The sequence below is a fragment of the Eucyclogobius newberryi genome, unplaced genomic scaffold (genome assembly GCF_026437365.1).
Source record: "Eucyclogobius newberryi isolate DKJ021-1_F unplaced genomic scaffold, fEucNew1.0.hap1 SCAF_22, whole genome shotgun sequence".
Lineage (NCBI taxonomy): Eukaryota > Metazoa > Chordata > Actinopteri > Gobiiformes > Gobiidae > Eucyclogobius > Eucyclogobius newberryi.
The window spans coordinates 17,729,412-17,851,307 of NW_027315857.1; the positions used below are offsets into that span (position 1 = coordinate 17,729,412).

Here is a 121,896-nt window from a genome sequence, read left to right on the forward strand (position 1 = left end):
TCCCGGGAATAACTCACCCCCCCAATTTCCCCCATGTCCCCACTCCAGATCCAACATCTCCGGAAAGAGGTCTGCCAGGAGCCGTGGAGGTCCAGCAGTCGAGCAGCACGACGGGGATGGTGGTCGGTATCGTAGCAGCCGCGGCGTTGTGCATCCTTATCTTGCTCTACGCCATGTACAAGTACCGCAATCGGGACGAGGGCTCCTACCAAGTGGACCAGAGTCGCAACTACATCAGCAATTCGGCCACACAGAGCAACGGGACGCTGGTCAAGGAGAAACAGCCCAGCACTGCCAAAGCGGTCACTAAGAACAAGAAGAACAAGGATAAGGAGTACTACGTGTGAGGAGGGAGCATAGCAGACGGGTGTCGGAGGCGGGAAGAGAAGAGAGAGTGAGATATCATATCCAATTTAGTATTACCAGGAACGTGTAATTCAATTAGATACACAGCCAACATTTGTATACAAGAATAGCAAATGTGCAGGGGGAAATTTTGATGGCTTTGATAGCGTTAAGGTAGACTTTGGTTGCCAGCCAAATTCTCTCCACTTAGCTCCAGAAATTGGCGGCTCATAACTGGCTTTTGAATCCATATACAAACAGACACATTTCTCGCAGGTTTTTACAATGTCGCAATGTCAAATATTAGATTAACAATATCTGTCTACGGGGATTCTGGGGCTCCAAGGGGACTGTCTTAAAAGTACTAATCCACCTAGCACACTGTCCAATTCTATTTCTGTCTTCAGTTTTTGTCAAGTCACGGTAAAATGAATAATTACGAGTTGTGGGTGGAATTCACTGACAAACATGTTACGGCACTTCTTTGTTTACAAGGGAGGTCTTTGCGTCTCAATGCTAATGCTAATTTCGAAGTATAAAAAATAAATGTTAAAAATCTCCATAAAATAATAAATTGCATAATCTTTAGTTACCTTAAAATTTAAATGTGTTGCTTATTTTCTGTTTTATGCTTTAATAAATTAGCTTAGAGACACAGTGCGCTAGCTAGCGAGCTGACGTACACAGAACCTATTCCATGAAATAGACAGACTTTGGTCATCCAGATGTAAGCTTTTACTACAGAAGTTATTTTTACGTTTTAAATTCAAAGTGACATGTATTTTTGTCATTAATGGTGCATTTAGGAACTATTAGGGGCAATTGTTGAGCGAGTGCCACCGTTAGCTAAAATTGTCCAACTGAAAAACCTTCAAATTATCATAGCGGTGCCAACAACACCAACAAGATGTACTTTATACTGAAGGTTATTAAAATCGCATAAATACTGCAAGGCACCATTGTCAGTATTCTGAAACAACATATTTGGAAGTAGGTGAATTACCAGCTTGACGTCTTGGTGGGGAATCTATACTGCCAGTCTCCAGATGGCCTTGAACTCTCCTCCTCTCGTCTCCGATGCTCCGCTGCAGCCCAAGAACTCTGCCGCGTTTCAAGCATGTAGTATTCATTTACGGGAAAACTCTCTCTTTTCGTTTCTTTCTGTGGAGTTTTATGGGAAAAAATAAAGACGATCGATCATAACAACCTTCAACGTAGCAACTTATGTGACACAAAACGCCGGAATCACGGATGCTAACGTTAGCCGCCAAAATAAACTGAGGCCAAAAAATCGACCCCTGTCTACGGGGATTCTGGGGCTCCAAGGGGACTGTCTTAAAAGTACTAATCCACCTGACAAACATACAAACCTCCAGCAGACTTTGTTCTATATAAGTATAAATATATGTATAGACGTTACAGAAATCTATGGACCTATAATTCTGAGTGTGGAATCGAACTTTGGCAAAACGAGTGAGCAAAGAAGACAAACTTTAGAATTTACTTTCCGAACATTTACAGTAATTCCCCGTAATTTCCCAGAGCCGTGTCATAAACATTGCGGTATGAAAAAATGTACCGCAAAGAGATCCCGTGTCGGTTTGCTCTTTTTTTTATCTTGACGTGAGGACATTTTGCAGGAAATTTGTCGGAAATGGCCCTCGCTTTGGAGTTCTACGGAAAGAATTGCCTGTGCGGACTCACGTAAAGCAGCCAACGGGCAAAGCGCGGAAGAGCACACGGACGTGAACGGCAAGCGAACTCTAGTATTCCGAATTTTCTCGACTCTGATAAAAAGGCAAACTGTACCATGAAAAGAAGAAAAATCCCGAAAAAAGTTTGTGAAATGTCTAAATATTTGACTCTCATCCCATTACTAAGAGAAATGTGTTTTCCCTGCGCTCATTCCTGTCGAGGAGAAAAAAATGACATTTCTTTGTCTTTTTTTGTTTTTGTTTTTGCAAATTTTGAGAGATGTGAGTTGGGTTTGAACCATACAGAGCAGAGATACTTCTTACCTCCCATCTGTCAGTTTCTACTTTAATTTTCCATTTCTATTTTTTTTTTTATTTCCCAGATTGTACGTTTCCATTCCATGTGCAAATTTTAGTTTTAACTTGTTTTAGATGCACATTCAACTTCTTCAATTTGTCATTTTTCGATCTTTTCTTTTGCTCCATTCCAGAACCTTCTCCTCCCAGTATCTTCCTGTTCTTTCTAAATGTTATTGTAAAGTGTTCAAGTGAGATGACTCTAAATATGTGTACATTAACAGAGGGAATACACTTGGTTATATACTTCTTACTTACCGTGTCGAGTGGTCTTTTTGTCTCCTTTTCCTTAATGCAAACTCTGAATCAGTGACAAAATCATGCAAATGTGATGTGTGAAGACTATGATTGTGTCCAAAACCATTTTAAAATAGATCACTGTTGCAAAAAGTAACAATGAAAAATTAAGATTACTAGCATTTGCTACTTCAAAGGAATATTTTAGCAATTCGGTCATTTTAATTTTAATTTCATTGGACTAAGAACATTTATTTGTGTCTTTTCTCAAGAAATGGACTTTCAGCTTGCTATTTTTTTGTGAATTTAGAGTGGCTTTGGATACAAACTTTACTGTGCAAAACAAATCTTACTAAGCACTCAAAAAGATGACTTTTATGAAAGGACTGAAGTAAGAAAACAGCGGTGAAGATCGCCACATCTGGACCTGTTCAATGAAGATGGATCGCCGATGGTCATCAAAAACACATCGATTCATCTTGGGCTATAAGAAACACATCATTTGCATCTAACATTTCCAAATGGTCATGCCAAAGTCTTTTTGAGTCTGTTGCTTTGTCAGAGCAAACCCGCCAACCAGTTCAAAGAAATATAATATAACATGCAAATAGGCACAGTTTGCTGGGCTCCTACGCCACGTTTCGACTGGTCCTCTTCCTCCCAGACGTGTTTGCTTTGGAACACGTTGGTATGACAGAATGCAGCTCCCCCAAAGCCAAAAATGAGCCAGGGTTCACTTTAGATCACTTCAATGGGCCGGCCCAGTTCACTTAAGGCAGTGGAGACACATTCTGCTCCAAAATGAAACAGTGGAAACATGGCTAACATGACATACATACATTAGTTACTTATGCAAAAATATGTTTCTGATTAAATAGCAATTTTAGTATTATTTGCTTGTGTTGGGTGGAAACAAACATGTTTCATTTATATTATGGACATACCTCATTGTCTGTACTGCCTCTGTACATTTATTTATACACACACACACACACACATTATATATATAGTAAACCAGTATGAAAAGAGTGATTTGACCATTTGCTTTTCAAAACGTGTTCCTTCGTGTTCTTTGAAACCCTCACACCTCTTAATGAAAGTCATTTTTGAGGATGAATCATGACAAAAGCCAATTATGAATACATTTTGTGGTTCTGGCATAAAAACTAAGGTGTAAATGTGGTCATCCAACTCAAGTGCAAGCCCTCCAATCAGCGACAGCGTGAAGGCCAGGCTTTTTCACTTCCATCCGTCAAAGGTAAGTGCCATTGTGTGTTCAAATCATTAGGCAGCGAGGACATACATAATGCATGGACTGTGAAAGGCACACTTCACTGTGATTGGAGGAAAAAAGAGGTCTACCATCATGAGCTACCTGAATTTCATGGGCATTGGACGTGAATAAAAGCTGCATTTTCAGTATGAATGAGCTAAAGTCCATGTGACAGTTTCTCACATTTGTCTAATTATGACGTTGTTTGGTGAGTTAGTCCCTGTGAAAAATAATTATCATAGTTTTTAATCAGTCAAGTTGCAGTTTCTGAAGAAAATTTGACAAATATAAGTTGAAAATGACAGGAAGTAGAGCTGCGTCCTACACCGCCTCTGTGGTGGCAGTTTAAGATAAGATAAGATAAACCTTTAATATCCACACAAGGGGAAATTTTGTTGTTACAATGCAGTAGAAACAGGAGGAAGGACAGATTATAGGAAGTTTCAAAACACACTCTTAATAGAACTCTTATGAACAAAAACAAAAAACTCTTATTAACAAAAACTCCTCTCCTATCTTAATAGGGAATGGAGGGGGGGAAATAAAATAAAATAGATAATAAAAATACAAAATAAAGATAAAAATCAGACCATAATAATAAAATAATGATAATAGAATAAAATAAAAATTAAATAAAATAAAGTAAAAATAGCTAGCACAAGACTAGGTAATACTATTAGCAGGTAAGTAAACCGTATAAAAAACAAAATAGAACACTCTTATTTACAGGTATTGTACATGGTTGATTCAGTATTGCACATGAATATGATGGTATTGCACATGGTTACATCAGTATTGCACATGTTCAGGGCTAACAGTGTTTGTTATAAAGTCTGACAGCAGCAGAAGGAAAGACCTGCGAAACGTCTCCTTCACACAGCGAGGGTGGATCAGTCTGTCACTGAAGCTGCTCTCCAGAGCGGACAGAGTGTCCTGCAGGGGGCGACACTCATGGTCCAGCATAGATGTGAGTTTAGCCAGGACCCTCCTGTCCCCCACCTCCTGAACCGAGTCCAGAGCACAGCCCAGGACGGAGCTGGACTTCTTGATGACTCTGTCCAGCCTCTTCCTCTCCCTCTCTGTGATGCTGCTGCTCCAGCAGGCCACACCGTACAGGAGCTGATGCCACCACAGAGTCATAGAAGGTCTTCAGGAGTGGCCCTGTCACTCCAAAAGACCTGAGTCTCCTCAGGAGGTAGAGCCGACTCTGGCTCTTCCTGTACAGTGCGTCTGTGTTATAAGTCCAGTCCAGTTTGTGGTTCAGATGAACACCCAGGTACTTGTATGAGTCCACTCTCTCAATGTCCCGTCCCTGGATGTTCACTGGTGAGGGGGCAGTGGGGTGGTGTCTGTGGAAATCCACCACCATCTCCTCGGTCTTCCCCGCGTTGATGAGGAGGTGGTTCCGCTAACACCAGTCCACAAAGTCCTGCGCCAGTCCCCTGTCCTCCGCATCATCGTCGTCCGTGATGAGTTCGATGATGGCAGAGTCATCAGAGAACTTCTGCAGGACACAGCTGTCCGTGTCGTGTCTGAAGTCTGCAGTGTAAAGGGTGAAGAGAAAGGGGGGGAGGACAGTGCCCTGGGGCGCCCCCACACTGCAGGTCCGAGTGTCAGACACACAGTTCCGGGCTCTCACAAACTGGGGTCGGTCTGTGAGGTAGTCCAGGATCCACTCTGCCAGGTCATACTCCACACCAGCCGTCTCCAGTTTGAAACTATCATTCAACGAAATAAACAGGTCGGCATGTGTCATTATTTGTCAAATCATAACGACTGTATGATATAAATTGATTTTGTCCTTGTTTACAATATGGTTGCTCAGTAACAGTTGTAGAATTACAACTACCTCTCCTCCTACTGGATAACTGAAGACGTACAGTAGGTGGCGGTAATGTAACACTTGGACCGCCATAAAACACCAGAGAAGAAGAACTGCTGCAGGTGAGGATGTTTCAGCTGCAACACCGACTGATGCAGTGAGCGGCTTCTCAACAATGACACACTAAAGATATGTGTGAGGAACAATGACACACTGAAGATCTGTGTGAGGAACAATGACACACTGAAGATATGTGTGAGGAACAATGACACACTGAAGATATGTGTGAGGAACAATGACACACTGAAGATCTGTGTGAGGAACAATGACACACTGAAGATCTGTGTGAGGAATAATGACACACTGAAGATATGTGTGAGGAACAATGACACACTGAAGATCTGTGTGAGGAACAATGACACACTGAAGATATGTGTGAGGAACAATGACACACTGAAGATCTGTGTGAGGAACAATGACACACTGAAGATCTGTGTGAGGAATAATGACACACTGAAGATCTGTGTGAGGAACAATGACACACTGAAGATATGTGTGAGGAACAATGACACACTGAAGATCTGTGTGAGGAATAATGACACACTGAAGATCTGTGTGAAGAATAATGACACACTGAAGATCTGTGTGAGGAATAATGACACACTGAAGATCTGTGTGAGGAACAATGACACACTGAAGATCTGTGTGAGGAACAATGACACACTGAAGATCTGTGTGAGGAATAATGACACACTGAAGATATGTGTGAGGAACAATGACACACTGAAGATCTGTGTGAGGAATAATGACACACTGAAGATCTGTGTGAGGAATAATGACACACTGAAGATCTGTGTGAGGAACAATGACACACTGAAGATCTGTGTGAGGAACAATGACACACTGAAGATCTGTGTGAGGAACAGTGACACACTGAAGATATGTGTGAGGAACAATGACACACTGAAGATCTGTGTGAAGAATAATGACACACTGAAGATCTGTGTCAGGAACAATGACACACTGAAGATCTGTGTGAGGAATGATGACACACTGAAAATCTGTGTGAGGAATAATGACACACTGAAGATCTGCGTGAGGAATAAAGACACACTGAAGATCTGTGTGAGGAATAATGACACACTGAAGATCTGTGTGAGGAACAATGACACACTGAAGATCTGTGTGAGGAACAATGACAAACTGAAGATCTGTGTGAGGAATAATGACACACTGAGATCTGTGTGAGGAATAATGACACACTGAAGATCTGCGAGAGGAACAATGATACACTGAAGATCTGTGTGAGGAATAATGACACACTGAAGATCTGTGTGAGGAACAATGACACACTGAAGATCTGTGTGAGGAACAATGACACACTGAAGATCTGTGTGAGGAAAAATGACACACTGAAGATCTGTGTGAGGAACAATGACACACTGAAGATCTGTGTCAGGAATAATGACACACTGAAGATCTGTGTAAGGAATAATGACACACTGAAGATCTGTGTGAGGAATAATGACACGCTGAAGACCTGTGTGAGGACCAATGACACACTGAAGATCTGTGTGAGGAACAATGACACACTGAAGATCTGTGTGAGGACCAATGACACACTGAAGATCTGTGTGAGAAACAATGACACACTGGAGATCTGTGTGAGGAATAATGACACTCTGAAGATCTGTGTGAGGAACAATGACACACTGAAGATCTGTGTGAGGACCAATGACACACTGAAGATCTGTGTGAGGAACAATGACACTCTGAAGATCTGTGTAAGGAACAATGACACTCTGAAGATCTTTGTGAGGAATAATGACACACTGAAGATCTGTGTGAGGACCAATGACACACTGAAGACCTGTGTGAGGAACAATGACACACTGAAGACCTGTGTGAGGAATAATGACACACTGAAGATCTGTGTGAGGACCAATGACACACTGAAGACCTGTGTGAGGACCAATGACACACTGAAGACCTGTGTGAGGAACAATGACACACTGAAGACCTGTGTGAGGAATAATGACACACTGAAGATCTGTGTGAGGAACAATGACACACTGAAGATCTGTGTGAGGAATAATGCAACACTTTTTTTAAAAACTCCAGAAGTACAATCTTAAACAGAAAAACAAGCAAAATTTTGGTCAAATTTGGAATATAATCGTATTCCCTTTGTTTTTCTGAAAAATGTAGTGTCAGACTTTAAATACAAACAAGGAATGTAATACTACTTCAAATACTATACCTTCTATACTTTTTGGTTACGTTAATTATTCATTTTTTGTGACCTAGGCTTCATTGACAGGAAAGTACAGAGTGAAATGGGGGATGAGAGTTGGTAGGACATGCAGTAATGTCAGCAGAACAAGCCTGCTGTATTTGAACATCGACAGAATCATTCGTTAGCTTTTCTGGGGAAACGATGTCAACAATGTGTCGACTCGAATAAACGCAGATCATCTATGTATCTGTCAGAATAGAGCTGTAAATACTGAGAAAGTATTAGATGAAATCAAAACAATTGTAAATAGAGAGATTCTTTATTAGTTTTAACACATGTTTCTATATTGTTGTATTTTTATTTTATTTTTGTAATATTATGCCTTACAACATATATATGTATTGCATTTATATCATTAGAAAACTATTATTAAAATATAATGTGCAATTGTTTTGTAATTTCTCACCAGAATAATGTAGGGAACGTTCTGCTTTTATTGTGAAAATAAATTGTCAAAATGTCCTTTTAACTTTGAAAATGCTGACACAGTTTGTCCTAGTTTATGGTTCATATCTGTGTAATAACTGGACCTGTCCACATGGAAGAGAAACCTCCTCTGTCAGCACACAATCGGTCAAATCATTTTTATACTATAATGGCACATTATTAATCACAAATGAGTGATTTCTGAAGCCTCAAGATCAATATGCATCAAAATCAAGTTTGAGGAGCCAATCTCTAAAAGTTCTGCCCAATTGTACGCCTGGTTCAACACTGTTTTGATGTTTCCTTCAAAAACCTAAGAATATGAAAACAACATTGTAATGAACTGAGTTAGTGGGATTCCTCTGTCTTACTATATAACTGGTTAAGTTGTGTCCTTACAGATAAATACAAAATAAAATGTGTTAATTAAAAATGCAGCTTATCATATATCTATTTAAAAAAAAACAAATATGTTCTAGATTAATTTCAGATTGCTTGTCTATCTTTCTTAATTCTCTAGATTTGAACTAAAATACAAAGTATAAGCTGAAGAACATATTCGATGAAGGTAAAGTCATTTTGTTTCACGTAATCCTCTTTGAAAACAGTGAAAGGCGTTCTCCGCCGGGACTGAATCAGCACATCCACTCACAGCTCCCCTCTCCCGCTGTCAGTGAATCTAGCACAGCACTTTGTAAAGGTAGACTCCATTTTGTGCCCAGTTTACTCCCAATTTCATCATCCAATCTCGCATCCAACTGCGAGCTATAGGGCTCAGAAAGGGTCTGAAAAAAGTACCACGCGTTCCTCTAATCACGGCAACAACTCACACATTTTCCAGGCAAACTCCGTGACCCTGTTTATTTCTGCCTCGGCCTCGGAACGGGATGTTTTCTTGTTTGTTCTGAGGAAATGTACGAAAAGGGCAATTCAGTGCAATTCAGTGCAATTTACTGCTTTGAGTGGGACGCGAGTCAGGTTCCAAACAGGCCGAAAGGTGAAGATGAACACGATTGTTACGAGATTATTCCTTCAGCATGTATAATAGACGCTCTGCACTTCACACGGCAGAATTATTCATTGAGATTTAAAAATTAAGGTAACTGATAAAAACATATTTCATTTATTTTGAGCAATTGGTGAAGGATCATTTTAAACATTTCTTGTGATATACGTGAAGAATTGGAATTGGTTAAGATAAATATATTTTGAATTTTATCACAGAATAGCACATTTTTTAGATTTAGAATTTAACTTCATGTTTGGGTTTGTGATTGATGACATCACACTAGGAATGCTATTTGTTTTTTACAGATACAAATATATGAGCGCACCTTTATTTTGTTGAATTTATGTTCAGAGAGTCAGAAAGGTTGTTTCTTTTGTGTAATTTATGCATAAACTTTGACTGGAATGAGTCCCAGTTGTTTCTGTGTTGTTGCTTTGACGGTGCAGGGGGAGATAAAGGATGCTTTCCCTTGACACACGACACATAAACACAGCAATTAGCTTATCCGAGCTTTAATGCAGTAATCAACAATTAACAAGTTCCGACAGTATCAAAAAAAATGTTATCCTTTCGAATATATAACGTTAAACACTCAAGTTAAATCCATACACATGCATGTATATATGTATAAATAATGTGTTGATTTGTATACATAGCCCATGCACAATAATTGCATAATAATACAATTGGAATTTGCAGTAACACTTCATAACTTCATGAAAATGTTGAGTTAATTTTATAAAGTCATTTTTAGTTTTTTTAGTTGATTATTTTGTTGTCAACTTTCTGTAGAACAGAACCATAAGCAAGTGACAGCGTTGTACTTTGATAATACTGTATTTCTGTATTTGATTTTGAAAAGATCAGTGTGTGATTCCGAAAGTCTGTATCGTTTATACAGGCTCCGCCCACATATCATGGGCGGAGCCTGTAGTGTTCCTGTAGTTCATCTGGTTTTCTAAAATGTTTTACTTGCTTGGCTTAGTTTTTAGACAATGATCAACAACAAAAATCTAGAAATCGCATTATAGCTGTAACTTACAACTGCTGTGTTTCCCTTGATCGTATAAAAAAGTGGAAATAAATGTGTTTTTTTATTGTTTAATGATCCATAAAAGAGCTCCTGGAGCCTGTGTTTTGGTGTTACTCTGACTGAAGACGTCCACCGCAGTGTGCTGCTGATGCTGCTGATGCTGCTGATGCTGTTGATGCTGCTGATGCTGCTGATGCTGCTGATGCTGTTGATGCTGCTGATGCTGTTGATGCTGTTGATGCTGTTGATGCTGCTGATGCTGTTGATGCTGCTGATGCTGCTGATGCTGCTGATGCTGTTGATGCTGTTGATGCTGCTGATGCTGCTGATGCTGCTGATGCTGCTGATGCTGTTGATGCTGTTGATGCTGCTGATGCTGCTGATGCTGTTGATGCTGCTGATGCTGTTGATGCTGTTGATGCTGCTGATGCTGTTGATGCTGCTGATGCTGCTGATGCTGCTGATGCTGTTGATGCTGCTGATGCTGCTGATGCTGTTGATGCTGTTGATGCTGCTGATGCTGCTGATGCTGCTGATGCTGCTGATGCTGTTGATGCTGTTGATGCTGCTGATGCTGCTGATGCTGTTGATGCTGCTGATGCTGTTGATGCTGTTGATGCTGCTGATGCTGTTGATGCTGCTGATGCTGCTGATGCTGCTGATGCTGTTGATGCTGCTGATGCTGTTGATGCTGTTGATGCTGCTGATGCTGCTGATGCTGTTGATGCTGTTGATGCTGATGATGCTGTTGATGCTGCTGATGCTGTTGATGCTGCTGATGCTGCTGATGCTGCTGATGCTGTTGATGCTGCTGATGCTGTTGATGCTGTTGATGCTGCTGATGCTGCTGATGCTGTTGATGCTGTTGATGCTGATGATGCTGTTGTTGCTGTTGATGCTGTTGATGCTGCTGATACTGTTGATGCTGTTGATGCTGTTGATGCTGCTGATGCTGCTGATGCTGCTGATGCTGTTGATGCTGCTGATGCTGTTGATGCTGTTGATGCTGTTGATGCTGCTGCTGCTGCTGCTGTTGATGCTGCTGATGCTGTTGATGCTGTTGATGCTGATGATGCTGTTGATGCTGCTGATGCTGTTGTTGCTGTTGATGCTGTTGATGCTGTTGATGCTGTTGATGCTGTTGATGCTGTTGATGCTGCTGATGCTGTTGTTGCTGTTGATGCTGTTGATGCTGTTGATGCTGCTGATGCTGCTGATGCTGTTGATTCTGTTGATGCTGATGATGCTGTTGATGCTGCTGATGCTGTTGATGCTGCTGATGCTGCTGATGCTGCTGATGCTGTTGATGCTGCTGATGCTGTTGATGCTGTTGATGCTGCTGATGCTGCTGATGCTGTTGATGCTGTTGATGCTGATGATGCTGTTGATGCTGCTGATGCTGTTGTTGCTGTTGATGCTGTTGATGCTGCTGATACTGTTGATGCTGTTGATGCTGTTGATGCTGCTGATGCTGCTGATGCTGCTGATGCTGTTGATGCTGCTGATGCTGTTGATGCTGTTGATGCTGTTGATGCTGCTGATGCTGTTGATGCTGCTGATGCTGCTGGTGTTGCTGTTGATGCTGTTGATGCTGTTGTTGCTGTTGATGCTGCTGTTGATGCTGTTGATGCTGTTGAGGCTGTTGATGATGCTCTTGTTGCTGTTGATGCTGCTGTTGATGCTGTTGATGCTGCTGATGCTGCTGGTGTTGCTGTTGATGCTGTTGATGCTGTTGATGCTGTTGTTGCTGTTGATGCTGCTGTTGATGCTGTTGATGCTGTTGAGGCTGTTGATGCTGTTGATGCTGTTGAGGCTGTTGATGCTGCTGATGCTGTTGATGCTGCTGATGCTGTTGAGGCTGTTGATGCTGTTGATGCTGTTGATGCCGTTGATGCCGTTGATGCCGTTGATGCCGTTGATGCCGTTGATGCCGTTGATGCCGTTGATGCCGTTGATGCTGTTGTTGCCGTTGATGCCGTTGATGCCGTGAACGAGACAGAAAGATACCATTTTCACACAGTTTCATTTTCATGACCCGTTTTGTTTTGTCCGTTTGTACAAAAGGTTCAAGTTCACTTTCTTCCACTTTCTTTAACTTTCTTACAGATCGATTGTCTCGTTTCCAGCTAAAGCTCGCTCACAGAGACATGTAAAACCAGGTCACTAATAGACCGACTCCGGTCTGGATCCGGACCTGAACCTCTGACACAAAACGGTGGAGTTAAACCTCGTGAGCCGCTCATTCACGGAGAGCGAGCAGAACGTCCCCGTGTTAGAGGTGAGCGGCTTTACAGAAAGTGTTAAAAATGAACCGGGAGCTTGCGTCTCTCTCTGTCTGGCTCCAAACACTCGGGGGCCCGGGGCGGGAAGAGCAGAGCAGACGTGGAGAAGGGCAGACACAGGGAGGAGGATGTATGTATGTTGAGCTGCAAAAATCATGTTTTTTATTACTTATTTATTTATTATTACAATCTGACTCACGGAGATGATCTGAGACGTGCTCAAATGTAGCGGTGCAGATGGACCGCGGTCACTGTCAGTCCTTTATGAGCCGGTCCAAGTCGTCCCGCTGTAACTTGATCCTTTCTTATCCCGACCGGCACCAGGAGCCCGCTGCATTGTGGGTCGGATCACAAGTGAGAAAGCTTTAACAGCGGGAGATCAGTCTGATGTCTGTTATTCTGACTAAAGAAGAAAGAAGCAGCTCTGACTGATGAGAGACTTCACTTTGCAACATGTAACTTCTCTGCTCTTTTACACCAACGAGAGGAACGTAAAGGTTTAGGCATGTAACAGTAATCAGCCAATCACATCGCTGTATTGTTTTGTGCAGAGGAAAAGTCCAGTGTGTGATGTTATGATCAGAACAAAAGCAGAATCCTGCTCCACATCTCATTCTAGTACATTTTAAATATTCATTTAGAAAGCATGATTAATTAATTGGTTCAAACTGTTAGAAGTGGCATAAAAGAAGTGCAAGTTTCTTCTTGTGGAAATGTTCTTAAACTGGTCCTCGTGAAAGTTTATTAGTGTCTAGACCCATAAAGAAAACTACTCAAGTAAATATAACTCTTCTTAGTTTAAGTGATCTTATCTTGTACATTGGTATTTTGTCAATAAATGCCAAAAGATGGTGCATCTTTTACCAAAGTATGTTATGAAAGAATATTCATTAAATGTAGTATTGATGAAAAGCGATGAACATGGTAATTTTGCCGAGGTTTTAATGTAATAATGTAGCTGTCTCACTAGGAAGCATTAAAAACACGCAGGAGCCATGAGTTATGCAGTTTTAACACACATTAATACTGCAAAACGCACGGCTCCAAAATGTTTGATGAACTTATTCATTGTTTTCTGTCTTTCACCTGAAGCTAGTTCCTCCATTCCATTTTATAATAAATAAATCAAAAATAAATGTAAAGGTTAGAACTGTGGGACAGGTCGGGGCAGAACTGCATTGTGGGAAAAAACAATGTCTCAAAATGAGTTACAAAAGGTCTTTTGGTGTGTGTTTTAGAGTCTGAACAGTCGAGATGACGAGAAGAATAATCAACGACGATTACAGTCATTTCATCAGAGAGCGAGTCAAGATGAATCACATTAATCGTTCACAAACGTCTCCCTGGTCTCACACCAGGATTTCCAGGGCTGTAAACAGGAATATGCAGATTTTATTGAAGAAAAACGATTTTGAAGGCTGAAAATCATTTTTTGAGCCAATTTCAATGTGTTTCAGGAAAAGAAGACTCTCTCCGACAAAATAGAAGGCATTTCCACCTTATCAAGCCAAACACCAGCAGAAAGATCAGGTATTTATTCATGTCGCATAGAAGGTCTATCAGTCAGATCAGAAGACGCATATGCACACAAAGGTTAAAGGTCGTCCCTTACTTTCTACAGTGTTGTGCGTGGGGAATGTTGTGCGCAGTGAGTGTTGTGCGCGGTGAGTGTTGTGCGCGGTGAATGTTGTGCGTAGGGAATGTTGTGCGCAGTGAGTGTTGTGCGTAGGGAATGTTGTACGCGGTGAGTGTTGTGCGCGGTGAGTGTTGTACGCGGGGAATGTTGTACGCGGCGAATGTTGTACGTGGTGAATGTTGTGCGTGGGGAATGTTGTGCGCAGTGAGTGTTGTGCGTGGGGAATGTTGTGCGTGGGGAATGTTGTGCGCAGTGAGTGTTGTGCGCGGTGAGTGTTGTGCGCGGTGAGTGTTGTACGCGGTGAATGTTGTACGTGGGGAATGTTGTACGCGGTGAATGTTGTACGCGGTAAATGTTGTGCGTGGGGAATGTTGTGCGCGGTGAGTGTTGTGCGCGGTGAGTGTTGTATGCGGTGTTGTGCGCGGTGAATGTTGTGCACGGTGAGTGTTGTGCGCAGTGTTATGCGCGGTGAATGTTGTGCGCTGTGAGTGTTGTACGCAGTGAATGTCGTACGCGGTGAATGTCGTACGCGGTGAATGTTGGTGAATGTTGTACGTGGGGAATGTTGTACGTGGTGAATGTTGTGCGCAGTGAGTGTTGTGCATAGGGAATGTTGTGCGCAGTGAGTGTTGTGCGCGGTGAGTGTTGTGCGCGGTGAGTGTTGTACGCGGCGAATGTTGTACGTGGTGAATGTTGTGCGTGGGGAATGTTGTGCGCAGTGAGTGTTGTGCGCGGTGAGTGTTGTGCGCGGTGAATGTTGTGCGTGGGGAATGTTGTGCGCAGTGAGTGTTGTGCGTAGGGAATGTTGTGCGCAGTGAGTGTTGTGCGCGGTGAGTGTTGTGCGCGGTGAGTGTTGTTTGTACGCGGGGAATGTTGTATGCGGCAAATGTTGTACGTGGTGAATGTTGTGCGTGGGGAATGTTGTGCGCAGTGAGTGTTGTGCGCGGTGAGTGTTGTGCGCGGTGAGTGTTGTACGTGGGGAATGTTGTACGTGGGAAATGTTGTACGTGGTGAATGTTGTACGTGGGGAATGTTGTACGCGGTGAATGTTGTACGCGGTGAATGTTGTACGCGGTGAATGTTGTGCGCGGTGAGTGTTGTGCGCGGTGAGTGTTGTGCGCGGTGAGTGTTGTGCGCGGTGAGTGTTGTGCGCGGTGAGTGTTGTACGTGGGGAATGTTGTACATGGGAAATGTTGTACGTGGTGAATGTTGTACGTGGGGAATGTTGTACGCGGTGAATGTTGTACGCGGTGAATGTTGTGCGTGGGAAATGTTGTGCGCGGTGAGTGTTGTGCGCGGTGAGTGTTGTACGTGGGGAATGTTGTGCGCGGTGAGTGTTGTGCGCGGTGAATGTTGTGCATGGTGAGTGTTGTGCGCAGTGTTATGCGCGGTGAATGTTGTGCGCAGTGAATGTTGTACGCGGTGAATGTCGTACGCGGTGAATGTTGTACGCGGTGAATGTTGTACGCGGTGAATGTTGGTGAATGTCGTACGCGGTGAATGTTGTACGTGGGGAATGTTGTACATGGGGAATGTTGTACGCGGTGAATGTTGTACGCGGTGAATGTTGTACGCGGTGAATGTTGTACGCGGTGAATGTTGTGCGTGGGGAATGTTGTGCGCAGTGAGTGTTGTGCGTAGGGAATGTTGTACGCGGTGAGTGTTGTGCGCGGTGAGTGTTGTACGCGGGGAATGTTGTACGCGGCGAATGTTGTACGCGGCGAATGTTGTACGTGGTGAATGTTGTGCGTGGGGAATGTTGTGCGCAGTGAGTGTTGTGCGCGGTGAGTGTTGTGCGCGGTGAGTGTTGTACGCGGTGAATGTTGTACGTGATGAATGTTGTACGTGATGAATGTTGTACGTGGTGAATGTTGTACGTGGTGAATGTTGTACGTGATGAATGTTGTACGTGATGAATGTTGTACGTCGAGAATGTTGTACGTGGTGAATGTTGTACGCGGTGAATGTTGTACGTCGTGAATGTTGTACGTGGTGAATGTTGTACGCGGTGAATGTTGGTGATTGTCGTACGCGGTGAATGTCGTACGCGGTGAATGTCGTACGCGGTGAATGTTGTACGTGGTGAATGTTGTACGTGGTGAATGTTGTACGTGGTGAATGTTGTACGTGGTGAATGTTGTACGCGGTGAATGTCGTACGCGGTGAATGTCGTACGTGGGGAATGTTTTACGTGGGGAATGTTGTACGTGGTGAATGTTGTACGTGGTGAATGTTGTACGTGGTGAATGTTGTACGTGGTGAATGTCGTACGCGGTGAATGTTGTACGTGGGGAATGTTGTACGTGGGGAATGTTGTACGTGGTGAATGTTGTACGTGGTGAATGTTGTACGTGGTGAATGTTGTACGTGGGGAATGTTGTACGTGGTGAATGTTGGTGAATGTCGTACGCGGTGAATGTTGTACGTGGTGAATGTTGTACGTGGTGAATGTTGTACGTGGTGAATGTTGTACGCGGTGAATGTCGTACGCGGTGAATGTTGTACGTGGGGAATGTTGTACGTGGGGAATGTTGTACGTGGTGAATGTTGTACGTGGTGAATGTTGTACGCGGTGAATGTTGTACGCGGTGAATGTTGTACGCGGTGAATGTTGTACGCGGTGAATGTTGTACGCGGTGAATGTCGTACGTGGTGAATGTTGTACGTGGTGAATGTTGTACGTGGTGAATGTTGTACGTGATGAATGTTGTACGTGGTGAATGTTGTACGTGGTGAATGTTGTACGCGCTGAATGTTGTACGTGATGAATGTTGTACATGGTGAATGTTGTACGTGATGAATGTTGTACGTGGTGAATGTTGTACGTGGTGAATATTGTACGTGATGAATGTTGAACGTGGTGAATGTTGTACGTGGTGAATGTTGTACGTGATGAATGTTGTACGCGGTGAATGTTGGTGAATGTCGTACGCGGTGAATGTCGTACGTGGGGAATGTTGTACGTGGTGAATGTTGTACGCGGTGAATGTCGTACGCGGTGAATGTTGGTGAATGTTGTATGCGGTGAATGTTGTAAGTGGTGAATGTTGTACGCGGTGAATGTCGTACGCGGTGAATGTCGTACGTGGGGAATGTCGTACGTGGGGAATGTTGTACGTGGTGAATGTTGTACGTGGTGAATGTTGTACGTGGTGAATGTTGTACGTGGGGAATGTTGTACGTGGGGAATGTTGTATGTGGTGAATGTTGTACGTGGTGAATGTTGTACGTGATGAATGTTGTACGTGGTGAATGTTGTACGTGGTGAATGTTGTACGTGTTGAATGTTGTACGTGGTGAATGTTGTACGTGGTGAATGTTGTACGCGGTGAATGTTGTACGTCGTGAATGTTGTACGTGGTGAATGTTGTACGTGGTGAATGTTGTACGTGGTGAATGTTGTACGTGGTGAATGTTGTACGTGGTGAATGTTGTACGCGGTGAATGTTGGTGAATGTCGTACGCGGTGAATGTCGTAAGTGGGGAATGTTGTACGTGGTGAATGTTGTACGCGGTGAATGTCGTACGCGGTGAATGTCGTACGTGGGGAATGTTGTACGTGGTGAATGTTGTACGCGGTGAATGTTGGTGAATGTCGTACGCGGTGAATGTCGTAAGTGGGGAATGTTGTACGTGGTGAATGTTGTACGCGGTGAATGTCGTACGCGGTGAATGTCATACGTGGGGAATGTTGTACGTGGGGAATGTTGTATGTGGTGAATGTTGTACGTGGTGAATGTTGTACGTGGTGAATGTTGTACGTGGTGAATGTCGTACGCGGTGAATGTTGTACGTGGAGAATGTTGTACGTGGTGAATGTTGTACGTGGAGAATGTTGTACGTGGTGAATGTTGTACGTGGTGAATGTTGTACGTGATGAATGTTGTACGTGGTGAATGTTGTACGTGGTGAATGTTGTACGTGATGAATGTTGTACGTCGTGAATGTTGTACATGGTGAATGTTGTACGCGGTGAATGTTGTACGTCGTGAATGTTGTACGTGGTGAATGTTGTACGTGGTGAATGTTGTACGTGGTGAATGTTGTACGCGGTGAATGTTGGTGAATGTCGTACGTGGGGAATGTTGTACGTGGTGAATGTTGTACGTGGTGAATGTTGTACGCGGTGAATGTCGTACGCGGTGAATGTTGGTGAATGTTGTACGCGGTGAATGTTGGTGAATGTCGTACGCGGTGAAAGTTGTACGCGGTGAATGTTGGTGAATGTCGTACGCGGTTAATGTCGTACGTGGGGAATGTTGTGCGCGGTGAGTGTTGTGCGCGGTGAGTGTTGTGCGTGGGGAATGTTGGTGAATGTCGTACGTGGGGAATGTTGTACGTGGGGAATGTTGTACGTGGTGAATGTTGTACGTGGTGAATGTTGTACGTGGTGAATGTTGTACGTGGGGAATGTTGTACGTGAGGAATGTTGTACGTGGTGAATGTTGTACGTGGTGAATGTTGTACGCGGTGAATGTCGTACGCGGTGAATGTTGTACGTGATGAATGTTGTACGTGGTGAATGTTCTACGTGGTGAATGTTGTACGGTACGTGGTGAATGTTGTACGTGGTGAATGTTGTACGCGGTGAATGTTGGTGAATGTCGTACGCGGTGAATGTCGTACGTGGGGAATGTTGTACGTGGTGAATGTTGTACGCGGTGAATGTCATACGCGGTGAATGTCGTACGTGGGGAATGTTGTACGTGGTGAATGTTGTACGCGGTGAATGTTGTACGTGGTGAATGTTGTACGTGGTGAATGTCGTACGCGGTGAATGTTGTACGTGGTGAATGTTGTACGCGGTGAATGTTGTACGCGGTGAATGTTGTACGTGGTGAATGTTGTACGTGGTGAATGTTGTACGCGGTGAATGTTGGTGAATGTCGTACGCGGTGAATGTCGTACGTGGGGAATGTTGTACGCGGTGAATGTCGTACGCGGTGAATGTTGGTGAATGTTGTACGCGGTGAATGTTGGTGAATGTCGTACGCGGTGAATGTTGTACGTGGTGAATGTTGTACGCGGTGAATGTTGTACGCGGTGAATGTTGGTGAATGTCGTACGCGGTGAATGTCGTACGTGGGGAATGTTGTGCGCGGTGAGTGTTGTGCGCGGTGAGTGTTGTGCGCGGTGAGTGTTGTGCGTGGGGAATGTGCCCACGTCGTCTGCCTGAACAGCTTTCTGAACGTGGCCTTAGAGGACCTGAGCTCACAGACGTGCCGACTGCAGCCGCTGGCGACGCTCGCTAATGACATTAACCACACCGAGCTCCTTTTTAGAGGAGCCAGAGAGCCGCGCCAGCATAAAGTCAGCATAAAAACAAGGTCGAGGAGCAGGAAGGCAAGAAGCGGGATTCAGGCGGTTTGTACTCAACACGATGGCTCCTCTTCAGTCGCTCTGTGGGACGTGACGTGAGGAGCTCCAGTCCAATGCCTCCAAAACTTTATGTGGATTTATTATTATGTTATTAATGCCCTATTCGGATTTGTATACTGCAGCACAAATATAAAAAATATATATATATTCTTATTGACCTTCAGACACGCTCTTGTGCCTCTGCTTTGGCCATGCGTGTTTTAGATTTAATTTATTAAAGTAATGTATATATAGAAGCCACAGAGGGAATTGTCCTGGGGAAATAGACAGAAGGCTAGCTTCCCGCGGCATGCTAATGTAAGGGCCAAGAATGCAATTTCACGGCAGAACTGCTAAGAACGAACCTGGCAATGATTTAGTTTAGGACGCCTCCTCTACCTAAGACAAATCTGACATTTGAAACGGAGTGTTTTCTGAGGAGTTTGTAAACGGGATTAACTTAATAAAGTTGAATACATCAAGAGAAAAAGATCATGATTGAACTAAACCCATGGATTTATTACATTATCTGGATAGAGTATTGCTAGATTAAACCTGTCGTAAGTTGTCCCTAGTGGCCAGTCCAGTGGTACTGCAGCAAAAAAATATATAAGTGTTTTAATATTGTATGAATTGTGTTGTTTTTTTTCTTTTTTTTTTTTTTTCTTTGAGCGGTTTATAACTGTTAGTGTTCTGCTGCTGCAAATAAAATGGCCCTTTGGGGATAATAAAGACTTTGTTCAACCTTCAGCTCATGATCACACGCCCACCCGAGGAGAGCCATCCTTGTGCTGGCGGCGCATCGCCCGGGCCCGTCCCGCATATGGTGCAGCAGCTTCAGAGCAATGCAAATATTTACTCCAACACCCGCCAAGAGTTAGTCACACAGGCAACAGGCGAGGAGAGGGGAGGAGAGGAGGAGAGGAGGGGAGGAGAGGAGAGGAGGGGAGGAGAGGAGGAGAGGAGAGGAGAGGAGGGGAGAGGAGAGGAGAGAGGAGAGAGGAGAGGAGAGAGGAGAGGAGGGGAGGAGAGGAGGAGAGGAGAGGAGAGGAGGAGAGGAGGAGAGGAGGGGAGGAGAGGAGGGGAGAGGAGAGGAGAGGAGAGGAGAGGAGGAGAGAGGAGAGGAGAGAGGAGAGGAGGGGAGGAGAGGAGGAGAGGAGAGGAGGGGAGGGGAGAGGAGAGGAGGAGAGGAGAGGAGGAGAGAGGAGAGGAGAGAGGAGGGAAGGAGAGGAGGAGAGAGGAGGAGAGGATAGGAGAGAGGAGGAGTGGAGGAGAGGAGAGGGGAGAGGAGAGGAGGGGAGGGGAGGAGGAGAGAGGAGGAGAGGGGAGAGGAGAGGAGGAGAGGAGAGGAGAGGGGAGGAGGAGAGGAGAGAGGAGGAGAGAGGAGGGGAGAGGAGAGAGGAGAGGAGGGAGGAGGAGAGGAGAGGATGAGAGAGGAGAGGAGGAGGAGAGGAGAGGAGGGGAGGAGAGGAGAGGAGAGGGGAGAGGAGAGGAGGGGAGGGGAGGAGGAGAGAGGAGGAGAGGAGGAGAGGGGAGGAGAGGGGAGAGGAGAGAGGAGAGGGGAGAGGAGGGGAGGAGAGGGGAGAGGAGAGGGGAGAGGAGAGGAGGAAAGGAGAGGAAAGAGGAGAGGGGAGGAGGAGAGGAGAGAGGAGGAGAGAGGAGAGAGGAGAGAGGAGAGGAGGAGGAGAGGAGGGGAGGAGAGGGGAGAGGAGAGGAGGGGAGGAGGAGAGAGGAGGAGAGGAGAGGGGAGGAGAGGGGAGAGGAGGAGAGGAGAGAGGAGAGGAGGAAAGGAGAGGGGAGAGGAGAGGAGGAGAGGAGGAGAGGAGAGAGGAGAGGAGAGAGGAGAGGAGGAGAGGAGAGGAGGAGAGAGGAGAGGAGAGGAGAGAGGAGAGGAGGGGAGGAGAGGAGGAGAGGAGAGGAGAGGAGGGGAGGGGAGAGGAGAGGAGGAGAGGAGAGGAGGAGAGAGGAGAGGAGAGGAGAGAGGAGGGAAGGAGAGAGGAGGAGAGGATAGGAGAGGGGAGGAGTGGAGGAGAGGAGAGAGGAGAGGAGGGGAGGAGGAGAGAGGAGGAGAGGAGAGAGGAGGAGGAGAGAGGAGGAGAGAGGAGAGGAGAGGAGAGAGGAGGGAAGGAGAGGAGGAGAGGAGAGGGGAGAGGGAGGAGAGGAGGAGAGGAGAGGGGAGAGGAGAGGGAGGAGAGGAGGAAAGGAGGAGAGGAGAGGGGAGAGGAGAGAGGAGGGGAGGAGAGGGGAGAGGAGGAGAGGGGAGAGGAAAGGAGAGGAGAGAGGAGAGAGGAGGAGAGAGGAGGGGAGAGGAGAGAGGAGAGGAGGGAGGAGGAGAGGAGAGGATGAGAGAGGAGAGGAGGAGGAGAGGAGAGGAGGGGAGGAGAGGAGAGGGGAGAGGAGAGGAGGGGAGGGGAGGAGGAGAGAGGAGGAGAGGAGGAGAGGGGAGGAGAGGGGAGAGGAGAGAGGAGAGGGGAGAGGAGAGGAGGAAAGGAGAGGAAAGAGGAGAGGGGAGGAGGAGAGGAGAGAGGAGGAGAGAGGAGAGAGGAGAGGAGGAGGAGAGGAGGGGAGGAGAGGAGAGGGGAGAGGAGAGGAGGGGAGGAGGAGAGAGGAGGAGAGGAGAGGGGAGGAGAGGGGAGAGGAGGAGAGGAGAGAGGAGAGGAGGAAAGGAGAGGGGAGAGGAGGGTTTTAAGTTATCAAAATCTAATTATTTTATTTTGATTAACCACAAATAGAATGGACAAAAGGAGACCAAATATATATATATATATATATATATATATATATATATATATATATATATATATATATAATATAGATATATATTTAGAGGACACAGATGATGTCGATATGACATTTGAGCTTTAAAGCATGTTATAAATGATATGTGATAAATATAAGGCACATAAACCCACAGGTGTTTTAATGTTTGCATAAGTGTAATAAAACCATCCAACATGAAATGCTTTTATTTTAGTCCGTTTTTGGGCTAAAAAGTTACGTACTGGGGCTTTAGAGAAAGAAAGTTAATCAGTGCTTGGCCTCGTGTTCCTGTTTCTTTTGTACAAAGTAAAAGCAGAATTGGTTTGTTATTAGACTCAGCAGATGTCGTCACTTACCACTGTGTCGTGTTAACATCTGCTTAACCTCTGGTTTAACCCCAAACGCCCAGATTCAAGGATGACACATCTCTGTCAAAACCTCCTGCGTGACTTAACATCTCCCAAGTACACCAGTCGTCATGGCAACTGGGCGAAAAATAGTGCAGACGAAAGGTGCACCGACGTATCACTGACAGTCTCCCCTGCCCCTCCGCCTTGGACGCCCCGGCCCGAGTGCTGGTGGCTGTGGGTCTGTGAGGGGGTGACAGGCTGTGGGACGGATGCTCGGCACGCTCAGGGTTTGTACGGCTCTATCCCAGCGGCGGAGGCACGGAGGAGGCACAGAGGAGGAGGAGGCAGGAGGAGGAGGCAGGAGGAGGAGGAGGCAGGAGGAGGAGGAGGCACGGAGGAGGAGGAGGAGGAGGCACGGAGGAGGAGGAGGAGGCACGGAGGAGGAGGAGGCACGGAGGAGGAGGAGGCACAGAGGAGGAGGAGGCACGGAGGAGGAGGAGGCACGGAGGAGGAGGAGGAGGAGGCACGGAGGAGGCCTCATCCATCATCCGCCTGAGCCTGCCCCGAGGAGCGGACTGTTCTCTCATTGACAACAAACTCACCAAAACCCTCCCTCACTCACGTGGTGCAGAGGTGGAGGGATTGAACAAGAACACCAGGTAAAAGTGACAACTGTGTTGAACTGTGAGAAGGTTTCAGGTTGGATTTCCATGCTCTGGTCCATTTTAGTCCGGATGGACTGTAGCCTCCTGCCTGAGGGGAGTGGCCTCCTGCCTGAGGGGAGTGGCCTCCTGCCTGAGGGGAGTGGCCTCCTGCCTGAGGGGAGTGGCCTCCTGCCTGAGGGGAGTGGCTCAAATAGTCCGTGTCCAGGGTGAGAAGGGTCGGCTGTGATCTGACCTGCTCGTCCCAGAGCCCTGGAGACGTACAGGTCCTGCAGAGATGGAAGTCTGCAGCCGAACACCTTCTCAGCAGAGGGCGCTGTAGTCTCTGTTTGTCCCTGGCTGTGGCTCCAGCGTACCACACGGTGATGGAGGAGGTGATGGAGGAGGTGATGGAGGAGGTGATGGAGGAGCACCATCATCTCCGCTGTCAGCTTGGTTTTCCTCAGCTGCTGTAGGAAGTACATCCTCTGCTGGGTCTTCTGGATGAGGAGCTGATGGTGGCTCCCACTTGAGGTCCTGGTGATGGTGGTGCAGAGGAAGTGGAGGGAGTCCACGGTGGAGATGGGGGAGTCTGTGATGGTGAGGGAGGGGCTGGGGGGCTTTGACTTTCCTGAAGTCCACGATCATCTCCACTTTCTTCTGGGCGTTGAACTCCAGGTTGTTACAGCTGCACCAGGACACCAGCCGCTCCACCTCCTCCACTGACAGACTTGTTTTTGTAAGGAAATTTTTCATGTTAAAAACGCCAAAATTAAGCCTTTTTGGGATATAAATGTGAAAAGTGTACAGTTTAAATTTCTTGCTTCATTTGTTGAGAAATGAGATACAAAAAAAAAAAAAGTTAATTAGAAATTTGAGATCTTACTAGTAATTGGTGTAAAAGATAGTTGAATAATAAGAGCTGCTTCACATTTTGGGGTGTTTAAAACTTTCCCTTAGTACGATCCGTCAACACTCCTCCTTGAGCCGACACCTTAACGTGGTGGAGGGGTTTGAGTGCCCGAATGATCCCGGGAGCTATGTTGTCGGGGGCTTCATGCCCCTGGTAGGGTCTCCCAAGGCAAACAGGTCCTAGGTGACGGGTCAGACAAAGATCGGTTCAGAAGCCTCTTATGACGACGACACAATCAAGGCAGTTCACGTCGCCCGGATCGGCGTCACCGGGGCCCCATCCTGGAGCCAGGCCTGGGATGGGTGCTCCATGGCGAGCGCCTGGTGGCCGGGTCTTACCCCACGGGGCCCGGCCGGGCACAGCCCGAAAGAGCGACGTGGGGCCGCCCTCCCGTGGGCCCACCACCCGCAGGAGGATCCATAGGGGGCCGGTGCAGAGAGATCTGGGCGGCAGTCGACGGCAGGGGCCTCGGCGACCAGATCTCCGGACACAGAGACTAACTCTGGGGACATGGAATGTCACCTCGCTGGGGGGGAAAGAGCCTGAGCTTGTGCGGGAGGTTGAGCGATACCGACTAGATATAGTCGGCCTCACCTCCACGCACAGTTTGGGCTCTGGAAGCCATCTCCTCGAGAGGGGCTGGACGCTCCACTTCTCTGGTGTTGCCCGCGGGGAGAGGCGGCGGGCTGGTGTGGGCTTGCTGATAGCCCCTCAGCTCAGCCGCCACGTGTTGGAGTTTACCCCGGTGAACGAGAGGGTCGCGTCCCTCCGCCTTCGGGTGGGGGACAGGTCTCTCACTGTTGTGGCGGCCTACGGGCCGAACAGCAGTGCAGAGTACCCGGCCTTCTTGGAGTCCTTGGGAGGGGTACTGGACAGTGCACCGACCGGGGACTCCGTTGTTCTACTGGGGGACTTCAACGCCCACGTGGGCAATGACAGTGACACCTGGAGAGGGGTGATCGGGAAGAACGGCTTCCCCGATCTGAACCCGAGCGGTGTTCAGTTATTGGACTTCTGTGCTAGCCACGGATTGTCCATAACGAACACCATGTTCAAGCACAAGGGTGTCCATCAGTGCACGTGGCACCAGGACACCCTAGGCCGGAGGTCAATGATCGACTTAGTTGTCGTGTCATCAGACCTCCGGCCGCGTGTCTTGGACACTCGGGTGAAGAGAGGGGCAGAGTTGTCAACCGATCACCACCTGGTGGTGAGTTGGATCCGCTGGCGGAGGAGGAAGCCGGACAGACTTGGCAGACCCAAGCGCATTGTGAGGGTCTGTTGGGAACGTCTAGTGGAGCCCTCTGTCAGTAGGGTATTCAACTCGCACCTCCGGGAGAGCTTCTCCCATGTCCCGGGGGAGGCTGGGGACATTGAGTCCGAGTGGACCATGTTCTCCGCCTCCATTGTTGATGCGGCTGCTCGGAGCTGTGGTCGCAAGGTCTCCGGTGCCTGTCGTGGCGGCAACCCCCGAACCCGGTGGTGGACACCGGAAGTAAGGGATGCCGTCAGACTAAAGAAGGAGGCCTATCAGGCCACTCTGGCTTGTAGGTCTCCGGAGGTCATCGACGGGTATCGGCAGGCCAAGCGAGCCGCGGCTCGTGCTGTCGCAGAGGCAAAAACCCGGGCCTGGGAGGAGTTCGGGGAGGCCATGGAGGAGGACTATCGGTCGGCACCAAAGAAATTCTGGCAAACTGTCCGGCGCCTCAGGAAGGGGAAGCAGTGTCTCACAAACACCGTTTACGGTGCGGGTGGAGGCCTGCTGACCTCGACTAGGGATGTCGTCGGACGGTGGAAGGAATACTTTGAGGATCTCCTTAATCCCTCAGTCACGTCTTCCGAAGAGGAAGTAGAGACCGGGGACTCGGAGGCTGGCTCATCCATCACCCAAGCTGAAGTCACTGAGGTTGTCCGCAAACTCCTCGGTGGCAGGGCTCCGGGGGTGGATGAGATCCGCCCTGAGTACCTAAAGTATCTGGATGTTGTAGGACTGTCTTGGTTGACACGTCTCTGCAACATCGCGTGGCGTTCGGGGACCGTGCCTCTGGACTGGCAGACCGGGGTGGTGGTCCCTCTGTTCAAGAAGGGGGACCGGAGGGTGTGTTCCAACTACAGAGGGATCACACTCCTCAGCCTCCCGGGTAAGGTCTATTCCAAGGTACTGGAGAGGAGAATCCGACCGATAGTCGAACCTCGGATTCAGGAGGAGCAGAGTGGTTTTCGTCCCGGTCGTGGAACACTGGACCAGCTCTATACCCTCCATCGGGTGCTCGAGGGTTCATGGGAGTTTGCCCAACCAGTCCACATGTGCTTTGTGGATCTGGAGAAGGCTTTTGACCGTGTCCCTCGGGGTGTCCTTTGGGGGGTGCTCCGGGAGTACGGGGTCCGGGGCCCTTTGCTCAGGGCTGTCCGGTCCCTGTATGACCGGAGCAGGAGCTGTGTTCGCATTGCCGGCAGTAAGTCAGACCTGTTCCCAGTGCATGTTGGACTCCGCCAGGGCTGCCCTGTGTCACCGGTTCTGTTCATAATTTTTATGGACAGAATTTCTAGGCGCAGTCAGGGGTCGGAGGGTGTCCGGTTTGGGGACCACAGGATCTCATCTCTGCTGTTTGCAGACGATGTTGTCCTGATGGCTCCATCAAACCCGGACCTGCAACATGCACTGGGACGGTTTGCAGCCGAGTGTGAAGCGGCTGGGATGAGAATCAGCACCTCCAAATCCGAGGCCATGGTTCTCGACCGGAAAAAGGTGGCTTGCCCTCTCCAGGTGGGTGGGGTGTCCTTGCCCCAAGTGGAGGAGTTCAAGTATCTCGGGGTCTTGTTCACAAGTGAGGGAAGGATGGAGCGTGAGATCGACAGGCGGATCGGTGCAGCGGCTGCAGTGATGCAGTCGCTGCATCGGACTGTTGTGGTGAAGAGGGAGCTGAGCCGAAAGGCAAAGCTCTCTATTTACCGGTCGGTCTACGTTCCTACCCTCACCTATGGTCATGAGCTTTGGGTAGTGACCGAAAGAACAAGATCGCGGATACAAGCGGTCGAAATGAGTTTCCTCCGCCGGGTGGCTGGGCGCTCCCTTAGAGATAAGGTGAGGAGCTCGGCCACACGGGGGGAGCTCGGAGTAGAGCCGCTGCTCCTCCACGTCGAGAGGAGCCAGCTGAGGTGGCTCGGGCATCTGTTCCGGATGCCTCCTGGGCGCCTCCCTCGGGAGGTGTTTCAGGCATGTCCCACCGGGAAGAGGCCCCGGGGAAGACCCAGGACACGCTGGAGAGACTATGTCTCTCGGCTGGCCTGGGAACGCCTCGGGATCCCCCCGGAGGAGTTAGAGGAAGTGTCTGGGGAGAAGGAAGTCTGGGAGTCCCTGCTCAGACTGCTGCCCCCGCGACCCGGCCCCGGATAAAGCGGCAGAAGATGGATGGATGGATGGATGGATGGACGATCCGTCAACAGCTGGTTAAATACGATACAACAGTTTAGTGGGTGTAGGTGCCTGATCTTTACGTCCTTACCAGAGAGTTTACAACGTTCTTTGAAATTTACGATGTCAAATATAAAAATTGGACTCAGTGAAACATGTTGGTTGTTTCCACATGAAACCGTGTAGTAACTGCCTGTAGTGGCCCCCCTGAAATTGGACACATTATACATTTTTGTGCCTTTACTTGGCTTTTAACATTTTTTAAAATTTGTATTTCACTCTTGTGTCACGCCTGACATGTAAATATTGTATGTTTGTGTGTGAGAAAGAGTTTTTTGGGGGGATTTTGTTGGAGTGGGACCGGTTTTACTAAATGAATGATTAGACAAATGATTTTATTAATATACTTGAAATATATACTGCACATTTATTGTATTTTATTGACACGAACACCATTTTTGACAAATTGAAATGATAACCTGGCACAAACATCATTCCTGGTCAATGACTTATGTGCATCGCCCCAGATAAATAAACTACTAAACATGGAGAAAACACACTTTACAAACTACACCTGCATTTTCTACGAGGAATTCATTTGTATCTGTAACACAACAAACAACGTGGGAATGAATGAAGCAAAATACTGCGTAGCAACATGTTTTTGATGAGGGAACAACAATATAACATGGATAAAAGCTGGGAAAAGTCACATTTGCATAATACTGTGTGTGTTCTGCGGATGCCAGGCGGGTTCTGGGCTTTTGGGCAGAGCAGTTATGAAGGAGGAAGGTTGGGACGGATTCACTTTGGAAAGGTTTCAATCCAAGCACAAGCAAAGTGTCAAAACTATTGTAGAAAAAAGATTCAGTTGTGTTCAGAATGAGGGATTACACTGTAAAAGTAGCATTTTTATTAATTTAATTCTTTGGTGCAGCTTCGTAATAACACTTTGATTAGACTTCATTTTTCAAGTTTGTTAATCAACAAACTTCAATAAATCAAGTTGTTATTAAGCCTTAATCACTCATTATGATGGACGTCTTTGTTCCTGTTTTATTAAGGCGACAGTCATAATAAAGTATTAGCAATTTTGTATTAATTCATACTGATTTCTTGTAAATATTCAGTGTGAAAAGTACTGTTTGTGTTTGTTGTCATACTTTTCGTGCATGTTCTATGGGCTTGAAACTGTGACGATTCTTGAAGAAGAAGAAGTTCTGTCCCGATAAACACACAAATAAAAATATTAACTTATAAAGACTGAACAGGTTTTCAAGAAGAAAGAAAGTATGTAAAGTAAGAGAGAGCGTGTGAGGGACGGAAGAGAGAACCTGAGAGCCACTGTGTACAGTACAGTAAGATGTGATCATTTTGGAACAGTATTTGAATGTGTTTGACTTTGTATCTACAGCTGTATTTCTTTTTACAGCTCAATCACCAAAACTCCTGCCACGGGCACAATAAATGGAAACCTTTGGAGTGTGCTTTTGGTGGCAGGAAAAAAGGCCGTAACAAGGAAATGGAAGAACATCACAAACAACGACATCGTGACACATATCGGACAAAAATGACATTTAGACTTAACCTGGAAATGGACGAATTTGAAGAAGAGATCCCACAGTCACAACCGGACAGGAGAGAGGGCGGATCATCTAGAAGGACAAGGATGAAGAGTGGTTCATCTAGAGTAGAGAGCGTTCCTCTGGGCGGCTGTGGAGCATTCGGATCAGCACTTTTAAAGGTGTGTAATAAAATGTAAATATATGATTATATTTGTGTGATATATATTATCTGCATAATGATGATATGACATATTTGTGTGATATATTATCTGCATCATTAGTCTAAGAGAAAAACGGCATGTATGAAAATGGTGTAAAGCAAGCAACTTGACAATGTCGAATTTGTTGAATGACAAAGTGAATCATTCGAAATGTTGCATTTGACGTCATTGCGATGAGATTCCACACCTTTAATTAGACTTGGAATATTAATATTAGGTTGGCATAATGTCAATGTGCCTGAATTTTTCCAATGTTACAGTAAAAAGTACTGCTTTTTGTTATTTGGGCCGTCATAGCAGAAAGCTGGAGGGCCAACAAAAAATTGGGGGCCGCATTTGGACCCCGGGCCCTAGTTTGGACATGCCTGGTGTAAAGGATGTTTACCCCAGGGACGGGAGTAGGTAAACATTCCCCAAGCTCTTATCTCTAAGGAAAATACAGAGACAGTTGTAAAAACAAGGGCTGGATGTCGAGTTAACCAATGAGAAAAGTGACTATTATGTGTCAAATCCATAATGTGAAATAAAAGCAGCTGCAAGAGGAAGAAACGCCGTGAGACTCGGAGGGCCGGGCGACTGGTCTATCCCAAAGTCTGACGTTTCTGTGTCGTTTTATATTCCAAGTTGAATTATGTTCTCTGACTGTTCAGGAATAGCATTGGTTTATGTGTAATTTCTTGACAGTAAAGAAGCGAGAGGAGGGACAACAACGACAGAGACTATTCATGAAAAGACCAATCCACCGACCTCAAGACGGACTGGAGCATTTGCCGGTTTTATTGCCAAGGGTTTTCTTCCTTTTCGAGCTGGAGCGATGCCTGGCTTTCTGACCCTCAAATGTGCACCAAGGTCAAAGCCGAAGTGTGAGAGGCAAAAGCCCCTGTGAGCTGCCACCACAGACATCTGCACGAGTCACAGAAGAGTCGCTGTTCATTCTGTCAGTGCTGAAGCTTAATATTTAACACATGACTGAGAATATGTTGACAATGGTTAAAATGATGCAAAAGGACAAATATGATGCATTCTTTTTGATCGTTATTGGTCTTTAAACATGCTCTTGAGTAGCTTTTCTCTAGTATATAATGTTTTAGAAGAAAAAAACAAATGACTTCATATGTGTCTGAAGTGAGCCACTGGAAACAGAGGAAAAACACACCAGAGGCGTTTGTAATGATGGGATTTTACTGCAGAAATGTCTTTTGAAGTTCAGAGGAGGAGGACTTCACACTGCTGTATTATGACGCGTTTACTGCATTGTATTATAACTCTGCACGATGTGTCCTGTCCGGAAAATATGGTTTAGTAACGCTTAAAAATAAGGATTCTTAGTGAACACAGCACTTATTAGTTTATAGCACTAATAATAATAATAATAATAACTTTTATTTATATGGCGCTTTTCAGGCTTTTCAATAAGACCTAACTCTAACATTTGTAGATCAGCGGTTCCCAAAATGGGGGTCTGGGCCCGCGAGGGGGTCACGAAATGACATGGAAGATGGAATTTTAAATAAACGACAATCTATTTAATATATATTTTCATTGGACAATGTAAGTTGTTGTAAAACTAGGTAAAATAACACAATAACTTCCACTTTATTTGTTTAGTCACATCTTTATTTTTATCTTGGTATTTCTTTTTGTAGATGTTTCTCTTTTGTAACATATGTATAAAAAAGTAATCTTATTTACATTGTCATATCAAATGTATGAATAATATGAAACAATACATTACTAATCACAATAAAAGTCTTTCTGGCACTATAAGCTATGAATAATAAACAGGATTCAAAATCACCTGCATATTGTAGTCAAATAGCAATGGAAACCTCTATGAATACTTAAGTACAGTTCCTCATATACGCTCTTAAAGTATACATTAGTTTGGTGATATGTGGCGCTTTTTACCAGGTCGTGTCGCACTGAGCGCTTTGACTGGAGTTTTCTCTCTTTTCCGTTCACGCTCGGCTCTTTTTGCCTATTTGACTTGTAAATCCGCTCTCTATTTGTGTCATGCCCAAGAGGTGCTGTCAATTAGTGTGAACACCGTGACGCAACGCAAAGAGAGAGAGAGGGACAGGGGGAGGAGAGGGGGGGAAGGGGAGAGCGAGGGAAGAGGAGAGGGGGGAGAGGGGGGAGGAGAGAGAGAGAGAGGGAGGGGAGAGAGGGAAGGGGAGAGGGGGGAAGAGGAGAGGGGTGAAAGAGAAAGAGAGGGGGGGAGTGAGAGACAGAGAGAGGAGAAGAGAGGGGAGAAAGGAGAGAGAATCGGGTAACGGTAAAGATAGAAGAGATAAAGGGGAGGATGCTTTTGAGAACTTGGAAGAGTGAGAGATGAGAGAGAGGGAAAGGGAGTGACAAGAGAGGTACAAGGAGAGAGAGAGAAGACTAAAAAGGGGAAGAGAGGAACAGAAGGGAGAGAGGGGGAGAAACGGAAATGAAATGGAAAACGGTTCAGACGATTTTTGTACTCACTCCCCTTGTACTCCCCCTGCTCACTCCCCTTGTACTCCCCCTGCTCACTCCCCTTGTACTCCCCCTGCTCACTCCCCTTGTACTCCCCCTGCTCACTCCCCTTGTACTCCCCCTGCTCACTCCCCTTGTACTCCCCCTGCTCACTCCCCTTGTACTCCCCCTGCTCACTCCCCTTGTACTCTCCCTGCTCACTCCCCTTGTACTCCCCCTGCTCACTCCCCTTGTACTCCCCCTGCTCACTCCCCTTGTACCGCCCCTCGCTCACTCCCCTTGTACTCCCCTCGCTCACTCCCCTTGTACTCCCCCTTGCTCACTCCCCTTGTACCACCTCCTCGCTCACTCCCCTTCTACCTCCCCCTCGCTCACTCCCCTTGTACCTCCCCCTCGCTCACTCCCCTTGTACCCCTGCTCACTCCCCTCGTACCAGGAGTCACAGATATCACACTTGGAGCCCCCGCTTACTCGTGGCCTTCCAAACGGGCTCTCCAGGGCGCAGTCAGAGTGGAACCAATCACACGTCTAATAGGCGCGTGCTCATTACTCCTGCACTGATACCACTCTATTATGGAAGTCTAATTAAAGTTCTGGTGCAGTGAAGTGCTAGCTAACCTCGGATCTGCGGGCTAACCACTCTGTGCGGTCAGCAGCGTCGGAAAGTTAGCGACGCTGCGGCTAATTTGTGTGACAACCGGATGGAAGGGCCAGGAGGGAATTGCACTGTAAGCAGAGAGGAAGAAAAAGTCACAGCAAAGTTTGAAGGCTAATCTAGGCTAATAACGCGCTTCATTTAGCCGAAACCATTAGACGGCTTCTCCTTGAAGATTTTTCTTTACCACAACCGATATATTTGAGAACATATGTTACAGAACACATCTTTCTTCGTCCACATTACTCCCGACTACTGAAAACAGACCAATTGATTTCATATATTTCTTCAGTTTTCTCCATTATAAAGCATGTGGCGATGATGAAGAAGATGAGCTGCTTTGACGTTAAGTGGTTTCATTCCACTAAAATATGCTTGACTATGATTTGCCCTTTGAAAATAGAACGCAAAGATCAAATGCGAGCCGTACTCTTCAGCTGTATTCAAATGAACTCTTCACATGCAGCGTTCTATTAATCACAACTGCAATTCAGTCTGTCAAATGTTGAGTATTTCGACAACTCTCTTTGTGATGACAGAACTGTATTAATGCACCTGATCGCTCATTATTCAGCATTACAAAGTCGGCCGTTACACACACGTCGCACAATAAGCTGGATCCTGATGCAGAAACTGTAGATTTTCAAATAATTGCTACCAGTAGGTATGATGCTACAGATTCATTTTATTGAATATTACTGTTGCTGAGATTGGCTAAAACTCGCTCCTCGTATTTCAACGACACCGTTCCAGAGTGAGATTATAGCACGATCTTCTTGAGCGCTGTAAAATAAATCTGTATTTATTCCAGGCGATCCATCCTGAGCCTTTACATGAAAAGTTGAATTTACCTGAATATAACGCTCTCACGGAATCTGACAGACTGACGGCTGCTCTCGTGCTGTTCACACTCTCTCAACGACATCGCAAATACATAGCATAGAATACAACGAGTGAGACACTTTTAATACTAGGCTAAAACAGAGGGGGTCTCACTCCCAGAAGGAAAGATAGACACTGAGGATGGTTACATTTGAATATCACAGGCAAATGGCAACCGAAGAGGTAACAAGGAAAGCGTCGAGGGCCAAATACCTACAACGAGTGAGGCAAGTCCTCAGAAGCAGCTCAATGACAAGAACAAGTCCCGTGCAATAAACAGCTACGCCCTGCCTGTGATCCGACCCTGCAGGAATTTTATTATTTCAATTTATTATCTCCTAAATGGGATGAATGGACTTCCCGGATTTCATTTGGATAAGAAATGAGCCGGGAACAGGAATCACCATCCGTCATCATTCCCCTGCGCTCCGGACGACTCTTAGGAACACCGTTTATCAGGCCCGGCCCCACACCATGCACCTCCAGCGCCTCTTAAACGCTCAAAAGCCGGTCCGATGGCCATGAATCACCACTTGGACTTTGCGGATCCCGGAGGACTGAGTCTTGGGAAGAGAGATGATCGTCGGAGTGGAGCTGTAATGGTCTGGGAACGTTGCGACGCAGGCGACACTGTACAGCTCATTTAACCGCTTTAAGGGCACCGGGATCACGTTATTCTCCTGTACGTTTTAAGTTCCACTCTGCTGGTTTCGACACACGTCCCAAAGCGCAATGACGTTCTGTAAATATACATCTGTTGTAACCCGAGTCAACATTTTTCAAGTGGGTCGGACGGTAAATTCTTATTTTTTTTTACTTTGAAGGAAAGAAAAAAGATTCAAATTTTGCCATTTTTTGACTCGGAGTGACCAGCAGGGGTCAGGCTTCAACAGTCCATGGGTCGGGCTTCAACAGTCCAGGGGTCGGGCTTCAACAGTCCAGGGGTCAGGCTTCAACAGTCCAGGGGTCGGGCTTCAACAGTCCAGGGGTCAGGCTTCAACAGTCCAGGGGTCAGGCTTCAACAGTCCAGGGGTCAGGCTTCAACAGTCCAGGGGTCAGGCTTCAACAGTCCAGGGGTCAGGCTTCAACAGTCCAGGGGTCAGGCTTCAACAGTCAATGACAGAAAACGTCTCTTTCAAGCCGATCATTAGACTAAATCTCACGATTTTAAGATATTTCTATCGACCTTTTGTACGCCGCTATCCTTTATTTTGGTAGCGAAGGCGAGCGGGGGGAACATCCAGGCGCCGCCATGTTTGTTGTGATAACGCTGCTGGGCATGTTTCAATCCCAGAATGCATTGCGTAAGTCAAATTTCACACTGTGATAGAGCGTGACATGTACTATGGACACTTGAGTGGCGCCGACAGAGGCAAACCAACTTGTAAAAAGCAATATAATGACACTCAAACACATTCTGTTTCACTACAGACGAATGTGGAGGACCAAATATGATCACGCACATGTGTTGCGCAATGCGTTTTCAGTCCTTTAGGATGAAAGATTGGTTTACCAACGTGATAAAAATATTCAACAGTTTTGGAAAGACTGGTCGGTGAGTCGGCAAAATAATTGAAAAATAAAAGATTTTGACATTTTTTCAACAAAATGCTGATATTTTTTTTCAGTCGGATAGTTTCATACCGGGTCGGTCGGGTTACGGCAAACATACATATTATTTTGCTCAGCCTTAACTCAAACGATATTTTAACGACTTGAACGATGAAGCGAATGTTTCAGTCCGCAGTGCAAAAGTAGATCAAATATAATATAGGGATAACATAAACAATAGAAAGAGGTCGCAACAACTCCTAAGAAAAGTGTAGAATCATCATAACAAATACTGTGTTCATGACTAATTGGTGTTTATTTCTTAACTGCTTGAAATGTAACTTTCTAACAAACAAAAAGTCGGTGAAATCCCAGAATAAACCTGCAGCATTTCGTGTGAACTCTCTGCGCTCCTGTGCTCCCCCAGTGGACTTGTTACACAGACGACGCTTCATAAATATTGTAAACTTGCCCGCGATCCCACGTACCGACCAATAATTTTCAATAATCCAGTCGGCAAAGTTAACAGCAGCTTCAAGTAGAGGGAAAATACCAAATGGAGCTCAGTGAAAGTTTGTTCTTCTTCGTTCTCGTGGATAAAGAGGTTGTTGGAGGTGCTGTGCTCCTGAAGCTGTGACGTTTGAGTCATTGGTCACCTGTTTATAATATATAAGGTTATTTATTAGCACATTATAAACACCAGTACATTCCAAACTCTTGCTGTTGTTCACACTTCCATCAGCAACAGCAGTCGTGCAAAAGTGTGCACCTCCGCAGACTGTGCACCTCCGCAGACTGTGCATCTCCTCAGACTGTGACCTCCGCAGACTGTGCATCTCCTCAGACTGTGACCTCCGCAGACTGTGCACCTCCGCAGACTGTGCACCTGCGCAGACTGTGCATCTCCTCAGACTGTGCACCTGCGCAGACTGTGCATCTCCTCAGACTGTGCACCTCCGCAGACTGTGCATCTCCTCAGACTGTGCACCTCCTCAGACTGTGCATCTCCTCAGACTGTGCACCTCCTCAGACTGTGCATCTCCTCAGACTGTGCATCTCCCCAGACTGTGCACCTCCTCAGACTGTGCACCTCCTCAGGCTGTGCACCTCCTCAGACTGTGCACCTCCTCAGGCTGTGCACCTCCTCAGACTGTGCATCTCTTCAGACTGTGCATCTCCTCAGGCTGTGCATCTCCTCAGACTGTGCATCTCCTCAGACTGTGCACCTCCTCAGGCTGTGCACCTCCTCAGACTGTGCACCTCCTCAGGCTGTGCACCTCCTCAGACTGTGCATCTCCTCAGACTGTGCACCTCCGCAGACTGTGCACCTCCTCAGACTGTGCACCTCCTCAGGCTGTGCACCTCCTCAGGCTGTGCACCTCCTCAGGCTGTGCACCTCCTCAGACTGTGCACCTCCTCAGGCTGTGCATCTCCTCAGACTGTGCACCTCCTCAGGCTGTGCATCTCCGCAGACTGTGCATCTCCCCAGACTGTGCACCTCCTCAGACTGTGCACCTCCTCAGGCTGTGCACTTTCACAGACACAATGCGTAAACTCAGTGAATGGACCTTAATAGAAGGGAAACGTTAACACATCAGAAATGCCGTGATTATAACTGATATTCCATCATCTACATTCACGTGAGTATCAGTTATGAATATGAACACTTTCCTGTCTGATCAGTGACATTGACGTATCAGGTGGAAGTCTCTTGAACGTGTGAACCATGTGCCTGTTTAGCCTTTCTATGAAGTGCACTCGGCAGATGCTTATTCAGGTAAATCCACTGCTCCAAAGCCACAGCTAACAAGACAACTGCAGGCGACACATGATTTATAGTCTCTCTGCTCCTCATCCATTACACGGCGACTGTAGCATCTCTCCCAGACCTAAAAGGCTGATTCATACCACTCTAATAGAATAAGTACAGTATAGGTGACATACATTTATGAATATATTATCATAAACATTAGATTATCTACTGTAAAGTGTGTGGGGGAAAACAGTCTGTTACGTTGTCCTTGGAAACTTGGAAGAAGTTTTATCTTGAGACAAAATGTTGGGTTAGGAGTCTGTTGTAAGAACTCTTTGTTAGATTAGATACTTTACAGAGATTGTACCAATGCAACATAACTATTCATCTGCATTGTCAGTAAATGGACTCAAATATTTGTCTTAATATTATATGGCCTTTAATAATACTGTATAGTACTGTATAATACTGTACGGAGACATGTCGGAGTGCACGTCCTCCAATCTCGCTCCTGACATAAAAAACATTGCTTTTAGATCCACAGGTTGGAGTAAACATCTCATTTCTTTTAATCAGACAACTTTTGTGAGTGAGATGTATTTACCAGGATCAGGTTTGTGCTGCTGTCTGCGGGCGTGGTCAGCCTGACGGACCTCGCTCAGGCTGACCACGCCTCCTGCAGCTCGGTGGACACAAAAATCCTAACTGAAGACAAGACGAATGTTGTGTGTGTGTCTGTATGAATTGGTCAGTGGTTTCTTGACGTAAAGTGCTTTATAAATGTGACCTTTGACCTTGTTGGGACACAGTTCACCGTGCTGCACCATAAAGCGCAGTTTTAAACCAGACGTGTGCAGGGTTGTTTCGTTTATTCAGTAGTTTCACATCAGTATTGCTATTTAAAATGTCTCAAATATACTTCCTAACTTATGCATTCTTTCTGTAAGTGGGCTCGCCTCGCCGAAGACCCGACCTGTACCTTTGCTGGCCGTGTCTCCATGGAGCCGTTTGTATGCCATACTGTGGAACGTTCCAAGCAAAGCATAATACAAAATTAAATAAGTCATATCTACCCTGCTTCTGCCTTAAAGGAACAAACCTCCACAGTCGCTGTCCAAGGTGCTGTTTGCGGCTAAATACTGTAAAATGTATTTAGCCATAAACACCATCCTTGTCAGTCCGTTCTGGCTTAAAAAGCGCGTAATTACTGCATGTTCTCTCTCTAGTCAGACCTTTCAGGCGTCCAGCTCTTATCTCTGTGCACAGAACACTCTCTCTCCTCTGCTCTTTCAGTTTTTGTTGTTTGGTGTGTGTTTTTTTACGGTAGAATTGGTTACGTGTAGCTGGCAAGGCTCTTCACAGCCTCAGACATGTTCCTTTTGAAGCCATGTCAGTGTAAAATCCAAAGAAAAGGACATCAGGGTTTTTTTATGTTACAATAGCCATGTCAATAAAAGGCAGTGACATCCTGTGGAGAATGGTGCGTGGTAGAATGAACAAGACGAAAATTATACAGTGTCTGACCAGTGAAGGAGTTGATGTGACATTTTTCGAATCGCATTTTTACGTTGATGGCACTTCCTGGAGATACGATTGAAAGCTATTGCTTTTGCTTTATCTGCATCTCTTGTTGTTGTTGGCCCGGCGACAAGTTGGCCACTGTCCAGGGTGTACCCCGCCTAAGGCCCGAAGTCACTGGGATAGGCTCCAGTCACCCGCGACCCCGAAAGGGAACAAGCGGTAGAAAATGGATGGATGGATGGATGCATCTCTTATCAAATAAAAGTAAATCCTTACAATTGTAACTTTGCTATAATGTCATGATCCAAACCCCTTCTGCTGGTTTGGAAAGGGATATTTGATATGAATGAGAATCTTTTCGCAGAGATTATATTTAGCCCCCGGCAGCCTGCTTTGATTAGCGCCTCCTGTGCACGAGGCGGTCAGTGTTCTTTGGGAAAAAATAATTGCATGTCTCCAGGAAACACAGCCAATTGTCACAACACCAACAAACAGCAAAGCATCAGTCACTCTGCGTGTTTGGGCTGAGTGCAGTTTCTCCACCTATAAATGTATCTGAACGAAAGCGCAAATATACACATACTCAAACTACAGTAGATACTGCCTCTGTGTTCTTGGGCAAGACTCTTCACAGCGTCAAAGGTCGACCGTGAGAACAGATTAAACAATGTTCATAGAGACTTGGTAATGTCCCAGCATCACATGTGCTTGGACAAATGTCCCGCACTCCCCTGTCCTTCTCGACCAGGAAAAACTACAAAACCTCTTTAGGAGAAAGTAGAAACCTAGAGGAGTTCCACAGTGAAGGAGAGATCCGACTCCCTCAGACGGACAGGCCGAAGTGAGATGGACAGTGGAGCTGGAGCCACACAAGAGGAGAACCAGTTCTTCAGGAGGAGAACCAGTTCTTCAGGAGGAGAAACAGTAAGTAAGCTATTTTTTGAGCTTTTTAAATTCAAGAAAAATAAGCTAATGGAACAAATAGGTCATATGTGTTTTAGGAAAATGTATGTGTTTTGTGCATATGTTTTAGCTGCTAAAGGTAAAACTAGCAACATGTGCCAATGAGTGCTCCCATTGGCGTAAAACAGCGGCCATGTTTGATGGCCAGGGCTCGGTAGGCGTGCCCTCTTTGATCCTGGGCCTGGGTCTTATTAAGAGAGATCCACATACACCATGTGCACCTGTGTGTGGCAGGAGCTTGTACTGCCTGGTGTGGTGGATCCTCAGAGGAGACACACTATTACTACTAGTTTAGAAACTTTCATCACTGTAACTCACCAGTTTACTTAGATTATATTTTCAGATGCACTGATTCGTGAACTGGTCGAACGCTGTATCTGACCCTATATTTCTAGTAAAAGGCGATGTGTTTTTCACCTCTGGTATGGGTGGATCCCTCATCATCATACAGGGAGGAGGACCTGGACACACCCTTCAAAGGACATGAGAACAGCGACCTCTAATGATAATGTAGGTTCACAAGTGCTGCTCAGAGTGTATAGCACATATGCCATGGCTCCATGTGCAGCCGCTGCAGTGTTGTGAGTTCGGATCCAGCTCTGAAAATGTGTTGAATGTACTCCCCTCTCTCATCCCCATGTCACACTGTGAAGCATACGGCCAAAACACCCTCAAGAAAAGAGAAGTGCACACAAAAGATGCCCCGCTGGAGCTTAAAAGTGGAATTTGATTACATTTGGTTTTGTGTTGATTTTGCTGGAGGAGGATCTGTCGCCCACTCGCCAAATGGAGATGTTATTGCTTTGTCAGGAATGTTCCAAAACATGGCATTAAACCGCCTCGCTCAGCTTGTTTAGATTACAGGAGTTTTTATTGCTCCAAAAATATCTTGAAAAACATAGATCTGCTGATTTGGCCTAGTGACAAAGCACCCTTTCTCCATAAAAGTTACGTAGCGCACTCAAAAGGAAGACAGTTATGAAAGAGCTGAGAAATGTGGACAAATCGTAGTTTTGAAAATGAGAATAACTCAAACAGCTTCACTTGAATATGTCGCTGCAGAATGTATCCGTCCTGTACCTGGTCTGTATAAATCTCTTGTATTCCGCAGTCAGAATGTTGAGCATGCTCAGTAGCTCTTCCCTGGAGACGTGGTGCAGGTGCAAACAGTTGCTTCTCTCTGCAGATAAATCACTGTATACAGACTTTCCTCTCCCATATATAACCGTTGTTTCTCTGCACTACAGAGGGAGTTGTAAACAGCTGCCCTTTCAAACCGTAATTACTCAGAAGAGTGTGTTTCATGAGATAAAACTAATATGATTTAAGGTACTTATTATTTTAACTACAGATAGCACTATAAGCTTTATACGCACTTATATGCCCTTATATGGAGATGATAAACTTACATCACCAAATGTCAGCTTGAGTTACAATACATTGAAGTATTCAGTAGTTCTATATTAGTAATTTTGACAATAAATTAAAATATAGTTATTGTCCTAGTCTTTTGACCACAACAGTTTTAAATGTTATTTCTAATTAATAATTAATCTAATTTCAAGAGTTTAGTCAGTGTAATTGTACTTTCATCCAGGAAATGTTGAAAAAGGTAGAAAAGGTTTCAAATGTTTCATCTGAAAACTGTTTTAGAAATCAAGATGTTTCCAATTCCATCCGAAAGTCCTTTTCAATCTAATGACAACTGTTTCAGCAGCAGTATTTATACTCTCCTGAGCTCTGATTGGCCCTGCCCAAAGGGAGGAGTTATAACTGAAACCTGCCCCATGTTTGAGTCTTACAGTTTGAGTTGTTAAGGAAAAGTGTCACATTAGCATTTGACCAGTTTGAATTCTACCAATGTGTAATGAGGCTGTTATAGACAGATGGGAGGTCGTGTCATCAGTCCTATTTAAAGACTTTGTGAACAATATTTTCTGTCTTCACTCCTCTTTCAAACCATTGCTTGTCTCAGATTAAACATGTTTCCTCACTCTCTTCATTTGTGGCTTTTATATGAAGCTGCACAGTGGATTGTAAGCCAGAGTTTGAGTGTCTTTTGTGTCGCTACAGTCTTTGTGTAACGTGTTTAGTCTCGATAACGTCATTCTCTTACAGTGTCCAGATTGTAACCTTCTAGTTTTAATCACCGTAATGTCATGTTAATTTAGTGCGACTACATATATATATTTATATTAGTTTATGTCAACCAGGAAATATAATTTGTATTAAAACTATGATAAATTGTGTGGTCATAAGTCTAGATTGAGGCTCTACAATTGAAAAGTGTCAGTTGGAGCTTGTTTCCACTCGTTCCTTTTTATTCATTTGTTCCGTTTTATCACATGACAAAAATAACAGGTTAGTTACAGTTTTAGTCATTACGATAACTTTTATTTTGAGTTAACACATAAAATGGAGTAAACTGGGAGACATACTCTGCTAAATCAAATGTTTTGTCATGTGCCACGCAAAGTATTTCAGCGCGAGGCGTTTTCCATTTCAAAAAACAATATGAGACTTGACATTTATGATTACAACACGTTCAGTAATTGCAGATGGGATCTTCTTTCTATAGTCGGCTTTAATTCCACTGGATCATTTGTCTTATAATAAGCTCTAGAATGAAAATGAAAAACAAAACAATCATTTGAGAACATCTGAAAGCTCTTGTCTGAGGATCACAATCAGTCTGATGACGGGCCCTTCGAGAAAGCACAATTAGCCGTTTGTCATCAGAGCGGCAGTAAATATCTACCCTTCTGCTCTTATTGTTGTGAGAAGAAAATATCTGAGGGAATGTGTTGTTTATCGGTGTCAAATAGATGATGAATAAATGATTTAAGGTGTTTTTTGCAAAGTTGTACTGCTTATAACTTCATTGACTGTAAAATAAAACTGAATTATGGCTTAAATGTGTTTTATTTGCGAAGTAGAACCATCGGTGTGTAATATAAAACAAAATCCCTCTCAGTTTGTCACCGTGATGTCGGAGTCCAACTCTGGCATGAGATTCAGAGTGGAAATTCCACCCCGAGTTGGTGTTTAAGCTGTTTTTTCTGAGTCGGAGGTGAGATCTTTTGAGTTTACGAATCAGATAATGCAGAAAGAGGCATCAGGCTGCACAGGGTTTGTTCTGGGATCTATAACGCGCACACTCTCAATATTAAAGGACAAATATAATGCATTGTTTGTGCTGTTATTGGCCTTTAAACGTGCTCTTGAGTGCCTTTACTTTGGCATCTCATGTTTTAGAGCTAAAAAGACCAACACAGACCAACAAACTTTGTGTCACTCTGTTTCCACTTCCGTTTTGTATGTTAGAAAATGGCTTTTGGCTCCATCTACTGGCAGCAGAGGGAATTAGATAGAAGAAAGAAAATTGCAAGCGGCAAGTTTATTTGTAGAGCACATTTCATACACAAGGCAATTCAAAGTGCTTCACAGGGGGAAAAAATGCATTCAAATCAAAAAGAGATTACAGAAACATAAATACAATAAAATGAACTAATTAAAAACAATTCAAGTCATAAGAGAGAAGAGTGCAAAGAAAAATCCTTTCAGTCATATGCACAGCTAATGCAGCCAGGCAGTTAGAATGATGGTGAAAGATCATATCAAAAGGAAATAGGAAGTAAGACGACAGTGTATCGATCCCACTTGTCCCAGTGTCTGATCAGTGTCCATGGTATAAAGCATTTTCAATGATTAACTGACAACAACAGATGAGTAAAATACTATTTTCTAGCCTTAAAGTTGTATTTGAGCTTCACAAAATGTATAATTTGTGGTAAAGTCTGTAATTCATCTGTGGGCTCAACATTTATGGAGCATTTGTCCAGTAAAACCTAAAACTCTTCATACAAATGCTATTTCCTAATAAATAATAGGAAATCCAATGTTGCGTTGCATCAATGGAATTTCCCCATGTGGGACAATAAAGGATTATCTTATCTTATCTTATCTTAACTGTGTTTAAACTCTGATATCACTTACATGTGTCGAGTGCTTTTACTTCGACTAATCCACCTTGAGTCTTCATATTTTGTCATATTCTGGGGTTCCTCTTCAGTCACCTCTTATGTTGGTCATAAGTCCAGAGACATTTAGTCCAAATCCAGTTCCACTTAATTTATAGCCCACATTTTCAAAACAAACCATTGAATCTTCTTCAGTGCTGCTCAATTCTCCAGTGAGACCAAAATGACATGAAACCGTCTGGAGGTCACTTTGACCTGGACTTGACTCGCGTCTGAGAACAGAAAAAATATTGCTAATTTTATTCAACGAGACCATTTCATCACAAGACAAACAACTCAATTAGAAATAATGGAGCAGTAAAATAACAAAAACAAACTGGACTTGTTCTGCTCCAAAGTCCTGTCCCTGATACTGAGCAGCTTCTCTCCTCAAAACAACTAGATGTGTGGGGTTTTATTAATTCATAGGCAAAATGAAAAACATATATAATTTTAATCATTTAAAAACAGAGAAATAATTGAGAATTATGTTCAAAATTCTAAAATGCAGTGCTTCTTTTCTCTCACTATAAAATATAAAATACTCCAACCAAGTGGAAGTTGGCAAAGCATGAAATTTGATTTGATATATCAAATATGTTTCTACAGAAATCGATATAATATATTCATAATCTACTCAATACACCTCCATCTCACATATAAGGTTTTTAATGTTATTTTATTTTTATTTTCCTTCTCTTTTCTTTTTGTTGAGTTTGTTTAATTAAATGTAAATTGTGAATGGTTTACTTTTGTATGTGTTTAAAGTTAATACATTCTCTAAATTCAAGATAAAAGAACACAATTACATTTAGAATACTGCCCTCAGTTTAGGCCACATAGTTTCAAAGGTCAAATTGTTCACACGACGAGTCATAAGATAGTTTAAATGAATGTGCAGAACTCATTCAAATGATGTACGATAAATGAATCTTGTAGACAAAGTTTATAATCACATGATAGTTTTCTTAAACCATAGTCTTTTTAGTGTTTTAGCTTTTGTCTTTGGAGGGATGTCATAAACCTCCAGGTGGGGTTGTACCATAGTAACCTTATTTCCTGCATTCCTGTCACCATGGCAGCATTCAAAGGTCATCTGCAGGTCACTACAGTAGATTATAAAAAATAAAAAAAATCCCCAGCACTGATCAAAAAGTGACACAAAATGACACAAAACAGCATGACAGTCATTGACAATAATCACAAAAATGAACAATTAAAGTGTTATTTACAGCTTATTTAGCAAACAAACAGCTGCTGGGATAAAGCTGTGGGATAGCGCTGTTTTGAAAGTGCTTTGCTTTGCATCTTGGGACAACATTTCACATCAACTGATAAAAAAAAGTACTATCAAATAAGGTCATAACGAGAAAACATGAACAAGAAAGTACATGAACTTTATTGAACCTCATTTCTCAAACACAACCTAAAAGTCCAAGTTCGCCCTTACAGTGAATGTGCACCCTCCACGTTTTTAAAGATTTGTTTTGCCTGTAGGCTTTATCAGGACAGTGTGAAATGGGCATGAGAGAGAGGGGAGGACATACAGCAAACTGTCGCAATACGTGTGCTTTGCCAAAACCACTCGACCCACCGGCCAGCACCGCTCTCTCAATTTTCATGTAGACTGTTGTACGTGCACGGACCCTTGTCTCCATGGTAACGGCAGAGTGGTGAACTGCAGAAGGGTCAGAGCGTGCAGACAGTTTATATCCATGGCGTCCTTCAGACCTACGTGTCCTCGGCGCTCGCTCACTCGCTCCACTCACACAAACTATAGCATAGACTCTGGAACCATTCAGCCGTTCATCTCTTTTAATACATCATTTCATGCAATAGAATGAGTTATTTTGAAGAGTTATCCAAGTATCGAACTGAATGGTCATTTAGGGCGCATTCAGACTTGTCCTGGTTAAGTCCTGATGCAGACTTGGTTTGGTCTAATTCAAATATTATAATAAATGTATACTCCAAACACTTTATACATTGCAGTATTGTGACCCACAATATCTTATTCAAAACGGCAACTAAAATACCAGAAACAATGACTATGACATTGTTTCTGTCTTTATTACCAGCTTCTGGGATCAGACAAAAGTGGATATGAAGTTATAGGTTAGTTCAGTTCCAGTCTCAGTTTAGTCCAAATCTGAGGTTCAAAACTTCCATCGTTGTCGTGTACTATTGTGTCAGACACAAGTGAGACATTTCATATTTATTCATCTTTTTAACGTAGCCAAAATGAGGAAAGTTGAGCTAAATTAGAAGTGTTTAGCTCCCAAGCTCCTGTGTTATGGAATCAGCTTCTGTCCATGATAAAGAGGCCGACACAGTCTCTTCATTTAGGACCAGGATTAAAACGTTTCTCTTTGAAATCACTTATGCTCAGGCCAGTTAGGAACAGAAATATAAACCTACAGTTTCAGCTATATTCTTTTTTGCATTTAAAGAAACAAAACAAACTGTTGTCCTGAACCCGACACGAGCTGGATTATTAGTTTTTGGCCCTTATGTTTGGATTTACACTATGTTAAAATAAAGGTGCGCTAACTGCAGCGCATTCTCCTCACAAATGAAGATACACGTTGAGAGTTGAAGTTGAGTGAAGAGAATTTTGTCAATGGAATATGGGCCAATCAGTGTGCTCGTCCTGGCGACTGAAGACAGCCCCTCCTCCTTCACACTTCCTCTTCCTCTGAGGGCTTTTATTGACACTAAACACACCTAAACTGACTGCTAATGCAATTTCAGGCACTACAAAAATGATTTGATTTGATAATGATCCCATTTTAGGTTGACTATTTTATATCTATTTTTGTCCCATTTCCTCTTTCTTCTCATCCTTTCATCTCTCTCTCTCCAGTGTTTCCTCTGTGGAGCCCCATTTGTGTCCCGTGGCAACAACTGGTGCAAACCTGATGGTGCTTCCTCAACTGGTTCATCTGTACTCAGCCCCATGTGTTTTGAAGTGAAGTTGCGTGTTTGATATTTGCCTCCAGCGGGTGAATATCCCTCTTGCAAGACATATAACGTTAGAAGTACATTTCAGGGTTAGAAAGTAACTCATTACAAGTACTCATGTTGTGTACCGTAGATTTTTTTAAAATTGTAATGAAACTTCAGTTGTACTCGCAGTAGCAACCGTCCCACCCGAAATAAAAACATGCACATACAAGAGTGTTACATTTTATTTGGCTTTTGAGTTTTTGTCCACAGGTTAAAACCCTTTGCAAAAGTCCAGAGAAATAAAAACATTTTCACATACTGAATACAGAAATCATCATCAATTTGACACAAGAAAATACAACAATAAAAACTGAATAAGGCCCAGCCCTTTTGCAAGAGTTGTTATTCATTTTTTTTCTAAAGCCCTTTTAAAAAAAATGTTAACTCGCATCAGCATGGCCAGTTCGGAAAGCAATTTAAAAATATATATTTTTAAATTTTTTTGGACAACAGAGGAATGAATGTGAAGTACAATGAAAGCAAAAGGACATAAGTTCAAAAGCATATTTTTTGTATGGAAATGTTTTTCCAGTGAAAATGTTAACATCCTCCTAAAGTAGATTCCGTCCATATCCTTCTCAAAATGTGAAATCCAGTGTTTCAAAAGACATAAATATTTCCATTATTATTATTTACAAGCTGAGAAAGTGTTGTTGTTTTTAAACTGGCAAGTCACAAGGAATGACATCATCACAGTACTTGGCCATTGCATCTGAGAATTCTGCTGCAGAATTGGTCCATCATTTTTTACTCCTCATCTCTGAGAACCTGAAAGAAGCCACCAAGGGTATTTCATCTGCCTTTTAAAGGGTATAATATAATGCAGAAGGGAATGGAAAGTACACTGGTAAATGCCAAATTAAATAGCGAAAGAGCAACTAAAAATCTGAATATGAAGTACACGATTTGATTAGATTTTGGACTGTACAAATAACGGACATTATTACCTAGTTATTTTGGCTTCGGTCAGGGTCTTTTCAATGTCTAGGTATAAGAAGATACATAATTAAGCATTTGTTTAAAAATGTACTGTAAAAGTAAGTATTTCACACAGATTTTGAGAAATGCTAAAGCGTCAAATGTAGTGATTTTGTTAAAGAATTATCAACAGAAGCAATTTAAATACATTTCCTATTTTTTGAATCTTTGGCACTATTTCTGCTCAAAGCAGAGACTTAAATTCCAATCCTTTTACGCAGAACGTCACCATGAACGCAACAGTAAAAAAGCTCTTTCTACTTTTCAGGCCAGTTCAAAAATATAGTAGAAAGTATAGACACTAGTGAAGTAACAAGTATCCACTGTAACTTAAATACAGTGCTTTTACTTGTGTACTTTCCACCACTGCAAGCTGTCACAATATTTCATTTTAGTCAACATTATTTTTCAACCACTCAATATTCTGGAACTTATTTTGCGCAACATGCTTGGACAAAAACGCACTATTTACTTCTTTGTGAAGCATTGTGGGAGGAGACATGTGACTGTGAGAACGACCTCTATTCGTGGAGGATCCCGGGGTAATTGAGTGTCAATAGCCGAGTGCACAACCATAATGACCGCAGCACGGGGCAGGTGAGCATGCCTGCCGATTTAATAACCACACACAAAAGGAAAATCAATTTTGAGTTTCTAAACACATTATTTGGGTGGTCGCAGCAGTGGCCAAAGAAACAGGTCATCTGCTCTTTGAAAGCACCAGCCGTCATGAGACATTTTACACTAAATCAACACTTTTAACCGTGGTATAATGCGGTTTTCTCATCATAAACATACCTGGAGCGTTCATTAATAGCCTTTAGTTTGGAATCTACTAAATACTCATTTGAACAGGTTACATCATTGCGCATAAAGGCAGCTGATTTTTATGTGATTTACTTTAGGGCTCCGGAAATTGTACATTTTCAGAATTATTTTATTTATTTATTTATTTAATATGGACATAGCATTGGACAAACCAGATGCAATGTTTTAAGTGTTATAGCAAAATAAGCTCATTTTCGACACCTGTCTATAGGAGGCTTTTAGAATTAAAACAATACAAAATGTACAGACTATATACAATACATTTAATTTGCCAGAGGTGCTCATTTAGAATGGTATTGCTCAAAAACAGACCTAATAAGTAGTAAAACAACCACGTCATTTCAACAATCGCTATCTTATGTTTGTTCAATAAAAAGAGCCTTTACCTGTTGGACTCATGTTGACAATAGCCGTGCTGCTAATTTTAATTTCCAAATTTCAAAAGGCTGTAATCCTAACAGTTGCCAGCAGAGGGTGTCAGACATCTTAAACCAGCTTTTAAAGAGAAAGTGACTCACCAATTCCAAAGTATTTTCTATGACTCACCATAACTGCACAGATTGTGACCTTGAAAGCACAGATGGGGCGGGATTAGAGACCACATCTGTACTTTGGAGGGTCCTTGCATTAGCGCAGTTCCACACTTCATTTTCTGTCAAAGGTGCGGCGCGGCGGTTCGGTTTCGGGCCGTTAGCGTCGGACAAAGACAGTCCAGGTGGTCGGGTTTGATACGAGACACGCAGGAGCCCAGGGCTAGACCGGAGACAGCTGATGAGCGTGATGTAATGTCTGCTTAACGGGACAGAAGTGCACGGAGGAGAAAGGCCGGGGCAATCAAAAGAGGATGGGGAGTTATTTTAGGATCGTCATGGATGAATTGGATTTTCAAATGGGCTAAATTCATCGTTCATGGGCACTTTTTGGGGAAGCCATGCTAAATATGTGTTGGAGCATATTGTTGTTAGCTACGTGAAGCTAACATATACACAAATGTACTATGTAGTGATACCCAACTGAACTATGTTGTTATTTCTAGTAATTCATGGGTCCTAATTTCCTCATCATTATGAAACCCATGGATAGGCAACTTAACACAGAACTTTATACATGCGTTCGCACATCCGGGAACTTGTGCAGTGGCAACCGAGTCCGCCATTTTGAAAGGGGCACAACAGCACGTCTACAACAAACGAAATCCAGGAAATACGTGGCCAAAAAGCCAAAAACCTGCTTAATCTGTCAGGACATCGCTCTATTGACTGACCAAGAAATGAGGGCTTTGTCGTGTGCCTTAGTTTTGCCGTTATCGTCTAAAGAATCAAAGTATTCGTAGCTCATTATGCCGTAGAAAAGGATGCAGTCGTGTTGTTTTTTATATATATCGCGTTCCCCTTTTAAAATGGCCGCTATGGCATATGGCTGTATGACCTCACCGCGAACGCATGTATTAGCTACGTGAAGCTAACATATATACAAGTGTACTATGTAGTGATAGCCAACTGAACTATGTTGTTATTTCCTAGTAATTCATGGGTCCTAATTTCCTCATCATTCTGAAACCCATGGATACGCTACTTAACACAGAACTTAATATAGAATTTTCTTCAACTACCGTAACTTTGGAGCAGATAACAGTGCGTTCAGCTGCATATTGGATCCATCAAATGAGCTTCCATGGCTTACGCCGCTAGCATATAGCCTAGCGCTTTTCTTTTCCGTTTTCAAATTTGCCACATTATTAATAAGAGGAAAATGTTGCCAAAACTCTGCCAAATCAAATTACCAGCGACGTCTTTTTAATTTAGCCTGTGTAAATTTTGTAATCATCCCCAAACGTCAATAAAAACACAGCTTCACAGACATGAATTAAAAGCACACTCAGAAATGCCATGCTAGCGCTGAAGTGGTCCCAGTTTCAAAGAAAAAACACTCAGCGCACTATTTAATCATGTGGTATGTGACTACTTAGTTATTTCCTTAATCAAATTCTTATTCCCTTAATAAAAGTCACAGCTGGCAGACAAACGGGCACTGTTAATCCCACCTGACTCAATGTGAACAGAGTTAGCGAGCAACGCGCTAGGACAAGGATGTAGAAAATACAAAATAGCACCTTTGCACTGGATAAATTAAAAAAACTGGATAAAAAGTGAAACCTGTAATTGTACTTTGCATATTCAGTGCGAGTCATATTTAAAAAAAGGAAACGGGGTCATAACCTTTAGATGCTGTGCTAGAGTGTTGTTTCATTAGCTTATTCACTGCAAGTTTTGACCTTTAGCCATGTGTGAAGAAGACCTATTGTTAGTGAAAGAACATCAAATTGTAAATGCAAACACTTTATTTATTCAATTAGTTGTCTATTTATCTTCTAAAGCGACATTGTAATGCTGCTTATTATTGGGAAAGCATGAAATGTGCAGGTAAATGATGATGATAGGCCTGATCAACTGAAAATAACGTTTTAGAAAACAACTGAAAGGCACACTGTCATGAGTTTGACACATACCAGCAGCATGGGAGTGAAGCAGTGTAAATTAGGCTAAAACAATAGCTGTGTTGTATGTTGTGACAGCAATTTGAGCATAGAAATGATAAAATGTTGCTGTGGTACCCGAGTTTCCAGCTCTCAAAAACCTTTAAACTCTAAATAATACTCAAGTTAAGTCCCGGCTTTGATTGAACATGTAATAATTTCACCATTTATATATTTTTGACTCTCTAGAAATATAGTAAAACACTAAAAAATAATTGAAATCCCTCGATCTCAAGACGACGCGAATAGACACGTGAACGCCTCGTCACTTGAGGTACTGTTGGGTTCATGGTGCAGTTGTCAAAAGTGGGGCTGGTAAAATGCTGAGCGCGCCAAATGTTATATTAAATGTCCTATTTTTACCTGGTGCGAGGGGAGATGTGAAGCCAGGAGAAGTGCAAAGAATCTGCCAGGAAGTAAAGCTAACTGTCACGTCTTAGCTCCAAAGGCTACTCTGTCTTTTACTGAGGTTTTGAAGGCAATCAACCATAACCTCCACAGACTTATTTTTGAGGAGAAAATAAATAAATAAATGGTATAAAAATCAAAAAAGCACACATTACTTCATGAAGGATTAATGAAAAAAGCGAAGGTAAATACAACTCTGGCATGTTTTTGACGAGGGAACAAAAAAGTAGTCCCAAGGTGATTTCCGATGGTTTTAAACTTGAAATTTTTGAAGGTTCACAATTAAAAACATACCCGCAATTCTCATCCTAAAACTATATCTTGAACATTTTTTAAACAACGCACTTCCGACAGTTGTTTTACTTTAGTATCCGTCTTCCCGAACAGAAAGTTGGCTTGCGTCTGTGCTGCGTCAGGCGTTAAAAGTTCACTTCGCCAAAAAAGTGTAGTTACAAAAGAAGACGCCGCTTCAGCAGGTCCGACCTCACCTCAAGAGAAAGAGTCTCTAAAGTTTAGATCCAGCTCAACAGACAATGTACCGGCACCGAGTTGGCAAACGCTAACACAGTCTCCCTTGGTTTTGGAGCTGCAAAGCTGGAGAAATGAGTTAAAAGTGCATTGTGTACATGTTCTAGTGGGGGTTATGCGCTAAACAATCACGCTTCTATTCTTCTTAAACCCAAAACCTACTGTCCAGGGGTTAAGGCAGGTCAAAGAACCTAATTGATGTGGGCGGCGGCTAAAAGACGTTCAGCAGCATTAAGGAAATTAGCATTAGCAGTAAATGTTTGTGGCTATAACAGTAAAAAAAAACTTTACGATGAGCATTTGATTTTTAGACATGAGGAACTGCATTGATCACAATTTATTCGCTCGCAAACAAACACATTGAAGCTTTGGCACTGCAACTACTAGATCTCAAAAACACATCTGGAGAAGTCTGTGTGTAGTAGTAGTAGGAAGTAGGAAAAGTAATAAGAAAACATTAGACATTCTGATTTAGATCGGCAGCGATGACGAACCACGATCCCTCCACTGACGACTAGCACGTTCGGTCCGCTGCGTTAAAGCTACATTTATAGGATGATTTCTGAGGACCAAACACTTCTGCACGGATCATATCACACGTGTCAAATATAAGTCATTCTGGCTAGCGTGTCTAGCGTGGTAATTCACGTCAGGGACCGGGAGGTCGGCTTGAACGAGTGACGACGAACTGGTGCAAAAAAGACGAACGTACAAAATGATCTTATTCCTGTACGTCTTTAACAAAACTGTATTCTTTTAAAGCTTGGAGTAGACAAAATTATAACAAACATAACGTTGAGCGCTTGAGGATGTCGACGTTGGCTGTGGTTCGACATTTTGTAAGCGAATCCGTTTTCCCAAAGCACCAGTTCGTCTTCGCGCTTCAAGCCTACCTCCCGGTCCCTGAGGTGCACTACCACACAAGGCACCCAAGCTAAAATGATCGATATCTGACAAGGGTGACATGATCCACGCGGATGTGATTGGTTCAGAGACATCATCCAATAAATGTAGCTTTAACGCAGCGGACAGAAGCGAAACGACACGTGCTAGTCGTCGGTGGCGGGATCGTAGTTCGTCATCGCTGCCGATCTAAAACGAGTGAGTGGTAAACGTTCGAACTCATGTCTAAAGTATTTCTGTCCGTTTCTCATCTGGTGCAGTTGAGTTACATGCAGCGGGAATACAGCTACACACAGACTTGTCCAGATGTGTTTTTGAGATCTCCGAGATCCGAATCACCTCAATCGTAGACCCAGGGTTACGGTAATTTTGAAAAATCGGTTTAAATTGGACTAGACCAGTTACAGAGTAGCTAGTTAATTTACTGTTTCTTCTCAGTGCTCAAATTGCCTTCCTACACTAATCGCAGCTTCTATTTTAGCCACGTGATTGTTCTCCAAAGTGGTCAGAATAAGTCGATTTTTTCTTGCGTTTCCACATCAGGCTTTATTATCCTAATCACGTTTAGATATGAAGCAGCTTCTTTCAGCTCTCAACAAGAAGATACATGGGATTTGTCCCTTTGTATTCATCACAACTCTCTATTAAACTCAACAGCTACGGGCAACAGAAATACTTCATGGATGTCTAGGGCAAGGTATGTGGGAAAACAATCTAACCCAATTATATGCAGGCACCGCCAGAAAATTTGGAGAACGTGGAATTAATTAAGCAAACGTCTGAATGATTTGGACTCGCGCTTATCGTGGGTCTAATTACCACTATCAGGTTGGCAGGATTATGAGGCTAATCACAAGCTTTACCCTCCGCCGATGACATTTCCACCCAAAATCCCAATTGTTTCTCAACACAGTGTCGGCTGCGGGGACAATCTGCATTTGAACCTTCATAATGGGGGGGAAAAGGGGTCTTGAATTGGTTGTATACTCGATTTAACTCATTATCTGAGGAAACAAAAGCTAAACTTGGCTTCATGGCACATTTGGAGTTCATTTAAAAAGGCCTATAAAACATTATTCAGGCTTTTTCAACTGGGAATATGGCTCAAACTAATGTGTATGAACGCAGCAAGAAGACTAGCTGAAGATGGCCAGATGTGGTGCACTGTAAACACCAACAATGGAAGCGACAGATGGATACATGTGATGTTCTTTTGGCTGCAGTAACAAGGAGATTGATGACGGGAACCAACTGTCAAGGACTGGACTGAAATAAATTAAAATGACGACAAATTTACTTTTTTTGGACTTTTCTTTTAGATTTAGCCCTGTTTGTTGTGTTTGTGTTGTTGTTGTTGTTGTTGTTGCTGCTGTTTGTTTAGGAGGAAACCCACCCAAGCACGAGGAGAAAATGCAAACCCCGCACAGAAAGACCTCGAAATAAACTTTAAAAATCAAAGGTTTTTTTTAGAAAATGTTGAGATTTGAGAATATGTTGGATCACTCAAACACGCATTAAATAAGAACGCACATCTTCAACATATTATACATAGTTAAAAGCAGTAAGACCAAGCTCTTCCTCACTCTGTCCATCTGTTTTGTCATGAAAGCAGATTGTGTACGGTGTTCTTTCTGTTGATATTCATCTGGACGTGTTCAGGAACTGTTTGGTGTGGCTGCCACTTTCCCACAGCTGCTACAAAGTCATTAGGAAAAGTCCATTGTTTCCTTTATGGGTTTTTTAGCACTCGGCATTCAAGGCTGGATTTCATTGTGTCGTGTGCACAATTCAACAGTCGTTCTGCAGAGTTTGTGAGCTGAGAAGTACTAGATTCCACACACTAGTCAAATATGCTAAAGATTTGATGTTTATGTTTTGCTGGTATAAGTGATACTGACAAAGTAGGTGACATTTTCAAGTAAGCAATTTATTTTGTGTGGAATAATATCACTACTTTGGTAATTTGATGATAAAACGACTAATAAGCATATGTTTTAAATGGAGTGCTTTTGTGTAAACTCCAAAGGGGACATTATGCATTATTATATATATTATGCACTATTCCTGGGCACCTTTGGTATTTCAAATAGACAAAACTAAAACATATATAAGAACGCATGGATTCTATGTCTGTTACTCTCTGGGCCTCAATTTTGCAGTTTCGCTATTTCTCAGCACAGTGCTAGTTTTATAGTGCTATAACATAATAGTCGGTTAAATTACGGTTAAAGTTTATGGAGGGAGGAACCTTCTTTTTCTTTTTTTTGTTTAATGTGTCAGGATTTTGTTTTCTTTAGCTGTTCTGTGCTTCTTGTGTTCTTTTTCTTTACTGCTCTCTGGCCATGTTTTGTCTTCTTTGTATGTTCTAAAAAAAAGAAAAGAAAAATCTTAATGAAAAAATATTAAAAAACGAACTGATTTCACTTGCTTAGAATGAGATTTGAAAACTGTAGCCAATTTGACGCACGTAGATGAGCAAAGCTTGTTCTGCCCCAGCACAGATATGTCGTAAAAGCATTTCAAAATGAGACCGCTGAGTGCTTTCTGCGTCTAACTATTATTAGACTGTATTCCTCCAGGAAGTGCACTATTAACATGCTAGTAGCTGTTAGCCTTCATGTGACAGCAGAACTCAGAACAGAAAGAGGATTCAAAATATGAAAAACTCATCGTGGATAATAAGTAAAATGCTCAGAATACGTGCGAAAGAGGAAAATATGTTTGGATTGGTTTTCACATTTTTTTAAACAGTCAAAATCAGTAAGTTGTTGTTTTAAATGTATGTAAACTACACAAAACACAACTCCAGGTATGTTTTTGATGAGAAAACAACATTAAATCAGAGGTCAAAAGTATGATTCCATGTCCCCTTTAAGAACGGCCCTTTAGCTTCTATTGTCTGTTTCCTCAAGCTTGGCAAACCCCAAATTTGGCCCTTCAGGAAAGCATACCCAATCCATTCCTAAATACCCTTTTTTGTCCTGGTTCTCATTCTCCGCAGTGGCATTTTTTGGCACGGAACGTCAGGATGCTGAGGGCTTTTCCCGGGCTCGCGTCCTGTGCAGCTTGTGAACGGCGTGCCAGCCCTTAGAACCGATCCGCCGCCCCAAATTCCACGGCACTTTCCCCCTCGGAACGTAACCAGGAAACGTTATCTACCAGCTTCTAACCGCAGTGTCAGGATTTCAAGCTCGGAATGTTCCTTTTTTTTTTTTTTTAAGCGGAATGGTTTTTGTGTCATAAGCTTACCTAGAACAATGAGTCTAGACGTATTTTTGTCGCTGCGATGCTATGCTAAGCGGCTTTGCGAAATTGGAAGGCAAATTTGGGAGCGCCTTGCCTATGCACCGCGGCACCTTTGAAAACTCTATAGTAAAGCACATTGCGAAATAAGGCTCGCATTGTTCTGTGTGACGTGTTCAGTCTGAAGAGGTGAGAAGCAGCGTTTCTACCGCTTTATGTTGCCACAATGGTTCCAAGGCGAGGAAAGTCACGTTGCAGATGTAGCAACGGGTAAAATGGCAGAAATCTGTGTGTGAGTGAATGATGTGTGCATTTATTCTTCCAATTGTTGTCATTTATTTCTTATAATGCCTTTGGAGAAGCAGACAAGAGCGTGCACAAAATAAAATAGTAAAACGCTAATTAAAATAACACTGAAGGGGTTTGTGACAGTGGGTTAAGCACCTATTGTTGTTGTGTCCTTGTAGAGTCACATGACCCACTCCAGTCATAATGTGCTGTGGCAGTGCTACATGAAAGAACATGAGGAATACTAGTACTTCAATACTGTACGGTTCAGTAGCAGATTTAAAAGTTCACTATTCCATTTTGTGAGCCCAACTACACTTGAAAATCTAGGGTATTTGAGAAAAGCATTTGCCAATTTAATCTCAAAATGTATGTATGTTGTCCCACGAAGATTTAATATTATTTTGCAACTATAATTTACTTCAATTAATTTTGCCCAAAACGTTCAAGCGCCTCCAAGCGTTGCAACCGACCTGGGACGCTGCACTGCGAAATGTAATTAATATTAATGTAATATTTTCAAATTGGAAAACATTTGAAAAAATCAGATCGTATTTATTTGAGTTAAGGATTGATGCTATCGGCCAATATCGACCAATGTTCAATGATTGTGATTTTAAGTTCAACTTAAGGTAGATCTAAATGATTGGTTATTGACCACAGCAGCAAGTCAAATATTGGATATTGGCTAGAAAAAATCATATCGGATCATCCCTAATTTGAGAAGTTTATTATCATAATTTACCACATTTCTCATAATTATAAAATAGCTTAATTGATCTATGCAGGGTCATCATTTTGTGAGCTACATCTTCTGAGCTCACTGCCCTAGGGGCCCGGTTCACTGCCCTAGGGGCCCGTCTCACTGCCCTAGGGGCCCGTCTCACTGCCCTAGGGGCCCGTTCTAATACCCCTGATAAACAAGGCTCTGTAAGACAACAATGTACATGTCTGCTTCTCCAATACAATGGAATCATTATCTTTCCCAGAATGCCACTGCCTCTCTTTTCCGAAACACTCAGCTTATCTCCTCCTCTAGAACCGGTCGTCCCGTAGCTGTGTGGGCGACTTGAACGGCTTCAGCCCGAGCGTCTTCCGTGGCAGTGCCCTTTCTTTGGCTCCGTCTGCACTCCGGCCCGCCCAGCCCAGGTCTATGAGTGGCGAATCGGCCGGGTTCAACGGCGCGATCCGGAACGTGGGCAACGTGGGCGACCCGTTGGCCGAGCACGGCGCCGATCGAGACGTGGGGAAGGGCGCGCAGAACGGGTCGAACGCCGAGCCGGAGTCGCGGCCGTTGTTGCCGTTACCCGGGTCCGCTTTGAGTGCAAACGGGTCACAGTCTGGAGACGGGAACGGGTCGCAGCCGGTGAAAGGGTTGGTGGGGGAAGGTTGGTATCCCCAGTGGGCGTCCCGGTTTGGGGTGCGGGCGGGTGCGGCGCTGACCCCTCCCCCGCCGGCCGAGACGAAGCTCCAGGGGTCGATGCGGTGGCGGACGGGGGAGGGGCGGGGCCGAGGGATGACGGACACATCGAGGCGCCGGGTCTTGGGGCTCCACAGACCGGGGTGAGGGTGCAGGGCGAAGGAGGGGAGGGGCTTGTCGTCGGGGTCCTGGGTATCCTGGCACAGAGGGAGGTCCAAAACTGCACGGAAAAACAGGAAAATGTCAAACTGGCAATCGCTTTTAAACTTTTACCTTCATCAATCATTCTTGTCCTTCATTGTGCACCATTTGAAAGCATAATATAAAGGTTTCTCCTTTTTGACATTTGTATTAAAAGGAATAGAGTAACATTAGCCTGCAAGTATGGTGAGGTATGGGGACTTGGAAACTGGAGAATTGGTGTTTTTTATCCCATTAGAGGACATTCTGTTTTGAGTTAACTTGGAAAAGTGACCCTGCGACAAGTTGGCCACGGTCCAGGGTGTACCCCGCCTAAGGCCCGAAGTCACTGGGATAGGGTCCAGTCACCCGCGACCCCAAAAAGGGAACAAGCGGTAGAAAATGGATGGATGGATGGAAAGCACTTAAAGTCTAGGGTCGTCGTCCAAAAATAACAATAATAAACTTTTGATACAGAAATTAAATGACAAAAATAGGACAAAGGTAGACGATCCCTGAAGAAGTTATAGAATGGTTTGAAGAACTATCATAAAAGCTTATGATGATATTAAAGATAGTATTTTGTGATGTGTTTTAGTTTTTTATGGTCTTTGTGATTTCCATTGTTGATTTCAACCCCTTTTCCTGAAGTCTCAAAGTTTGAAATGTCAATAATATAATGGCAACACTACTTCACTCACATGTTTTACTTATTATTTCTAGGTTTTTAATAGTTAAAGGGGCTTTACCTGCTTTTTTAATGTACAAAAGTAACATCTGTTTTGCCCAGGCAGATACATTTTGAAAACCGCTCTTCAAAATCAGACCACTGTGCACTGTCTGCATCTGATTATGAAGTGTTTTATCCTCTGTGAACCCGGACGTAACGCTGTTAGCATGTTTGTTAGCGTCGTTAGGATGTCTTGGACAGCTGCAAACAGTTTAACATGAACTAGTTCTCTTTAGCTCCAAACACGCTAACCTCATTAGCCTTATCACCACTTTCCCTCGACCACCCTTTGCTCATTTATCCTGGGTTATTACTACTCCAAAAACAATATTGTGCCAAAATTCCGACTACATTTCCAAAAAGGCATGATCTGAATGTTTCCAATAGACTTTATTTTAGCCAGAATTTGAAAGCGGTGCAACAGAACCATCTTATTATTCCACCTCTCTTCTCTTTGCACCGAGAAACTTTAATTGCCAATCTACAAATAGCTTTTAAACTGCACCGCTGTTTCCCTGGTTTTCCATTTGCAATATGACGTCTGTTTTTTTCCCACATTCGGCAAAACCTGCAGAGCACTTTCAATGAACATAAGACTAAAGATCCCAAACTAGCATCAAGAATGAACCGCCGACATCGACATTTGAAGCAATTAGTCCAAATTAAGAATACCAGAGCCGGGCGAGCAGCTAGGCTATATTAGCGCTGACAGCAACGTTAAGCTAGGAATAAATCAGCCTGGGTAAACAGTTCCAATTGTGACTGGCTGCCAAATGGAGCGCTTGACTTTGACGGGAAGGTGGAAAAAGCTGACGGAGAAAAGAAAAAAGAAGATGATAAAACTTTCTGTCTTTAAAGGTGCTGTACCTGATTTCAACATCCTAAAAATCCATTGCGATGAGAGGTCTGAGCGTGATAACATAATTAACATTAACTTGGAGAATACACAATGAAATGTCATGATTCCAAATACATAGCTTATTAAAAAAAAAAAAAAAAAAAAGGAAAAGAAAATAGAGAAAAAAAAACTCAAAATGTTTTTTTTTTTAAGAAATATTTAATAAAGGGAATAGAAAATGAAAAAAAAAAAAAAAAACTGAAAATTATTATTCATTTTTTTAAAGAAAGATTTAATATAGGGAATAAAACATGGGAAAAAAAACTGAAATACTTTTTTTAAAGAAATATTTAATAAAGGGAATAGAAAATGAAAAAAAAAAAAAAAAAAAAAAAATTTAAAAGAAAGATTTAATAAAGGGAATAGAAAATGAAAAAAAAAATAGCTGAAAAAGATTTTTTTTTTAAATAAATATTTAATAAAGGGAATAGAAAATGAAAAAAAAAACTGAAAATTATTCATTTTTTTAAAGAAAGATTTAATATAGGGAATAAAACATGGAAAAAAAACAAACTGAAAATGACTTTTTTTAAAGAAATATTTAATAAAGGGAATAGAAAATGAAAAAAAAAAAACTTTAATAAAGGGAATAGAAAATGAAAAAAAAAAATAACTGAAAAAGATTTTTTTTAAAATAAATATTTAATAAAGGGAATAGAAAATGAAAAAAAAAACAAAAAAACTGAAAATTATTATTCATTTTTTTAAAGAAAGATTTAATAAAGGGAATAAAACATGGGGGGGAACTGAAAATGATTTTTTTTTAAAGAAAGATTTAATAAAGGGAATAGAAAATTTAAAAAAACGAGTAGAAGAATTGGGTTTGGGGATTTTGTTCCGAGCAAAGTTTCCACATTCCATGATCCGCATCGGTTCATCACCTCTAACGCTAACATTATTCAGCTTTACAGCACAGACGCACGCAAATCCACCCATTTTCATTCATGTACACATCCTCTGTATACATTACGTGACACATAGGATTAGCATACATTTCCTCAAGTACAAAAGCTAAACAGCATTTTTCTGTAATCCATATTTATTTTTTGCTTCTGCTTCATGCCATCTTTGGAGTTACATTATCTGCACATTAACACAGACATACACGCACTTCGTAGATTTCTTGGGAAGCAATAACACGCTTTACTGCAGTGACGTGAAATGTGGGCGCCGCTTGTTTTTAAAGAATTGAGTGGGATTTTCCGAAGAACACGTTTCACACTGCAGGGCGGGTTTACAAAGCCGAGGATTCTTCACAGTAGAATTGCCTCTGAGCATAAGTACGGGGTAGAAAAGGACTCATGTAATTAAACTGACTTATAAACTGATCCTATTGACGATAAGGACCCAGATATGCCCATGTTAACGGCTGGTAATAAAGCAAAAAACAAAACAACAATCAATATTAAAAAATAAGGACAGAATTCTTAATTTGATGTGGTTGATTTTTGTGTGTAATGTTTGGGAAGGTATTTAATTCGACAGAAAAGTATTTAATTCGACAGAAAAACAGTCTAAATCATGCTAAATCAACTCAAATGAGCTTTTTGACTATGTTTCCACATAATTAACTCAAAGTTGTATTTTGATTGATTCTTGCATGTTTGTTTTGTCCTTCTACTGAGACTTGAGTGCTCCGAAAATCCCCGTTTCCACCTACCCACCATCCCCGCCCACATTCCTGTAGTAAGCTGTGACAGTTTGAAAAATAAAGTCCCTTAGTGCGTGACACATGTGGAGTTCTAAAATGTCACATAGACACTTTTCACAAACAAAACACACACATGACAATCTACTGCGTTTTAGAGTGAAATGCCAATATAATCAGCTCTGCAGGTTTAAACAGGAAGTCAACTGTTACTATTACCACTTTATATCAATTACTGTGTTTTACAATGAACAAAGTGTAAAATGACGGTCAATTTATGTTATATGTTAATACAAAATCCCTTGGAAAAAAAGAAAATAATTGTGATTTCTCATGTAAATGAATTGTGATGTATTATTTAGGTAAATTTCTAGTGATTTTTCAGGTTATTAAAATCAAGTCACAAGCAAAAACACCCACACTAAATAGAAAATGTTTTACCCACAGCAGGTAACAGCCTTTTGACTAGTTTTAGTTCTGGGACAAACACACTATAACACCCTTAAACATGACTAAAAATAAGAGAATGGTAGTGAGAATGAAATAAGACGTCACAATGAAAAACACAAATATTCTACCCTTTGAATCCCAAGTATAATCCTATTTTCTTTTAAAGAGCCGCAACTTTTTCATGATTCAAACCTGCCCTAAACTGCACAGCCTCATGTTTTTTCCCTTCATCTCCAACTCTGGAACAAGGAGAGACTTGAAAGAACCGGAATAAGTAAAGATTGGGAGGAGGAGGGGGGGGGGTGCGTCCGTGCGCAGTAATAGCTGTACGAGGAATGGAGGGCCAGCTGTTGTACCTGAGATATGCAAATAGCCCCAGACGAGCTTTTGATGTCAGCGCAACAGCTTCGCGCGCCATTGAATTCTCTCTTGTGCAGAGACAAAAAAGAGATCTTGGAACAATAATAATTCGGGCATACGGGGAAAACTGTATCGACGGCGAGAATAAGAAAGCGTTATAAAAATGTGGACTGTGCTGCGAGCGTGAGGAAATGTAAATGACTTGAAGTTGTGAGAGATTTAAAGTGTGGGACTTGGGGAGTAGAATAACAGATATTAAACATATTTTATTCAAACGTGCGGTTAAGATGAAAGGTATTGTAATATACTGGGAAGGTCTCACGTGTCAAATGCATTAAATCGTTATGTTTCTGCTTGCATTATTGTAGGAAGAATTGGATCGCTTCATCATTGCAGGAGAAGAAATGTAGTCAATCTGTGCCACATAGCTACATGTAAAGGTGTTTTATTATTTTATTCTTTTTATGTGGCTGTGTATGTATGATTTTGAAAAGCAGGTCAAGGCCTTCATATAAAACCACAGATTTGAATACACGATGTGCCATTCTTCACGATAATAACGGTGTCCTCTGCAGTGGCAGTTAGACGCCAGTGAGTGTTTATGGTTTAGCAAAAAGTGAGAAGAAGCTGGACATTGGTCATAGACGTCTGTTGCTCAAACTAACCAGAGTTACGTCAAGATGGGGGAAATTTCACATGGGGAAATTTCGGTGTTACAACGCAGTAGATACAGGACAGATGACTTATAGGAAGTTTGAAAAAAAAAACACTCTTAATAGAAGAACTCTTACAAACAAAACAAAAAAACTCTTATTTACAAAACTCCTCTCATATCTTAATAAGGAATGGAGGGAAAAAAAAAAAAAAGATAAAAATAAAAGAATAATAAAATAAAGTAAAGTAAAAATAGCTAGCATAAGACTAAATAATACTAATACTAATGGCAAGTAAGTAAATATGTAAAAGACGATGTTTAGTGACACTAGGTTCTTACAAAAATCAGAAATCTCAAGCTAAATTTTGTTAAATTCTAGTTTTAAATGCCATAAAATGATGCTACGACCTAAATATGCTCGACGAGTTGATGCCAGCCCAAAACATCTAAAGCTAACACAGCTATAGGGAAAGACAGGCTCCAGAATCCTTCAAATCCTCCTGGACTAGCTGCGTTGCTAAGTGATCGATAGCATGAACATCAAACTCTACATCTACTAATTATGCCTATGAAGCCAACTATCAAACCATAAGCACATGTTCTTCTTGAACTTTTTAACCTGTACCGTTTGAATTAGTTTACTTGGTTGTTTGATTCTTTGCATGTTCCTGGGACAGACTTGAGTGGTCTCGAGAAAGTCAATAAACCAAAAGATGACATCAAAGCCTTAGCTGTGTTGGTGCTGTTCATACTCACCGAGCTGAGCGGCGTGCAGACCCTGGTTGGGCCTCCTCCTCGTCTCTGTGGGCGGCTCCCAGGCCTCAAAGCCCTGCTCCCCATTGGCCGCCTGGACACTGTGAGTCCACTCCCCCGGGCTAACCGAGCCGATCCACCCGTCCTGCTGCTGCTGCTGCTGCCGGGGCGTCCGGGGGGCTTTAGGGCTGTGCGGCGTCCGGTGACCGCTCCTCTCTCGCGGATTCGGCGGGGGTGGAGTCAACAAGAGGGGGAGGGGCTTCAGTTCTTGGCGTTGCAAAGCTAGGTCCAAAAGCGCTTTCGGCAGCGGTTCCGACGCGGATAATGTTACGAGGTCGTCCACTACGGGAGGGTCCGTTATGAGGGGTCTTGGGAGCGATATCTCGGGTTCAGAGGGGGTGCGCTCGCCCAGGGAGGGGGGGTTACTGCGAGGGGGCACCGGAGGGGGCATGTCCAGAGCGAGACCCAGGGCAATGGAAGCTAGCAGGGAACCGCCACCTATCAAGGCCTGATGGGTGCTTTTCAAATGCCCGCCTAGGAAGCACCTCTCTGGGCGTGGGGAGCTGGCAGGAGACGAGCCCCCTCCATCGCTGCTCGAGTCGCCTTGAGGTAGAGGCAGGCGCAGGCTGTCTTTTGATGAGGAGCCTGCAGAAAAACACAGCGTTTTGTACTGTGAGTTGTTTTAAAGGGACTGTACACAACTTTTTCATGTAATAAAGAGTAAAGAATCAGTACTGATTTAGTATCAGTACTAAATCAGAGTACAGTGGTACCGAACAACAGAACTAAACATAATGCAGTGGAAGGGGTGATGGCAGGTGCGGGTCCTTACCGTTCTGTGCGGCGGGAGGGGTGATGGCAGGTGCGGGTCCTTACCGTTCTGTGTGGCGGGCGGGGTGATGGCAGGTGCGGGTCCTTACCGTTCTGTGCAGCGGGAGGGGTTATGGCAGGTGCGGGTCCTTACCGTTCTGTGCGGCGGGAGGGGTGATGCCAGGTGCGGGTCCTTACCGTTCTGTGCAGCGGGAGGGGTTATGGCAGGTGCGGGTCCTTACCGTTCTGTGCAGCGGGAGGGGTTATGGCAGGTGCGGGTCCTTACCGTTCTGTGCGGCGGGAGGGGTGATGCCAGGTGCGGGTCCTTACCGTTCTGTGCGGCGGGAGGGGTGATGGCAGGTGCGGGTCCTTACCGTTCTGTGCGGCGGGAGGGGTGATGCCAGGTGCGGGTCCTTACCGTTTTGTGCGGCGGGCGTGGTGGGCGTTTGGGGTCTGTACGTCTCGTAGTCGGCCTTGGACTCGCGGCTCTCGTTGCTGTCGGACTCCAGCAGCTTGGCGCGCATGGACAAACTGGAATAGACGTGATATTTGCCAGTGAGTTACATTTAACGTTTAACATACATTATACAACACTTTACTGTAACATGCTGGAACTTTTGAAATGTCACTCATCCAATTCGACCTTTGCTGCTGCCCTGGGATGGTCTGTGCAATTAAGCGAATATGAATTACAATTATTGCTTTAATCGATTATAAAAATTCTTATATTATGGGTGTTGAACTTGCATGTTTCCTTGAGTGGGGAAGTTTCTCACAGAATGGACTCTATTATGTTTACAACAGTTTTTCTCATCGACTTAAATTTGATCTGTTATCTTCTTAGGCACGCTGATGCTCACCTTCTCTCGAAGACATAACCGTTTAAACAATTGGTATTTAAATTATTATCTAAATAATCTGGATTACTTAATAATTAAACAGGCCAATCGGATCTTGCATGAGACATTCTGAATTTAATCATCTCAATTCTGTATATTTTGTAACTTGCATACAGAGCTGAACAATTTGAGGAAAATATGTAATTGCAAAATGCCTTTCAATTTACAAGTTATATTTTAATATGATTGTGCTCAGAGAGTACATTTTAAACCAGGGGTGGGCAATTATTTTCCTCCGAGGGCCATATTCGAATCCAGGCAAGTAGCGGAGGGCCGGCCCGCAATCATTGGAAAAAAAAAAATTATCAATTTTTTTTTTTTAATAGGCTATTGAATCTATTCTTTAATTCATTTCAAGTCATAATTATTAAGGATACAAGTGCAGACAGATGCCTGAGGGCAACAAAAAATAAATAAATATATATTACTTGGCATGTTTGGCGGGCCAGATTATAAATACAAACGGGCCACATTTGGCCCGCGGGGCGTAGTTTGCCCACCCCTGTTTTAAACCATAACAACATTATGGCATTATCGCATGAACATTGGGGAGAAGACTGAAAAATGAACTTCTAATGTAATAGAAGAACCCCATGCATTTCGGAACATGTTTGTAGAGGTCTAAAAGCTAAAAACAGTTGAAAGTTTAAATATGATTTGAACTTGAATCATTTGCATCTTCCTTACCTGCTCTCCTGTGGACTGAGGCGGAGGACTTTGGGGCTCTTGGGACTCTTGGGGCTCTGGGGCCTCCAGTGGGGCCGCAGCTCTCCGTTGGCCTGTTTGAGAGAGGGCGCCTCCAGGGACAGGACCGCGCCCATGAAGGCCATGCTGTGGTCACTGGGAGACACTGCAACAACAGAGACGACGCAACATCAAAAACACATTCTACACAACAGAAAACAAGCTGTGCATTAAAACAGATTATGTATCAAATGTCTTCTCCTGCGGGGGTGATCATTTTCAAATAGTCACAGCTATGTACAGGGACATGGGCGGGGATAGGGGGTAAGTGAAAACAAGAATTTTCTGAGAATTTGAGCTTCAGTTGCAACTTTGAGCATGATCATAATGAGGTTTGGTTTGGCTCGCGCTGCCAGTGTGAAAACATCACCCGGAGCTGACGGATCTCACTCCGCATGAGAGGATATCACGGGGTGTCGATGTAATTAACAGGAGCCATTTTCATCACACTCCACACGAGTTTAGAAACATCCACGTTTGAGTTCAAAATGCTACAATGACATCACAGCAAATAGTCCCATAGTGGCGGATGAATACAGACTTATACTTGTCCAAACTCTGTATGTATTTTGGATTGATTTTCCTTTCGGAAGCTTAGTTTCTACTTTTTCGGAGCCTAATTAAATGGTTCGCTAATTTTTCACACCAACTGACAAGTAGATACAGATTTTTTTTCAAAGTACCACAACATTTATTTAGATTTTTGTATTTTGTAATTCAGAAAAGGGACAGCGCATATTAATGCACAAATAAAAACACATGTAAATATGCCTTATTTTAGCTGCAGGCGAGTTTCCATCTGTTGTCCCTGGAAAATGATGTACCATTAAAGGTCACGCAATATAAAACACGACAGTACAGCAAATATCACAAAGCACGTGAGGTCCACAGAGGCCTGTACTACGAGGCTGGATTAGAGGGTTTGGCAGTACTACGAGCTGGATCACTTTCTTTCAGGGCAGATCTCTATGGTAACATGCTCTGAACTCATAACCAGCTCCAGACCGGGTTCAGTTGTCAAACAAGACGTCTTCTGCTGCTGTGAACGAGTGACAGACGGACAGACGGGGGACAGAGAGCAACAGAGGAATGAGGAAATACATCATGTTTAGTATTTATTCAAGAGGAACACTTTCCCATTATTTTTAATCATAATGTCTAACATTAAAGGTGACATATCAGGGAGAGGAGGGAGGGAGAAGGGGGAGTGGTGAGGCGCGGTTGTTGCTACCCCCCGTCAATGTGCAGATTCAACGAAAGGATATCGTCTGTTCTGTAGCTAAAAACTGCGGGAATCAATCAAAAAAACACTTTGGGCACACATAGTAGCACTGTAAGAAGGTTAAATGCTCTGAAAAGTCGATTTTGCATAATATGGGACCTTTAAATACATGCAATTAAAAATGAAATACTGTAACTGTGCACATGGCTCAGACTTCAGAGCCAGTCCTTCAGTCCATGGCATGACACTTGTGCTTTAGTTTGTTTTATTTATGAATGATCAAATGAACTTCCTCATGTGACTTGTGAGGTCGTGATGCCAACTCCACATCAACTCCTTTGTTTCCTTTGGCTTTTTTATATTCCCTTCTTTTAATTCCTCATATATTTCATGATTAACATTTTGTGCACTGCTCTTTCCATCTGCATTGTTCTGATTGGTCATCTGGCACTTGACCACACCCCCTGCTTCATTCATAAAATCCGGGTTTAGCATCCAGAGACGCTCATGTCTGGGTTTATCTTTCCGGGCAAACGTATCCGGGATAAGTTCAGCCAGCTTCACACAATGGTCTACAATAGGCCTAAACCAGCACTGCGGTCGTTTTAAATCATGTCTAACCAATAGGAAGACAAGACACTTTAAATGAAGCAAAAACTAGAGCTGGAATCTGAGAACCAACAGCAGACGATACATCCAACTCCACAGGGCATGACGTCTGGTTCGTGATGGATTAAAATACTTTTTAATCAGATGCAGACAGTGCACATCAGTTTGAATTTGTCATTCATTGCCGCGTTCACATTATACACTGCGCAAAACACATTTCTGTCTAGTATAAGAACAAAAAGGATTACGTTTTAAAAATCTGGCGGTTTGTACATGCAGGAGATTCATATTAGTTGCAGAATGAATTGCATGATTTAAATGTTTTTGTATGACTGAACAAGACCAAAACTTAAAAAAGAATGAGTTGATTAAATAATAACTAAAAATAAAATTAATTTCTTACTTTCAAGACCTAATCAAAATTTCTTGGCGAAACCACTGGACTGTGAAACGACGGCGCTCCAGTTCCAGCTCCCAACACGGCTCTTTGGTTATTCATATTATTTTCATATTTGGGCTTGTATTTCCTCCCATAACAAGGCCATTAGCTGTATTCAGGCGCGATTCACAGTGGAACCAATCACCACACACACAATGTACCAGGCAACACTCACACGTGGCAATATACAAAGAAAAGAGAGGAGCTCGGATGGAGATGACGTGACATTATGGCTTTGGTGTGGAGAAGATTGGAAGGTAGAACATGTTTGGTAAATTATTGATGTAGCATTAATCAAAAGAGCAGTCATTAAAACTAATTCAGGGCAACAATAGACAAAAGTATTGTTTAATCGGACAAAAACTCTCAAAACGAGTAAATTGTGTATTTGTATGTAAAAATGTCATTTGTTTCCTCAAAATTTTAAATCCTGGTAAATTTGGATAACAAAAAAAAATATTTCAGTTCAGTTCGAAATTTCTAAATAAAAAGGTTCTATTACGGTTGAATTTGAAGGTTTGTAAAATCTAAGCACTGAATGTGTCTGTACATTCAGTGCTTAGATTTTACAAACCTTCAAATTCAACCGTAAAAAAATCATAGGGAAAAATTCACAGTAAAAAAAACAAACAAAAGAACAGTGAGTATGAAGAGGCGGGCGGGGCTGATCAATCCTGCAGTTTTGAACAGGACCTGATTCTATTATTAAGCCGTTTTAGATCAATATCGCAGTTAAACAATGTAAAAAATTTAAATTCATGATTGAACAATGTTGTAGTTTGATACTAAGCGCCAGAAAAAAAGCACAATATGTCCTCTTTAACATCAGTTGTCTACATTTTACCTCTCGTTGTTGTCGTTAGCCCCTCATTATTAGCTTAGCTGTTACTCTGCAGGAAACACAATACAGCAGAACGCGCAACACAATTTTATACTTCCCAACAACAACAACCTCTTTTTATATCAACCACAGCTGTAATTGTTTGCTCGTAAATCCATTTCATTGGCCTATTGCTAAACCACAAATTTGCAACAGTGGCCTGCAACTTATTCTTCCTTTCTCGTTGTAAAATATACAGTATCAACAGAATAAAGGTGAAATCCAAAGCCAATTTCTTTATTTTCTTTTTTATATAACACTATATCTGCAGCAAGCATGAGCGTTGCAAACACGGTGGAACGTTTCCCCCTGCTGGTGTAATAGTGGAACTGCAACGGGAGAGAAAAGAGTCTTGTATTACGGGGAGTGTGGGAATACGTGGACGGCTGAAAAGAGAGACTCAGTGCAGCCCGGTGGTGGAGTGGTTAAGGCGCAGCACACATATGCCAGGCTCAAAGTCATCCCCCATTTCACACTTTCCTCTCCTGTCTAATAAAGCCTACGGGCCAAAAAACATTTAAAAAAGAGAAAGACTGAGAAAGAAAGCGAGGACGGTAGAGGCCCAAGGCGGGGACAGACTAAAAGACAAAATATGTGGGTGTTTGGAGGAACATGAAAGAACAGTGCAGCTGCAGTGTCTTTGAGGTGAGAAATCATTCCTTTACAGCACTTCTCATTATAAATGTGTTCGAAAGTGCAAAGATTTTGGTTGATTTTGTCTGTGCCATCGTTGCAGAGATGAAAAAGTAAATGAAATTCGAGTCTGTGCTACTCAACCTCGCGATGCGTAGATACAAATTAGCCTTTAGCTGTTTTCTATAAGCATGTGTCATTAAAAAGAGACATATTATGCTTTTTCAGGTATTGAAATATAACATAAGTAGATCATCATTTTATATTCTGTTCATTGTACAGTTAATCACAATATTGATCTATACGGCTTAGTAATAGAAAGAGGTCCACCGACTTCCTGTCCAAAACTGCAGAACTGATAAGTCTCTTCCTAGGGCTTTAAACAGTCTGCCCACGAAAGCAAAGTGGTGGTTAGTTACCGATGTTAAATACAGTACTGTTGTTGTTGTTGTTGTTGTTGTACTCACATTGAATTGCTCGTAATCTGGGTCCGAAAGAAGGAGACGAGCCGGAGCCTAAATCAGGTGAATTCCTGCGCTTCTCCAGACCCGGGGACGCCTGCACCGTGATCTTATGGATGAAGTCTGAAAGCACAATGACGTTTCATGAAATCACAACATTCTTCATTTCTGGAGTATTTTTGAACCCACAATCGCAAAAAAACACCGTTACCGTTATACAGTGGTGGAAGATGTACTCAAATGTGTTACTTAAAACTGGGGTGTCAGACTTTGTTTAGTAAATGAGTACATTTTGTGTTTTCCCTCAAAAGTCAAAAACTAGACTGTTGCACACTGTCTCCATCTCCGTCTCTATCTATGTCTCGACAAACCTAAAATAAGGGGTATAAAAGCTTCGCACTGATTGGCTATGCTTGGGGGGGTCCACCCCAGTTTCACTTTCGCCATCTGAAAAAAAAAGCCGTTTTGAAGCTAGGCCTCTTTTTTTAACATGTATTCTGAAAAATGATGCAATTGGATATCAACAAGGGTTTGTGAGAGCTTGAGACACACATTTATACTTCCGGTTCCACAGTGTGAAAATCAGGGACCACAGCTTTAAGTAAAAGTATAGACAAGAGCAAAAATGAAATAAGTATAAGTAGTACATAAAATGTGCTTAAGTAAAAGTAAAGTTAAGTAAAAAGTAAAAGTACTTGTTTTAAAGTACTTCAAGTATTTCATACAGTTTGAGAAAGGTTGAAGCATTAAAGGTGGGGATTTTGATAAAGATTTGTGCTGGTATTCAATGGTAGTCAATTCAAATAAATCTATTGATTTTTCTAGTGAATTGTATGCATATATTTTTTGTTTTCTCAACTATAAAAAATACAGTATTTAACTGTTATTTGAACTCCCCCATAGTTATGCTTGAAGTATAATATGGTTTCAGGGTTATCAAATTTGATAGCAAACCAACACAGCAGATCAAAAATACATGGAAAAAACATTTTAATTATTTACTTGCACTCACGCAATATGCAAAGTTTTTGTACTCTCTAACACACTTCCATAGGCTTTCATGAATAATAGATGATCTGGACCAGTAAACTGCGTTCACCAACATGACCATTGGAAAGCCTTTACTTTATGCTAACGTAGCAACTTCTTAAGGCTAACCCTTAGAGTGCATGGATTTTTACGTGATTAATGTATAGGGATTAGTTGCATTTTTTGGTTAAAAGGTTCTAGTTGAATAATGAAGAAGGCTTCATAAAAAGAAGTGCAGTACAGCTAAGCAAACATATTTAATTTGTGTTCATTAATATTTGTTCATGTAATTTTTTTATTTATTTTGCGCATAAGAAAAAACAACAAAAATACAGTCAATAAGGAGTACATCGCTTGGGCAAAACAAGACCAGGAACTGATAAACCACGAGGCCTGATAAAGAGGTTTCTTAACGATTATGTGAAGGAACGTGTTGAAGGCTGAAAAGGTTAAAGGAGACGTCCAGTTCAAAGGCAAGCGCGTCTTCTTTGCCCCAGACGTCCCATACGAGGTTCGTCAACAGGAAAAGTTCCACCACATCTGCGAAGAACTCAGGAAGTGAATACTGAGACATTGGTTTTCTTTCCCAGAGACTCTTCTGGTAACTTTTGAAGGACAAAATACGTGCTCAGAACACTGGGAGAGGCAGACATGCTCCAAAGGGAAATGAAAAATACAGATAACTGAACAAACTTTATTTGAGCTCAAATCAGAGGGTTACTATACTTGTGTTACCCAGAATAAGAAGCTCAATGGAAAAATATTGAGAGTAATGATGTGCCGGGGTTCCTGTACAGGCCTTACTGGGAGATGATAAACACTTGAGTCATATGGAACATTTGGAGAACCCTTGGGTGAAATCTAGGCTTACAACATGGAAGGAGATCATCAAAACAAAGATGTTAAAATCTAAAACTGGTTGACTTATGATCAAAATGATCAAAATGTCACACCAAACAACACAGTCTCAAGATTTGATATGTTGAAAGAATTTTTCAACTTTGAGAAACAGGACGTTTATATGCATTTACAAATAAGGAGTTATTATAACCAAGAAATTGAGTCAATAGCCCTTTGACGGAAATATTTATTTGAGCTTAAATCAGAACTTTCAAGGGAAATATTATCTAAATTAAACAAATGTATTGACGATTTGGGCAGCCACTCTGCTAATTACATTAAGGATAGATGGGATTCTAAACATTCTCAACATATCAGGAGAAATCAAAGGGTTGTTCAGTTGGCTTTTATTTTCTTGTGTATTTTAAATGGAAAATAATCATAAAAATTATGCATGAAATATTTGTAAGCATCATTCAAATCTGTCTCTAGATCCACTTGGTCCCAAGAAGTATTGCTTAAAGGCGCAATGGACGATTTTTCGGCGATTTGAAAACGCAGGCGGAAGTGCGCATGTGCACTCCCCTGTGCGGACCGATACCGTTTGTTTATTAACGTAACGGAGCGCATCGCATCTCTCGTCTCCCGTAGATTTCTGTCCACTTCTGCGTCAGCTCGAACTGTCTTTCTCCGTCTTCATTTTGCCCCGTACACTGAGGGAACTATATTATGATAGATCCATGCGCTTAGGCACGCGGAAACGTGGGGACGAACCGCACGCGGCTGCAGGTGAGCGGTAGGTGCATTTTATGATTGATACGTGGCAGGACAAATGATTTATCCACGCCACGAAGAAATATGACAAAAAATTTGCTGAAAAAATCGTCCATTCCACTTTAAGTTTAAACTTTCCACATTACATTTGACGTTGGAAGATTTAAGAAATTCACTTGGTGCTTTGTGGCGATGATGTCACAAAGCGCCAACATTTCGCAAGTCAAAGCCTGAATTCTAAATGGTCATCACTGCTCACTGCTTTGTTACTCACGACTCGGTAAATGCACCTTTTCAGTGTGCTGCCAACAGCCATTAAAAATAACACAACAACAACAACAACAAAATCACAGTTTCTTGTCTGTTTCTGAAAGAACCACACGTTTACACAATTTTCTCCTCAACTCAATCAAAACTACTTGTCTTTGTGAGTTTTAAAGTGCTCTCAAACATGCCTAAATGCAAACGCAGATCCAGCGCTCAGATTTCCAACTGTGAGGAAGGTAAGTTAACGGCGCACAAGTACAGTGTGATACAATTATGGGCCAGATACACTGTACTCTCACGCATTTTGACAATACAACTTTTAGATTTTTAGATTAGCATTTATTTACCTAAACAAGGGGAAAAAACACATGTCTGGTGGGTTTTTCTTGCAAGTTTAAGGGAAAACAAGAGCTGATAAACCCTAAAATCCATTAATTTCCCATCAAAAACAGTTTATTGTACAGTTGACTTATTGTAAAATGAGTAAACGCAAATTAACAGCCATTAGAAGCACTAAAAATGAAAAGAAAAAGTAGTCAATACTAGTAATATGGCAGTTAAGATGTTAAACTAAAACATGTAACATACAAATCATATCAGTTGACATTTGTTGATCTTTTGCCCCGGAGAGAAAAAGTACAAGCCTGCACAGGCTGACCAGGCTCAACAGCACCACCCCTTGACCCAGCTGGGCCCTGTGAAAGGTCTAGATGGCTTTATTGCCAAATACAAGCAGGGCAAGAAGATGGGGGGCGGAGCCTTTGGCTTAGTCTACAGCGGCGAACGAAAGTCCGATGGTCTAATGGTAAGACAAGTCCATCATTTTGTATGAACTGTGCTCTACAAATAAACTTTGATTGATTTATTGACAGATTATCTATACTGACTTAATTACATATTATCAGTATTAAAGTATTATTAGTATTACTAGTCCTTAAAAGTATGACAAGTTAGACTACAAAAAAGAAATGCCAGTTTAGGGTTAAGTTCAGGGCTAATGCTTAGGCTGCCCTTTATCTGTATGACTTATTATCTGCTGTAATAATGAAAACTAAGCCTTTTTTATTTCATTTACAGATTGCCATCAAGCATCTCCCGAAGAAAGAGGTGGACTTCATCTTTCTGGCCGGACAAGGAGAGCTGCTCCAAGTCCCTGAGGAGGCCTACCTCATGGCCAAAGCTGCTGGTGGACCTGACAACCTGGGCCAATGCGCTGCTGTCTCTCTACTCGACTGGTTCATGTTAAGCACAAGGATCATTATTGTGATGGAGAGACCCGACCCTTCCATGGACCTCGCACACTACAGTGTCAACCCTCTGTCTGAAGACACCGTTAGGAACATCATGAGACAACTGGTCCTGGCGGTGATCGACCTCCACAATAAGAAGGTGTTCCACAGAGACTTGAAGCTCGACAACATCCTCATCCAAGATACAGAGGACGGCATTCGAGTTCGGATCATTGACTTTGGAAGTGGGTGTATTGCAAGTGCGATGCCTTACACTACTTTTATGGGCTGTCCAAGCAGCATTCCACCGGAGCTGTACCTGGAACATAAATACAGGGCCGGTCCATCTTCTGTGTGGCAGATCGGGGCAGTGGCTTTCAACCTGCTCAACGGAGACCGCCGCAAATTTGACACCAATAAGTGGTTACTCGGAAAGTTGAGCATGGAAACCAGTACGGCGTCTAAAGAGGGGAAACATTTCGTCCAGGTGTGTCTGGAAAAGAATTCCTCTAAAAGATTTTTTTTGGAAGACTTGGAGAGACACCCATGGTTTTCCACCACGACTTAAGCTGCTGCAAAAGACTCTGTCTCATTTAATGTAGAAATAAAAGTCCAAAGAAATTATTTCAGAACTTTTTCCACCTTTAATGTGACCCTATAACCACGGTGTAGCATGGTGGTGGTAGCATCAAGCTTTGGGGCCGTTTTTCCTCCTGCCTTAGTCAAGGTGGGGGGAATTATGAAGGGTTCCAAATACCAGTCAATGTTGGCACAAAAACTTCAGGCTTCTGCTAGAAAGCTGAAGATCAAGGAACTTAACTTATTTTTATATATCCACTGAATGTCTGGAAAGACTAACAGTATACATCTGGTGGGTGTCATTGAAGTTAGTAAAACTCTGAGGTCAATTGTTCTGATCAAAACACAGAAGAAGGGTGCAGTAACATCATATTAATAATGGTCCATGAACTGACTTAAGTATTAAGTATCAGAAAAAAATATATATGCGACTTTAGGAGGAAACTAGGAAAAATATGTTCAAAAACATGCCATGAGCTAAAAAGAAGGTTTATGAGTAAATTTAGTGTATTTGATGAAAACACTCTTTTGTCCATAATGTGCTCCACCAAGATCTTCAGCTTCATCTGGGTCAAATGTAGTAAAAATATTTTCGTCACGTGACTTTTGCGTTCTGAATAACTAATCTAGACTAATCGATTAGCATAATGATCATCAGCCCTATAACAAATGTCTGTAAATTAAATATAGCCAAAGCTAATATCCATCTTTAGCCCCCTCCTAGACACAACCTACATAATTCATAAAAACATGGCAGACCAACAAATTACACTCAAACACAGGTATAAATTACCACATTAGATCAGATAAAGGCCCAATGAGGAAGGTTTTTCCAATAAAGAGAGCAGCTGCTAAAATGCCATTAGAAAACTAGTAGTAGTAGTAGTAGTAGTAGTAGTAGTAGTAGTAGTAGTAGTAGTAGTAGTAGTAGTAGTAGTGGTAGTGGTAGTGGTAGTGGTGGTGGTGGTGGTGGTGGCGGTGGCGGTGGCGGTGGCGGCGGCGGCGGCGGCGGCGGCGGCGGCGGCGGCGGCGGCGGCGGCGGCGGTGGTGGTGGTGGTGGTGCGGTTGGCATCCAATTGTTGCATTACCGCCAGACTATATTTATTTTCCCATTGGGTGAAGTGTCTTGCCAACGGGTGCTTTATGACATCATGCCGGACGATGATGTCACAAAGCACCCACATTCCGCCAGTCAAAGCCTGCGTTCTATAAGACATCATCACTGCACACTGCTGATTGGTTACTCTTAAGAATAAAGTAGGTGGCGGCAAATGCACCTTGGCAGACGACTTCCAACCGCCATTTGAAGCAAGAACAACAAAAACAACTACACATTTCTCCTCAACTCAATCAAAACTACTCGACTTTGTGAGTTTTAAAGTGCTCTCAAACATGCCTAAATGCAAACGCAAGTCCAGCGCTCAGATTTCCAGAGGAAATGAGGAAGGTAAGTGAACGCCACACACAAAAACACTCACTTGTTTTAACAATACAGCAATTGGATTAGATTAGAATTTATTTACCCAGACAATGGGACAAACACGTGTCTGGTGGATTTCTTCCAGGTTTAATGCACAACGAGTTATTCTTATTCGAGAGAATATTTTAAGGGTGGCAACATGTTGAAGATTGCCAAAAATGTAGAAAACTGTTGACAAAAATCCACCATTTCACTATCATAAACAGTTACTACAGGTACTGTAAATGACATGAAAAATGAGTCAGGAGATTATGGCAGTTAAGAAGTTATAATTAAAAACATGTAACATTCGAAACATATCAGTTGACAATTGTTGATCTTTTGCAGGTACGAGCCCAAAAGTGAAAAAATCCAAGTCCAACAAGGCTCAACAGCGCCACCTCTTGACCCAGCTGGCCCCTGCTGGAGGTCTGGATGACTCTGATGCTAAATACAAGGCTCAACAGCGCCACCTCTTGACCCAGCTGGCTCCTGCTGGAGGTCTGAATGACTTTAATGCCAAATACGAGCTGGGCAATGTGCTGGGGTGCGGAGCCTTTGGCGCGATCTACAGTGGCGTGCGCAAGTCCGACGGTCTGATGGTAAGGACAAGTCCATGATGTCAGCAGAACATGCCAACATTTCTTGGGTGAAATGATTAATTGACAAATTGGGATTTTGAGTTAAATTTTGACATTTGTAAGTGTTAGCTGGAATAGACTCTAAAACTTATTTAAAAAGAAACTAAGACTGTAGCATCAACCAAAAATGTAAAAATATATCTATTTCAGATTCATCAATAATACACTTTATTCATAAATATTCTCTTTCTAGAAGCCTTCACTCACCATATTTCAGCCTTTATTTGCACAAAATACAATATAAAGTCCATTTGACACTTGATAACTTTGACAATGATAGTTAGATGTTTGTGGATTCAATTCATCAAGTGAAGGTTACATTGTAACATGAGATATTTACACAGAAATATGGTCACTACCATGGACCATGCACATGTTGACTTTTGACCCATGAGTCAGGTCTGGCCCAGAAAGTTTAATTTCAATGTGGCAGATTCTAAACTAAAGACTGTGAATATGAGTCTGATTGTAATCAAACTCACAGCGTTTGAAGCTTAAACTATAAATGTGTCCCTTGGACAGTGCTTCCACTGACGTCCTCTCCAGCGCGTCAAACGCTTGCACTTCCTGATAGATTGCCCCCCGGTGGCCGTTAGGCAGTAACAATCTATAAATTAGATGCACCGTTATAATGACCGCAGGGTTCAAAGTGTGGGGAAAAGTAGCGGCTTAAAGTCCGTAAAGTACGGTATATACGGTATTTTGTCCATCCATCCATCTTTTTCCGCTTACCCAGGGCTGGGTCGCAGGGGCAACAGTCTAAGCAGGGACTCCCAAACTTCCCTCATCCCAGACACTTCCTCCAGTTCTTTCGAGGGATCCCAAGGCGTTACCACGGTACCCAAGAGACATAGTCCCTTCAGGGTGTCCTGGGTCTTCCCGGGGACTTTTCTCGGTGGGGCATGCCCAAAACACCTCCCCAGGGAGGCGCCCAGGAGGCATCCAGAACAGATGCCCGAGCCACCTCAGCTGGCTCCTCTCGAAGTGGAGGAGCAGTGGCTCTACTTCGACTCAGCTCCTTCCCCACAACAGTCCGATGCAGCGACCGCATCACTGCAGCCGCTGCACCGATCCAACTGTGTTCTCACGTCTCACGTTCAATCCTTCATTCATTCGTGAACAAGACCACGAGATACTTGAACTCCTCCAATTGGGGCAAGGACTCCCCACCCACCTGGAGAGGGCAAGCCACTTTTCTTCGGTTGAGAATGGCCTTGGATTTGGAAGTGCTGATTCTCATCCCAGCCGCTTCACACTCGGCTTCAAACCGTCCCAGTGCATGTTGCAGGTCCGGGTTTGATGGAGCCATCAGGACAATATCGTCTGCAAACAGCAGAGATGAGATCCTGTGGTCCCCAAACCGGACACCCTCCGACCCCTGACTGCGCCTAGAAATTCTGTCCATAAAAACAATGAACAGAACCGGTGACAAAGGGCAGCCCTGAGGAGTCCCACATGCACTGGGAACAGGTCTGACTTACTGACAGCAATGCGAACACAGCTCCTGCTCCGGTCTTACAGGGACCGGACAGCCCTAAGCAAAGGGCCCCTGGACCCCATACTCCCGGAGCACCCCCCAAAGACACCCCGAGGGACAAGGTCGAAAGCCTTCTCCAGATTCAGAAAGCACTTGTGGACTAATAGGGTGAACTTCCATGAACCTTTGAGCACCCGATGGTGATCGGTTGATAGCTCTGCCCCTCTCTTCACCTAACACCTAACATGTCAACTATTATTTAAGACATTTCTTTAATGCCAGTTCAGGGTTAAGTTCAGGGCTAAATGCTTCCTCTGTATGTAAATTATGATCACCTGCTGTAATAAAGAAAACTGAACCCTTTTTATTTCAATTACAGATTGCCATCAAGTATTTACAAAAGGAAGAGGTGGACTTCACCTTTGTGGCCGGACAAGGAGAGCTGCTCCAAGTCCCTGAGGAGGCCTACCTCATGGCCAAAGCTGCTGGTGGACCTGACAACCTGGGCCAATGCGCTGCTGTCTCTCTACTCGACTGGTTCATATTAAGCACAAGGATCATTATTGTGATGGAGAGACCCGACCCTTCCATGGACCTCGCACACTACAGTGTCAACCCTCTGTCTGAAGACACCGTCAGGAACATCATGAGACAACTGGTCCTGGCGGTGATCGACCTCCACAATAAGAAGGTGTTCCACAGAGACTTGAAGCTCGACAACATCCTCATCCAAGATACAGAGGACGGCATTCGAGTTCGGATCATTGACTTTGGAAGTGGGTGTATTGCGACTGAAATGCCTTACACTATTTTCATGGGCTCTTCAGGCAGCATTCCGCCGGAGCTGTACCTGGAACATAAATACAGGGCCGGTCCAACTTCTGTGTGGCAGATCGGGGCAGTGGCTTTCAACCTGCTCAACGGAGACCGCCGCAAATTTGACACCAATAAGTGGTTAATCGGAGAGTTGAGCATGAAAACCAGTACGGCGTCTAAAGAGGGGAAAACATTCGTCCAGGTGTGTCTGGAAGAGAATCACTCTCAAAGAATTAGCCTGGAAGACTTGGAGAGACACCCGTGGTTTTCCACCATGACTCAGGCAAATTAAGCTGCTGCAAAAGACTCTGGACTTTTATTTCGGACATGTATTAAATACTGTGGATATAAAAAGTCTACACACCTCCGTTAAACGTGACTATAAAGTGTACCTTAGCTTACCAAACCAACTGTATTACATAAAGAGAGGTGCACAGCAGAAGTAAATGCAGGAAAACTGAATGATAGGTTCCTGTTCATTCTAGCGACACAAACTTGGAATTACTCAACAGTCTCATGATTAAAAAGTACCATTTAGGTATGATTTAAAGTTTATTTTGTAACGTTTTGGTGTCGGGTGCCATTAATCCTAACCGTCCCAAACAGGCCAACCCAAAAGTAACCTCTGTGTACCTTGGGGCATGCTGATCCTCTCGTTCCCGTTCTTGGCCTTGAGCTTGTGCTTCTTGAAGGTTCCTTTCCTCTTCTTGACGTTGGGTTTCTCCTGGTTGTGGTTGAGGTGGAGGATGAGGAGGCTGAGCTCGCGTTCGAACACGTCCTGCTCCCACTGGGCCAGCTGCTGCTCCCTCTGCCTCAGGAACTCCTCGTGAGACTTCTGCTCCAGCGCCGCCCGTTTCAGCTCCTCCTCGCGGCAACGCAGCTCCTGCAGGGGACAAACAGGAGGAGGAGGGATCAACCAATGTGAAGGGTATACAGAGCACTTTCATCTCCAGCATGGGACAATGTTTCTGTGAGCCAGAAACCTGACTAAAGGACATATGTGGAGCTTTGTGTGAAAATGTTAATGCTGCATTCCCGTAAGTTCATCAGAGGAGGGCGCTGTTGTGAACGTGGCTAAGCGGCGGTCTCTTGGGACGTGTGACCAGCTGTTTCACTTTCCATTTGATTCCAAAAGCAATATCCAGTCAGATTCCAACCATAAAGGAAAACAGTATATTTGCAACACTGTGGAAATGTCAACAGAATGATGATAATAAAAGTAAGGTGGTATCGAAAGTATTGTTTGTACATCCGCGGCTCATCTTCCAAAAGTTTTCTACGATTACTAGTTCAGTCCTGGTTTGGTCCTGATTTGGACCTGGTTTGTTCTGTTTGTATCCTGGTTTATTTCTAGTTCAATTCTGGTTCAGTACTGGATGGGCAATTTTGCCAATCAGATCAATGTGTTTTATTTTTCACAAAAATCGAATAAAGAAGTTCTCATTTTAACAAGTGTTGGAGAGATTTTATTTTTTAGATTTTATGCCAGTTAAAAGTGGTGGCAAGTTGAGCCCTCCCAAAAATCTGACCCTCAGGAAAATAATTGAATAACTGCCATAAACAGTGACAGAGGTTTTTCACAGCAGATAATTTGGAGAATACAAATGGCCCCCAAAATATCGATAACAATAGCAACTGTTGTGAATTCTACAAATCCGTTTCAGCCTTCGATTGGCATTCAGTTATACAAAAATGAAATATGAGTGTAATTTTAAAAGCCTAAATAATAATATTGTTGTGTTGTAAAAAGTTGCTGGGGACAAATAAAGTCAGTTTTCAGCTGCAGTAAGTGTGAACCATGCAGCAAGAATGTACGAGCGGTGGAGTCTGGAAGCTCTCGTACCTTCTGTTGTCCTGCATCACATCTGTGTTCTTTTACACCTCTGTGAGAAACGCTTGTCATTACGCAGAGCTACGGTGGCTTTACGGGGTCAACCAGGACAAAAGCTTAATTTCCAAACTATAAGCCACACCGGAGTATAAGTTGCACTAGCCAAAACATCCATAATAGAGAAGAAAAAAACATTTAAGTTGCACATAACATAACAAGTAATATCACATATAAGTAGCTCCGGAGTATAAGTATATAAGTGTAAATATAAACATTTACATATTAACAAGTATGCTTGACCATGAGTCTCACCCCCTGCAGGACACTGTCCGCTCTGGAGAGCAGCTTCAGTGAGAGACTGATCCACCCTCGCTGTGTGAAGGAAAGATTTCGCAGGTCTTTCCTTCTGCAGCTGTCAGACTTTATAACAAAAACTGTTTGTCCTACTGTGAAATTACTGTCGTGATTCATGTGCAATTACTGTGCAATTCATGTGCAGTTACTGTGCAATTCATGTGCAATTACTGTCGTGATCACATGCAATGGTATTTATTTATTATTCATTTTTATCTTTGTTATTTTTCCCCTCCATCCCTTGTTATGAAATGGGAGGTTTTGTCTATGGGAGTTTTTGTTTATAAGAGATCTTCTACTGAGAGTGTTTTTCAAACTTCCTATAAGTGATCTGTTCTTTTCTTCTGTATCTACCTCTGTATCTTCCTGCGTTGCATCAATGAAATTTCCCCATGTGGGACAATAAAGGATTATCTTATCTTAAATATAAGTCGCACCCCGGCCAAAACTATCAAAAGGTGCAACTTATAGTCCGGAAAATACGGTAATAGCTTGTTTGATTTAATTCACAAGGTTGTATGCATGTTTTAGTTTAGTCAAATACAAATAAAAACTGAAAAATGTCCCTTATGTCAACTAAATTATCCAAGCATTTTAATGTAGCTCCATCCATTACTCAGATTCACTGTATGTCATATTTCTTACAATCGCTAACATTATAGCTTTGCCTAAATGTTCAACAGTAGGACATTCAACAGGTGTTTTCTTTTCCAAAAAATACATGAATTCTTACTGTGAGTAGGCATAAAGTTGGCTAACTTCAATACTCTGCTCGACGGACAAATACTAAAACACACGACAACTACTACTGGAAAAGTTGGACCCCCGTAGGGGCGCTATAGCAGGAAGTTCTCTCAGGCTAACTCGCTAAGTAGAAGTGCAGGAGCAGGGTCAGATATGGAGACATGGACAGACACAGGTAAATCAGTTCACACTGGTCTTTAGATCAGACATGTGGTATAACCAGCCCATGGATCTATTAAAATACCAGCCCCACAATGGCATGAGAGCCGCAGAACCCGCAAAATTCGCGAAACCCATGGGTCAAGAGTAGAGATACACCGATCAATCGGCCGCCGATTTAAAAAGCCGGTTTTATGCTGAATCGGCCAGAATCGGTGACCGGCCGGTCCATGTCGTAATTGCCGGTTTTTGGCCGATCCAAACTGACCCGCATGCGCAGTGCGTAGCAGCTCAGCGCGCCCAGAGCAAAACAGCTAAAAACTACAAGACTCTTTCAGAGCGCGGCGGCCAAAGTGTCCAGTTTACATTAAAGTCTATGTAAACGTGTGTCGAACACCTCCTGCGTTTCCCGCGGCACGATTCCTGCTTTTTCGGCGTGGAGCGCGGCGCAGAGGGTGCGTTTTGCCGTTTTCCGCTCTAGACGCTTTGACAGGCGCATAAGCTTCAAAGCGTTAAAATTGTTCGTCGCAGAAAAGTTCAGATTTGTTCAACTTTGGTGGAACACAAGAAGGAGCGAGCCTGGAGGAGGATCAGAGGAGACTGGACTGTGGGGTAAGATATTACAACTTTGAGACGATTAAAATCTACGTGTTGATAGTTGATGCGGTCAAAATAATTTGCGCTGGTTTGTGTTTGACGAGTTCATGTGTTTATTCAGAGTCATCTGCAGAAGAGTAGGGACACATGAAGGGGCCAGAAGAAGCAGCAGCAGGGCTGTCAGAAGAGTTAGTTGTTGTTGTTGTTCTGCTCAACTAGCAGAGAGCTACGAGCTAATGCTAACAAGACATCTCATCCACCTGAAATGAGACTTTAAAAATACTCTGATGCATTTGAGATCACATTACGTAGATACAAAACTTAAATTACTGACTTGAACAGTGAAATGAGTGACTACAATCTAATGTCAGGACTATTTAATTGTCCCACAGCCTCAAAGAAATGTTCACACAATCAGCTGTGCTCTAGAATCTATAGTGCTCTAGAATCTATAGTGCACAGCTCATTGTGCTTCTAGTGAGTGTGTGAAGTTATCAAAGAGCTGATGAAACTGGAAAATCATATTGGCAACACATATGTGCCTCATTAAATATGCTGTATTATAATAGTAAAAGTTTGAATAATATTGCAGTAAATGTACTGGGCTAAAATATAACTGCTGTACAATGTTCTTTAAGATCTGGATTTGCCTTCAGCCCTCCCTGTTGCTCCTGCTCCTGCCCCTGCCCCTGTTGCTCCTGCCCCTGCCCCTGTTGCTCCTGCTCCTGTTGCTCCTGCCCCTGTTGCTCCTGCCCCTGTTGCTCCTGCCCCTGTTGCTCCTGCCCCTGTTGCTCCTGCCCCTGTTGCTCCTGCCCCTGTTGCTCCTGCCCCTGTTGCTCCTGCCCCTGTTGCTCCTGCTGCTCCTGCTCCTGTTGCTCCTGCCCCTGTTGCTCCTGCCCCTGCCCCTGTTGCTCCTGCCCCTGCCCCTGTTGCTCCTGCCCCTGTTGCTCCTGCTCCTGCCCCTGCTGCTCCTGCTCCTTCAGGGGATGCTGGCCCTTCTGCTGCACCCACTGGTGTGTAAAAAGCATTTGGTTGGATTACAATTTGTTTTTTAGCCTGTGTCATCTAAATTGCAATGTGTGTTTTTTTGTAGAACCACAAGGAAGAGGACCTGGAGCCAGAGTCCTCCAGCTTTGAGAGGGAGGTGCTGGCAGCGCTCTGGGACTGACCCTCCTCATGTTCCACCTGCTTCCTCTCCTGCAGAGGGTTCCAGCTCATTCAAAAGAATGTGTAAAATTACAAATGTATAAATTACTATATGAAAATAGTTCATTTGATTTCAATCTGGAACCATTGGAGCTGCATCTTCTGCAGGAGAAATGGACTCCTTTTTCCTCTGTGTCCCCCACTCTTCTCCAGGCCATATATTAGTTAGTATATAGTTCTGTATTTATATATTATATTTATTTTTCTTTTTTTCCACAAAATAAATTACATTTTATATTATAAAACGTGTGTCCTGTATACATGTAACTTTTTCACATATATAATACTGGGTAGTTTGTGGGAAAATCAGTGGCTAGATAGAAAATCGGTATCGGAAAAATTGGTTTTGGCAGGTCAGACCTCCTTAAAAACCGGAAATCGGTATGGGCCAAGAATTTTGGAATCGGTGCATCTCTAGTCAAGAGACAACCGTTGCATCACTACGGCATACTATCTTTCTGTCTAAATATCTCGTGCTACAGTGGCTTATATATGTACACATTTTTCTTCTTTTTAAATCCCATGGAGTGGCTTATAATTCAGGAGCGTTTGGAAGTCTGACTTTGACTGTACACACAGTGAGATCGTAACCATTAAACATCACTACGACAGTCAATAAAGCAGAGCGTCAGGAGCAGACACCGACACAAAGGAAGGATTCAAACATGGGCAATAGTGAAAAGGACAAATAATTACTTATTTCATTTTCATTTTTTGAAAACAGCTGTTGCCTCAGTAGGCGGGGCAGTATCTTTTTTTACACACCTCTCATGAAGCGAACGTTAAACTACAGTGTTCTCATCCATGTCCTTATTTTAATCCCCAAATCGATGAAGCCCAGTCCACAAAACATCAGCATGAATCCAGTGTAAAGCGTTCTTTACAAAAATAAACATTTAAGCGACTATATAAATCCTCATGTGAGTCTGTTTATAAATCCATGTTAGAGTCGGTGAAGCTGATGCAGATTATAGCTCATAGCTTTCTGTGCATTAAAAGCATTCACAATCGCACAGCATTTAAAAACACTTGTAACTAGAAGTGCAATGCTCTGAAATACCTGTCCAGAGTAAAGCTTTTGCGATACAAAAATGTGTGTTCAAGTGTATAAGTGTTTTTCAGACTTCCTATAAGTGATCTGTTCTTTTCTTCTGTATCTGCCTCTGTATCTACCTGCGTTGCACCAATGAAATTTCCCCATGTGGGACAATAAAGGATTATCTTATCTTATAACCAAAGCGCCTAAAAGTACTGATCACTCGTCAATCGATCATCAATAACAGCATGACACAATGTAGGACGCTGTGTTGACATGACGAGTCCTGCGGCTGTCTCAGATCGCGAGTCTGAAAGTGGGAGGAGCCACATGCGGTAAAATTAGCGTCACATTCACAGATTTGGACTTCCAAGGTCGACAGCTCCTAAACGCAAAAGTCTTTGCAGATCATTCACCTGCCAAAATATTCATATTTACACTGCCAAGTGACTACAACCTCGTTTTTAAAAATCAGATGCATATTTTGGGCGCAGCGAATTACACTTCTCCGAATGTGCAGCCGGAGCCGAGACGAGAGTACTTAGGGACCGTCATCAAATGTGCAGCCGGAGCCGAGAGCTTAGGGACCGTCATCAAATAGCAAAACCAAAAATTTAAACGTTTTAGCTGGAATGGAACGTCAACTAGAGCGTGTTTTGCTATGCAATTATCAAATTCCTGTACAAATTTGAAAAAAATAACGGATTGTTTAGCAGCACAGCTATACAAGAGAAAATCCTTAATCTGAGCCCTGGGTACTTACTTTTCCACAGCGCTTATTCTGATTCTGATCCCTTTACGCGAATGTTTGACACTTGCGTAAATTGTTGGTTACCTTCTCCTTGGCACGGAGCTGGTCAAACATGTCCTGGATCTCCAGTTTCCAGTCGTCCTGCAGCGAGTGGAAGGACTCGGGGGGCATCTCCTCCTTCACCTGCTGCTCCAGGGCCAGCAGCTGGGACAGGATGGAGCTGAAGGTGGGCCTGCGGTGAGGGTCCTGGTCCCAGCACTCTGACATACACACAACAACACGTACGAGATGTCACAACTGCAAAATGAAAAGTGCCAATAATGTGGACAGCAGACATTTCTATTCATCAGTGATATGTTGGGTCATTTTCACTTCAGGTCTACAGCCAATCCCCTGTCAGCAAAAGCATGTCATTCAGAAATTGGAGTAAGACTATTTTTTGGGAAGCAGACATTCATAGTCTGTATTGTTTAATTTACAAAACCTATAAATGTATGTCACTGTACAAGTAAAAGCATAACATCCCATAATGCCTCATTAGCACAACTAAACTTTTCAGTGCTTAAAGAACCACTTTTTGCGTCAGTTTGATCATAACATCAGTATTTACAAATGTCTCTAAACTCCTGCTGCATTCTAATTCTTATTTACATCCTCCACTGTGAGCCTGCTGAGTCATACTCTTCATTAACTTCCAGCGGGAGGCTCATGTATAATCTCCAAACACAACAAATATATCTCCCATAGTCAACGCTCGGGGGTGGCAAGAGTTTGTTCATTTTCATTTTAATAAAAGACGAGAAAACATTATGGGAAGGAAAACGTGATGTGAAACTAATGTGAGATTTACATAGAGGGACAGTTTGACAAAGGTGAAATGAAGACCAACTGAAACATGCGGCTTTCGCTTTACAACATCTGTCATTTTTAAAAGTAAAATTTAATGTCAAAACTACAAAAACAGTTGGTATATTTGCGAAATTAAATTTTTTATTGATATATTATATTGAAACAAAACATACATGCAGTAATTTACCAGTCAACTTTGTGAAAATAAATAAACATATATATTTTTTGAAAACTTAATTGGGAAAAAGGGTAATTCCATTTAAAAACATGATTTCATAGAAAAGTTTAAAATATGTTGTTACCGGTACTATTTTTCCAAAAGTGTAAAGTTATTTTGTAAACTTCATGTGGAGGGCAGAGGGAGTGTTCACCTGACATGAGCTGGGCAAAGGGTTCATGAGGAGGGCAGAGGGAGAGTGTTCACCTGACATGAGCTGGGCAAAGGGTTCATGAGGAGGGCAGAGGGAGTGTTCACCTGACATGAGCTGGGCAAAGGGTTCATGTGGAGGGCAGAGGGAGTGTTCACCTGACATGAGCTGGGCAAAGGGTTCATGAGGAGGGCAGAGGGAGTGTTCACCTGACATGAGCTGGGCAAAGGGTTCATGTGGAGGGCAGAGGGAGTGTTCACCTGACATGAGCTGGGCAAAGGGTTCATGAGGAGGGCAGAGGGAGTGTTCACCTGACATGAGCTGGGAAAAGGGTTCATGAGGAGGGCAGAGGGAGAGTGTTCACCTGACATGAGCAGGGAAAAGGGTTCATGTGGAGGGCAGAGGGAGTGTTCACCTGACATGAGCTGGGCAAAGGGTTCATGAGGAGGGCAGAGGGAGAGTGTTCACCTGACATGAGCTGGGCAAAGGGTTCATGAGGAGGGCAGAGGGAGAGTGTTCACCTGACATGAGCTGGGCAAAGGGTTCATGAGGAGGGCAGAGGGAGAGTGTTCACCTGACATGAGCAGGGAAAAGGGTTCATGTGGAGGGCAGAGGGAGTGTTCACCTGACATGAGCTGGGCAAAGGGTTCATGAGGAGGGCAGAGGGAGAGTGTTCACCTGACATGAGCTGGGCAAAGGGTTCATGTGGAGGGCAGAGGGAGAGTGTTCACCTGACATGAGCTGGGCAAAGGGTTCATGTGGAGGGCAGAGGGAGAGTGTTCACCTGACATGAGCTGGGCAAAGGGTTCATGAGGAGGGCAGAGGGAGAGAGTTCACCTGACATGAGATGGGCAAAGGGTTCATGTAGAGGGCAGAGGGAGAGTGTTCACCTGACATGAGCAGGGAAAAGGGTTCATGTGGAGGGCAGAGGGAGTGTTCACCTGACATGAGCTGGGCAAAGGGTTCATGAGGAGGGCAGAGGGAGAGTGCTCACCTGACATGAGCAGGGAAAAGGGTTCATGTGGAGGGCAGAGGGAGTGTTCACCTGACATGAGCTGGGCAAAGGGTTCATGAGGAGGGCAGAGGGAGAGTGTTCACCTGACATGAGCTGGGCAAAGGGTTCATGTGGAGGGCAGAGGGAGAGTGTTCACCTGACATGAGATGGGCAAAGGGTTCATGTAGAGGGCAGAGGGAGAGTGTTCACCTGACATGAGCTGGGCAAAGGGTTCATGTGGAGGGCAGAGGGAGAGTGTTCACCTGACATGAGATGGGCAAAGGGTTCATGAGGAGGGCAGAGGGAGAGTGTTCACCTGACATGAGCAGGGAAAAGGGTTCATGTGGAGGGCAGAGGGAGTGTTCACCTGACATGAGCTGGGCAAAGGGTTCATGAGGAGGGCAGAGGGAGAGTGTTCACCTGACATGAGCTGGGCAAAGGGTTCATGTGGAGGGCAGAGGGAGAGTGTTCACCTGACATGAGCTGGGCAAAGGGTTCATGAGGAGGGCAGAGGGAGAGTGTTCACCTGACATGAGCTGGGCAAAGGGTTCATGAGGAGGGCAGAGGGAGAGTGTTCACCTGACATGAGCAGGGAAAAGGGTTCATGTGGAGGGCAGAGGGAGTGTTCACCTGACATGAGCTGGGCAAAGGGTTCATGAGGAGGGCAGAGGGAGAGTGTTCACCTGACATGAGCTGGGCAAAGGGTTCATGTGGAGGGCAGAGGGAGAGTGTTCACCTGACATGAGCTGGGCAAAGGGTTCATGTGGAGGGCAGAGGGAGAGTGTTCACCTGACATGAGCTGGGCAAAGGGTTCATGAGGAGGGCAGAGGGAGAGAGTTCACCTGACATGAGATGGGCAAAGGGTTCATGTAGAGGGCAGAGGGAGAGTGTTCACCTGACATGAGCAGGGAAAAGGGTTCATGTGGAGGGCAGAGGGAGTGTTCACCTGACATGAGCTGGGCAAAGGGTTCATGAGGAGGGCAGAGGGAGAGTGCTCACCTGACATGAGCAGGGAAAAGGGTTCATGTGGAGGGCAGAGGGAGTGTTCACCTGACATGAGCTGGGCAAAGGGTTCATGAGGAGGGCAGAGGGAGAGTGTTCACCTGACATGAGCTGGGCAAAGGGTTCATGTGGAGGGCAGAGGGAGAGTGTTCACCTGACATGAGATGGGCAAAGGGTTCATGAGGAGGGCAGAGGGAGAGTGTTCACCTGACATGAGCAGGGAAAAGGGTTCATGTGGAGGGCAGAGGGAGTGTGTTCACCTGACATGAGCAGGGAAAAGGGTTCATGTGGAGGGCAGAGGGAGTGTTCACCTGACATGAGCTGGGCAAAGGGTTCATGAGGAGGGCAGAGGGAGTGTTCACCTGACATGAGCTGGGCAAAGGGTTCATGCGGAGGGCAGAGGGAGAGTGTTCACCTGACATGAGCTGGGCAAAGGGTTCCGGGCAGGTGGAGGGGATAGGGAGCGTGAGTTTGTTCACAGCCACTCCATAGGCCACAGCCAGACCGTCGATCCCTCTGTACGGAGCCTCTCCAGTCAGGAGCTCCCACAGAAGGACACCATAACTGTGGGGAAGACGACAATAGTTCAGTTCAGAAGTTGAAACTGTCACTTACACTTGAATATAAAGATGGATATGTTAACATTTATTGATTTGTCCAAGTCTATTGCTTCGAGATTGAAATTTTGAAAGCTGGTGTTGTCTCAGTCACCTCTTTTTGGCTCGAATTTTCTTAGCAAGCAATATTATTTTCATTTCTAAACTGTGAGGCATCTTTGAGTATCATGAAAAGTGTTATTTGTTATGTGGTATGTATAATCATAAGCTCTCCTATTGTTGCATGGTGATTTGGCAGTTGTTTTTAATGCCAGATGCATATAATAATGGTTTAATTTACGTTGCACATTTGAACACGTCCATTAGAGAAGACTGAAATATGAAGTTCTAAAGTAATACAAGAATCCCACACAGTTTGTAAAGGTTTCAACTTCAGGGTAATATGTGTTTTTGTAATACACAGGATCACTTGTTATTTGTAGTGGACTTTCTACGACCCCCAAAAAAGTATATTCCAATTTTGATTCAGCATGTTGAAAGCAAAAGTTTGAACCCCTTGGTTAGTAGGTACTAAGTTAATAAGTAAATATAATCTGAAAATTATTTTGAATTGAAATCTTATATTACTAATTCAGAAAAGTTATTGTCAATATTATTATTAATACACTTATTTTTCATATTCCAGAAAGGTTTACGGCAAGATACTTCACAAATAAGAGATTAGCATTTTAACTTTGGGTCAAATGAGCGTTGAGCGAACCAGGAAGTGCACTGTTAAAAGCCACAGTTTTATCTCAGGAGTGGTACAGTTTTAGCTCAGGAGTGGTGCAGTTTTATCTCAGGAGTGGTGCAGTTTTATCTCAGGAGTGGTGCAGTTTTATCTCAGGAGTGGTGCAGTTTTATCTCAGGAGTGGTGCAGTTTTATCTCAGGAGTGGTGCAGTTTTATCTCAGGAGTGGTGCAGTTTTATCTCAGGAGTGGTACAGTTTTATCTCAGGAGTGGTGCAGTTTTATCTCAGGAGTGGTGCAGTTTTATCTCAGGAGTGGTGCAGTTTTATCTCAGGAGTGGTGCAGTTTTATCTCAGGAGTGGTGCAGTTTTATCTCAGGAGTGGTACAGTTTTATCTCAGGAGTGGTGCAGTTTTATCTCAGGAGTGGTGCAGTTTTATCTCAGGAGTGGTGCAGTTTTATCTCAGGAGTGGTGCAGTTTTATCTCAGGAGTGGTACAGTTTTATCTCAGGAGTGGTGCAGTTTTATCTCAGGAGTGGTACTGTTTTCAGACACTGCACAGCTGATGACAGCTTAGACGCCCCATCTCACGGCCCGACCTGTAAACCCAGATGCTCCTCTCAATGCTGCCTGGAGGAACTCTCTCTAGATCTGCTCCTCATCTGCCTGGATGAACTCTCTATACTAGATGAACCACCCTCTCTCCTCCTGAGCGGTTCTGGCTCCACAGTCGATCTACACTTGGGAGCGCCTCAGTCCAGGACCATCTGCAGCCCGTCTGTCCCTGGGAGTACCATCTCTGCTTTTTCCCCATTGGATTTTTTGTAGTTTTTCTAAAGGACAAGGAGGGTGCTCGAACTTAATTCTTGTCAACATTGCTTAATGTGCTTATTTATTTACCGATGACTGTTTCATGGTTTGATTCTCTAACATTCTGTGGGTTAAATCAACAAATTTCGGACATCAATGGAGGCAACTGCTGTTTACAGCTTATTAACTCATCACGGTGAATAATGAAGATGCTAGAAATGTGTTTGGAAAGTGAAGAGTGTGTTTGGACCACTGCAAACACTATTATTTATTAGATGGAGACAGTGCTTATGTGTAAATTGCACCGTAAACATACCAGATTATAGAAAACATGCTCAATTCTATCGTTGTTCCAAGGCAGGTGCAGAGGACATTGACAAAACATTACAAGAAAGACATCACAGGACTAGAACTAGTTTATCTTTTCACATTTTACGACAATGCACAGATGTCTAGAAGACTCTAGATGTCCTACAGTGTGTCAGTCCAAGTCCATATCACTGTACAATTTAAGTAGATAGTACAAACCACAACCTGTTTTATTTAGTTATTTAATTACAGCGTCCCCACCAGATGACTTTGCACAAACGCTGCTCTGAACAGGGAAACGCAGAGGCTCCAGCTCTCTCAGGAGCAGCTGGTGGAGAAGTGCCTGTGTTGTGTGTTTAAAGCTTTGTGAGGGATTTCTGGAGACGGGACTGAGCGTGGGCGGGAACACACAAAGGAAATGTAGCAAACGCAAAGAAGATGTTATAAACACAGCAAAGAGTATTGATGGTAAGGCCGTGTGTTTTGTTCAGCTGGCCAGATTCGCCTGATTCGTCTTTCGTCTTAAAATATGAAAAACAGAACTAGTAATTCACACCAATGAGTTTATAGTGCTTTTCACACCTTTCAGAGGCCAGAGCAGAGTGTACGGTCACGACATTAGCATGTTAACGGCGCACTTCCTGCTTTGTAGAGAATAAAACGCTCTACATTTAGATGCACACAGCACACAGTGGTCTCATTCAAGAAGGGTGATGTTAGCGTGCTAATTGTTGTTATAGCATTACTGTCACAGAAAGCTCCACTCTGACCTCTGAAAGTTGTGAAAAACTAATCGCAGTGAATAATTAAAATGCAAACAGTTTAAATGAACAAGTTTGTCCAATCAGGCGCAGCCCCTTTAATGTGTTTGATGTTTTCAAAGAATGCAATTGTTAGTTGCGCTACTATAAGCGTGCACATTTCAGGGTTCCCTCCTGGACTTTTTAAACATATTTGTCACAATTGCATCTTGAGGCAACAATGATATATGAAGGCTAATTCATTTTCCTTGTTAAGAAATAGAGTCTAAGGACCAGGACCAGGACTTTTTGTTCTTGTTGATTTAAGCAACAAAAAGTAAGTATTAATGTAATAATTAATAATGGTTAAACAATAGTTGAACACACAATAATATAACACTGAAATAAATATCTATAAACACAAGGTCTAATTAACTACCGTATTTTCCGGACTTTAAGTAGCACTTTGTTTCATAGTTTTGCCCGGGGTGAGACTTATACTCCAGAGCGACTTATATGTGATATGTTATTCGCTATTTTCACACCAACAACCTCAAGAGGGCGCTCTAGGCTCAAAGCGACGCAGAAGAAGAATCAGCACTTCCTCTACCTTCGCAGCTGTTTAGATGTGACACAGAGGAAGAAGAATTCAATTCAATGGATTTAGTGATTTGGGGTAATACTGATGCTTTGGTAAACTTGTTAGCATGTTCTTTATGCTATAGTTATCTGAATAACTGTTCATATGTTACGTTAACATACCAGACACTTACCACAGTTCGTTGTCTGTGCGTCATGTAGCTGAAGGTGTTAGCGTTAGCATACGCACACCTATTCCCCATGTTCTCTCATCTGTTATTATTTTAAATTGCATTTCAAGATTAAATGTCTGTTCTTGGTTTTGGATTTTATCAAATAAATTTCCCCAAAAATGCGACTTATACTCCAGTGCGACTTATATACGTTTCTTTCTCTATTATGCATTTTTTGGCTGGTGCGACTTATAGTCCGGAAAAAAACGGTAGTTAGTATGTTTGTTACTACTAATATTTAGTCAAGTGTTATATTAAGTTTCAAAGTAAAAATAATTTAGGCACAAAAATATTGTCTTAGGATTTTTTTGCCATTATAGCCCACAATACATAAAACAGCATTTGCTTTTCATGCATCTTCGTCCCGCCGCAGCACAAGCATCGGCCCCGCTCCCTCTCAAGTGCATGTGATGGGCGGAGCTGCTGTGTTCTGTCTGAGCCTAAACAATGGGACAGTGTGCTGCTCAAACGTCCCACACACACACAGGCCTTTGAACACATCACGTGCAGCGGCGTCTATCCCGGCTAAAATACACCAGCTACTACACGCACTTACACATAGTACTGCAGTCTGCTCCACAGGCAGTATGTACGCAAAAGCACTTTTAATTACACCCAAACTATGCTGTTAATGGTTTTAGCTTTAATGAAAATCTGTTTTTTATGTTTTATAACTAACAATATTGTATTAAAACAGGTAAAAGTAATTATGCCCAGTATTATGATTGAACTACTTGAGTGGAACATTTTAAATAAGGCTAACATAATATTTAGTTGCTGGATATTAGCAAGAAAGGCCTTGTAGTGTCGTTTTTTATTGATTTTAAGGAGAAAAAAGGTTTGGTCATGTACTGTATTTAAAACATTTAGTTATGTCTGCATAAGCTGGCAATGTTGGATTTAAGGAGACATACTGTATTATGACTTAAACATTTTGTCTCATCATTAACTCACTCAGAGTTGTATTTTGAGAGATTCATGTGTATTTGAGTAGTCCTTAATTATTATTCTGCATACAAGGGCTCATTACTCTGCATTTTGCTCCATTTTCACCAAACCCGTGTCCTAACTACACCTTAAATTGCCTTGACAAAGCATTGAGAAGCCTGAATCATTCTTAATAAACTATTTACTAAGATTTAGTATTTATAAAGTGTTTTGGCTGTTTTGCTTATGGCGATACACGCGATTAAAAATGAACAAAGCGTCGTACGAGAGAAGGATTACACAGACCATTTGGAGCGGTCCAAATTAGGGGTGTCTCAAAATATCAAAATATCGTGATACTATATTTGGTGATACGGCATTGATATCGTGGGCTGTATCGATATATCACCATGAGTCATTCTTGGTATAATTTCCCGAATTATTTTGTCACGGCGCTACAATGTTGTTGCTCGTTTGCAGAGAGGAAACTTCTATACATAAAACATTCAACATTTTGACTGTTTTGATGATTAAAAGTGTATATATCGTAGAATATCAGGATCGATATATCGATTATCGCTGCTTTTACAACAGGTCAACAACATGGTCAAAATTGTAGCCAGTTTAATTTTGTGATACCTTTAGATAGAAATATATATTGTTTTTAACTCACGATAGATACAAGAGTCATCGCCATTTCCACAGGTATTAGAATTATGATTTGTGACTCAAAGTGTGATGTCAGAGGTCACGTGACAGCTCCCTCCCGTCTCCTCACCTCCACACGTCGCTGCCTTTCGAAAACGTGGAGGCCTTGATGACTTCGGGGGCCATCCAGGCGTAGGTCCCCGCTGTGCTCATCTTGGTGGTCTTGTGCCATTCACGGGCCAGGCCGAAGTCCGTAATTTTCAGTGTCAGACCTTCTATACATTCATTCTCGATGGGCTGGGCGAGCAAGACTGTGGAAAATCACACGGAGAAAACACACATTAATATTGTTCTTGGGAAAGATTTGCCTGCAAAGTTTGTTTGTTTAGACTGGAGCACTGCCGCCTCTCATTTCCTCTTTTGTATTATCGTTTTAAAACTTTAGAGGCCAAAGAACCTTTCTCCACATGCAACTTGTGAAACACTTGACAAGCATGAATCATTCAACAGTCAGTACTGAGAGTCACGCTGCAGTTTCATAATTAAACGCACACATTTTTGTCATGAGGAGGTAACCACAACAAGTGAGTAACGTCCATAACACAATGGGGGTTTCTAAGATCGAATCCGTCACATTTATGTCACATTTATGATGCAACAACAACTGAACTGGAGAAAATAACAGAGTTAGGACAGAAATGTTGCATATCATTTGGAGTAACAGATAAAGGCCGTGGCTGCAGAGCCGCGGCCTGCGGTCAAATGGCCGCGCAGTTTCAGGAACCGCGGGACTTCTCTTATAGCGTCATGGCTAACCTTAACCTTAACCTTAACCTTAACCTTAACCTTAACCTTAACCTTAACCTTAACCTTAACCTTAACCTTAACCTTAACCTTAACCTTAACCTTAACCTTAACCTTAACCTTAACCTTAACCTTAACCTTAACCTTAACCTTAACCTTAACCTTAAACCTTAAACCTTAAACCTTAAACCTTAAACCTTAACCCTAACCTTAACCTTAACCCGGCGCGGTCTAAAACGGCGCTAAAACGCGGTGAAATAGCGGCGCAGTTTCAGGAGCCGCGGCGCGCGGCCGGCACAAAAATAACATGGCAGTTTCGGCCGCGCGCCGCGGCACTGCAGACACTCCTTTAGATAAAACCTTTTATGATCTGTTCTGGATCTTCTGTTACTGATAACGGCCACCGGGGGCACTCTAGCAGGAGGTGCAAGAAGCATTTGTCACACTGTAGAAGAAAACGTCAGTGAAAGCGCTGTGAGTGAGTGACAGCGAGCCTAATGTGGACATTCGGACGCAACAACAACAGTGCTAGGCTAGCTTACTGTCAGCTAGCTACTTCCTGTCCAATTACTGCAGGGGTCCTTCATAAACTTTCACAAAAAAAAACATGTGATTGGCTGGTTGCCGTTAAAGTCATAAACCTTTACGTTCCTCTCGTTGGTCTAAAGAGCAGAGAAGTTAAATGTTGCAAAGTGAACTCTCTCATCAGTCAGAGCTGCTTCTTTCTTCTTTAGTCAGAATAAAACCAGACTGTTAAAGCTTTCTCACGCCGCGCTGTGATCCGACCCACAATGATGCGTTCTCCGTGAATGAAGGGCGTATGCTTTTCACTCCAAAGTTTATGTCAGAGGTTCAGGTCCGGACCGGACTCTGCCTTTAGTGACCTGGGAATTACAGCATCTCTACTGGGTTTTGACCGAGTTGCACTAAAATGAAGAAATACTTAAAGATCAGAGAGGGGACAGTTTTCACAGGACAATGCACTGCTGGCCCCTTTATCTGCAGTTTTTTGTGTTAAAGATCTAAACTACGCACTTTTATCATTGTGATGCTGCGGTCTATAAATTCTTTGTGGAGCTCAAATGCAAAGAAATCTCATACTGTGTACACTTGTTATATCTGAGTGACAAAGATGACACTTGGCTCCTATGCTGATTTTGAAGCAACATACATGTTTAAATAATGCCATAATGAAGAACAATCTTTACTTTAAATTTGCATTGATTGTTTATTTAGATCATATTTTAAGTTTACTTAAGTTAGCATTTGCATTGTGAGCTAGCCAACCTACTGCTGTGCAAAGTAAGGTTCTTTAAAAAAAAAAAAAAAATCACACTCGAGTCTTTTTTGTTTGTTTTGTTTCCTCGTCAGAAATCTCACATCTGTTAATTCAAGAACAAGTGTTTTTATTGCAAAAAAAAAAGCCTTGGCAATGACTGTAAGCCGGCTTGCCTCTCACAGATCTGATATGTCACTTGGCCTGGCGGCACCACCTTAATGCTTTAAAGAGATGGATACGTTTAATGCCATATTGAGGAACATAGAGGCCATAGTGTGCCTTTACATTGAGTGCCAAATGAACTAACCACACGTGTAAATAAACCTTTCTTTCAATACAACTGTTTTGATGAAACTATTGCCGTGGCACCGATGACCCCAGTAACACAGAAGAGCCAGATGTGATGTTTTCCCCTATTGTTATGTCATCTCTGTCACCACACTCTGAACCAGGATGTGGGCGGGGCCGCGTGACTGTGGGTCACATGACCTCCTCTCACCGCTGCCATTTTTACCTCTCTCTACAACCCTGGTGGTCTCACTCCAGCCAATCAGACGACTGAACTACACCGGGGCTATTCGGAGTCTCAAATGTTTTTTTCAGTTCTTTTTTTTATGTCCACATAAACCTAGAAGGTTCTGGGTCAGATTGTAAGAGTCTGTCTGTCTGGGGGAGATCTCGTGTCCAGAGGCAGTGAGTTTGACGTCATGAAGAATGTGCAACAAAAGCCTCTGTTGTCTGCTCCGTGTGGACAGAGAAAATGCTTTCAGGAAAAAAGATAATAATAAACACACTGCCAAAAACATGTGCAATGTATTCATATATAATAAGAGCTAATTAAAGTGAATATGTCACGAAGAACTCTTTTAACAAAATCACCAATAATGGCTGCAGTTTGTCACTTTTCCAGTGGAGGGTCCACCACCTGCTTCCTACAGCCAGGTGTTTTTATGCACAAAACCATCCTTATTGTGGGCCACCGATCTGCCTATAACATGGACAGACAAAATAAAAGAAATAAACACATTAGAAAGAGAATCACTCGGACCCGGGCAGGGAATGACGAGCGATGCAGTGGAGGGGCAGAGCTAGAGACAGGACTTTCCCCGGGGCCGAGAAACTGCTGGTGGTTCAAATGAAAAGGTCTGAGCACCAGAATGTATTATATTACCTTCTGCCATTAACGTTGCCGGGGTCCTCCAGGTCCTCCAGGCTAATGTAAAGGAAGTAATATAAGCTCTGCGAGAGCCTTACTAGTTCCCTTTTTAAGGATTTGTAAACGTATAAGTAAAATGACTAAATCTACTTTTAATAACACTTTTACCAAAAGTATTTGTTAAGTGTTGGTTATGGCACAGTTCAAACGGCTGCTCTCTGTCGACATTTGCCTGAAAATCACTGTTTCACCCACAAAATCCCTAAAAAGGAAAGAAGGCCACTACAAAAAATGTATGACAAACTGCACCAACAATCAAGGACTGGACCTGGAATAAAAAATAAATAAAAGATTTGAATAAAATTTGAAATTGACAGACTGTTTGCTGTGGCGTAATTTAAGTTTTATTTAATGGATGTCTTGATGTTGTTTGCAAGCTCTGTCATGTTCATTGTTCTGTGTTTTATTTATTTATTTTTCATTTCCAAATAAAAAAAATAAAAGTTGTATTAGTTTGAGAAGACTTACCAAAGCATTTACAAATTCATATTGTAAATTGTCTTTTAAAAACACTTTCAATAAATGCATTTGTCATCTATTTAACGTGGCTCCCAGGGTCTCACTTACATTTATTTTGCAATGTTCTTGTCCAAAAATAAATACAAAATCACTTGCAGTACACAACGAAATCTGCACCAGAGTCGGAGTAAAAAAAAAATTTAAATTCTAAAACAACATCATGACTTTTACCACTGTGACTTGGACGGGCCAAATACATTCTGATAGTGAAGACATTTGCTCCAGAGTTTTCCACACCGACTTTATTACATGTCCATTATAAAGTTTGTGCTGCGCTTACACCCAGCAGAACGAGACAGATAATAAATGTCCCAAACAGCCCAGGGCCCAAACAGAAGAGGCTCTACAGAGACTGAGACGGCGCTCCCATTTAACCAGTTATTCAATCACAGTCCACTTAATGAAATAACATAACATATATAGAATATGTCAATCTTCCCTTTTACCCTTCTGCCACTCTCATATTACAAAACAATGACCGTAATAATAGTTCACTTCACAACATTCGACCCTGGCTTTAGTCTAGGGTCAGCAGGAGACGGGTCAGAACGTGGTGTTTACCAGTCCGATTCCAGATTTGGTGACATGGTTCTAACGCCTCTGTAATTACTGGGCTTATTTACAATAAAGTCACAAAGAGGTGACATTATTTCACAACAAAGAGGGGGCACTTTTACTGGGATGATTTTAAACTGAATTAATATCATAAATCATCCAGATAATAACAAGCAATGTCAACTAAAACGGTTAAAAAAAAAGTTATTTAAATGTCTCTTTGTAATCCATATTTCTTTCCTCATATATTCCTTTTCAAATACAATAATGAAGCGGTGCTGGGGATGGTCAAACGGAGGCACCTGTGCTCAGTCCGCTGGGCCCTTCGTGTGCACACAGGGGACAACTGCAGCGGCTTTTCACACCTCACAAAAACTAACAAACTAGTTCCTGTTGTTGCATCAAGCACTGAGCAAATGCATGGTTTAATAAGCATCATTTGAAATATATAAAAAGGAAGAGGTGAACTTTACATGATTTTAGAGCGAGAACAAAATGCAAAAGAAGAAATGATCTGACTAAATCCACAGAAAGCTTTTTGTGTTATGTTTCAGTAACTATCACAGTCTACTGCAGGGCATCAGGGCTGATTTGTCATTATAGAGCACGGTGGTATTCAAGGATATTTATTTAAACTCAATGGACCTTACTTGTTGTCATAAAACACATTATAGCCAACTTGATACCTTTTTCTAATGTGTTAAATACCTTTAGCAGATTCTTTAACCAAATTAGAATTGAAGAGCATCATTACACCCCTAGGCCCATTAAAACGTTAACATTATAATAGTTCAAAGTGTACAAAAAAATGTAGAGTGTATTTTTTGGCCTCACCCCCAGCCCTACTCACCTTTAAAACAAAAAAATCTTTAATGAAACATGTTTGAGATATACGCTACGCACAAATCCAGTTTATAAATCATTTTCACTTGTGATTGCTTTGCTGGTCGCTCCGTTGCCCAGAGAATGTTGGCCACGCCCACAGTTCTCACCCCTGGCTCCGTAGCGCGTCTCCTCTGCAGTAACAACACGCCTCGGTCAGTCACCTCCATTTCCAGCTCCGGACGTGACGCACGCACTTCCATTATACCCCAGAGCGCGCTCCTTCCTCCTCCTGCGACAGCGCCGCACAAACACGCTGAAGTGCACAGCATACGACGCCCGGTGAGGACAGAAGGGGTCAACGGGGGTCACGGAGGAGGAGAGAAACAGAATTGAGACGCACCTGACGCTTAAGGGCACGCAGAGTTTTCCATAACAAGTGGATGGTAAGTTAAAGCCACGATGGGAAAGAATAATGGAAAAATGAACAACGATGTAACTAAGGGATCATCTCAAAATGGGTTGAAGCTGAAAATACTTTAAAAAAAAAAAAAAAAAATCCTCTCTCTCTGGACCCCCTTCCTCCCTCAAAAGACTTGAGGTCCTCAAAATGTCTGGCTTCACATAAAATGTTACGCGTTGATAAAAGGATAGTAGCTTGATAGACCCTGCTCACCTCTAGTGAACATCCCTGAACATCCTTTGACAAAAAATATTAAGTCTTTTCAGCTTCAACCCATTTTGAGATGATCCCTAAAAGTGTAGCAGGGCTATTCAAGCTGATATGATTTTTATGATTTTCTCATTTGGACTTTATTTGGAGTATGTGTACCTGTTGTAAATATAAATGATAGTTGTACAACAATCGAGCTGAACAATCTGTAGTAAATCACACTAGGGGCATTCATTCATTCCATCCAAAGTGTGTGCATAATTTACACAACTTTTTTGACCATCTAAACATTAATTTGACAAAATAAATGTCCTCTCATTTATTCGTATTTGTCAAATAAAACAATTGTGACATTAGATGTGCTTTGGCCCAGTGGTTGATGGGTAATTTCTTTGTGTGATGTCACCAATTACAAACAGGAAGCAGAATTATATTAAATTGTTATTCTGGGATAAAAACTGTATATTTAGCACAATTTAAAATATATTCATCTTAATTGTACTTTAATTCGATGAGTAGTCCAACTTGTCAGAGGCACTTTAAAGAGGCAACATGAGGGGAAACATGTCTGATGGAGAATCCAACACCATCTTGTCACCATGGAGATGTAATTGTTGTTGCCTGAAATATCCCACAGTATGGTAACATCAGGCCAAGTCACAGCTCAGATCTGCGGAGAGGCGACCCCGCTCGTGACATTTCACCTAGCCCCGATCCACCCCACCTCGCCTAGCGTTTTTGAACTTGTTTTTTTTTTATTTTTTAGAGTCAGTGTGTCTCATGTTAAGGGGTTTTAATCTGGAGACCAATCCAAGCAAGTCACAAAAGACGTTCAGTAAGTTTGTATCGCTGTGAGACGTGTGGAGAGCAAATCACTTTCTCCCATCAATGTAAAAGAGATCTCGCTTATCGCTTTGTCAAAAATGGGGGCGAAAAGCAGGGAAGACGTTTCACAAATCAGAATCAGAAAAGTTTTATTGCCAATGAACAAAATTCACAAAACGTAGGAACTTGCTTCATCATCAGATCATTGCTTATCATAATTACCACTCGACCACCGGCCAGCACAACCCTCCCTGTACTGAGAGTAAATGAGGCGTGAACCAGATGCTCAATTAGCTCCAGAGTAGCACCAGATGAAACTGGACATTCATTCATTCGACATTCGCTTGTTCCGTTAAGGGTCGCGGGCGACTGGACTTTGGGCCTAAGGCGGGGTACAGGCGGGGTTAAAACAGACAGAACATTCGCTCTCATTCAATATAGTACTAGTAGTAGTAGTAGTAGTAGAGTTGCCACATGCATGTCTTTGGACGGTGGGAGGAAGCCGGAGAACCTGGAGAGAACCCATGGTAACACGGGGAGGAAATACGTACTCTGCATGTTTGAGTTCATCTTTTTGTCCTGCAACTGAAGCTTGAGTGCTCAGAAAATCCCTGTTTTCACCTACCCCCTATGCCCGCCCACATCCCTGTACTTAGTTTGAGACTCTGCGTGTCACATAGCTCCTTTTCAAAAATAAAAACATGGAAATGACAATCTGCTGCTTGTCACAGTGAAATGTCACTATGAAGAGGCGGAGCTTATGAGTTCTGCAGTTTTGTACAGGACGAACCCGTTTCTCTTGTTTGGCCGTTTCCAATCAATACTGCAGTTTACAATGAAAAAAAAGAGACTGATATGATATAGTTAAATTACAAAGTACCTAAAAAAAGCATGATATGTCTCCTTTAAGGGCCTATTTATCATTATGTACAACTTATCAACTATTCTGTGGATGATTTTAAACTATTGAGACCACAGTTTTAGTTTGCCTAATGTTTTACAACACTACATTAAACTGGTTGAGCTGAATGTATTTTGGTAGCACTTTCATAGCACGGTGAGAGCGCTCTAAAAGCATGTCATTTGCATGTGGTTTTAGCTGCCCTGCTCCAGAATGCACACGCACAGAGAGAGAACCAGGGCCAGAATATTACGTGGTGGTTCGAGTCAATAGGATCTTTGTCGACTGCAGAGGAGCGGATCAGCCGTTATCTGAAATTCCACTTTGAGTCTTCCCCATCATGCGATAACCATCTACATTCTGCACCTCTGCTGTTCACTGTTCACTGTTGTGCCACAGCAGCGAGGCTAGTTTGGGCTGCTCGAGTCCAAACGGCATCAGGAGTTAGACGGACACCTTCGCACTGGTGTGTAGGACCAGTCGGTTAGTCAGCGATCTTTTTTTAAAATTAGTCGGCTAGTTTTTTTCACCGCATACATTCTTAATCTACCCAAATTCTCAATTCGATTCATGGTCAGGAGCTTCTCTTTGAGCGGACAGTAAACAAAAATGCACCACCTCAGCAGCTGCAGGAGCCTCCTCTTCCTGCCAGAGGAGAGGGCATCCACAGTTCAGATCCACTTCCTGCTTCTCCCCGTCATCCATGTTGCTTCTCTGACCCCGTTTGTCGCGTCTTCTCTTGTATCTTTACTTCTCTCATCTCTCGTTTTAGAACTTAAAATAATGTACTGTATGTGCTGTACCACACATTATTTTCAGAATTTGTGTTAGCACTCCATCTACTGGCAGCAGAGAAAATTACCATAGGGGAATAAGCAAAAGCTAGCTTGCCTTGACGTGCTAACATAAACATGCAGTTGCAATGAACAGGATTTTAGGCGGAAATGCTCAGCAAGAGTATTGTGATGATTAATGGACTTTAAAACATCTGCCTGTGATGTCACAAATCTGGGAAATTTGGAACACAGTGTTTTTCTGCGGCTCAAGAGGGAGATAAGATAAGATAATCCTCTATTGTCTATACATGGGGAAATTTCGGAGAGAACCTCGTGAAGAGGATTCATCAAACAAACATGAATGAAGCAAAATACAACTCCAGCGAGAGGTGGGGATGAAAATTTGAATATTCAGTATATTGTCTATGATTAAAGACTATTTAAAATGACCTCAAAAACAGCTCTGGTCTAGTGCAATCTTCCAAACAAGAGAATAAATTGTATTTTGACCCTTTTGTGTCAATGTCAATTTGCACATTTACAACACCAGCAGCCCCCAAAGTGCTTCACATACACAATACAAAACAAAAACAACACAGATAAGTACAAATATTACTATAAACAAAACATCTAAATTGTGTGGTTTATTTTATGGTCCATTCACGTCCCACTCCTAACTCCAAGTTTGATGATTTTTTTGATTAGTTTTTATTATTTTTTGACAATCCTACAACAAATTGCTAAACGTTCTTGTTCTGCCTGTATTTCCATGCTCATATAATCAGCGTTGTCGCACTGAACTAAAACGCAAAGACAGCAATTATTCTGTCAGTTCTGAAACATATCTGTTAACCCTGTAGTTCAGACCTTTAAAAAACAGAGCAATACATCAGAAGAGTAGACCTATCGCTATAGCAACAAACTAAAAATATCACAATAACACCTAGGTCTGAATGAAATGAATCGTTTTAAAAATCAAAACATTACAAAATGATTTTATTCCTGACTTTCCTTATTAAGTCATAATTACCAGAGACAAAACCAAGTAAATCAAGTTATTAATTTGACGCAGTTTGACTTGTATATTAGGACATGAACATTTTTGCCTTGAGATGATTAGGCTCATCTTAAAAAAAGAAAAAAGAAAAGAAATGACAAAGAGAGCCCTGTCCCGTCTGACCGACCTCCCACACCGATCCTGAACCTGCCCAGACAGAGAGCCCTGGTGCAGGCTCCAGCGCTGTCACCACACCAAAACAACAACAGCAGCAGCACAGGGGCCCCGTCGCCGTGGCAACCGGCCCCGTCTCCACAGAAACCAACCCCTGTTTGGCCCTGTTTGCGTGGTCCCGGGACAACAGCGTATCACATCGCCTATGAGCTTATGAGTCAGCATTTAGCGACATTAGCCCCGTTAGAATGGGCGCTACTGTGCTAGCAGCTAACGACAGGGCTTTCCGAAGAAGTCCCACATGACCCGGGGAACCTGTGGCTCTACACATACTTGGCATTCTTTAGCACAAACAGCTAAAAATGTGCCAGAGTTTCTTATTTTGGGCGGACGCTAGCAAAAAATTATAATAATAAAGTCAGCAGAGCAGCAAAGTGTGATGCTAATCTGTGCGTTTCAGAGTGTGAACGGGTCGAAAAAGGTGATATACAGGTGCTCTACAAGGATGAGGTATATTTCAACAGTTTAAAACAAAATATTACATTCTTTGAGTGGGAAAAAATCCTCAAAATTTTGCATATAACAGGAAGTTAAACCCGTGAATACTGAATGCTACTTTACGGTTGATATTTTGTCCCTCTCATTTGAGCGTTTTCCCTTTATCTATAGCTACTACAACCACATTTGTATGAATTAAGCCAAAGTAAAGAACAATATCAATAACTGCATCTGCCAATATTGCGATTTCAACACTTTTGCGATATAAATCTACAACAGTGAAGTTTACTAGATGCACCATGTGAAAAAGCCTACTGACGTGTGTGTCCCAAGCATTCTTTGACTGGCTCCCGTGTGTCCCAGTCAGCTGATTGTGATTGCTCTGCAGATTTGACTGGAGTTTAGAACAACAGTCTGTCACATTCAAACCAGACGGATGTTGCATAAGAGCAGCCAAAAAAAGCATATCTATATTTATTTTTGGTAATTCTTATGAAATTTAAAACATTCAAAACAGTACTTCTAAGAAATTGTTGTCGTATTTACTGGAGAATTACACTTGAACTGAATGCTAAAGTAAGCCGCTGTCAGGCAATTTTATAACATATTATAGTTCATTGTTAAAGCTATTCATTGTTAGAATAGCATGCTTAGTTTATCCTGTCATTGTGTGACCTACTTTTTTTTCACTGCAATCTCTTTAGATACTTTCTATCACTGTACTTTAGTTGTTTTGCTTTGATAAAGAGCAGTTCAACAACATTAACTAAGGAAGATTATTTGTTTTACCAGACTTCGAAAGCATTTAAAGCATTGGTTCTCAAACTTAGGATGGGTGGTGTGAATATATGATAAATCAGGGGTGCCCACACATTTTAGGCTCAAGAGCTACTTTTATATTCGACAAAGCCCGAACATCTACCTATAGATCTAAATTATTGTAGAATTTAATATTATTTTTATTGCGAGTATTAAACAGGTTTTTATTTTTGTTTTACCGTAATTATGCTATAGAAACACAATGTAGGCTTTCATTAATAGCCTAATATTGTTTATCATATACAAATGGGCACTATAAAAAAGGAGAGAGATAATCTGCTATTTACCTAGAGCATGAAAATAAAACATACTGACCACAACTACGCTAAATGCTTAACCAGAACTTCCTCTCTCCTTCCTCTGCGTTACACAGCGTGCACTTCGGCCCTTTCCGGAGCTTTCCGTCGCGCTTCGGCGTGATCGACCCTCATGCCTCTGCCGCGATCGACGTATTGGGCACCCCTGTGATGAATAATATTAACCTGTATGGGCTTCACATGGGGCCTATTCGAGGGGAGTGTCGTGCAGATGTGGGAAACTTGCCTCTCCATTTCACCTGATACTCGCAGCGTTGTGGACAGGGACTGACCCGCACACAGAGAGCAGCACCGTGGACAAGGACTGACCCGCACACAGAGAGCAGCACCGTGGAGAAGAACTGACCCGCACACAGAGAGCAGTGCCGTGGAGAAGAACTGACCCGCACACAGAGAGCAGCACCGTGGAGAAGAACTGACCAGCACACAGAGAGCAGTGCCGTGGAGAAGAACTGACCCGCACACAGAGAGCAGCACCGTGGAGAAGAACTGACCAGCACACAGAGAGCAGCACCGTGGACAAGGACTGACCCGCACACAGAGAGCAGCACCGTGGAGAAGAACTGACCCGCACACAGAGAGCAGTGCCGTGGAGAAGAACTGACCCGCACACAGAGAGCAGCACCGTGGACAAGGACTGACCCGCACACAGAGAGCAGCACCGTGGAGAAGAACTGACCCGCACACAGAGAGCAGTGCCGTGGAGAAGAACTGACCCGCACACAGAGAGCAGCACCGTGGAGAAGAACTGACCAGCACACAGAGAGCAGCACCGTGGAGAAGAACTGACCCGCACACAGAGAGCAGTGCCGTGGAGAAGAACTGACCCGCACACAGAGAGCAGCACCGTGGAGAAGAACTGACCCGCACACAGAGAGCAGCACCGTGGAGAAGAACTGACCAGCACACAGAGAGCAGTGCCGTGGAGAAGAACTGACCAGCACACAGAGAGCAGTGCCGTGGAGAAGAACTGACCAGCACACAGAGAGCAGTGCCGTGGAGAAGAACTGACCCGCACACAGAGAGCAGTGCCGTGGAGAAGAACTGACCCGCACACAGAGAGCAGCGCCATGGACAAGGACTGACCCGCACACAGAGAGCAGCGCCATGGACAAGGACTGACCGCACACACAGAGAGCAGCGCCGTGGAAACAGAGAGCAGCGCCGTGGACAGGGACTGACCCGCACACACAGAGAGCAGCGCCGTGGACACAGAGAGCAGCGCCGTGGACACAGAGAGCAGCGCCGTGCACACAGAGACCAGCGCCGTGGACACAGAGAGCAGCGCCGTGCACACAGAGACCAGCGCCGTGGGCATCCTAATTCTTTTTTAGAAGCACAACTAATGTATGAAAGACTTATACAATCGCCTTGTTCATACCGACATGTGCCTACAGAATAAGAGTTTGATGAATGTCCCCTCAAGGACACCATACAGAGGGCGTACAGTGATGGGGCCCTAACCTTTCAGCAGTTCAGTTGAACCCAGGAGAACACAGCTGCACAAAGGATGTGTTCAGGCCTTCACTCTGCACCGACGGTAATTGCACTTTTGGCTGGAGAGGTCCACATTGTACAGCTGCAGAACATTTTCATTTTACAGGAAGAAACTGTAAAAAAAAAAAAAAAGTCCGGTGCAAAGGAAAGGAACGTGGCTTAGATATCCACTCAACCACCACGCTGCACCGCGCGCTATAACCGACAATGCTGTTACCTCGACAACAACACATGTTTATCTGTCTGGAACGGCTCTTGCTGAACGCGATCGGGAGAGCGTTCAGATGAATACTTATTGGACTGACTGGACAAAGAAATCATACCTTTGTTCGATACAGTTGAGAGAAAAGCACAAACATCTTTCCTGCACAAAGCGCCTCGCTGTATTTCACGGCTACGTTTGATTGTTCTCCACACAAATCATTTTAAAGCTGCACTGTGTGACTTTCCGCTTGCCTTCATGACGAGGCTTTGAAACTTAAATGTATTGTCTGTATTTTATTATGTGCCTTTCTAATATACCTTTGCCACCCCTCCATAGACCTTGACCTGTGCCTTGGCTGTGGTGTCAGCTGCTTGTTACCATAGAGATACATACTGTGGGTCATTCAAAGGCAAACCAATAAGATCTTAACTGAGCCAAGCAGATGGCAGACCCTCCACCAAGAAGTTACATATTGAACGTTTAAGTCAGGCATGTCCAAACTACGGCCTGGGGGCCAAATGCGGCCCTCAGACTAATTTTTGTTGGCCCTCCGGCTTCCTGCTAAGTTGGTCCAAACATCAAAAACTGGTCAAATTTACTGTAAAATAGGAAAAATTCAAGCATTTTGATATTATACCAACCTAATATTATTGTTCCAAGTATTATTAAAGGTGTGGAGGCATCAAAACAATGTAAAATGCTACATTTTTAATGATTCACTTTGTTATTTGACAAATTCGACATTGTCAGGTTGTCTGTGGCTCTATGCTCCGTGTAAGTTTCAAAATGCGGCCCTCAGTGAAAAAAGTTTGGTTTAAGTGATACTGCTGAAGAAGAGGAACATCATCAAACGCAACTTTACTGTAAAACGAGTGACAACATACAGCGTAACCAAAGCAACGAGACCTGCCAATGTGAGAGAGTGGACTTTAACATGCCGCCTCTGCGTGTCCCCTCCCAGCTCCGGTAGGCCAGGGCAGAATTTGGGCCGGGGGCGGGGGCTTTCCCAGGAAGAACAGGAGCTTTGTCCCCAGAGGCTGTCAGACAGTGTGGCCACCTCTGACCAGGCCGGGGAGGGAGGGCCAGATACAGCCGTGATATGAGACAGAGAGAGGTCCTCACAGGCCCAAAACTGGACCGAGGGTTTGGTCTGGAGTGAGAGAGCGTGGGGGGCGAACAGAGAGGTCAGGGAGTTTACACACAGCCACTACAATTAGAACGTCACAGCAGTAGGGATATGGATATAGATATAGATATAGATATAGATATAGATATAGATATAGATATAGATATAGATATAGATATAGATATATATATATATATATATATATATATATATCTATCTATATCTATATCTATATCTATATCTATATCTATATGACAGAAATTTACTGTCAGTATTTGTCGAAAGTTAAAATCGCTGCTTGTTACAAATAGTTTTTTGACAGCCAACTTTAATTTGATGTGAATGCTGCATCTGTTGTACCTTTAGAGGAACTGTTTTTAGTTAGTCCTGTTAGTTCTTCAATTCTGTGTAATTTTGATCAGTCTTTTAGTCTTAATTCTATTGTTAAAATACATTTGAAAATCGCAGCAGCAGAGACTTGGCTTCCTTCTGTAATACACAGATTGTGTGAAGAATAAGTGGGATTCTTATCTTTGCCATATTCTATGAAGAAAGTTGTATTTACTGCCCTCAGGTCATTGCAATGTTGTTCCTTATTCTAAAACAAATACACATCTTTTGTCCCAACCATTTTGTTCCTTTACATTTAAGTGATAATATAGCTGTATTGTATTTTATTGGGTGATTTTCTTACCATTGATTGATTTTCGCTCCATTATGGGTCAAGCACATATCTTTGTATGTTTGGTTGTTCCTTATGTTCTTTTTTACAGCTTGAACTGGTGAACTTTCCACAAGTAATAAAGTTTTCTGAATTTAAATCTCGTCAACATGCTGATAAAAACTAATTTTACTTTTGCTTGATCCAATGATCATTTTGTGAATAAATGTTGTCACTTCTGATTTAGGCGTTGAATGTGGGACGGCCTTAAAATCAACTACCGTAGAACAAAAAGGGCACTCTCAGTCCTGACATTGATCAGATCTTATCAATATTAACAGTGTCAAGTCCTCTTTAACAATTCTCTTATTGCTAATAAAAACATAACATGTCTTTATAAAACATTAACTAGGGCATAATAAAAAAAGAATATTTTGAAGCTCCATTATGATTAGAACTATAATGTAAAATAATGTTAAACTGTGTTTGAAACTCAATTTGAGATGTTTCTATGTCACAATAAACAGGCAAACGTTTCAAAACAGGTGAAGGGATTTTCTGCTCTTTCATGCAATAGAAAAACAGAATAGTAGAGACTCAAAATAATTAAGATTAAAGTGCTTAAAAACTTATTTCTTCATGTTGTCTGCTGCAGAAGCTTATCATTTGATATATTGTGACTTATTGTGAGACTTGAAATGATATCACAATATTTAAGCTATTGTTACAGCCCCGTCTATTTTTTAACATTTCATTTTTAAAACATTGTTAAAGCTCAACATGTTGGGATACTGTTGAAACCTTAAAGACGGGCATTAAAAGTCACCAAACATCCTGGTGAAGAAAATCTGGACTAAAGAAATCCCTCTTTCCCACAATCAGCACATTAGCTAATCATTGTTGTTGCACAGAGAGGCTCCACCTGAGGCTTAGCGCTGTCAAGGGGGTTATAAATGATCGGCTGTGTAAAGCACCCACAATGCACCAAGGTCACACATTAACCGCCTCCAGCGCTCGCCTGTTGAAACGTAACCTTCTTCATCCCTCGGACCCATGAGCCTGAGACACTGATGATGGAGCTGCCATGCAAAACTCAGCCTGTGGACATCAGACTGAGCAGAGGACACAGTCAGCTGCCAGCAGAGTGGACAATACACACAAACCTACATCATCTCTTTAATACCGACTTGTCAAAGGCACAGCTTTGGACCCAAAAGTCAGATCTTTAACAAAATAAGGCCAGGGATGTGTATATATATATCTATTTTAGATCTATGAACGCTGGTGTATGAATGAGTGCGTGTTTGGGAGTATGAATGAGGGACAACGGATGCAAATTAGCCCATGTGTATCATGTATGTTCATTACTATGCAAAAAATTAAAAAATGCTACTGAAAATACAAAATTTGAACATTGAGTATATCAATCATAGTAAAAAATGCTTCAAAAGGAGACGATATAAAAATAATATGTTGTATATGTTCAAATAAGGGTAATAACATGATATTTACCAACATTTCACACGTGTCTGATCATTAATACGTTCAAACACATGTTCTAACACATGTTAAATGAATACCAAGACAAACACAACATTGGAACTTATGTTTGTGAATTCTGTTCATTGACAATGGCAATAAACCTTTTCTGATTATTGGAATACTAAAAACATATTTAGGTTTCATTTTTGTCAATATTGCCCAACAAAAAAATTTAAAAATAAAAATAACTTGAGTAACTAATCCAACTAAACCAACCGACATAAAAAATATAACTAACTCATTAAAATAATACATTTGAATAATAAATAAATAATCAAATAGTGGGCCAACAACTTCCACTGTGCAATCAAGATCAGGGGGAATATGCTATGAAATTATCAATTATCGCCACATTTTGGCATCACTCTGAAACAAATATCAACAACAACAATATTGACTGTTGATATTCACTTTTATATTAATTGTGTTACTCTGTTACAATATTTAGTGTAGTTTTTGTGATAATGACAACGGACCGGACAACAGGGAGAGATGGACCACAAATGGCCCTGGGGCCACAAATTTGAAACCATTTATCTAAACTATGACTGTCAGCAAATATTCATATATCAGTATATTATTAATGAGCAAATGTATTTAAAATGTAATAAAATAATGTGATTGGACAGAATTTAACTTACTTTTGTTGTTTTTTATTCTCTTTTTATGTTAACTGCCGTGCCATGTGAATTACTATTTAGGCTTTAGAAAAATTTAGCTACAAATCACACAAAAACAATTAAAAAAAACAACCATTATTTACTGAAATATGGACTTTAGATTTGTCAGAGCTCTTCAGTGATTTCACTCACACCAGGAAAGTTCCTCCAGACGATTATCAAACCAGAACTAACGACCAGAGGGCAAGATCCAACCACTTAACCCAATTACAAAACAGGGATAAACCCAAGCAACCGCAACCAAGCCTTACCAGAACGCTTTAGTTAGCAATTTAAAAGATTAGCAACTTTACCAATCATTTAAGTTACCATTTATAAGCAAATGTATAACTTACAACTTTTAACCACATTTAACAAGGCGTAATAAACAGTTTCATTATAACTTTACTTTATGATACACAAAGTAAAGTTATAATATTCAGAATGAGTAGAAGCTTAATAATGAGAAAATGTGTAATTAGAAAAGTGAGTTTACACTACAGTTACAAAAATAGTTAAATATATTAGTAAAGGAGCTGAAAACAAAATAATTAAATAAACTAAACAAATAAACTAATAATTTGCAGGGCAATCTTTTAAACAAGGGGATGAAGTAATATTTCTGTTCTTTTGTGGTTAATTTTACCATTCATTCGCGTTTGTCCTGAACCTGAACCCTAAATAAAGACATTTTAGCCCATTTCTAATGGAATGGAAGACTATCATTTTATTGTCCTCTTCTGGATAATCCAAAAAGAATCGCAAGATATGAATTTTTGTCAATATTGCCAATCCTTCATTTTAAGTGTCATTTAATAATTTATTCAAACAGTTAGATTTAAGTGTATTTTTGAAGACTTCTTTCTTGATTTCTGACAGCATATTTGTATTCTTCTGTAAAACTTAAACTTTGTGTTGCAACTTTGAAATGTGCCCATTGTAGGGAGGATTAATAATAATTATGCAAATAAATCTGCAGTAAAAAAACTTTTTCTGATAGGATTAAACTTGGGCACTTAGAACCCGTACTGGATTAACACAAATCTACTTTTAAACACTAGATTATAAATATATCACAGCATTAGCAGAAACCTTAGGCCTTTTTATAAATATGACCCAATATGCAGGGTTCATCTTGCCCAAAACCCATATTTTATTTCTTAGCCAATGAAAAGTCTAGTAAATACTTTACTTACAAAGCAGGGACGTCATTAGACGCGGGCAAAAGGCCAAACCAAACAGTGACAGTGACACAGAGACGGGAAACAACAACAGGAGGTCTCACTCGGATTGAGTTCTGGAAACCACTCAACTTCCTGTCACCTCCAACCCTTCTGATGCTGACATGCTAATGTATGGCCATTTAAATAGAAATTAATATGATACCGTTAGCCACAAAACCTTAATTTCTACTAGGTGCTAAATTGCTAATATGGTTTGAAGCCTTAGCAATTTGATTTTATTCAATAATGAGATTGTAGGTGTTCAACACTTAAAAAAGTCACTACGTCCGCTGTTAGCGCTGATTTGACAACATTACTATCCCCTTTGACCTCAGCTGAGCCATCTGAATATTTCACAAAAGTTAAACATATGTTGATGGTAGTAACAGTATACATTAATCGTTTTTTTGGTGTATAGAGCTTGGGATTGCAATTAGCCTAATGTTAATCCATTAGGCAAGATTTTAAGATGTTAAATACAGAACTGATCATGCATTCAAAAGTGCTCTGATCGTGTGATGGATAGCATTCAATCTTACTGGCATGTGTGCGTCGATACACAGAAAACACCTGAGGCTAACTTGCGGTGGCTTTGTTTTGCTAGGCCGGTTGTCTCAGCGTATATACCGTAAGACGCCATCACAGGAAACACTGCTTTTTGCCATCTTGGGTTCATCCGAGTGTGATGCCTGTGAAGCCTATATTACGCTCTACACTTTGTATTGGAGAAGTAACAAATAAATAAATGAATTTACATTCGAATCTATCACACATGACAATAATATTCACTGTCAACTGAACCTACGGGTTATTACATAGTCTGTGTATATCACCACATGAGTGCAAAGCATTCCCATTCATTTAATATGGAACAGATGCTTCATTAATAAACAATGTGACCCTGAATATGCATTTTCCATATTAAGTGCTGGGCTAGTCTATTTAATTGTACTGTATATTGCATTGAGCACTCTATGCGACGGTCAGTGCTTTTAGCCGGACACTCTGCAGCTGCTTTGACAGCGCTGGAAGTGTGTTTACGTGTTCAGACGTCCATTACGAGCACGTTTTACTTTGAGCCCTAAGTATGAAGCAAATATTGTTAGCAGTTCCAGCGTGTTATCCAAAGTGGTTGGATAGAGGGTATTAATCTGTACCATCCCCAAATGAATCTTCCTGGAACTGGCAACGCTATATATTATAACCATCTCAATCTGAAGCTATCAGAGTTGTTTCGCTCTTTTATTTGAAAGTAGTAATAATAAATAATGTGTTACACTTGCGTTTCACAGGCTTTACAAACCTTCTCAAAGTGCAACATTATGGCTTTTCAACACCCATTATGTGCACAACGCGTCACCACTTCGCACAAAACAGGTCTAAAACCGATAAGCAAGAGGAAATCGTTTTTTTAATATTGATAGATGGGTGAATAGGCCCACACTACATTGTACATTCACATTCTGATATGGCTGGGGCAGACTGATGGAAGCAAGGCTGCCAGTCTGTGCCATCAGCCCCTCCGACCAGTGCTAGTCACTCACACGTCACATTTGAACATCAACATCCTCGAAAACCAGGGAATGCGCTATTAGCATGCTTGTTGTTTGCTTTACCGTGATGGCAAAACTCGCTCTGGCCTCTCCAAATAGTGAAAAACACTTGTTACGGTGAATAATTTAAATGGTCAGAATAAGAATACAAGAACGTGAGCAACAACTTAGAGGAACAGCTTAAAATGAACATTATAATATTGCCAGCTCCGAAGCTAAACTAAACGCATTGTTTTGTCGCGAGAGCGCGCAAAGGGCCATTGTTCTGTTGGATTGCAGCCACTTTTTAAATCTTAATCTTCTAAGAGTAATGATGGCACTAAAGACCATTCCATAGACCATTTTAGACCCAGGTTATAAACTCCACCAATATACACCAGCCAAACCTACCGGTAACATTTTAAGTCTTTCTATTGATATCCAGCTCCTTCAGCAATTTCTATTTAAGCTTACTCAAACAACCTTTCCTTTACACAAACGTCCCATGTGCCAATAAAACGCGGGCACACACACAGCACCAATGCACCTAACTATATTTAAATGGTATTTTTATCTCCTCTTGTTATTGCGCGTCCCCCGTATCTCTAAACCTACATGTGTCCTCCCGATAGCTCAATGCGGGCCTTATCTCCACCACAATGCGCTGTATGTTTAAATGGCCCATACATACTTAGACACAGACCCGCATTACATATGGAGAGAGGGGATGTTTGGAGTGGATCCGGGGGTTAGAATGAAAACAAGCTCGCCGCTCCGGAACCTGCTGTTTGGGCCCTGCGAGCGGACGGACATGGGTGCGCGGTGCAGAAGAGTAACACTGTCGAAACATTCATAGCAAAGCAAGACATGTGGAGAGAGGTCTATGGTATGGATCGTACGGGAGGCTGACAGACAAATGTATTCGTGGAGACGGGACGAGATCGTGCTGGATTAAAAATTGCCATGAGATGTGCGTTTATTTCCCCGTCTTTACGTGAAAGGGTTCAGTCGCGTATCTTTGAGAGCTGTAGTTGTGTCGCATAGAGACAATATGGAGCTCCACTTCCTGCTCCATTCATGCCTCATGAGGAAGTGTCGGCGTGATCCCCCATTGGTCCACTTATGAGGAAGTAGCCGAGTCTCGCTAAAATAAATCAATAATTAGTTAACGCAGAGTGGAGAGCGAGTTACAGATGGATAATCACAGGCAGCGTGTGAGGAGCTTGACGTACTGCGTAAATTGTTTAATACCTGGGGACATCTACCGGTATGTTTAATGCTTCTGTCGCTAATGCTAATGTAATGTAATCAATCATGTTAAAATGACACCAAAAACTGAACTTACCCCGTACAAAAACACTCCACTTTGCATTCTGTGTTCTTATAAAGTTTATCTGTTTTATATTTAAGTTAATGTATGTTAGCCTTTAGCTTTGACACAAGAACACTGACTTTTATAAACACATAAGGTTTCCTCCAGTAATATATTTACATGGTACGTAACAGTCTTAACATTCTGCCAGTGATTATACGTCTGTAACTCGCTCTCTGCTGTGCGATCCTTTTTATTTTGATTTATTTGAGCAAGACTCTTCTATTTCCCACAGAGAATGAATGGAACTGAAGATCTGCACTTTTACGCAAACGGAACTAGCGGGGCCTATTGTGAAAAGGGCCTGTATTTCTGAGCAAAAATGATAAAAAAAAAAACTTAATCTTAGGTTATTTCTATTCTTTTATATGAACACATTAAAATAAATACACAATATAAACATTAAAGCCCAAGTACAGATATACTGCATTGTAAAAGCAGCTCTTAAGGTGAAAATGAGACCGCTGCGTGTGTTCTGCATCTAATTATAAAGGTTGGTGAGATGGAGGGAGTTTAAATTTGAATGGTCGAAATTGCCAAATTACAAGAAATAATATACGCTGTAGGGAACTAAATATTCTGTCACACTGTCTTTGTAACATCAACCAACCAAATAGCTTATGTCAGGAGCAGGGGCAACATCTGGGGCCCCTAGAGCCAGGATGCTGATCAGGAGTACCAAGCTGGAGACATTTCAGGAGGAAACCAGATTGGTACAGGAAGAACTCCCCATATGGTCAGAGAATTAGACCAGGGACCTTATTGTTGTAAGGTGATCTTTGCGATCTCGTAAAGTAGGCTATTCTCTCGTCTCGGTGTATACCACTTATTCAGAATGTAGCCTAGCATTATGTAACGTGCTAATTACCCGTGCAACTGATAGACGACACAGCACTGTGCCATTTAAAACCGTGGGCGGTGACAAGCTAGGCTAACGGCTATAATCAAGTATAATTCTGATAATGTGAGCCAAAGTTAGCGCCAGCCCCTTAGCAGAGCAGACAGAGGCAAAGGTCTGTTAGCTAACATTGTTTACTGTGTGAGGAATTCCAGTTATGACCCCTGCCTTGCCCCCGGCCCCCCTGCGCTGTACTTTCATCAATGATCCTGTGTAATCAGCATCTTCTGAAGCGCCACGTTAGCTGCACATGCTAACCCCACGCTAATGTTTACAGGCCTGGAGGGAAGATGGTCTAGGTCATTGGGTTGAGATCTATAAAAAGTTCATTATTAGCTTATTATATTCCACATACTTTTCAATTTACCATTTGATCACATCTCAATTTTGTGATTTAGCCTACAGATGATAGCATTTTGCCTTAACTTCTTTATCTTAGATCCATCTTTATCTTCTTCTACACTAAACTCAATGACCTTATTCCTACTGCGCTGCGACGCAAACCGCCAAAAAGAAGAACAAAAGTCAGGTTTGGAGGAACTGCATTGTCTTTGTACAGCTTTAGCGCACGCAGCGTTCTCTTTTCCGAACACTTGAATGTGTTGTGCGGCTTATGAGACGTGCAGGGACAGGCCGGGGACACAGATTTGAAAAGGGAATTAAAAAACAGCCGTCCGGAGGAGGAGACGGGAGCGAGATACCATCAGCTCCGAGCAGACAGGGCTTGATTGTGTTCCTACGGCTTGAAGTAGATTTTTTTTTTTTTTTTTTTTTTGAGTTGGGATGAATAAGATAAGATAAGATAATCCTTTATTGTCCCACATGGGGAAATTCCATGGCTTATGGGTCAAGATTGAACAAGTATTTCAAACAACAAAATAATGACGGTAGTAGTAGCCGCCTGATTGTTAGCAAGAAAGCCGGGCGATGCTAACATGTACGCTATTTCCACAGCGGTTTGTCAGTTAGCATCATCAACCGCCTCATTGCACAACAAGCGAAATTCTGAACAACAACAAAAACACAGAAAAAAACTGCAGTTCTTATTGCTAACAGTTTTAGCATCTATATGTTGTGTCATGGTTACAGTTGGCAATCGAGGGAACGTCCACCGAGGTTCGATTACCACGTTGGGGTAAACAAACTAATCATTTTAAAGTGTTAAGTGTTCAACTGCTCAAATACTTCCTTTAAGATATATATTGTACCAAAAACAGACAAACAAAGACAAAGAAGAACAAGAGGTCCAACTTATAAATATCCAAAAATGCTGCGTGCAAAATGTGACTGATATGCTAGCGCAGCCTGCTGTATTTTATATGTACAACAAAGTATTCACTTGTCTGGGGTCCATCAATTACAGTTGTGACTCAACTTGAATCAGTCGTGCTTAAAATACACATAATACTCAGAGTACTTTTGGCTACTGTGGCGTATTACCACCAAGGCAGAGTGAGTAACAATTATAACCACACAGACTCCAAACTGGGTTCTAGAAGAGGTGGGCGGACAATAATGACAAAAAATATATATATTTATCTTAATTACAATAGTCAGATGATTATTGCAATCCAAATGATGCCTGTAAATAGTTGATGTATAAAATTAAAACATGATCAGACTGTAAAATTAACCAAAAAAGGGCAAAAATATCACAATATTCTCATTCAAAAAATATTATGGGGCAATTTTGTTATAGTTTTATTTTCAAAATGCTTGATTTGTAACATTTTTGCAGTTCTTACTATAGACAATATACTAAAATCTCCAAAACAACAAATGTGATATTATCCATTTTGCGATATACAGGATCCTGAATGAAGTAAGAAATAAAAGGATATCGTTTAAAAATCTTTTGCATCAGACAGTTCACCCATCGAACGCAAAACGGAAAAAAACACAGAAATATTCTTAAAATCGATTACTTTTCACACAGCGACAGTGTAAAAAGTCCATTCTGCCGAGGTACTTGAGAGCATATCAAACGCCATATTTGAAAGTATAAACCGCTGAGCACTCCCTCGCCCTCGCTCGCCCTGGCTCCTGGCCCCGATGGACTTTTCCTCCTGCGTCAGTGGCGTCGCGGGGCCCTCTCGCAGACACATCCACTCCAGTCCTATCATTACGGCGCAGCTGAATGCCTCGTACGCTAACACAATGCCCTTTTCCTCTTCGCCATCCTCAAACTCTACTCTGTTATTACCATTCTTCTGATGCGGGACATGCTCTGTGCCCGCCCGGCCTCCGTGTGTTGTGGTCCCGGGGGGCCCGAAATAGAACGGTCCTTTGGTGGTTTACTCGCCTCACGATGGACGCTTCTGAGAATACGGGGCGATACGACGCGGTTCCTCCCGGCGCTAACGGTTTGAAGCGTGTTCAGCGTATAAACGACAAAAAAATCCGTCAGCCGTACAGTATCACAAATACTCTCCCCCGTTTTACTTTTCGACACGGTGAATGGAGGAAGTGAGACCTCGGCAGATGCGTTCGAGCGTCTTCTTCGAATGCTAAACACGCCGCACCTGAAAACGCCAAACCGCCAGTCGACCACACACACTTCCACGAACTCTTCAGGCCGTATAATAACTCGTATGGCTTTGCCCGAGAATTTGCTGAGGGCCGATTTCCCACACTAATGACCTGCGGGGTTAATAATTCCCCTCTCCCTCTCCTTTGTCCCAGATCTGGCCTGCTCACAGAGGCAGTCTATGGGTCACGGCACGTCCTGGGAAGTCTGAAGGTTCCTATAGCCACGTTCTGACCGGCCCTGGACGGAAAAGTCAACTAAAACTACCACGAATGGATGAAACGAAAAATATGACAGAGGATATCAACAATACCCTGAAAATATTCCAAATGCAATAATGGTTTGAGGTTACGATATGGACAGTGCAGTTACTAATACTTAAAATAACTTAATATTATTTCAAAATGCTGTCTTTTACTGTCATCTGTATTCCAAATAGAGCCTACACAACGAGGAAGTGAACTGCGATGCGTTTTATACCTGGACGCTTTGCTCAAGATGATAAATTCCTCGCATGATTTACTGCGTCACGAAGAGCTATGAATAATTAAATCAGGAAAGTGAAAGTATATAACGCTCTAGTGAAACGCTTTGAACACGTATTTAGGTGATAAACAACGGAACTGTAAATCCAGGACGCCGCTCGCTGCCAGGTTAAACACCAGCGTCCATTTGTTGTATTTATGAACGGTTCTGTGACGATGCGCGGCTCTGTCACGGTACAGATAACGGCAGAGGACACTCATTATTTGTTATCTCGTCGCCAAAAGAGAAATATAACTGCATTTTAGACCGTCCGTGTATTTCAAAACACCAGTGCCCATTGACTTGCTCTGTCATTACACTCTTCCGCTACGTCTGTGGCCACAGCTGCCCCGAGGCTGACACCAGTGCCTCTCACACCGAGCAACGCGAATCCATTCAAGGTTAAGTGACACGATATGAAGACGGGATAGAGGTTTGGAGGCGAACAGCACTCTAATCGTGATCTGATTTCTGGAGTAAACGGATAATGCCGTGTAAACAGTAAAGATGAGATTGTTCACACACACAGACATTAAGCACAAATGAGAAGAATAATGTGGCAAAGACTGAAATGACACAGATAAGACATAATAACGGACATGTCGAAGGGTGTTTTGGCTGAAATCTGTTATTATTGGGTTATCTGATTACTCTATACATGCGTTCGCGGTGACGTCATACAGCCGGGACTTCCCCATAGCGGCCATTTTAAAAAGGGGCACGCGATATATGAAAACCAACACGACTGCATCCTTTTCTACGGCATAATGAGCTACGAATACTTTGATTCTTTAGACGATAACGGCAAACTAAGGTACACGACAAAGCTCTCATTTTTTGTTCAGTCAACAGAGCGATGTCCTAACAGATTAAGCAGGTTTATGGCATTTTGGCCTCATAGTTCCTGGATTTCCTTTGTAGTAGACGTGCTGTTGTGCCCCTTTCAAAATGGCGGACTCGGTTGCCACTGCACAAGTTCCCGGATGTGCGAACGCATGTGTTGGGTTATCCGATTACTCCATTATCTCATTTCTACTGCCCACGTGAATGCGCAGTATCAACAGTCAAATAAAAATGTTTGAAATCTAGACTTACTGTTATTGGACTTGAGATCCCGATGGATGACCGGCACGATGGCTTCGCTGTGGAGGTAGAGCATCCCGCGGGCGATCTGCACCGCCCAGTTGACCAGCACGTGCGGGGGTATCCGTCTGCCCGCCAGTGCCCGGCTCAGCGCCCCCCCGGAGGCGTACTCCATCACCAGGCACAGGTTGGGCTCCTGTAGACACACCCCCTTGAGCGCGATGATGTTGGGGTGCGTGAGCATGGCGAACAACCTCGCCTCCTGCCGCACGTTCTGGGCCGTCACGCTAATATCCTCGTCGGGGTCTTGCCGGGCAGCTTTCACCGCCACCAGGTCTCCCCTCCACGTACCTCGGTAGACTTTCCCGAACCCGCCGACCCCGATGACCTCTTCCAAGCTCAGCTCCCGAAAATCCACGACGAGGGGTTCGAATTCCGCCGGCCCGAGTTCTCCGACGACGACGGCGCTGCCCGGAAGTTGGCCGTACCCGCTCGGCTTGAAGGACCCATAGTTCGACGGGAAGATCCCCACCTTGTTGTTGACCTTCCCGGCCCACCAGCCCTCGTCCCCCGAGATCTCGGAATCCAAGGAGAGCACTTCCACGAGGTCGCCTTTGCGCAGGGTGAGCTCATCCTTGCAGGACGCCTCGTAGTCGAACAAGGCCGTCCACACCGGGTTGATGAAGTTCCCTTTCGCCGATTGGTCCAAGTTCTTCCAGTTGGACAACGGGCCGCGGCTGAATATGTTCTTCAGGGGCTCCATGGAACCTCGGCGAGACGTTCGGACCGGATGGACTCCCTGATGCTGTCGAAATAAAGTACAAAAAGGCGTACTTTACCGCGCCCGCTCTCCCTTTCCTGTCCGTCTTGATGGTTCATTAGGGAACGATCTCCAGAAAGCTGAACCAAGCGAGACTCCAACTTTTCTTGTCGCATTCAGTCCAATTCGCCGGGCACGCGTCTCGCCACCTTCGAATCCGTCTTGACCGTTTGGCGAAATCCAATCCTTGCGATACTTTGACACAATAGCATTTCTCAACGGGGACTGTCACCTCATGTTGCACAACGTTTGTCCCCCATCCAGAATTCCACCTGCTGCGCGCTGCTCGTTCCAGGACTCTGAAATGAAACGTCTTTTTTTTTGGGAAGGATTACACTGGAACAAGTACACGATCCTTGCGAGTACGTTAAGGTTGCGCGCGTATTTTTAGCCGTTAAGTGCAGTGGCCGTCACAAGCAGGAAGCGCGGACAGGCCAGAGAAGAATGGCAGGAAAGGAGCATTGAGTCCGGGCCAGTGTTGTTTTACGACGGACTCTCGGGAATGACCGCAGCGCTCCACATTTTGCGCGTCGGAAACAAACATTAACAATGCGTTTAGTCGAAAATACT

The 121,896-nt window shown here is 42.9% G+C and overlaps 3 protein-coding genes across 8 annotated transcripts in view; 2 read left to right on the forward strand and 1 right to left on the reverse strand.

Annotated features, from left to right (window-relative positions):
• The window catches only part of nrxn2b (neurexin 2b), a 1,099,331-nt gene extending 1,098,654 nt beyond the window's left edge, over window positions 1–677 (forward strand). For 3 of the 6 annotated variants that reach the window (XM_072459234.1, XM_072459236.1, XM_072459235.1), the window contains one exon: window positions 1–677. This exon is cut by the window's left edge and continues 528 nt beyond it. In XM_072459234.1, the coding sequence (XP_072315335.1) occupies window positions 1–347 (347 nt within the window). In that variant the 3' untranslated portion in view covers window positions 348–677. The other 3 variants (XM_072459238.1, XM_072459239.1, XM_072459237.1) reach the window with 2 other exon arrangements.
• Window positions 678–57,025: 56,348 nt separating this feature from the next.
• LOC140371792 (mitogen-activated protein kinase kinase kinase 11) lies at window positions 57,026–121,398 on the reverse strand. The gene is made up of 10 exons (XM_072459001.1): window positions 120,519–121,398; window positions 94,612–94,792; window positions 89,367–89,515; window positions 85,823–85,998; window positions 79,694–79,943; window positions 69,956–70,072; window positions 65,649–65,811; window positions 64,481–64,593; window positions 63,256–63,897; window positions 57,026–57,798 (listed from the first exon to the last, which is right to left on the reverse strand). The coding sequence occupies exons 1-10, from the start codon at window positions 121,267–121,269 to the stop codon at window positions 57,194–57,196; spliced, it is 3,147 nt and encodes a 1,048-aa protein (XP_072315102.1). The 5' UTR covers window positions 121,270–121,398; the 3' UTR covers window positions 57,026–57,193.
• LOC140372108 (putative ribosomal protein S6 kinase alpha-2) lies at window positions 73,044–79,352 on the forward strand. The gene is made up of 7 exons (XM_072459391.1): window positions 73,044–73,095; window positions 73,489–73,664; window positions 73,937–74,575; window positions 75,919–76,114; window positions 76,475–76,555; window positions 76,628–76,728; window positions 78,624–79,352. Exons 1-7 carry the CDS (start codon window positions 73,044–73,046, stop codon window positions 79,350–79,352), a joined length of 1,974 nt encoding a protein of 657 aa, XP_072315492.1.
• Window positions 121,399–121,896: the final 498 nt, after the last annotated feature.

Coding starts and splice junctions, on each gene's coding strand:
- LOC140372108 (XM_072459391.1), top strand. CDS start 73,044: ATGCCTAAATGCAAACGCAGATCCAGCGCTCAGATTTCCAACTGTGAG. Junction 74,576..75,918: donor AGGGGAAACATTTCGTCCAG/GTGTGTCTGGAA, acceptor GTTACTCTTAAG/AATAAAGTAGGTGGCGGCAA. Junction 76,115..76,474: donor TTCCAGAGGAAATGAGGAAG/GTAAGTGAACGC, acceptor GATCTTTTGCAG/GTACGAGCCCAAAAGTGAAA.
- LOC140371792 (XM_072459001.1), bottom strand. CDS start 121,269: ATGGAGCCCCTGAAGAACATATTCAGCCGCGGCCCGTTGTCCAACTGG. Junction 70,073..79,693: donor GAGGATCAGCATGCCCCAAG/GTACACAGAGGT, acceptor TTGTGCTTTCAG/ACTTCATCCATAAGATCACG. Junction 63,898..64,480: donor CACGCCCGCCGCACAAAACG/GTAAGGACCCGC, acceptor GTTTTTCTGCAG/GCTCCTCATCAAAAGACAGC.